Source organism: Ovis canadensis, chromosome 14 (genome assembly GCF_042477335.2).
Source record: "Ovis canadensis isolate MfBH-ARS-UI-01 breed Bighorn chromosome 14, ARS-UI_OviCan_v2, whole genome shotgun sequence".
NCBI classification, from domain to species: Eukaryota; Metazoa; Chordata; class Mammalia; order Artiodactyla; family Bovidae; genus Ovis; species Ovis canadensis.
The window spans coordinates 61,587,660-61,724,730 of NC_091258.1; the positions used below are offsets into that span (position 1 = coordinate 61,587,660).

General features: G+C 49.6%; 9 protein-coding genes and 1 non-coding gene across 30 annotated transcripts in view; 2 read left to right on the forward strand and 8 right to left on the reverse strand.

Annotated features, from left to right (window-relative positions):
* Window positions 1–490: 490 nt before the first annotated feature.
* Window positions 491–11,205, reverse strand: RINL (Ras and Rab interactor like). 4 transcript variants are annotated; one of them, XM_069550731.1, is made up of 13 exons: window positions 11,148–11,186; window positions 9,024–9,115; window positions 8,665–8,824; window positions 6,972–7,074; window positions 5,546–5,618; window positions 5,395–5,459; window positions 4,735–4,884; window positions 4,243–4,650; window positions 3,535–3,852; window positions 3,164–3,295; window positions 2,847–3,010; window positions 2,250–2,764; window positions 491–1,281 (listed from the first exon to the last, which is right to left on the reverse strand). In XM_069550731.1, the coding sequence occupies exons 2-12, from the start codon at window positions 9,074–9,076 to the stop codon at window positions 2,702–2,704; spliced, it is 1,689 nt and encodes a 562-aa protein (XP_069406832.1). In that variant the 5' UTR covers window positions 9,077–9,115; window positions 11,148–11,186; the 3' UTR covers window positions 491–1,281; window positions 2,250–2,701. The 4 variants fall into 4 exon arrangements, with proteins under 4 accessions (XP_069406832.1, XP_069406831.1, XP_069406834.1 ...); XM_069550730.1 differs by having other exon boundaries at window positions 491–2,764; window positions 11,148–11,205; XM_069550733.1 differs by having other exon boundaries at window positions 491–2,764; window positions 8,665–8,742; window positions 11,148–11,199.
* A 312-nt stretch (window positions 11,206–11,517) lies between these two features.
* Window positions 11,518–31,300, reverse strand: SIRT2 (sirtuin 2). Of its 4 annotated transcripts, XR_011248747.1 has the most exons (17): window positions 31,075–31,203; window positions 30,194–30,240; window positions 27,104–27,152; window positions 26,727–26,840; window positions 23,733–23,774; window positions 23,495–23,601; window positions 23,315–23,371; window positions 22,628–22,696; window positions 16,663–16,792; window positions 14,283–14,342; window positions 13,941–13,996; window positions 13,715–13,791; window positions 13,576–13,627; window positions 12,575–12,645; window positions 12,365–12,431; window positions 11,914–12,247; window positions 11,518–11,621 (listed from the first exon to the last, which is right to left on the reverse strand). XR_011248747.1 is itself a non-coding variant. In XM_069550738.1 (16 exons), the coding sequence occupies exons 1-16, from the start codon at window positions 31,088–31,090 to the stop codon at window positions 12,089–12,091; spliced, it is 1,173 nt and encodes a 390-aa protein (XP_069406839.1). In that variant the 5' UTR covers window positions 31,091–31,300; the 3' UTR covers window positions 11,518–12,088. The 4 variants fall into 4 exon arrangements, 2 of the variants coding, with proteins under 2 accessions (XP_069406839.1, XP_069406838.1); XR_011248746.1 differs by lacking the exon at window positions 30,194–30,240 and having other exon boundaries at window positions 31,075–31,234; XM_069550738.1 differs by having other exon boundaries at window positions 11,518–12,247; window positions 31,075–31,300.
* Window positions 29,913–42,232, forward strand: NFKBIB (NFKB inhibitor beta). Its single transcript, XM_069550739.1, has 7 exons — window positions 29,913–30,060; window positions 30,971–31,708; window positions 39,600–39,705; window positions 39,787–40,120; window positions 40,881–40,969; window positions 41,060–41,338; window positions 42,090–42,232. Exons 2-7 carry the CDS (start codon window positions 31,530–31,532, stop codon window positions 42,183–42,185), a joined length of 1,083 nt encoding a protein of 360 aa, XP_069406840.1. The 5' UTR covers window positions 29,913–30,060; window positions 30,971–31,529; the 3' UTR covers window positions 42,186–42,232.
* Window positions 42,233–42,323: 91 nt separating this feature from the next.
* Window positions 42,324–47,132, reverse strand: CCER2 (coiled-coil glutamate rich protein 2). Of its 4 annotated transcripts, none has more exons than XM_069550749.1 (6): window positions 45,151–47,132; window positions 44,687–44,777; window positions 44,387–44,427; window positions 44,156–44,243; window positions 43,298–43,806; window positions 42,324–42,657 (listed from the first exon to the last, which is right to left on the reverse strand). In XM_069550749.1, the coding sequence occupies exons 2-6, from the start codon at window positions 44,745–44,747 to the stop codon at window positions 42,568–42,570; spliced, it is 789 nt and encodes a 262-aa protein (XP_069406850.1). In that variant the 5' UTR covers window positions 44,748–44,777; window positions 45,151–47,132; the 3' UTR covers window positions 42,324–42,567. The 4 variants fall into 4 exon arrangements, with proteins under 4 accessions (XP_069406850.1, XP_069406849.1, XP_069406851.1 ...); XM_069550748.1 differs by having other exon boundaries at window positions 44,687–44,896; window positions 45,151–45,428; XM_069550750.1 differs by lacking the exon at window positions 44,687–44,777 and having other exon boundaries at window positions 45,151–45,998.
* A 204-nt stretch (window positions 47,133–47,336) lies between these two features.
* On the reverse strand, window positions 47,337–56,085 carry SARS2 (seryl-tRNA synthetase 2, mitochondrial). Of its 2 annotated transcripts, XM_069550735.1 has the most exons (16): window positions 55,777–56,085; window positions 53,691–53,786; window positions 52,919–52,948; window positions 52,251–52,391; window positions 52,115–52,169; window positions 51,793–51,856; window positions 51,445–51,550; window positions 50,668–50,715; window positions 50,095–50,203; window positions 49,778–49,823; window positions 49,605–49,692; window positions 49,415–49,524; window positions 48,311–48,404; window positions 48,115–48,207; window positions 47,937–48,002; window positions 47,337–47,837 (listed from the first exon to the last, which is right to left on the reverse strand). In XM_069550735.1, exons 1-16 carry the CDS (start codon window positions 56,041–56,043, stop codon window positions 47,694–47,696), a joined length of 1,557 nt encoding a protein of 518 aa, XP_069406836.1. In that variant the 5' UTR covers window positions 56,044–56,085; the 3' UTR covers window positions 47,337–47,693. The 2 variants fall into 2 exon arrangements, with proteins under 2 accessions (XP_069406836.1, XP_069406837.1); XM_069550736.1 differs by lacking the exon at window positions 52,251–52,391.
* MRPS12 (mitochondrial ribosomal protein S12) lies at window positions 55,815–58,313 on the forward strand. Of its 3 annotated transcripts, none has more exons than XM_069550751.1 (3): window positions 55,815–56,417; window positions 56,822–56,889; window positions 57,511–58,313. In XM_069550751.1, the coding sequence occupies exons 2-3, from the start codon at window positions 56,841–56,843 to the stop codon at window positions 57,879–57,881; spliced, it is 420 nt and encodes a 139-aa protein (XP_069406852.1). In that variant the 5' UTR covers window positions 55,815–56,417; window positions 56,822–56,840; the 3' UTR covers window positions 57,882–58,313. The 3 variants fall into 3 exon arrangements, with proteins under 3 accessions (XP_069406852.1, XP_069406854.1, XP_069406853.1); XM_069550753.1 differs by having other exon boundaries at window positions 55,815–56,401; XM_069550752.1 differs by having other exon boundaries at window positions 55,815–56,347.
* An 850-nt stretch (window positions 58,314–59,163) lies between these two features.
* Window positions 59,164–90,478, reverse strand: LOC138418852 (F-box only protein 17). Of its 9 annotated transcripts, none has more exons than XM_069550740.1 (7): window positions 90,258–90,478; window positions 71,085–71,195; window positions 69,630–69,998; window positions 65,072–65,183; window positions 63,437–63,532; window positions 62,775–62,910; window positions 59,164–60,473 (listed from the first exon to the last, which is right to left on the reverse strand). In XM_069550740.1, exons 3-7 carry the CDS (start codon window positions 69,979–69,981, stop codon window positions 60,330–60,332), a joined length of 840 nt encoding a protein of 279 aa, XP_069406841.1. In that variant the 5' UTR covers window positions 69,982–69,998; window positions 71,085–71,195; window positions 90,258–90,478; the 3' UTR covers window positions 59,164–60,329. The 9 variants fall into 9 exon arrangements, with proteins under 9 accessions (XP_069406841.1, XP_070145394.1, XP_069406842.1 ...); XM_070289293.1 differs by having other exon boundaries at window positions 69,895–69,998; window positions 90,258–90,468; XM_069550741.1 differs by having other exon boundaries at window positions 71,103–71,195; window positions 90,258–90,467.
* Window positions 76,557–76,668, reverse strand: LOC138419891 (U6 spliceosomal RNA). Its single transcript, XR_011249141.1, has one exon. It is a non-coding gene; the product is annotated as a U6 spliceosomal RNA (small nuclear RNA).
* A 14,965-nt stretch (window positions 90,479–105,443) lies between the features above and the next one.
* LOC138419532 (F-box only protein 27-like) lies at window positions 105,444–127,784 on the reverse strand. The gene is made up of 7 exons (XM_069552409.2): window positions 127,766–127,784; window positions 124,321–124,713; window positions 124,061–124,172; window positions 123,884–123,979; window positions 121,445–121,580; window positions 120,646–120,778; window positions 105,444–105,622 (listed from the first exon to the last, which is right to left on the reverse strand). The coding sequence occupies exons 1-7, from the start codon at window positions 127,782–127,784 to the stop codon at window positions 105,444–105,446; spliced, it is 1,068 nt and encodes a 355-aa protein (XP_069408510.2).
* A 6,971-nt stretch (window positions 127,785–134,755) lies between these two features.
* LOC138419533 (F-box only protein 27-like) overlaps window positions 134,756–137,071 on the reverse strand; it is a 3,085-nt gene continuing 769 nt past the window's right edge. Inside the window, exons 2-7 of the mRNA XM_069552410.1 lie at window positions 136,399–136,776; window positions 136,120–136,231; window positions 135,942–136,037; window positions 135,549–135,684; window positions 135,088–135,228; window positions 134,756–134,899 (exon numbers count right to left, since the gene is read on the reverse strand). Of these exons, the coding sequence (XP_069408511.1) occupies window positions 134,756–134,899; window positions 135,088–135,228; window positions 135,549–135,684; window positions 135,942–136,037; window positions 136,120–136,231; window positions 136,399–136,776 (1,007 nt within the window). The remainder of the gene's footprint in view (window positions 134,900–135,087; window positions 135,229–135,548; window positions 135,685–135,941; window positions 136,038–136,119; window positions 136,232–136,398; window positions 136,777–137,071) is intronic.

The window sequence follows — 137,071 nt, forward strand, 5'->3', positions numbered from 1 at the left end:
TTCTTGCAAACTTAATTTTTGGCCTGAGAGGTAGACCTCCGATCTATTTTTAAAATTTCCTCTGGCTGCCACTTGGAGGGCATGGGACAGGATTCCCAGAACTGGGAGCCAGGAGGCAGGGGGAGGCTGGGGCTGGACCATGACGGAGCTGTGGAAGGGGAGGAAGTGTGGGAAAGAGGGAGGAGAGGAAGGGTCCAGGCTTGGGCTCTGGTCTAGGGACTTGGGGATCATGAGGGACCCCTGAAATGTGGACTAGAAGGAGGAATGCGTTTCTGGGAGATGCTGTGGCCAGTTTGGGACGTTATGGGAATGGGAGTCCAAGAGCAGATATCCAGTAGGAAGCCCAGAGCTTCAGAGTGAAGCCAAAGCTGTAATTAACCAATGATACTCCAAACATCAGCCATTTAGTTTCACTTTCCCATACTTTGCCTCCTATCCATGTGTCACGTATACACTTAGCTAGTTAATCGTTTTCTTTAAATCGATTCACTTTTTAAAAAATTAAACACGTTTATTTATGCAGGAAACATCATTTCACTCCAGGAAGTGGAAAACGGCCATAAACAGAGTAGAATAGCACAAATAAACCCAATGATTTAGCAAGGATCAAGGAGAGGTGCTGAAAGCATGGGCTAAAAAGTTGTTGGTGGACAAGTTATTCAGGGTCTCAAGATACTGCCCACAGAGCATCAAAAAGCTGAATTGTGTCCCCTCCCCCAATTAGGGACCAAACAACGGGCTCTAGGACCTGAGTCATGTTTCCTTAACAGAACATTCCTTGACCAAATTAGGAAGACTTCCCGCACACACCAACCAGAAAGAGACAGGACATGCGCTCATCCTGCCTGGCTAATCATGTAACGCCAGCTACTCCTATAACTGAGACAAAGAACTGCCTGTATATAAGCCGCCATACTCCTTTGTTCGGGGCTCTTGTCGGATTCCACTGTGCTGGATGAGACTTGGGCCCTAGCACGCTAGAAATAAACTCCTTTCTTGCCTTTGCAATACTGTGGTGGACTTGCTCTCTCAGTCGGTTCGGAGATACGGGCTCGGTGCATAACAGTCTTAACCCCCGGAACTCGGAGTATGATTACATTTGGATAAAGGGTTTTTAAGAGGTGATTAAGTGAAAGTGAAGTCATACAGATGGGCTCGGATGCAACATGAAAGAAAAGAAAGAAAGAAAGTGAAGTCGCTCAGTCGTGTCCGACACTTTGCGATCCCGTGGACTGTAGTCTACCAGGCTTCTCTGTCCATGTGATTTTCCAGGCAAGAGTACTGGAGTGGGTTGCCATTTCCTTCTCCAGGGATGCAACATGAGTGGTGTCCTTACACAAAGAGATTAAAACGCAGACACACACGCCAAAGAAAGACCATGTTGGGACTTTCCTGGTAGTCCACAGGCTAACACTGCACTCCCGGTGCAGGGGGCTGATCCCTGGTCAGGGAACTAGACTTTCCCACGTGTTGCAACTAACAGTTCACATGCTGCAACTGAAAATCCCCTCACGCTGCAACTAAGACCTGGCACAGCTAAATAAATAAAATAAATATTTAAAAAAATACCCACTCCAGTATTCTTGCCTGGAGAATCCCATGGACAGAGGAGCTTGGTGCTTGGCAGGCTATGGTCCATGGGGTCGCAAAGAGTTGGACACAACTGGAGCGACTGAGTACTGTATATAAGATAGGTAAACAACAAGCACCAAGTGCATAGCACAGGGCACTGTACTTAGCATCTCATAATAACCTGTAATGGAAAAGAATCTGAAGAATATATATATATACACATATGTATTCTTTAAATATTCTTAAAACTAACACAACATTGTAAATTAACTATACTTCAGTTTTAAGAAACAAAGTCAAAGGCTGAGTCCCCTCTGAGATTCCAGGGGAAAATCCATTCCTTGTCTTTTCCAGTTTCTAGAGGATGCCTACATTCTTTGGCTCCTAGCCACAGCACGTCATCATATCTCCTCCTCTGACTCTGATCTCCCTGCCTCCCTCTTATAAGGGATTTACACTGGGCCCACCTGAATCCAGGATAATCTCCCCATCGCAAGATCCTGAATTTAGTCATCAGTAAAGTCCCTCTTGGGCTTCTCTGGTGGCGCTTATGGTAAAGAATTCACCTGCAATGCAGGACACCCAGGTCTGATCCCTGGGTCAGGAAGATTTCTGGGAGAAGGGAATGGCAACCCACTCCAGTATTCTTGCCTGGGAAATCCAATGGACAGAGGAGCCTGGTGGGCTACAGTTCATGGGGTCGCAAAGAGTTGGACACGACTGAGTGACTAACACTATCGCTTTTCAAAGTCCCTTTTACCACTTAAGGTAAAATATTCACAGATTATGGGTATTAGCAGGTGGACATCTTGGGAGGGGCATTATTCCGTTTACCCCAAGGAGGATCCAGTCAGAGAAGCTGTAGTTTTAGACAGCAGTGCCTGAGAGAGCCTCACTAAGAAGGTGATGTCTACCTAAAGGGTCTGAAAGAAGGGAAGGAAGGAGCAAGGTGGATAATGGGGAATGGCATGCCAGGAACAGGAACAGCCAATGTAAAGGTTCAGAGGTCTTTCCTCAGACCTGTTTCCTTTTCCTGGAAACCCCTGCCTCTAAACGACAGGGGTCAGAAGTTGGTGCTGTCCCAGATGCCTCCTGAATCTTGCTTGTGGGGCAGAAGGGTCTGAGATCTCTAATCATCGTTGGTCTCTTGCATAATCTCTATCGCCCATGGTTCCTCAAAGGGCAGCTTGGCCTGCGGAGAGAGGCAGGAGCCTGGGTCAGAAAGGAAACAGGTCCAGCCCTCCCTGCCACCCGCAGTCCTGAGGAGTGATCACCTGGTCCCCGGCGGGGCTCTGTCTGTGCAGGGTCCGCCTGCGGTGCCACTGGCGGAGGGAGGCTCGGACCTCAGAGCTGAGGCCCTTGGGCGCGCGGGCCGTGTCAGGCTCGTAGTGGGCAATGTGGTACAGCGCCCCAAACCACGTGGTCAGGTAGTACCCGGCTATGGACAAGAAGAGGAGGTCAGCGCAGCCATCTCAATTCCCCCGAAGCCCGCCCCCCGACCCCCGCAGGTTGCCCGCCTTCCCTCCCACTGCAGGCAGGGGGCCCAGGGCGCCCCTTGTCAGGTCCCGGGGTTCTGGGGCTGGGGGCTCACCTTCTCCCCGTAGTTCGTCCGGATCCAGGAGCTCCATGAGAAACTCTACGTCCAGCTGCGTCTCCCCAATGTCTGGACTCCAGATCAGTTCCTCTGTCAGCGCTGGCAGGAATGCGTCGGCCCCCAGGGGCTCTAAGGGAGGGAAGGACAGGCTCTGGGGTTGGAGGGGACGTGCTGGCAACTTCCAACCCATCCCTAAGACTGCGAGTGCCGGCTACCCTTCCACTTTGCGTATGCAAACCACCCTCACCCCAGGTCCGCGTAGAGCTTGCCGTCTTCTCCCGCTCGACGTGTGCACAGCCGCCTGCTGCCTGGCTCCCACAACCCTCAAGTCACTCCACATACAGGTAGACTCAAGAACTCTGCTTTACCTTGGTTCTCCCCACGAGCCAGACCCTCGTAGACGTCACTGCACACCGCCAGCAGGAGCGACACCTTGCGGCGCGGGACGCAGGCAGCGTGGAGGTGCGCCAGGCGCGCATGAATGCGGCTCCGTAGGGCGGGGGCGGGGCTTCGCCTCTCACGCCCCGCCCCCTGGGCTCCCGGAGGCCCCGCCTCCGCCCGCAGGGCTACCTGTCGCCGCCGCAGTTGCCGCAGCTGTGAGGCGCGGAGCGTGCGGAGTCGCATCCACAGGGCGGGCTTCAGAGGCGCCAGCACCGCGCGGCACAAGGCCGCCTCCACTGCCGGGCCTGTAGGGGTTGAGGTGGGGTTAGGCAGGGCCGCCAGGTTGACCCATGCCACTTTCTCTCCACTGACCCACCATCACCAATCACCACCCCTCCCTAGTCTCTGTCCATCCACTTGTGTACACGTAAGTGTGAGCACATATGGAAGAAGGATCCTGGGAATGAACAACCGCTTGGGAGAGACAATATGCGCTGTCACACATGCGTGAAACGGAGCAGTGGTGAACAGAGCAGGTGTTGCTACATGTGGGACAGGGAGTGTGAGTAGAAAGGGAAACAGATGTGCTCAGAGGTGGAGAGAACGAAGTTGGATGTGAACACCGATGCAGGGCCAAGAGAAGGCAAGTGTGAACCTGTGGGGGTTTTCAGTTCCCTCTCAGCCCTCCCCCTTACCTAGATCCTCCTCCTTCTGGGGGGCCCCAGGCCCCCTGCTTTTGAAGACAGCCCTGACATCGGGATCCTTTGCTAAATGATCCTGGAGGTCAGTAAGGAGGTGCCGGACGTCCTGAAGCAGCTCTGTGGCCGGGTCCCCAGGCCTGTGGGGGCCCCCAGCATCTGAGGTGAGGCGTGCCCGGAACCCCCGGAACTGCTTGGCCACGTAGCTGCTCCGGGCCCTGGCTAGAGCCCGGACGTGCTGAGTGAGCATGTCCTCAGGCCCTTCTTCATCATCTTGGTCATCCTCCTCCTCCTTTTCCTCCTTCTCCTCCACCAGGCTGGCCAGAGCTGGCCTAATATGGTGTTCCTCTGGGCTGAGCGGGCCTTCCACCCAGGAGACACGGTGAGGGGCTGGGTTCCTGGGGGCTGATGTGAGGAGAGAGTTGGGTTCCACAGAAGAGCAGCAGCAGCTCCTTCATCCCTCAGGGGCCCCAGGCCTGCTTATCTAACCTGGACCGTGTCTCTCTGCAGTCTCTGGAGTTGTCTCTGCCAGGGTCTGCTCCATCCCCCATCCTCTGTGGGTCTCCAGGTAGAGCTTGTTCACCAGGAAGACTACCCTCCTTGAAGTGTTGAGTTGGATGCTGTCAATCTGCAGAGGATCTGGGGGACAGCAGGAGTGAGGTGTCCCAGGTATCCAAGGGGCCAGCCTTGGAGTCTTAGTGTTCGGCCTCATTACTAGAGGAACTGGGATTCAGTTCCTGGTACCTCCTCACTCAGACCCAGGAACTGAGCACCACCACCCTCAACTTTTTCAGGTCCCCTTGTGCCGTGGGCTTAGTCGCCCACTTGTGTCCAACTCTTTGCAATGTCATGGACTGTAGTCTGCCAAGTTCCTCTGTCCCTGGGGATTCTCTAGGCAAGAATACTGGAGTGGGTTGCCATGTCCTCCTCCAGGGGATCTTCCCAACCTAGGGAACGAACCAAGGTCTCCTGCATTGTGGGCGGATTCTTTACCATCTGAGCCACCAGGGAAGCCCCTCCAGTCCCCTTTCAGTTCACAGTCCCCTTTATCCTCCCTCAAACCCTGTAGTTCGGTCCCCTAGGTACCATTCTCCTGGACTGAGGAGGTGGATAGGTGGACTCTTTCTCCCTTAGAGAATCATGTCTCACCTGTGTTTTGGTCTTCAGGCCCCAGGGTAGGAGGGGGCAAGAGCAATGTTCTAGGCAAAATATCCCTGAGAAAAGATAAACAGGAGCCACAGTGTGGGTGGGGTGTCATAGGGAAGGATCCTCCTTAGCACCTTTGATGGATGACCTGTACCTGCTGGCTGATAGGAAGGCCAGGAGATGGGGCAGATCTGGCATGCAGAGCTTAGAGGATTCCAGACACACACCTGGGGTAGTGGAAGCGAAAAAAGGCAAGAAGGAATAAGTTAGAAAACTTGAGGGGTAGCAGCGTTCTTTTTTCTGGGGCTCTCTTCCCCAATCCTGCAGTTCCCCCCAAGAACCTTCAGAACAGAAAAATTTCTAGCCGTTGCAGTCCCCTTCTTTTCCTGTGTTCTTATGCTAGCATCCCACTTATGCCACCAAATATGATTCATTCATTAGGCAACATTTATTAAGATAACTATTTATTTTCAGGCATTGGAGGTACATTTGTCAAAAGGCAGATACATTCACTGCCTGCCTGAGCAAACAAATAATGCTAAGTGTGTAGTGTATTGAGTACCAGAAATGAAATAGAGTGATTGAAAGTGACTAGGGCTATCATTAGCTGTGGTGGTCAAAGAAGATTACATTTCTATAGAGGTCGAAAGGATGGAGACTAAACTAGCCATTCAAGGAAGGGCACTCATACAGGAAAAACAAATACAAAGGCCCTGAAGTTAGGACACATTTAGCCTGCAAGAGCCTGCTCAAAAAAACAGTCTCTAGAGCAGAGAGAATGGCGGGCAGTAGTGAGCAAGTGCTCACTACTTATGAGCAAGTGCTCATAGTCTTATAGGCCATGATAAGGAGTTTATTTTTTAAATATTTATTTATTTGGCCATACTGGGTCTTAGCTGCAGCCTATGGGCTCTTCATTTTGGTATGAAAACAGTTGCAGCATGCAGCATCTAGTTTCTCAACCAGGGATTGAACCCGGGCCTCCAGCATTGGGAGCATGGAGTCTCAACCACTGGACCAGCAGGGAAGTCCCATGAGGAGTTTAATGTTTATCTAAAATGTTGTAGGGCTTCCCTGGTGGCTCAGAGAGTAAAGCGTCTGCTTGCAATGTGGGAGGCCCGGGTTTGATCTCTGGGTTTGGAATATCTCCTGGAGAAGGAAATGGCAACCTACTCCAGTATTCTTGCCTGGAGAATCCCATGGATGGAGGAGCCTAGTAGGCTACAGTCCACGGGGTCGCAGAGTCGGACACAACTGAGCAACTTCTTTCTTTTTTTTTTTTTAAAGATGTTGCATGTCCTTCGCAGGGTTTAAGGCAGGAATGTATAACATCTGGTTGATGTTTGAAAATACCACTCTGGCTGCTATGTCCAGAATGGACTGCAGGAAGAAAAGGGTGGGAGCACAGAGACAAGGAATGTGGCCGCTGCAATTGTCTGGGCAAGAGGTGATGGTGGTTAGGATTAGGGTGATGGATGTAGAGAGGATTAGGAAGATTCAGGAGATATTTTACAATGAAAAATGACTGATCTTGGTGATAAATTTGTTGTAGACTGGAAACTTGAGGGTAGGCTCCTTACCTCCAGGAAGCTTCTGGATCTGGTAGGTGTTGACTTCCCCTGATGAAGGTCCTGTCTTCAACACCAGGACCTGTCTGGGATCATGTCCTATGACCAGGAAACTCTGGGGGAAGGGAGACAAAGGCCAAGTTGAAGAGGAATGCTGCAGAAGTCTATTACTATTGCCTGCCTAGTGTCCATTTCCTTTATTTTGAGTCCCACACTCCAAATTTCCTTTAGAAAACTCTATTCCACTCTCTACTCTAGGTCCTGCAGGTTGGACTAACTCTCCCAAGAGCCCTAAGGGTGGGTCCATGACCTGACCTAGCCAATAGGATTGAGTGTTCTCTGACCACTGTGGCTGGTTCAGAGATGGGCATGTGAACCAAATGCAGCCAGTGGAAATCTCCCACAGGAGCTCTTTGGAAAGAGGCCTCTTTTTACACTGGGGTTGCTAACCTGGTAAGTAAGATGTGGCCCTGTGCTTGGGCCAGCCATCTAGAATTGCTTTATCCACATCTATTCCCTACTCCTTGCAGAACTCTAGCTTCATTCAGGGCATTAACAGGCCCAGCCATAGCAGATAGGTAGTGATCAATGTAGGCACTGGTTCTCACCTCGGCTGCGTAATTCCCAGGAGAGCTTTTATTTTTTGGTTTGTTTGCTTTTTGGCTGCACAGCATGGCTTGTAGGATCTTAGTTCCTCCACCAGGGCTCAAACCCGAGCCCTCAGCAATGAAAGCTTGGAGTCCTAACCACTGGACTGCCAGGGAATCCTTTCCAGGTGAACTTTTAAAAAATACTGCTACCTGGGCCTTGTCTGTATATTCTGAATCAATTGTGAAGGCTTTTGTTTTTGCTGGTAAAAGGAAAAAATGCAGCTGGTGCCTCCTTTCTTCCTTCCTCCTGCCTGGAATGCACATACGTGCTTGGGTCTGGGGCAGCCGCTGGGCAACCATAAAGGAAGTCTAGGAGAACTGCTGAGATGTCCTTGATGTCATTTGAGGAGCAGAACTAGAACCTTCAGCTGTCTTTCTGGTTAAGTTAGAAAGATAAAAGCCTACGTATCAAGATATTGAAGAACAAGTGTTTATTTGCATTGAAAAATATTTAGAATTTCCCAAAGTTTAAAGCAAAGCCAAGGAATTCCCTGGAGGTCCAGTGTTAGGACTCTGCACTTCCATTGCAGGGGGTCTGGGTTCAAGCCTTGGTCAGGAAATTAAGATCTCAGAAGCCATGCAGTGTGGCTAAAAAAAAAAAAAAAAAAGCCAAGAAATGGGATGAAGAGAAATATATATATTGTCTGATGTTCAAGATCCAGACATCCCTAAAATTACTTTTACTTCTGGACTTTTTGTGCTTCCCTGGTGGCTGAGATGGTAAAGAATCTGCTTATAATGCAGGAGACCCGAGTTCTATCCCGGGGAAGATCCCTTGGAGAAGGGAATGACTACCCACTCCAGTATGCTTGCCTGGAAAAATCCCAAAGACAGAGGAGCCTGGCTGGTTACAGTCCATGGGGTCGCAGAGACTCGGCCATGACTGGGCGACTAACACTTTCACTTTCACTGGTCTTTTCAGTCATGTGAATCAATAAGCAGGGCTTCGGTTTGCCTGGTTTGTGTTGTGCTTGTCACTGGCAACTGGCAGGGTCCTAACTGGTTCAGGGTATCATGGGGAGGGTCAGAGAGGGTGCCTAGGGGTGAGTACTTACCCCTGGTGGCCACAGGTCCAGAAGGGCTTTCGCACTGTGGGCATCCAGCTCTGGGATCTGCCACACCCCGCATGTCCTCTGAAGGCGAAGGAGTGACTCTGGGGTCCCAAGGACCCTTAAGGGGGTCTCACCAGCTCCATTCGCCTGTGATGGGATTAGTCTGGGACAGGCAGGGACCAGGAGACCACGGGACAGAGGAAGGCAGTTGTACTTTGAGATGGGGTCAGAGGTACAAGAAGGGGAAGCCTGGGGGCAAAGGGTCAGAGATGGGGTTCTGGGTCCTGTCTAGGGGTGGGTGGGACTTGGATGGAAGGGGCTTCTAAATCCAGGGAGGCGGAGACAGCCTCAGCAACCCTCACCTCTCCTGGTCCGTGGGGCCTGCTGAGGCCTTGTCCTCTGGCTGGGCCGTCATCCTCAGCGTGCAGGAGGCCAGGGAGCCATGGTCTGGCCTCTGGCAGGGAGGAAAGTATATCTCAAGGCTGCTCCAGCCCAGGGGTAATATTCCAAATATTTACAACCCACATGGCAGAGACCTGGACCAACCAGGATGGACTTGAGACCCCTCGCTGTGCCAGGTGTTAATTCTTCAGTTCCTGGGTGGTGGGGAGATCTGGGGTTCCTAGCGGGGAGGTTGGTAGGAGGAGAGGGAGGGGGAGGTAGGGGGAAAGGAAGAGGACTCAAAATAGCAGCTATTTACCAAGTGGTAGGGTAATATTTTTTTAGGGAAGCCCAGGTGCTCAGCTGTAAAGAATCTGCCTGCCATTGCAGAAGAGGATTTGATGCCTGGGTCACACTGATCCCCTGGAGAATGAAATGGCAACCCACTCCAGTATTCTTTTTTTTTTAATTAAAAAAATATTTACTTGGCTGCACCAGGTCTTATTGGCGGCATGTGGGATCTTCAGCGTTTGCTGCAGCCTGTAGTTTCTTCAGCTGTGGCATGCAGAAGGGATGCCAGGGATCTAGTTCCCTGACAGGGGATCAAACGTGGGCCACCTGCACTGGGAGCGTGCAGTCTTAGCTACTGGTCTACCAGGGAAGTCCCCTACTCCAGTATTCTGCCCTGGGAAATTCTATGGACAGAGGAGCCTACATTCCATAGGACCACAAAAGAGTTGGACAGGACTTAGTGACTAAGCAGCAATAACAGGATGCTATTTTATATTTTAACATCCAGTTAAGCCTTATGAAAGGGGACCAAATGAATAACAACCATTGTCAAAACCCAGGGCCTGGAAAAGGGCTCTGCCCATTGTAGACAGTCTGTAAATGTGATAATATGTTTATCACATTTTACGATGTCTCTTCTTCCTCCCTTCCCTGATCACAAAGGGGCCTTCAAATATTTTCCCCCAAGGTTTTATCATGAGAGGTCTCAAACAGAAGAATTAAAATAGGAACTTCCCTGGTGGTCCAGTGGTTAAGAATCGGCCTTCCCATGCAGGGGGTTCAGCTTTCATCCCTGGTTGGGGAACTAAGACCCCACATGCAAGTGAAAGTGCTAGTCGCTCAGTCGTGTGGGACTCTGCGACCCCATAGACTGTCGCCCGCCACAGCCTCCTCTGTCCGTGGGATTTCCCAGGCAAGAGTACTGGAGTGGGTTGCCATTCGCTTCTCCAGGGGATCGTCCCCACTCAGGGATCGAATGTGGGTCTCCCACATTGCAGGTAGACTCTTTACCTTCTGGGCCACCAGGGAAGCCCAAGATACCATGTTGCAGAGCAAGTAAGCCCCTGTGCGCTGCAAATACTGAGCCCAGGAGTTCTAGACCATGCTCCTCAACAAGGGAAGCCCTCAGGCCCAAACAAAGACCCAGCGCAGCCAAAATAAGCAAATTAAAAAAAAACTGAAATGATTTTACAGGGAACATTTATGTACCCACTACCTAGATTCTACTATTGGCATTTTACTCTTTCTGCTTTGTCACATCTGTCCCTGTAGCCACTGGATCCCAACTCTTAACCCGGTATAGCTTCCTATGGTGGGTTATCAGTTAAGGAGGGCATTCTAAAATATTTTCCTTGCAGCAGTCCCAGGAGCAGGAATCCTAGGTCCTTCCATCCATCCATCCATGTGCCCATACATCCAACAAATATTTACTGAAGTACAGGACCAGTTAGGTGCCTGGGGAAAGGGCGATGGGCAGAATAGGCCCCTGCTCCCAGGGGCTTCCCTTCTTCTTGGGGTGGGTATAAGGGATGCATAATAAACAGCTAAATCAACCCATCAGCCCACTGTCCCGAAGTCCAGGGTGTTAGGAAGTGGGGGACAGAGAGCAGGTGCTCTGCCTAGGGGAGAACAGGCAGGAAGGGTGGGGAGAGGGAGGCAGAGGCTTGCCTGGGCCCCATGAGAAGGCAGAAGGAGATGAGGGGTGCTGGGCAGGGTGTGACGGGGGCAGCTGCCTGATGCCACAGGGAGGCTGCGGGTCAGTGTAGCGGAGGGGGGTGGTGATGCCAGCTGCTCGGTCCCCTGGGGGCCCCTACCTGTTCTCCGAGGGGAGGCCTGAAGTAGCAGGAAGTGAAAGTTCCTCACGGAGAGAGAGAGGAAGCTGAGCTGGCAGGGGAAGAGGCGGGGCTGGGGGGATCTGAAAAGGGACCCTCCTCCCTCTTTCTGGGGGCTCAGGCCTTGGGTGACCCAGCTTTGGAGGAAGGGACTCTGGCAGGTGCCTGGGAGTCCAGGGGTAACAGCCAGGACACAGGGCTCCCACGGCCCCAAGCCCGCTCTCGGCACCTTTCAGCACTCTTCACGCTGCTTCTCATGATGGTTTCCTTAGCGGGCGGAGATCTAACCCCCTTCCTCCGGCAGCTTCCCTCGGGGCCCCAGAAAAGAACAGCGAGGCCAGACAGCTAATCGTTAGTTGTTTTTTGTTTTTAATTCATCTCTAATAAGCAACACCATCTGCCCACCCCCACATAGGAAGTGGGACCAAGAGAGGGGGCCTAGCACCCACTTTCAGAGTTGGAGGCAGAGGCCTGGGAGGCCTTGAGGCTTGGATCTCCCCACTGAGTGTATGGAGGGCACAACCCCCAACCCAGGGTAGGTTAGGTTTCATCTACTTGACCAGGGACCCTTGGGAGCAGTAGAGAGCGTGTGGGCCCTGGGGCTCTTGTCCTGGGACAGTTAGCAGTTTGGAGGTACCCGTGGCCCTGTGAGCAGTTAGAGATTAGGGGGGCTGATCCTCGGCCGTAGGGGTGGTTAGAGGCTGTGGGCTGTTAGAGACAGGCTGCCCAAGCCTCTGCCCCCAAGAATGTTAGAGATTTGCTGAGGTCAGGGGTGCTGGGACACCAGTTTTGGGAGGGAATCGTTAATACATTGAAGAAATGTTCTGAGCTCCCCAGAAAAGAGCTGTAAGTTAGAGGAGGGCCAGGGCTGTTTGGGGCTCAGCGGTCCCAAGGCTGGGGGTCCTGCCTGGGAGACGCAGCGGTCACTGGGGTTTCTCTCCCTCAGTGGTCCTGGGCTCCTCCTTGGTGGGAGGTGGTGGAGAATTCCTGGAGGAAGCTGAAGTAGTGGGGTTGGGGGACCGAGACGCCGACTGGGCATCTATGCTTGCATGCTCCTTCCGAACAAGGTCCTCCAGCTCCTTCTGCAGGGGGCAAAGTTCACAGAGGTCAGAGGTCATCATGTGTCATTGGGTCGGAGGACCTGTGGGAGGGGGATCCAGGGACTGGGCTCGGGGTGAGCTGGGGTGATAGCTCCTCACCTTCCAGCCAAGGAGGTCAGCAAGGGCCAGGCAGCCCTGGTCGCAGTCGCCCAGCCAGGCCACGTCCCTGAGGGCGAGGGAAGAGTTAAAGCTCCCAGGCTTGTCCCAGCACCGGTGGCTCTGCCTGTCCTTTGCCTCCATGCCTTCCCTCCCACCTGGGCCCTGTCCCTCCCAGGCTCCACCTCACCCCGCTGCAGGCCCGGGCCTCACCTGTAGGCCTTCTTGGAGTCAAAGTCCATGCCTCCTCCGAGGGCCATCATCATCCCGAGGAAAGGGTCAGTCTGTGGGGGAGGGGGAGCTCAGAGCACAGACTCCGGAGCCAGGGGGCCTGGGTTTGAATCCCAGCTCTGTGACTTCACTCAAGTGGCCTGGCCTCTCTGAACCTCAGTTTCCTTCTCTGTAGAGTAGGGGTAATCACCACACCCACTCCTAGGATGATGCTATCAGTGGGTTAACACAGAGAAAATGCTGAGCACAGAGTCTGCCACACAGTATGTTTTTTGCCTGCTGGAGGAAACAGCTGTCCCCGGGGGGGAGCCCCTCCTGGGACAGAGGTCACCTCAGTTTGAAAAGAGAGCTGAGACACGGCACAGTGACTCCTGATGGCACCGCTGCTGGCCCGGGGACCAGCGAGCCCAGACTCTTCAGTCACAGGAAGCTAAGGTTCCTGTTTTGGCTTACGTTGCTTTGAGCTGGGGTTCTATCATCCCCTCAAAAGGGTAAATGGGACTTCCTGGCAGGCCAGTGGTTAAGAATCCGCCTGCCAATATAGGGGACATGGGTTCCATTCCTGGTCTGGGAGGATCCCACATGCTGCGGGACGACTAAGCCCGTGTACCCCAACTACTGAGCCCGTACCCTAGAGGCTGCGCTCTGCAACAAGAGAAGCCACCGCAATGCGAAGCCCGCCATGCAATGCAGTTAGAGTAGCCCCTGCTAGCCGCAACTAGAGGGAGCCCAAGAACAGCAACGAAGGCCTACTATAGACAAAAAAGAAGATAAAAAAGGGTGACTGACCCAGAGGCCTGTGGAACCCTGGAGTGGGGGTAGCCTGGAATCTGACCCCGAGGATTCAAGATCCCCAGGTCTGAGCTGAGGGGCCCAGAACACTGGGCTTCCCCAGAAACCTGTCCCCTGGTTCCCGGGGGGCCTGGGGGAGGTGATGTGGGGCTCGTGTGCGGGGGTGGCAGGGTAGGACGAAGAGGACTCACCTGGCCAGTCTTCTCCTTGTTGATGAGCAGGCGCGGGGTAGACAGGGGCGCCCTGGGGGATGGTGATCTGAGTGGTGAGGGCCTGTCACGGCTCCCCCAGCCTCCCAGCAGCCCCCCACAGCCCCAGCCCCCAACCTACTTGCCGATGAGGGACGCGAAGGGCTGCACCTGCAGGGAGGTGCCCATGATGATAAGGAGGTCCACCTTCAGGAAGTCCTACAAAGCGGGAGCGGCCAGTGAGGTCAGCTGCCGGCCCCCGCCCCCGACTGCAAGCCCACCCACAGCTACTTGGGGAAGCCACCTGCCGCAGGGCAGGACCTAGGCTGCCCCCGCATGGGCCGAGACGGGGCGGCCGGGACACTTACTGACTGCATGCAGGAGAAGAAACGCGCTGGGAGGTTCTCGCCGAAGAACACGATATCTGAGGGGGAGACAGATGGACAGACAGACATGGGGACAGAAAGAGATGGTGAAAAAGCAGGGGACAGAGACAGGGAGGGGGAGAGAGAACGGGCAGGAGCAGGAGGAGGACCCCAGGGCTGGGGCGGGAGTGTGGATGGGGCAGTGGGGAATAGGCCAGGGGGCTATGGCACCCCCTCTCCCTAGTCAGGGAGAGAGGGTGACCAGGGTCGGGTGGATGGATGGGGAGCGTGGCCTTCTTGGGAAGGGGTTAGCGGGTGTGCAGGGTCCCAGGCCCCAAGGCTCACCAGGCTTCACTACGCTCTGACATTTCTCACACTTGGGAGTCACCTCGGAGAAGATCTTCTCTGGGCGTGGGGAAGGGGAGGAGGAGGAGGAGGTAAGAGGCTCTGGGTTGGGGCTGCAGCCTGCCCACGCCACCCCCTTCATTGTCAATACAAACACATCTCAGTCATGGAGGAGCCTCCTGGGGCGTTTGCCCTGCCCAGGGAGGACCTCTTCCCAGCACCAGTCCACAGCTATTACATGAAAGAACAAATAAGCAGACACTTGTCCCCAAAAGGGGCAACTGGGTTCCACCAACCCCCAACTTGGGGAATCTGGACTTGGGAGTGAAGTTCTTCCTGTGGGTCTTTTTTTTTTTTTTAATTTATTGATTTTTGGCTGTGCTGGGTCTTCATTGCTACACGGGCTTTCCTCTAGTTTCGGTGAGTGGGGGCTACTTTTTAGTTGTGGCGCATGAGCTTCTCATTGAGGTGGCTTTTCTTGGAGCATGGGTTTTAGGGCGCATGGGCTTCAGTAGTTGAGGCTGCCGGACTCTAGAGCACAGGCTCAATAATTGTGGCGCACACATGGGGCTCAGTTGCTCCACAGCATGTGGGATCTTCCCAGATCAGAGATCAAACCTACGTCTCCTGCACTGGCAGGTGGATTCTTTACCACTGAGCCACCGGGGAAGCCCTTCCCATGGGCCCTTGAGGGCAGCCCTACTTCCATCACGCGTCTGGTCAGAGAGACCTGGTAGGTGCTAGGTCAGGGGCAGAGAGGGAAGAATTATGCAGATAATCCTGGGATGGGGACAAAACCTTAGGTCCAGGTGCTTCCCACTCTTAGGCTCGGGGACAGACCCCCTCTCCTCAACACACACACCATGCTAGGATAATCCTCCTCATTGCTTATTGATCAAAGCTGTAAAGGCCTCTGTCACTTGCAACCCACAGAATCCTTGCTTGTTCATTCAAATATTCACTCATTCCTTCAACAAATATTTATACAGAGCAATGCGTTAAGGTCTGCCATTTACTTTAAAATATTTCTGCATTGACAGCTCATGATATTTTGTGGGCGATGCTTGTGTTACTGCTGGAAGGGACAGATAATGGGGTAATGTTAATTGTACATGACCCCCAGCTGCTTGCACTTGGGCTATTCAGGAACCCTTGCCCCAGGGGCAGTCAGCTGGCATTTTGTCAGAAGGGCTACACTCCCAAAGCCCTACTATCAGCACTGCAGCTGTCCTTGTCCCACATGGACACCAGAGGCTTTGTGAAATCAGCATAAAGAAGGTCAGAAATGGGTTTGCATGGATGAAATAAGTGGCTTCTTAATTAGCACAATGGATATCAGAAATCAACTCTCACTGGCATTCTAGAAATGTGGATTGACTGGGTTTTTCTTCTTCTTCTCTTTTTGGACACTGCCCTCACGTGAACAGGGACAATGACTTTAGCAAGCCCTGGAGTCTCTTCCCTTAGAGACAGCCCCTACCCAAACTTCATACCAGCGTTGTGTGCAGCTTCACATGTCACGGACTCCGCTCACCTGAATCCGGCTAATGGGCTGGCTGAACCCTGTGTCTCTGGGGCATTGTTGTCCAATATGGTGGTTAGAGCCACATGTGGCTTTTACGTTTTAATTAATACAAGCTGAAGAAAGTTAGAGATTCGGCTCCTTGGTCATTTTAGCCACATTATAAGAGCTCAGTTGCCTCATGAGCAGATGGTTGCTGTGTTGGACAGTGAAGATATATATAGAACATGACCCTGACTCCAGAAAGTTCTCTTAGATACTTCTGCTCTCCTTAGAATGTAGTTGTGTTGGCCTGGATGAGGCCTTCATATAAGAAGGGGTCAGAACACCCAAAGGACAAAGGGCTAGGGTTTCATGACCTCATCCAACAGGCTGCATGACCACGTGGAGGCTGGTATACTAACACACGTTGCCGTGTCTGGAGCCTGCATCCATTATACCCTGGCTATGAGATGGGGTTGGGAGCAGAGAACCCCCACTGCCACCTCACATCTTTAGGGGCTGCCATTACCTGCTAAAAAGAGCCGCAGGGACTTCCCTGGGAGTCCAGTGACGGAGACTCCACACTCCCAATGCAGGAGGCCTGGGTTCGATTCCTGGTCAGGGAACTAGATCCCACATGGCCCAACTAAAGACCCCACATGCTATAATAAAGATCAAAGATCCCGCATGCCTCGATTGAAACCTAGCACAGCCAAATACATAAACAAATAAATTTTAAAGAGAGAGAGAGAAAGGAAGAGCTGCAGAACTGCATAGGACAGAGCTGGTGTCTGTGTATGGAGACCCTTTCCCTGGTGCTGAGGGGCAGACAGGGGACGGGAAGCCTGCCCTCGGGGGTAACCTCCAGCCCCTCACCTTTCATCCAGCTCAGTGAGTACTCCTGCCGGCAGCCTGAGCTGATGCAGTGGGACGTGTAGAAGGTGCCGTGGGCCTCCACCAGGTCTTCGGGCTCCAGCCCAGCCACTCGCTCCAGGGTGTCTATGTTCTGGAGGGAGACATGGAGGGGAGCGGGTCAGGAGTGAACCACCTTCCCCTCCCAGGGGTCAGAAGACAGAGCAGGGGACTGCAGCTGAGAGAGGCAAGTGGGATAGGCTGAGAAGAGAGGAGGGGAGAGGCAGGGGTGTATCTAAAACTCTTTGTTTCCCCCGATGGTGCCTCTGAAAAGTAAGTCATGGATGCTTCAAGGCAGGGGCCCAAATTCAAGTGCCTATGAACCCAGGCCACTGCCACCAACCAGCCCTGGTGTTTTTCTGCAAAATCAGGTCATTTTCCTTTCCTTTTGCGGAAAATTTGTTCTGTTAGAACCAGACTCTCTAGTGGCACCGGCCAGAAATTTGGTGAAATAAATGTACCAATCTTCAGTGTCTCTGCTGTAAACACAACCCTCTCAGATCTGGCATCCTTGTGCAGTACCCAACCTGCACAGCTGTCTGTGGCAGGCTTGGCCAGATATTAACACAAATCAATGAATCAGGAAGTTTTTTTGAGTTTTAATTACAGTTTTCCTATTTAACAGTTGGGTTTCTTACTGTGATCTGCTATATAGATAGTATATTAAATTCTTTTCAGACAGAATTACTTTCCTTAGTCAACACACAAGGATATTTGTCTCTTTCACATTTGTGCTTTCTCCAGCCATTTTGGAGCAGCTTTTGTTTGCCCACGAGAAATGCCACTGAGGCAGGTGCTTCTGGAGGACCTAGCGGATGTTACAGAGATGGCCAGGAACGTGCGGTCTACAGCTGACCCAATAAGGTTTCCCAGAGACTCCGTGAACCACTATTCCATTTCCAACTGCCCTCTCTGCTTCCAGTCAGACATCAGTTTATCCCCAAAACATGCAAACAAGAGCCTCTGTTTCCAGACTTTCTGCGGCTTTCCCTTGCCCCAGCCTGGTAGAAATGCTAGTTTTGCCTTTGTTCCTGGACTTAGTTTACCAACTTCCTCACACGCGAGTAAGCAGTGTGTATGCAAATAACTGGGCTTCCCTGGTGCTCGGATGGTAAAGAAGGAGGGAAACCTGGGTTCGATGGCTGGGTGGGGAAGATTCCCCTGGAGAAAGGAATGGCAACCCACTCCAGTATTCTTGCCTGGAGAATCCCATGGACAGAGGAGCCTGGTGGGCTACAGTCCGTGCATGGGATCGCAGAGAGCTGGACATGACTGAGCAACTAACACTACTCACTACTACTCATGCAAATAACTAAATGGCATATCAAAGGACTACCTACGGGCCTCTGTGTTACCTTTTGATGCCCCTTAAGAGAAATTATCTATTTGGTTGCTCCAGGTTGAGGCACGAAGGATCTTTGATCTTCGTTGGTGCATGCAGGGTCTTTGGTTGTGGCATATAGGATTTTGTTCCCTGACCAGGGATAGAACCTAGGCTCCCTGCACTGGGAGCTTGGAGTCAGCCACTGGACCACCAGGGAAGTCCCTCGATGCCACTTTTGATGGGCACCCACAAATAAACAAAAACGAATGCGGCTGGGGAGTTCCCTGGTTGTCCCGTGGTTAGGACTTGGTCCTTTCACTGCCATGGCCTGGGTTCAATCCCTGATTGGGGAACTAAGATCTTACAAGCTGTGAGCACAGCCAAAAAGAAAAAAAGAATGTGCCCAGATTTCCTGAGTGTTCTAGTGGTTAAGCATCTGCTGACGATGCAGGGGACATGAGTTCAATCCCTGGGCTGGGAAGATTCCACATGCCTTGGGGCAACTGAGCCCAAGCATCACAACTACTGAGCCTGTGCTCTAAAGCCCATGCACCACGACTTCTGAAGCCAGCGCATTGAGGAGCCTTGGCACCATAATGAAGAGCGCAACTAGAATGCACTCTTCAACTAGCGTGCAACCAACGAAGGGCAGCCCCTGCTCATGGCAACTAGAGAGAGCCCATATGTAGGAACACAGACTCAGTGCAGCCAAAAAACAAACAAATCTTGAAAAAAAAAATCTATCTTAAAAAAAAAAAAATGATGTGGCTGATCCATATGTACTAGTATGAAGGAATCTCTTCAAGATGTTAGAAGGCCCTGTGTACAAGATGTGGAAAAAGTCAACATATGAATTTTTTTGTTTGCTTGCCTAAGTGTGGACTATTTTCAAAGGAAACCCAAGAAGCAGGCAACAGTAGTGGCCCCCGGGGAGGGAAGCTGGGGCTGGGGAATACGGCCCAAGAGGCTCAGTATAAAGGACAAGCAGCAATGACCGCATGGAGACACAGAGCAGCTGGCGTCTGGCCTCAGTGCCAGGCAGGGAACAGGGTGTGGTGAGGAGGTGGGTCACTCAGCTCTAGTCAACTGCTCCCCCCTCCACCCCCCCTAGAAAGCCACTCAGGGTGCAGCCAGCTCTTCCAGATCTGCAAGAGGAGCCTGAAGTCTGAGTTTTCGTCTGTAATCTCTTTTGATTGTCAAACCTTAGCTCACTTTCGGTTTCAAGACATCATGTCTCTGACTGACATGTTTTTAAAAAGCATGAATTGTGCTTCTCCAGTGGCTCAGTGTTAAAATATTCGTGTGCCGATGCAGATGTGAATTTGATCCCTGGTCTGGAAAGATCCCACATGCGAAGGGACAACTAGGGACAACTGAGCAACTACTGGAGCCCAAACAAAGCCCCTAAAGTCTGTGCTCCACAACAAGAGAAGTCACTGCAACGAGAAGCCCCGGCACGGCAACGAGAGAGCAGCCCCCGCTTGCTGCAACTACAGAAAAGCCTGTGCAGCAAGAAGACCCAGCACAGCCAAAAACAAATAGGCTCCTCCCCTATAAATGGGAGGGGTTTTTTAAAATTAATAAAAAGCATGAAGCTGCTATGTGGCTGAGTATAAGGAAGGGTCTTCTAGATAAGGGCTTAAGGAAAAGAAAGCTGAGTATAAATCCAGTGTATAATGTGAATGCCACAGATATAGATTCAAAAGAGTGGAGATCACAGTGACTTGACTGAAGGAGACAACTGTTCTTCTGTTTGAATGGATCCTTGTGTCTTGAGATAAAAATAGCATCTCTTCAAAAGTGCTACATCGTTACAATTCAGGAAGACCTGAAGACAGCTTGTTGCAGAAAACTGGGTCAATGTCTCAACAAGGGGCTGAGGTTGAAGAAGAGAGTGAGGAGGAGTTGAAAAACAGGATGGTTTCATGAAACATGAGAGTGGAAAAAATGTTTCCACCTGTGTGTAATGTAATGCGCCAGTGTGAATATATATGTAGACTTAAGTCTGTGTGTGAAGTATTCTAAGTAAGGGGAAATGCCACCACATTTCACACTGACCCCAGAACATATTCATGTTGGCTTTCATGTAAAAATACCCTGTAGCTGCTGTGCTTTCATGGTTTGGGGCAGGGGAGGGGAGTGCCTCATATGGAGCTGGGGAGTCAGCCCTCTGAGCATCTGGGATGAACCACGTGGTCCTAGCCCTGTGTTTCTCATGCTGGGACCCCTGTGATCTCCTGGTTTCTCTTGCTCTCCAGCTCGAGTCCAGAAGCCTTAGTGTCTGGCTGTCTATCTGCCTACAGCTCCATGTGACTGTCTAATGGGCATCTCAACCTCGATGTGCCTTCAACCAAACTCCTCCTCTGCCCCCAAGGCCTGCACATCCCACTCTCTCAGTAAAAGACAGCAGGTGCTCAGGCTGAGAGATGTCCAGCCATCCCTGACTCTTCTGCTTCTCTCAAGAACTGTTCATTCAATCCAACAGCAAGCCCTGTTAGTTCCACCTTCAAAACGGGTTCACAAGTCACCCACTTCTCCCCTTGGACAGCCCCCTCCCTGGCCCAGCCTCCATCCTCTCCTGCTTGGACCATCACTGCAGACCCCTTCCTGGCCTCTGTACCCATCCCTACCCCCATTGCTCCCTCCCACAGTCTGACCTCCACATGCGGCCAGAGGGACCCTGTGAACACCTGGGGCAGGTCACGTCTTGGCCCTGTCCAGAGCACTCCTGTGGTTCCATCTCCCACTAGGCAAAGGACAAAGCCCTCCCGGTGGGCCCCAAATGCCCACATGGTCCACCTGTCACCTCCCTGACCTCATCTCCTCTGTGCTTTCCTACTGCTGTCCTCACTCACTCAGATCCAGCTATTTGGACATGCCGAGTGCAGCCTCACCTCAGGACCTTTGCACTGGCTGTTCCCTTTGCTTCTCTCCCTGAGATGATCCCATGGCTCCCTCCCTCCCCTCCTACAGGTCTTTGTTTAAATGTCCCTTTTTTCTGTGAGGCCTTCCCTGACTTATTGTTCACAACAGCACCCTTCTCCCCACTCACACACAGAACTTCCGATTCCCCTTTTCTGCTCAGCCCAGTGCTCCATAGACATCTCAGCATTAATATTAACATTAAGCATTAACATCTCAGACTAGATACTCGACTCATCCTTCTCGTCCACTGTCCCTCCCCACCCTAGTGTCAGCTCCAGGAAGGCAGGGATGTCTGCTCCTTCTGTCTACTGCCTGTACGGCCTGGCAGTTGTTGGCACTCAGTAAACACCAGGACAGAAGCTGACGAACAGGACTGACAGCAGGGCCATGGTGAAGATTTCATGAAATCACACACAGAAGGTGCTTGGCTTCAGGTGAGCTGTTCGTATCATGCCTGAGTGCATTCCATGGGTAAAAGGTCAAGTCTATCCTGACCTGGGGCTCCCCCTCAACCCCTACCAGCCCTAGGTGGGAGTACCTGCCCCCTTTGGAGAATTCTGGACCTGAAACAAAAAGACTTCATCCTCCCCCTGGTGGCAGATTCTGAGGCTGCAGGGTTCAGATTGCCAGGCCAGGAAGAAAATAACAGAACCCCTATTTCTATCCATGGGTTCTCTCTCTATTTTATAAATTTGGGTTCTGAGATGTGAATTAGAGCAGACATGGTATCACTGCTCTAGTAGATCATGTAATTCAACACGTATTTATAAAACACAAGTAGAGACACACTTTCCACTATCGGCTGTGCGAGACCCCAAAGTCTCACCAACTAGGAAGTCAAGAATGTGAGCTGTCCTTACCTGAGGACCTCTCGGTGAGGCCCTCAGCTAAGTGCCTGACATACATAAGCCGTGGCCCCATGGCCCACACAAGGCCTTTGTGCAAATTATAAGAAGGTGCCCCTTTCTTAAGACTCTATAGCCACCAACTGGAAAATTGTCAGGGTGCAGTGACCGTGTTGGGCTTCCCTGATGGCTCAGATGGTAAAGAATCTGCCTGCAACGTGGGAGACCTGGCTTCAATCCCTGGATGGGGAAGATCCCCTGGAGAAGGAAATGGCAACCCACTCCAATATTCTTGCCTGAGAAATCCCATGGACAGAGGAGCCTGGTGGGCTACAGTCCATGGCGTCACAAAGAGTCAGACACGACTGAGCGACTAACACTTTTACGCTTCAGTGATCATGCTAGACCAAGTCACTTCAGATCATCTGATGGAAAACCCAGAAAACTATGGCGCCAAAGGTGTCTGCTCAGAGAAGGGGTCCTTTCTCAGTACTCATGGAGTGGCCCTGAGGGAGGTCACTGCCACGTTACCACAGGCCTGAGAGGGTGAAGTGGTTCTGGCCTCTGCTTTTTTTTCCCCTCCATCCTGTGTGGCATGTGAAATCCTTGTTCCCTGAACAGGGATCAAACCTGTACCCCTGCATTGGAAGCAGCATGGAGTCGTAACCACTGGATTGCCAGGGAAGTCCCTGGCGTCTGTCTCATAGAAAGGGAAACTAAGGCTGAGAGAGGCGACGTGACTGACTGCAAGTCACACAACAGAGAGGCTGCGGCCTGAGCTCTTGACCCCTCCTGCCCGCCCGCTTCCTCCCAGGATGCCCAAGGTCCTACCTACCTGTGTGTAGCAGCGCAGGAGCAGTCCTTTTTCCTTCAGCAGGCGGATGAAGTAGTGGCAGATGGTGGGCTGGAGGGAAGCAAGCACGGCAATGCTGAATGCAGACCGCCCTGTGCCGGGGACTGTTCCAGACCTGTTTCTCCTCATGGAATCTTCACACCATGAGGCACAGACCTTCATTATCCCCATTTCACTGGTAGGGAACTGAGGCTCAGGGAGGGTGACTGGCTGGCCAAAGTCACACAAACTGTGGAGTCGGGGTTAGCACAGAAGCAGCCTGGCTCCAGAGTCTGGGCTCTTACATGTATCATTAGCTCATTTAAGCCTCACAGCATTTCTTTTCATGGACTATTATCTGCTCCATTTTACAGATGGGAAAACTGAGGTCTAAGGACATAAGAGCAGGAAATGAGAGAACAGGACTTGGACTCGGGTAGTCCGGGCCCAAAGCCCACACTGTTTTGCTTTGTTTTTTACTATGCTTCAAGGCTTGCAGGATCTCAGTTTCCTGACCAGGGACTGAACCTGGGCCATGGCAGTGAAAACCCAGAATCCTAACGATTAGGCCACCAGGGCCCATGTATTTAATAGCTGTAGGATATTTGTCTAAAGGGCCCTGAAGGGGTCCTTCCCATGCCTGCTGGCCCCCAATTTTTCCTGTCCCCACTTCCACAAAAAAGAGCTCACCTTGAACTGCCCAGGATAGAGTTCCTTGGCGAGAGCAAAGAAGGGCTCTGGATGCTTCTGTGGGAGAGAGAGCCGGAGGGCAGGTGGGCACCCAGATGCCCCTGGTGAGATGTGAGCAGGAGCCAGGAGGCCCCGTCCACCCCTCATTACTACAGACCTTCCTCCCTGTGTGACACGCACCTTGAAGTAGCTGATTTCAAAGATGGCCTCCGGGTAGGGAAGACGGTATTTCTCCAGGTTGGCGTAGAGGCCCGTGTTTGGGGATCGAAAGTCAGGGATGCCCGCAGCTGGGGGAGGAGGGGTAATCGATAAGGGACTCTGGCCCCTTTTCTTTCACACCCCCCAACACAGCTCCTCCCCAGGCCCTCGCAGGGGCGCCCCAACCAGGAAGTGGCTTTTGGGGGAGGGGAGCACTTACAAGTGGAGATTCCAGCTCCCACCAAACAGATGACCCTGCGACCTGGAGGAGGAGAGTTTAGGCAGCGTGTGCATTTCTCTTTTCCAATTTACATTTGTTTATTGTTGTTTTGAACATCAAACATTCCTCCAAAATATGAACCATTTACCTTAAGAGAGTTGTCTTTGCCATAAATTAAGTACTGAGCTGATGTTTACAATTGATTTTTGACAACTTAAAAAACTTATTAGTGGCACTGCTGTCTAATAATCAGATATATTATCAGAGACTGAATGTAATGATTAAGAAAGTAAAGTTTGAAAAAAAAAGAGCAATGTTTCCCCTTCCCATTCTTTCCTTTTAAGTAATTTCACCTATCACAGTCCCTGAAGCCATTTACTCTGTGCCAGGCCCTGTGGCGAGCACTCCAGATCCCTGAATGGCTCTCCCAGCCATTTCAAGGTGGGTGGTGTTAACATTCCCATTTTACAGATGAGGAAACCAAGGCTTAGACAGGGGAAGGGGTCATACAGTTGACTGAGGGAAGAGCCAGCATGAGGTCAAAGAATCCATTGGTTAAGATTACACCAGTTTAGTAAGATTCATGAAAAGGCCACTTGGAGAGAAATTTCTCCTCCTAGCTAGATCTAGACAAACATAGGAGATCTTCATGAGAGGTAGATCTTAGGGAGAAGGCCAGGAGGGTGTGTTCCCCTGGAAGTGCTGCAGGTTATTGTGAAAAAAAATCTCTGGCCACCTCTTATCTTCTGGACACAATATTGTACAGCCATCTATTTCCAACATATGATACACATTCCTACATCCTATTCCTTCCCTCTATAATCAAATGCATGTTAGCCACCAGAAGTCAATTAATTTTCAAGTGAGTATCCAAGCTGGGCCATTCTCAGCTCACACCCAGTGAGCAGCAGAGTGGATAAGGGCTTCCAATCCCTGCTTTCCTGTGCACCAGCAGAGTTGTGGAGACGGTGGGGCAGGGGTGGGTCTTAGTTTAGATCACCACACTGGGCTTTAGCTTCCTGCTCTGTAAAATGGGCACAATCACTGTACTGGCCTCGTGGGGGCTATTGAGAGAAGGAATTCTCTCCTGTGAAGCTGAGATCAATGCCTAGCACTAATGATTCTTCGAGACACTAGTACTCAACTTCTTCAGACTCATGATTCGTATCCCTATAAGCATTTTGTTCCCCCAATGTCACCCGCTTTTGGAAAAGACGGGAAAATGTGGGAGGGGAGAGGTGGAATCATTTCACAAGCATGCAGGGCTGTGCAGAAATAGCCTGACTGCCTCTCTGCTGGCTGGCTGGCAGCCCTGCCACGCAGCAACCTTGGCATCTGTCAGTCGGCTGATGGACGCACACGAGTGTGAGGGCCTCTGGGGTGTCAGGATGCCATCGGACCAGGCCTGGCAGACCCAGTGGAAGGGAGTGAGTGTGCACTCTCGCCAGCTGTGTAACCTGCCCCAGGTTACAACCTCTCTGTGTCTCAGTTTCCCCTTCTGCCCAGCCGACTCCTCACAGGTCTCCTGTGAAGACCATATGAGGGGACACCTCCCAAGTGCACAGCCCAGTGCCTGGCAAAAGGGGAGAGCCCAATTCATTGTCATTATTTATTACTATCCCCTCACAGGCACCATCAATTATTCTAAAACCCAGGTGCAGGAGGACGGGCGGAATGAAAGCTTTATAGCCACTGCCTGTATTCTCTTTGGGGCCCACCCAAGCCAGAAGATGGGGCTTCCTGAGTAGCTCTGTGGTAAAGAATCCACCTGCCAACGTGGGCGATGAGGGTTTGATCCCTGGGTCAGGAAGATCCCCTGGAGAAGGAAAGGGCAACTGACTCCAATATTCTTGCCTGGGAAATCCTATGGACAGAGGAGCCTGGCAGGCTACAATCTGTGGCATTACAAGAGAGTCAGACATAATTTGACTAAATGACAACAACAAAGGCAGGAGATGGATGAAGGCCATCAGGGTGAGGACCCCCAGGAGAGGGGGGCTCAGTGTCCGGCCTGGCTGCCTGTGGAGAGATGGCAGCAGCCAGAGGACAGGGAAACTGCAGGAGACGTCCTCAACAGAAGGCTGTTCAGGACCCTCAAAGGGTCGATTGTTCTAGTCAAGGACTGCTTAGGGCTCGGTTTCTCAGACTCTGGTGACCTCAACTCGAGGCAAGAAATATAAATTACCCGGTGACCTGGTAAAAAGATCTCTACACCACACCCGGAACAAGCCTCTTATAAGAATCGTCACGGGGCACACTTAGGCAACACTTGCTCTGTTTCAGGCATTTACATCTATGAATTTATGTAATCCTTCTTTATAATCCTGGGGCTTCCCCAGTGGCTCAGACGGTAAAGAGTCTGCCTGCAACGCAGGAGATAAGGGTTTGATCCCTGGCTCGGGAAGATCCCCTGGAGAAGAGCATGGCAACCCACTCCAGTATTCCTGCCCGGAGAATCTCATGGCCAGAGGAGCCTGGCAGGCTACAGTCCATGTGGTCCCAAAGAGAAGGGAGGGAGCCATGGGGATCCCTGGGGGAAGAGTCTATTCCATAATCTTATAAGGTAACTACTATTATTATCATCTTCACTCTAATAAGCAAACCTGACCAATAGAGACATGGTGATTGGTTCGGCGAGTAGGACTGTGACCCAAGCTGGGCCAATAGGAGCCAATCTCTGCTCTTGTGCTTGAACCACTGGGAGAAAGATGCTGTTTTTCAGTGGGAGCTGCTAGGCTGGTGGAACTTGTTTTCACAGCTTCCAGGAGCTCCCAATACAGAGAAGAGCCGAGAAAGGGCTCAGCATAGAAGTTGCTGAATCCAGCCACACTTCAGGATCAACAGTTACAGGATCAACACACTCCCTTTTTGGCACCAGACAGTTTGAGTTGGGTTTCTTGTGACTTGCAGATGTAAGCTGTGAATGGTTTGGGGCTGAGAAGTCATGAGAAGCGGCGGGGTCATGCAGGAAGGGGCCCAGGGCGGGGAACTCACAGCGCTCGCTCTGCATGTAGCGGCTCACTCCTTCCAGGGTTAGTTCGTCTAGGAGTCGCTCCTTCTGGGTGCCCAGGCCCAGAGTCTGGGAGAAGAAATTCCGCAGGAAGTCCACTGCCCAAAGAGAAGAGAGACAGCGGTTGGGTGGGTGTTTGTTCAAGGGGACACAGAGGCCCTGAGTGCCCCTGCCCAGCCCTGGGGTCTCCTGTCTTCCCACGACTAAAGGTTGGATGCCTGGCCAGGCCAGGGATCCTGAAACGCTGCATCTGTTCTTATACACTTTGCATGTCACCCCCGGTGGAGGTGAACACCCGGATCCCTGCCTTAAACTGCCCTCCAGCACCCCCCAGAACCGTGCTCCCAAGGCAGATACTCACTCTCTGCTTCTCCGCCAGCGGCTCCTGCCTCAGTGTCTGAATCTGAATCCTGGAAGGGGTGGAGGTGGGGTGACGAGGCCCCAGAAGTGGGGTTAGGGAGGGGAAGAGGGGATGACACCAGGGTTCCGGGGAAAGGCTGTGGCTGGGAGGTGGGCCCGAGGGAGTGAAGGGCAGCGGGGAGCGTGCTGGGGGCGCGTGTGGGCTATGGGACAGGCCGCCTGTGTTGGAAATCCAACGCGGCCTCCTGTGGGTGACTGCGTTTTTCCTGAGACTCCGCGCTCCTCCTCTCACAAGTGGAGCTGGAGGACTGAGGAAGGCCACCTGGAGGGCTGTGAGAAGTGAGTTCCTATGTGAGGCTCTCAGAACAGCCCTGGTTGGGGGCAGCGGTGGTGGTGAGTGCTCAGGAAGTGCTTGTTACTGCTCTCATCACCTCCCATTGTCCACGTCCTCACCTCATATCCCCTCCAGTCCCCTGCCCTGCCCAGCCACCCCGCAGCCCGCATCACCTACGTCAATAATGCTGGTAGAAATGCCTCGGTCCTCACCCTGCGCCGTCAGCCCTCTGGCTTAAAGCCTCCCCACTCCACCTTTCCAACCCTTCCGTCTCCTTTATCAACTCCTCTCCTCGGCCAGGTGCCCAAATCGCGGGTCTGGGACTCTGTCCCAGGCCCTCCCTCCCGTCTCTGTCCGCCTTCCCTGGGCCAGCTCCCCCATGCACGCCAGTGGTCTCAGCATAGTTTCTGAGGATGCCACCTTTCTGTCTCCAGATCCAGGGTTTCTGCAGCCCCCAGATGCCTCCCCTAAGTGTGACCCCAGACCCCTCGCTCTCACGGTGTCCCAGACTGGCCTCAGTATCTCTTCCAAACCTGCTCCTCCTCCTGGGGCCCTAACTCAGTGTGGCTTCTGTCCCCGTGTTTGCCAGATGTCTCCTGCCTCCCTCACCAGCCCTCCTGCCATAGCATGTCCCCTCCCCGGAGCTCCACGTGGGCCAGCCTGTCCCTCCAGGGGCCCTGCCCCGGCCTCCGCCCTAGCTCCCAGTCTCAGTCTCCATCTCTGATCGACTCTCCTCCTCTCTCTGTGTTGACCTGTCTGGGTCCACCCTTTGCCCTCCACGTCAAAGACCTTTCTCTTTGGCTTCCCCAGTTTAATCATCGGATCACAAACATCTGTGGCGTTTACCATGATGCCCGCTCCAAGAAGTCTGGGATTTTTCATGGTCACCACTGGGTAAAAATGTTTGAAGTCCCTCAGTCGTGTCTGATTCTTTGCAACCCCATGGACTGTAGCCCGCCAGGCTCCTCTGTCCATAGGATTCTCCAGGCAAGAATATTGGAGTGGGTTGCCATGCCCTTCTCCAGGGTATCTTCCCAACCCAGGTCTCCCACATTGCAGGCAGATTCTTTACTGTCTGAGCCACCAGGAAAGCCAGGTTTCCTTGCTTTAAGATTGTATCTATAAGCTTTACAAAACTCTGACCATTAGGCAATGTATAACTTGAAGGTGCTTGCCTCCTGAGTCCTTCACCCACAGCCCCGCCTCCCCCACCCCATCCTCCCCTTCAAGATAGCCACTATTAACAGTACAATGGTAACTACTCCAGATTTCTTTCTCTGAATTGGCGATGGACAGGGAAGCCCGGCATGCTGCAGTCCATGGAGTCGCAGAGAGTTGGACACGACTGAGCGACTGAACTGAACTGAAAACTCATTATTTCCCCAGAAATGGGTCACCCCATAGTACAATGCTGCGCCTCGCATTTTCCACCAAACAATATATCACGGACCCGCCAGCTACAGAGTGTTGCATTGTACGGTTCATAGTTCATTTAACCCATCAACTGACAGTCGTTTGGGCTGTTTCCAGTTTGTCTGTATTGCACAATGCTGCAATTTACACCCTCGGATCTCTCTCTTTGGGACTGAAGGTCCCTTTTCCACATGAAACCTTTTTCTCTGACAGTGGCCAGGCTTTGGGAGCTAGCCGAGGGAGAAGCCTGGCCTGACAGGGAGCTCTTGTCCCCTTGGTGTGGCTCGGCCGTGCATCTGTGGGGCGCTCTCGTCACAGCTTCTGCTCTGCCCTACATGTGAACTGCGACCTCGTGTCTGTGGGTGGGCTGGCACGCTTTCAGGCTGCAGACAGAGAAGCTCTGTGGAAGGAGGCGAGGGCCCTGCCCAGCACGTGGGAGCAACTTGGTCTCAGGGGGAAGCTGAAGGTGATGGTGGAGCCTCTGTGACCCCTGCTTCCAGTGAAGTGTCTGGGAGGCAATATGTCAAGGCACCGAGGGTTGCAAACCTGTCCCTGCTCTTCTAGCCAATGGACAGAGGACAAGTTGTTAAAGAACTCAGTTTCCAATTCCTTGGCTATAAAATAACCACAGTAGACCTGTACTCCTCCCCTCCACCGCTGCCCCCGGGATGCTAGGATGCCCATCAAATAAGCAGAGTACTCAGTTGGCTTAAATACTCAGTAAGTGCTAACCATCAAGGTAATCAGCCACCTGAATCCTGAACACATGACACTCTTTCATGCCCCCCAGGATACCCTCCGCCTGGGACACCACTTCTCACCTTACCTAAGAAAATCCTAAGTTACTCTCCACTGACTACCGTGTGCTGTATCTCAGTCTGACTCTGAGATCAGCCTGTGGACTCTTGCCGGGAAGGGATTGGCTGGAATCTGTGTGATCTCACACGGTTTACTCTGCGCTCCTAGAGTGCCCTGCGCTACTTTCATGATCACCAGTAGAGTCAGTGTCGAGTCACACGTCTGTGAGATCTGTGAATTCAGGAGCCAAATCTCTTCCACGCCCACTGGGAACGAGGTTCAGGAGGGAAGGTGGGTAGGAGGGGTGAGCAGGGAGAAAGGAAAGTTTGCAAGGGCAGGCCTAGGCTTGAGGCCGCACACCCTTCTCTGACAGGCCCCAGAACCCTCCATTCCCCCAGGAGCTAAACCACAAGGTGAGCCGGGGTGAGGAGCTGGGGCAGTGAGCTGAGGGCCCTGGGGTATCTGACTCCCCTCTGCCACCTCCCCCCAGTGTGGGGTGTGGGAAGTCCATCTCTCTCCTTCCCTCCACCCTTGTCCCCATCTCACCTGAGCCTCCTGCACCTTCCCTGCCTGGGTCTCCTCAGGGTCAGAGGCTGGGGGAGGAGGGGGAGCAGACGTGGTTACAGTGAAGGGATTGGTTAAGGGGGAATGAAGGGCTTCCAAGTGGGGGTAGAGAGGGGCAACAAGACCTCCAACCTAGTTATATGGGGTGGGGGTATCAAAAGGGAGTAGATGGAGGGAGGGAAAGGAAGAAAAGCAGATCTTATTAGAGTGGAGAGTGCTGGGAGGAGAGGTGGTTGGTGAAGGACAAAGAGGCTGGGACATGGAGGCTTAGGAAAGCGAAAAGAAAGTAAAGCATATAAGGGCATGAAGGAAGACTTAGGAGGAGTTAGGAAGGACACAGTAGTGTGTGAGTGTGTGCTGGGAGGGTTAGGTTTACAAGCAGAAGAAAATGTAGAAAGAAAGAGAAGATAAGGGATACTGGGCCTGGAGGCAAGTTTGCAAGAAGAGGTGGTGGGGGCGGAACGGAAGGGCGAGATGGCAGGTTTAGAAGAGGAAGGAAGAGATAGGAGGGGACACCAGGGGTCCCCAGCACCCTGCAGTTCCCACTAACAACCAGGTACCCTTAGCAACCCGGACAGCGGTATTCTAAGTCCCTAGTAACAAGGGTCCTTAGCAACTAAGGTGCGAGACACACGCTATCATTAGTCACTTAGGGGAAGTGGCAAACGGACCCTTAAAACCTCGAGACCCAGAAACCCACCAATCTATCCAGCAATATATATCACAACGGCTCCCTGAATCTCATTCCCCTCCATGCAGCCCCCATCTCCTGCCCCACCACTCCCGCCCTCGGGCCCCGGGGCCTGCAGCCCTCAGCCAGGCCCCGGCGCGGCCCGACCCTCCCACCAGGGCCCCCGACTCACGATCCGGATCGGCCATGGGCGCGGGGCGGGGGCCCTCGGGACTGTCACCGACTGCTCTATCCCGTGACGGCACCGGAAACAGGAGGGGGGGCCGAGATAGGTCAAAGAACTACAACTCCCAGGAGGCATAGAAAAACGTCCGGAGCGTGCCCCTCTGAGGTAAGAGGAGACACGCGAGAGCCGGACTACGAATCCCAGAGTGCCTCGCGTCCGCAGCCATGTTGGTAAAGGGCGCGCGGAATGAGTGGGAAAGGGTAGAGAGTCGCAGTCCATCTGAATACTCTGATTGGTCACGGTGTAGTATGAGGGCGGGGCGCTTACTATTTAGCCGACTCTGATTGGATGAGTCCGGGGGGAGTGTTGGGGAATTCCCAGCAGGGCGGAAGCGCCAGAATTCCAGGCAGAGCCCAGCGACTGGCGGGCAGCCGCTGGGGTCCCCTGAGGCTTTGGGGGCTATGGCCGGGGTCGCGTGTTTGGGGAAAGCTGCGGACGCCGATGAATGGTGCGACAGCGGCCTGGGCTCTCTGGGTCCGGACGCGGCGGCCCCTGGAGGACCTGGGCTAGGCGCGGAGCTGGGCCCGGGGCTGTCGTGGGCGCCCCTCGTTTTCGGCTACGTCACTGAGGATGGCGACACGTGAGTGAACCTTAGCCTGCCACACCGAGCCTTAGGATCCCACATCTGATTCCCTGTTAGTCCCTGATACTGATTTTCCAACCTCTTAATCCTAAATCTGTCTTCTAATGCTTACTCTGACCTCTAACCCCCAAGTCTAACCCTTGATAAAATCAATTTCCAAGCTAGTTTTTATCATAACCCCGTCCTTTCTGAAACTTTGGCCCTCAGAGTTTCATATCCATTGACTGATTCCACATTCAAAACTCAATTTGAGCTTCCTGACCCCAGTCCTGAGACCTATCTTAAAACTATAGCTCACAGGCTCCTTCTGACATCTCACCTCCAAATATGATCTTTGATCCTTAGCTCCTAATTTAGGAGCTTTAAATTTTGATTTCCAAAATTAACATTTGGCTTTTGACTCTAAGATCTCCCACTTTCTGAGCACTGATCTTCAAATCCTACATTGAAAGAGAAAATGTAAACTCTATGACAGCAAGGATTCATCTGTTAAACAAGTATTTATCTAGCACCTACAGCGTTTCAGGCCCAGTTGTAGATGCTGGTGATAAAGCAGTGAAGAAAGCACAACAACTTATGCCTTGTGGAGCTTACGTTCTAGTGTGGGGGGTCTATAAATGGAAGGGCAGACAGACTGACAGGAAGGAAGAAAGGAACAGTAGGAGAAACAAAAAAGAAAGAGAGAAGGAAAGAAAGAAACAGAGAGCCGTATAGACACAAAGTAAGAAAGAGAGAGGAGAGAGAGAAGAAACAGGCAGAAAAACGAACGAAAGAAAAATGGTATGTCAGAAGACAGGAATTTCCTTGGTGAAAAATAAAGCAGGAAAGAATGAGACAAGTAGATTATCTGGGGAGAGTATTCCAGGTAGAAGGAACGACGTCATAAAGACCTAATTGAGGGAATGTACCCGGGGTTTTTGTGTGTTGTGTTTACTGCCGTAGCCCCAGTGACAGAACGGTGTTTGACCCATAGGAGGCGCTCAAGAAACACCGGTCTTCCCAGAGAACCAGCTGTGCTTTCATTTATTTTCTCTCGTCTCTTTTTTTGCTTTCTGTTGTGTTTATCTCTGTTTTGACTTTCGTTATTTACTTTCTTCTGCTTACTTTGAGTTTATTTTTGTTCTTTTTCTAGTTTCTTAAGGTGAAAGCTGAGGTCATTGATTTGAGGCCTTCCTATTTTTCTAATATAGGATTCATGTGAATTTCCCGAAGTAGTGCATTAGCTGTATCTCATCAATTTTAATGTGCTGTGCTTTCATTTCCACTTAATTCAGTATAGTTTCTAATTTCTCCTTTGATTTCTTCTTTGGGCGGTGGATTATTTAGGAGTATGTTATTTAGTTCCCAGATATTCCAAATACCTTCCTTTTATTGGTTTGTAGTTAAATTCTATTGTGTGTGCAGTTGAAAAGAATGTCTGGTATCTTGTTGTTGAGTGTAGTTCTCCAGATGTCAGTTAGAGGTTGTATGGGTTTCTTTTCTAAAACTTTTATTGATTTACTTCTGGCTGTGCTTCGTCTTTCTTGCTGCCCACGGACTTTCTCTAGTTGCGGTGTAAGGGCCTCTCATTTTGGTGGTTTCTCTTGCGGAGCAGTGTCTCTAGGGCACAGGCGCAGTAGTTGCTTCGCGTTGGCTTAGTTTCCCCGAGGCATGTGGGATCTTCCCGGATTAAAGACTGAGCCTGTGTTCCCTACCTTGGCAGGTGGATTCTTTAGCACTAGGCCTGTAAGTCCTGTGCTGGTTTCTTTGGTTCTTCTCTTTTCCAAGTCTATTATATCCTTGCTGGTAATTTCTGTCTACTTGATCTATCAGTTACTGAGAGTAAGGTATTGAAATCTTTAATAATAATTGTGGGTTTCCTTGTTGTTTTATCAGGTTTTCCTTCATGAGACTGGATGCTCTGTTATAAGGAGTACAAATGTTTAGGTTTATTGTGTCCTCTTCCTGAACTGACCTCTTTATCATTGTGAAATAATCTGCACTATCCCAGGTAATATTCCTTGCTCTGAAATCTTACTCTTATTTTAAAACACTTCTACTTACTTTTGACTGACAGGCGTTAGTATGGTATATCTTTTTCCATCTTTTTATTCTTAACCTAGTTTTAAATTTATTTGAAAAGCTGTTACTTGTATAGTTAGGTTTTGCATTTTTTTAAAAAAATGTTTATTTTTAATTTATTTGGCTGCATCGGCTCTAGTTGCAGCATGTGGGATCTTGTTCCCTGACCAGGGATTGAACCCTGCATTGGAAGTGCAACGTCTTAACCACTAAACCATCAGGGAAGACCCTAGGTTTTGCTTTTTTATCCACTCTGACAGCTTCTCCTTTTTTAAAATTTGTGTTTATTTAGCTGTTTCTTTTTGGCTGCACTGGGTCTTGGTTGCTGCGCACAGGCTTTGTCTAGTTGTGGCGAGCGGGGTATGCTCTCTAGCTGTGCTGTGCAGGCTTCGCATAGTGGTGGTCTCACTTGTTGGGGAGCATGGGCTCTAGAGCACACAGGCAGTTGTGGCACGTGGCGTTAGTTGCCCCATGGCATGTAGAATCTTCCCAGACCAGGGATCAAACCCATGCCCCCTGCCTGCCATTGCGTTGGCAGGCGGATTCTTAACTACTAGACCACCAGGGAAGTCCAGTGTCTACCTTTTAATTGGAGTGTTTAGACTATTTGTATTTAATTAATTATTGATATGGTTATGTCTGTCATCTTGTTATTAGTTTTCTACTTATCTCTCCTTTGTTTACCTTTTTTTCCTGCCTTTTGGAATGAGCACATTTTGTTCCATTGTATTTGTTTTGTCGGCTTGTTACCTTTTACTCATTATTTTTTATTTTACTGGTTGCTGGGAAAGATAGGTTGGCAAACTGGTTTCCAGGCAAAATCCAGCCAGGCACCAGCTTTTGTATGGCTGTGAGCAAAGCATGGTTTTTTACATTTTTAACTGGTTGGAACAAAATCAAAAGAAGAACATTTCATGGCAAGTGAAAATTACATGAAATCCAAATTTTAGACTCCGTAAAGTAAGTTCTGTTAGAATCCCGCCACGCCGCCCATTCATTTATCAATACATATCACCAATGGCTGCTTTTGTATGCTAACAGCAGAGCTGAATAGTAATAGACAGACCATAGCATCCACTAAGGCTGAATTATTTATCTGGCCCTTTACAGAAAATGTTTGCTGACTCCTGCTTTAGGGCTTCTCGTGGCCCGTGGGCTTAGTACACGCTCCCCAACCAGGGATCGAACCTGCGTCCCCTGCATCGCGCGGCAGATTCTTCACCACTGGGCCACCAGGGAAGCCCCCACTTTACCTTTATTATGTGCCACCTTCAAGTGCTGTTGTGCTCCTTCTCATAACATAAAAGAACCTTAGAATCGTGTGTTTCCATTTGTCTCTTCCTGGCCTTCAGTGTGTTGCTGTCACAGATTTCCTTTATCCGTGTATTCTAAACTTCAGACGTTGTTACTTTTGCTTAAACACTCATTTGTTTTTAAACCCTATCAGAAGATAGGAGATTTACATATTGAGAAAGAAAAAAATCTTATGTACTTACGCATATAGTGACTGTTTTCAGGGTTCTTTATTCTTTTGTTTTCCATATTTTCATTTGATGTCATTTTCCTTTTTGCTCACAAGTTTCCTTGGACGTTTCTTGTGATGTGGGTCGGCTGGTGATGAGTTCCTTCAACTTTCGTGTAGTGGAAAGCATGTATTTTTGTCTCTGTCTTTGAAAAATATGTTGGCTGGGTTAAAGAATTCTAGGTTGACAACCTGTCTTTGAGTACTTGAAAGAAGCGGCTGTGCTGTGTTCTCTTGCATTATTTCCTTTGTGAAATCTGCTGTCATGCTTATTTTTATTCTTCTGTACTTAAGGTATCTTTTCCTCTGACTGCTTTGAAGGTATTTACCTTTATTGTTGGTTTTGAACAGAGTTTCCATGTTGGGCCCTGGTGTGTGTGTGTGTGTGCATGCGCATGTTGGGCCCTGGTGTGTGTGTGTGTGTGTGTGTGTGTGTGTGTGTGTGCTAAGTCGCTTCCGCTGTACCTGCCTCTTTGCGACCCTATGGACTATAGCCCACCAGGCTCTTCTGTCCGTGGGATTCTCCAGGCAAGAACCCTGGAGTGGGTTGCCATGCCCTCCTCCAGGAGATCTTCTGACCCAGGGATCAGACTTGTGTCTCCTGCGACTCCTGCATTGGCAGGCAGGTTCTTTACTGCTGAGCCACCGGGGAAGCCCCATGCTTACCTCAGTTACAGATATATCGGGCTGCTTATGTACAGATAAATCCCATGGCTCACTGACGTTCTTTCTATTTTTAAATATTTCTCTTTGTGTTTCATTTTGGACAGTTGCTATTGTGAAGTCCTGACGTTTGCTAATCTATTTTCTGCAATATGTAATCTGTTGTTAATGCCATCCAGCATATTTTTCATTTTAGGTGCTGTAAGGTTTTTTTTTTTTTTAATATTTATTTATTTGTCTGCACCAGGTCTTAGTTGCAGCATGTGGGATCTAGCTCCCTGATCAGCGATTGAACCTTAGCCCCCTGCATTGGGAGCACAGAGTCTTAGCCGCTGGACCACCAGGGAAGTCCCTGTGTCGATTTTTTTGGTGGATTTGAGATGGGCATGAAACCTGGTCCATGTTACTTCTTGGGAGAGAGTAGAAGTCCTACTTAGTAAACATTGGAGACCTCCCTGGTGGTCCAGTGGTTAAGACTCCATGCTTCCACTGCAGGGGGTGAGGATTCCATCCCTGATTAGGGACCTAAGATCCCATATGCGGCCAAAAACAAAAACAGAAAAATGAAATAAAACACCAAAGAAACAAAAAGTACCAAACCAAACCAAAGCAAAACAAAAAAACACATTGATTAAATAAATTTGCTGAGTTAACTCTGACCTGACCCTCCCAGATTCCTGACGGCTGGTTCTAGAGCTGTGGGTCATCACGCTTTGCACAGTGGGTCCTCCATGTTTGCTGAAGGAATGAATGCAAGAGTGCTTGTCCTCATAAGAAGGAAAACAAACAAACAACCCCTCCACCCACCAAAGAAAAAATCCCCAGTTCAGTTCAGTTGCTCAGTCGTGTCCGACTCTTCGCAACCCTATGAATTGCACCACGCCAGGCCTCCCTGTCCATCACCAACTCCCGGAGTTCACTCAAACTCATGTCCACAGAGTTGGTGATGCCATCCAGCCATCTCATCCACTCGACCCCTTCTCCTCCTGCTCCTAATCCCTCCCAGCATCAGGGTCTTTTCCAATGAGTCAACTCTTCGCATGAGGTGGCCAAAGCATTGGAGTTTCGGCTTTAGCATCAGTCCTTCCAATGAACACCCAGGACTGATCCTCTTTAGGATGGACTGGTTGGACCTCCTTGTAGTCCAAGGGACTCTTAAGAGTCTTCTCTAACACCACAATTCAAAAGCATCAATTCTTCGGCACTCAGCTTTCTTCACTGTCCAACATTCATATCCATACATGACCACTGGAAAAACCATAGCCTTGACTAGACAGACCTTTGTTGGCAAAGTAATGTCTCTGCTTTTGAATATGCTATCTAGGTTGGTCATAACTTTCCTTCCAAGGACTAAAGTGAAAGTGAAGTTGTTCAGTCATGTCCGACTCTTTGTGACCCTGTGGACTGTAGCCCACCAAGCTCCTCTGTCCATGGAATTCTCAAGGAAAGAATACTGGAGCAGGTTGCCATTTCCTTCTCCAGGGGATCTTCCCGACCCAGGGATCGAACCCGGGTCTCTTGCATTGCAGGCAGACGCTTTACACTCTGAGCCACCAGGGAAGCCAATTTCCTGGCTGCAATCACCATCTGCAGTGATTTTGGAGCCCCAAAAATGAAGTCTGACACTGTTTCCCCATCTATTTCCCATGAAGTGATGGGAACAGATGCCAATATCTTAGGTTTCTGAATGTTGAGCTTTAAGCCAACTTTTTCACTCTCCTCTTTCACTTTCATCAAGAGGCTTTTTTGTTCCTCTTCACTTTCTGCCATAAGGGTGGTGTCATCTGCATATCTGAGGTTATTGATATTTCTCCCGGCAATCTTGATTCCAGCTTGTGCTTCTTCCAGCCCAGCGTTTCTCATGATGTACTCTGCATACAAGTTAAATAAGCAGGGTGACAGTACACAGTCTTGATGTACTCCTTTTCCTATTTGGAACCAGTCTGTTGTTCCATGTCCAATTCTAACTGTTGCTTCCTGACCTGCATATAGGTTTCTCAAGAGACAGGTCAGGTGGTCTGGTATTCCCATCTCTTTCAGAATTTTCCACAGTTTATTGTGATCCACACAGTCAAAGGCTTTGGGATAGTCAATAAAGCAGAAATAGATGTTTTTCTGGAACTCTCTTGCTTTTTCGATGATCCAGCAGATGTTGGCAATTTGATCTCTGGTTCCTCTGCCTTTTCTAAAACCAGCTTGAACATCTGGAAGTTCACGGTTCACATATTGCTGAAGCCTGGCTTGGAGAATTTTGAGCATTACTTTACTAGCGTGTGAGATGAGTGCAATTGTGCGGTAGTTTGAGCATTCTTTGGTATCTCCTTTCTTTGGGATTGGAATGAAAACTGACCTTTTCCAGTCCTGTGGCCACTGCTGAGTTTTCCAAACTTGCTGGCATATTGAGTGCAGCACTTTCACAGCATCCTCTTTCAGGATTTGAAAGAGCTCAACTGGATTTCCATCACCTCCACTAGCTTTGTTCATAGTGATTCTTTCTAAGGCCCACTTGACTTCACGTTCCAGGATGTCTGGCTCTCGGTGAATGATCACACCATCGTGATTATCTTGGTTGTGAAGATCTTTTTTGTACAGTTCTTCTGTGTATTCTTGCCACCTCATCTTAATATCTTCTGCTTCTGTTAGGTCCATACCATTTCTTTCCTTTATCAAGCCCATCTTTGCATGAAATGTTCCTTTGGTATCTCTAATTTTCTTGAAGAGATCTCTAGTCTTTCCCATTTTGTTGTTTTCCTCTATTTCTTTGCATTGATTGCTGAAGAAGGCTTTCTTATCTCTCCTTGCTATTCTTTGGAACTCTGCATTCAGATGCTTATATCTTTCCTTTTCTCCTTTGCTTTTTGCCTCTCTTCTTTTCACAGCTATTTGTAAGGCCTCCTCAGACAGCCATTTTGCTTTTTTGCATTTCTTTTCCATATGGGTGGTCTTGATCCCTGTCTTCTGTACAATGTCACAAACCTCCGTCCATAGTTCATCAGGCACTCTATCTATCAGATCTAGTCCCTTAAGTCTATTTCTCATTTCCACTGTATAATCGTAAGGGATTTGATTTAGGTCATACCTGAATGGTCTACTGGTTTTCCCTACTTTCTTCAATTTAAGTCTGAATTTGGCAGTAAGGAGTTCATGATCTGAGCCACAGTCAGCTCCCAGTCTTGTTTTTGCTGACTGTATAGAGCTTCTCTATCTTTGGCCTCAGAGAATATAATCAATCTGATTTCGGTGTTGACCATCTGCTGATGTCCATGTGTAGAGTCTTCACTTGTGTTGTTGGAAGAGGGTGTTCACTATGACCAGTGTGTTCTCTTGGCAAAACTCTGTTAGCCTTTGCCCTGCTTCATTCCGCATTCCAAGGCCAAATTTTCCTGTTACTCCAGGTTTTTCTTGACTTCCTGCGTTTGCATTCCAGTCCCCTATAATGAAAAAGACATCTTTTTTGGGTGTTAGTGCAGAAGGTCTTGTAGGTCTTCATAGAACCATTCAACTTCAGCTTCTTCAGCGTTACTGGTTGGAGCATAGGCTTGGATTACCATGGTATTGAATGGTTAGCCTTGGAAATGAAAGCAAGCAAACCACAAAAAGAATACTTGACCTCTGCCTTCTGACCCTGGTCCTTGTTCTCAGGGCACTGCACTTGGCGGTGATTCATCAGCATGAGCCCTTCCTGGACTTCCTCCTAGGCTTTGCAGCTGGTACCGAGTACCTGGACCTGCAGAATGACTTGGGCCAGGTGAGCCGCCTGTGGACAGTGTAGGGCTTAGGGGCCAGGATTCTCAGTATGGCCCTTCACCCCTACCTTCTGCTCCTGCAGACGGCCCTGCACCTGGCAGCCATCCTGGAGGAGGCGTCCGCGGTAGAGAAGCTGTATGCAGCAGGTGCCAATTTGCTGGTGGCGGAGCGTGGAGGCCACACGGCGCTGCACCTGTCCTGCCGCGTGGGGGCCCACGCCTGCGCTCGCGTGCTGCTCCAGCCTCGCCCCCAGCACTCCAGGGGAGCCCCCAAGACCTACCTCGCTCAGGGCTCTGACCATACCCCTGACACCGACCACACCCCTATTGCCCTGTACTCTGAACCTGACGTGGAGAAAGAAGAGGATGAGAGTGAAGAGGACTGGAAACTGCAGCTGGAGGCTGAAAACTATGAGGGTGAGGGTCCCCAGTCACCGTGAAGGGCCCAGGCTCCCAAGAAGAGCGGGGACAGCTGGCTCTGGGCTCAGCTCTCCTGATGCAGAGCTTGGCTCCTTGGGAAATAATCCCAGGAATAATAATAATACTCAAGGGACCCAGGCATCAGAACCAAGGACGCCTGCTCAGCGCCAGGTTATTGAGAACCATAGGCCCCAGCCCACCTGGGACAAGGGAACTCAAAAGCCAGGCCCTCTGAAACTCTGGCGACTCAGGTTCCCAGAGGCTGATAGTGGGATTCAGGGACAGCTGTCCTCAGCCAGACCTCATGGGAAAATAGATTCTGTCTACCCAGGGCCCTCCCCCATCTCTAAGCCCAACTATTCAGTACTTGGGACCAGACCCCCACCACAGGTGGAAGGTCAGGATCCAGGGTTCAAGGACCACCTCAACCCCCCAAGGACATGGACCCAGGAATTTTGGAACCTGGTTCTTTGTGAAGTAAGACCAGAGACTCAGGTCCCCTGTCCGAAGCTCCTGGGCTCTTCACCCCTAGGCCCCAGACAACCCCACAACCCAGGCGTTGGTACTGCCAGCAAGTTCCAGATCACCTGAGACTTAAGGGATTTGGAATACAGGGCCTCTTTGATGTACCCAGGAATGCAGAAGTCAGACCCCAAAGTCCATCAACCTCAGGTTACAAAGCCCTGCCCAAAGATGGTGGCATTGGGGGCCCAGTCCCCTCCCCTCCATCATCTGACATCGGTCACTCTGTCCCTAGGCCACACCCCACTCCACGTGGCTGTCATCCACAAAGATGCAGAGATGGTCCGACTGCTCCAGGAGGCAGGAGCTGACCTCAACAAACCCGTGAGCCACCCTACGGAGAAGGTGTGGCAGGGTGGGGGCTCATCCCCGCGTTGGGCAGGGCCCCAGTGACCTCTCTGCTGCACCCCTTAGGAGCCCACCTGCGGCCGAAGCCCCCTGCACTTGGCCGTGGAGGCCCAAGCAGCTGATGTACTGGAGCTTCTCCTGAAGGCCAGTGCTGACCCCGCTGTCCGCATGTATGGTGGCCGCACCCCACTCGGCAGTGCCACGCTTCGGCCCAACGCCATCCTTGCCCGCCTCCTCCGTGCTCACGGAGCCCCAGAGCCCGAGGACGAGGACAAGCCTGGCCCCTGCAGCAGCAGCAGCAGCAGCAGCAGCAGCAGTAGCGACAGCGAGAGCGGGGATGAGGGCGTGAGTCAGGAGAGAGTGGGTGGCCCAGCTGGGAGGTCAGGGTAAAAGCGGGCAGGTGGAAGGGGGAGAGGAGACATTAGGCAGCTCACTGAGAGCCACTGACGTTGGGGCTGCTCTGATTAGAGAACTCAGGCAGCCGTGCCGGTGGTATCAGGGGAGACCTGGACAGGGGTGGTGGGGAGAGCTCGGGCACCGGCAGGTGAGAAGTGAAGGCAGTGGCAGAGGCAGAACTCAGGCAGAGAGAGAGATAAGACCTCAGTCATAGTGGTTGGTAAACGCAGGCAGCAGAGGATGGCCGCAGGAGGTTTTTTTTCAGGGAGCAAGAGCGGGAGAACGCAGGCTGCGGGAAGGTGACCTTGGGCAGCAGTGATTCGAACACTGGCAGCGGTGGGGAACGACCTCAGCCAGCGGTGAAGGGGCTTCCTTGGAGAACCCAGGCAGCGAGACATGACTGTGGACAGGGGTTGTCACTGACTGGCAGGGGTTGAGGAATTTGGGTAAAGGCAGGAGGAAGTGGGGCAGAGGGGGAGACCTCCCTGTGGCGGCTGAAGGACTGGAGAGGCCGCAGGGCCGGGAGAACACAGGTGACCTTGGAAGAGGTGGTGAGAGAACTAGGAGCTGGGATTTAGACTTAGGAGCGGGGACCTCGGGCTTCGACGCAGCACCGGGTTCCCACAGTGGGTGGGGGAGCTTGGGCAGCGGGCAAGGTGGCAGCTGCCTGAGCCCCTCTGCCTGGCCCCTCTGCCCCCAGGATGAATACGACGACATCGTAGTCCACAGTGGCCGGAGCCCCAGCCAGCTACCTCCCACCCCAGCGTCAAAACCGCTCCCTGACGACCCCATCTGACTTAACTGTTAATAGTTTCCAATTTAATAAAATGTCAGTTCCGACAACCAGTGACTAGATAAGCGGTTGCCTTGCCAGGCCTCCAGGTCGTTCCTGAGCCCGTCCCTCTGAAATCAAGTGCGACGCCATCAGCCTTGGTGGTTTTCTCTGTGCTTTATTCACTCGGGGTCGGGGGTTGGAGCGGGTTAGGGCATCCGGGCTGTGTCCTGAGTCAGGCGGAGCCCAGCCCCTCCACCCAGCTCAGACTTGGCCCCTGAGGCCTGGTTTCAAGGCACACCCTTCTCCCCACTCCTGCCGGTTGGGGAGCAGGGTGGGGTGACAGGTTGGGGTCAACGGTACTAAGCCGTATAGGGTGTGTGGGGGAGGAGGACGTGCGGTCGGGTCAGCGCCCCCTCCTGAGCTCCTCTCGCAGCACCTCCGTCGCCTTCTTCAGCTCATCGCTCATGTGCTCCAGCCGCTCCACGTCGTGCCCCTGGCGGCAACAGAAGCGGGGTCTCAGCACCCACCTTCAAAGGCAGGCCACCTCAGTGGCTGTCCACAGATGTGGGCCAGGTCAGTTCACACAGTGGCAACCGCAGCGGTCTCCCCGGTCGTCGTGGACTACGACAGTGACCCCGCTGGCTGACCCTGGAAGAGTCACGTGGGCTAACATGGCCAACGGTGAGGCCTAAATTGTCTGCCATAGCCAGTGGGGCGGACAGAGGACTAGCAAAGGCGCTCGGCTTGCACGCCGTGACCCGCCTGTGAGGTGAGGGCCGTTTCTGTCACTGCTGTTGATCATGTGACAGCTCTGCTTTCCACGACCCGCCAGTGGTGTCCGCCTAGGCCCAGTGAACTGGGCACGGCCGCTGCTTTCCATGGGGCCAACACACTGGTCACAGACTAGCGATGGTAGCTAACTCTGGCGCTTCTGGGCAATAAGGGGGGCCTCTTGGCTGCTGAACGGGAAGTAGGCATGGAAGCCCTCCTGGTCGGGGGAACGCCCCGCCTGGATGTTGCTGCCTGCTCCCTGTGTCAGCCCATTCGTGGTGGATGTTGCTGTTGGAGGCTACCTGGTAGGATGTCCACTGACATCTGGTCTACCCTGCTCCCCCATTGCCGCCTCCACTCACCTCCCGGTCTGAAGCCTCTTCCTTCTCTTCCTGCTGGGGCTCGGCTTCTGGCTGGCGGGAGTGGTGGCGGTCCTCGCGTCTCTCTCCGCCCGCCTTGACCCCCTGCCACAGGCTGCGGCCCTCACCCAGCACCTGCACTCCCTTCTCCTCTGCCTCGAACTGGGCTGTCTCCTCATCGCTGGCCTGCTCTGCCATGCGCTTCTGGGGGTCCCTGCCGCCCTCCAGATGCTTCTTCCACAGGCCCTCCAAGGTCTCCATGGGCCCCCCCTTCTTTTCTTCCTCTTCCTCCTCTTCATGGTCCTCCTGGTGGAGCCGGCTGTGGAGCTGCTCACGGATGGCCTGTTCCCGCACCTCAGACTTGTGGGTCCTTTCTGCTGCCTCCTCCTCTTCCTCGTCCCTCACCTCCTGGCTGGACCTCATCTTCCCAGCCTCTGGCTTTTTAAAATCCCCAACCAGTAGGCCGTTCTCTTCAGTGGACCGACAGCCATAGGGCTCTGTCTCATACATTTCTGATGGAAAGAGGGGATGTTCTCTCTGCAGCTAATCAGGAGACAGACCTAGACGAGTTCTGCGGGGTGGGGGTGCCCGAGGTCCCCCAGGTGACAGCCCAGACCTGGGAGAGGAGGGTCAGTACTGGGAGACACTCTGCCCCCATCCTGTACCCTTGCAGGGAGCCCTAAGGGTGGGGCTGTGGGCCAGGCTCCTTCAGTCTGGACACGCTTAACAGTGCCGTGCCAGTCCAGACAGTGGCTCTGGGATGAGAAGGGGATGCCACTGCCTCCAGGCAGCCCTGGGCAGACCCCTGGCGGGGGGGGGGGGGGGGCTCCTAAGAGGAACTGGGGCCTGAGCACCTCTTACCTCTGTGGAGGAGAGCCAGGCAGGGGCCTCGCCTCGCCTGGCCCAGCATCAGCACTTCTGTGATCACCTCTGCCAGACAGCGCATCAGCTGGGGGTGAAGGGTCAGAGGAGAGATTGAGGGCAGGGCAGATGGGGAGAATGAGCGTAGGAGGGTTGGAAGGGAGACGGAGATGGTGGAGGGGGCTGGGGTTCCAGGGAGATGAGGTGGGGTGAAAGGGCCACAGTCCTTACCTCCTCCTTGGAGGGTCTGGGTGCCAGGGGAGCCGCGGTGGCTGTGGGGGAAGGAGGTGGGTGCTGGGCTCGGACCCCAGGCACTGTCCCTGGTGCTGATTCCAGCTCCGAGGTCATCCCTGTACCCACAAGTCCACCCCCCACCCCCCAGCCCACCTGCCAGGGGCACTGGCTCTACTTGGAAGCTCAGTCAGGAAAGCTCTAGTCTGGCCCCACTGGGTGCACTGTCCCCATCCCTGGTCACCTGAGTCCCTGCTACCCCAGCTGGCTGCTGAGGTTGCCCTGATCTCTGGCACTCACCAGCCCCCAGCAGAGCAGGCAGCAACAGCAAGAGCAGCATGGTGGACCCTTGGCGCTGCATGGTGGGGCGTCCAGACCAGGGTCCTTGGCGCTGTGTGGCCAGGGTGGCAGCTCCTTATAACCCGCACCCGCCCTCCCCCGCTGAGTGGCCCCCACAGGGGAGGAAGTGATGTCACCGCCTCCCCCTCGCTGCCTGAGGCAGGGCAACAGCTGTGGGGCGGAGAGAGACCTGTTTGTCTGAGACCCTCAATTATTCATGGGGGCGCGCTGCCCTGCACCCTCCTCTCCAGCTTCCGGCCCCTGAATGCCTGCTTGGAGGGTGGGGGCTTCTCTTCCCACATAAACAGGGTCTGACTGGGGCTCCCCTGGTGGCTCAGACAGTAAAGAATCTGCCTGCAATGCAGGAGACCTGGGTTCAATCCCTGGATCAGGAAGATCCCTTGGAGAAGGGAATGGCTACTCACTTCAGTATTCTTGCCTGGAGAATCCCATGGACAGAGCAGGCTACAGCCCACAGGGTCACAAAGAAGCGGACATGTTAGCACGATGAGCTTAAGGCCCCGCTGGGAGGTGCGACCTGCTCTGAATGCAGAGGCAGCCACTTACAGACCATCCTCAGGCAACGCCTTGCCTTCTGGAAAGCAGGTCTCATAAATCTGTTTCCTCAGAGTTGTAACTGGACCCCACCCGAGTCCCAGCTCCTCTGCTACCAGCAGTGCAGCCCTGGGACAACTGCTTCATCCAAGACCTGTTAACTCACTTGTGAAACGGGGCTGGTGACAACCTATTCCACAGTTGATGGGACATACAGATTAGCCTGGGTGGTGCCTGACGTGGAGAACTACATGGGCTCGAGCTCCTTCATCCCAGTAATTTTTATTAGACACACACTATACATCCAGTCCCCTTCTAGACCCTGGGGCTACAACAGAGAATGAGGCTACGGGCAAACCTCCCTGGCCTCTTGGAGAGGGGAAGACAGACAACACTCAAGGAAGGAGGAGGGACTTCCGTGGTGGTCCAGCAGTTAAGAATCCGCCTTGCAATACAGGGGACACAGGTTCAATCCCTGGTCAGGGAACTAAGTCCCACATGCCCCAGGGCCAACCAAGCCTTTGAGGCAACTTCTGAAGCCCACCCGCACCACAGCTAGGGAATCCACGCACCACAGTGAAAGATCCTGCATGCTGAAAGTAAGATCAATGCTGCAGCCAAGACCAGAGGCTGTCAAAAAAAAAACAAAAAAATCTGCCTTCTAATGTTCCAGTGCAAGGGACGTGGGTTTGGTTACTGACCAAGGAACTAAGATCCCACGTGCCATGGGGCAGCTGAGCCCTCGTGCTCTGGAGCCTGCATACCACACCTAGGGAGAAGCCTTCGCACTGCAACCAAACCCTGACACAGTCAAAAATATTTAAAAAAAAAAAAAAAGGCAAGGAGGAAACAGCCGTGGCGCATCACAGGAGCACGACAGCTAGAGTCCGGGATTTTACCTTGGCCAGGCTGGTCAGGGGAGCCCTCTCTGAGGAGGTGACATTTGGGCTAAGGCCTGAGGGATAAAATGCAGGCAATCGCACAAAATTTAGGGGAAGAACAGCTAGGATAGAAAAGTTGAGCAAGTGCAGAGGCCTGAGTTGGGACCGAGTCTGAGCGAACAGGCAGGCAGGTTGGGGGGCCGGCCAGAGCACAACAGGGAAGAGGCCGGCAGAAGGGGAAGGTGGGGGGCAGTTCCTGGGGGCCCCGGTGACAACTTGTCCTCCCCCCCAGGGAGATGGAACCACAGGAGGGCTCTGAGCAGGGAGGCCTGACGCAGCTGCCCACAGGGTCCCTCTAGCTTTGCATGGGGGGACAGGAAGCAAGAAGAGGCTGCTACGATTCTCCAAATGGGAGATGTAAGGATGGACAGGACAGGGGATGAGGCAGCAAAGGCAGGATCTGGGAATTTTTTTTTTTTAAGATTTATTTATTTTTGGTTGCACTGGGTCTTCGTTGCTGCGTACAGGCTTTCTCTGGTTGTAGAGAGCACAGGTTCTAGGCACACAGGCTCAGTGGTTGCAGTTCCTGGGCTCCAGAGCTTGGGCTCAGTAGTTGTGGAGGATAGCCTTAGTTGCTCCATGGCACGTGGGATCTTCCCAGACCAGGGATCGAACTTGTGTCCTCTGCATTGGCAAGTGGATTCTTAACCACTGGGCAACCAGAGACCCCCTGGAAATATTTTGAAGGAGGAGCTGCCAGGGTTTGCTGAAGGATGGGATGTGGACGTGAGAATAGCCGAGGATGACCTGAAGTGCTGCAGCTGGAGGAGCTGCAAAAGCAGTTCCAGGTACGGAGATGGGGGCTCCAAGGGGAGGAGTGGGTTCTGGCTTCACCGACCTCAGGCTGCTTCCCGCCCCACCTGGGGCTGGGGACTGAGGCGGAAGGTTGGGTGTGAGGTGCCACTTATCCCAGGGTCAGGGGAGAGGCCTCAGCATCCTCTTGGCTCCCTCAGTGACCCCCAAGCTACCCTCTACGTGCTCTGGGGGTGCTGGACACTTCTGGCATGGTCCCTGCAGCCACACACCCCTGGATGGTTCAGCACCTCTGAGAAACTGGCCAGCATCCCTGGCAAGTCGGCCAGGCCACCTCCCTCACTCACAGACCCACACAAGCCTTTGTTCTGACTATTTATTAGGGAACCTTCTCTTAACCACTGAGAGTGGGAAGAAGGAAGGAGGCATGGAGGCCTCTTCTCCCTCTCCTCTGCCCTCCCCCAGACCTCCAGGTCCCCTTGGAGGAATTACTGCTTCCCACTGCAGGATGGGACCCCCAATGACAACAGGGTCTCTGACTGATCCCCAGGAAAAAGAGGCATAGCAGAGGTGGACCCTGAAGTCCAGAGGCCCAGGTGAGGAGTGGACATGAAGAAGGTAGATATCGGAAGGGACTCAGGACACCAGGTCCCAGGGGCCCAGGGACCCCTAAGCTCCAGGAAGTGGTGACAACCCTACTGGCCAACGAGGATGAGTCCTCAGCTCGAGGCAGGCTGGCCCGGGAGCCTGGGCTTCTGGGGCTGGTTGGGGCCGATGTACTGGAGAGGCACGTGGGTGGGGGTGGTGATCCGATCGGTGCCGAGGTAGGGCTGGAGGGCAGGGGGCACGAGCACCGAGCCGTCCTGGGGAGAGAGCAGGCCTCAGGCGGCTGCCCAGCTGGCCTTCCAGCCTCCGGCCTCCACCTCCCACGGTGGGATCCTCCCGCCACCCCCGCCCCTCACCTTCTGCTGATAGCTCTCCAGGAGGGCGATGAGGAGCCGAGGGACAGCACAGCCCGTGGCGTTCACCTGAGAGGAGGGGACGCTCAGATCCAGGCTCCAGCGGGCCCAGGGCAGGGGCTGCGGTGGCGGGTCTCCGGCATGGGGGTGCAGGGCAGGGCGGGCGAGGGTGTGGGCTCACCGTGTGTGCGAACTGCAGCTCCCCGGCCTCGGTCTGGAACATGATGTGTAGACGGCGGCTCTGGAAGTCCGTGCAGTTGGAAGCGCTAGTGACCTGGGCGTGGGGGTGGGGTGGGCTGAGATGATGGGCCGTGGGGGGCAGTGGAGGGGAGGGTCCTCTTTCTCATCCTGAGGGCCCCGCCGGGCAGGGGGCTCACCTCGCCGAAGCGGCCTCGCCCTGGCATCCAGGCCTCGATGTCGAACTTGCGGTAGGCGGGCAGGCCCAGCTCCTGTGTGGGCATGTCCAGGACTCTGGAGCCCCGGAGAAAGACAGGGCGAAGGGCAGCGGGTGAGAGGTGGGGTGGGGGGCGCAGTGGGAGGTGATGGAAAACGTCACCAAAGGAGGAAAACGGAGGTGATAAAGAGCTGACGGTGGCAAAGGGGACGAGACGGCCACGTCACCGGGCTGTTTGTTCACCTGGCTCTTCTTCCTTCTATAGCAACAGCACCCCCAGATTTCTGTAATGGGTCACCCAGAAAAAAGTCCACACTCCTCAGCCTCTCCTGACAACATGTGTCTGACAGGGTGAGCGAGGCCGTGGGGCTCGCCACGTCCAGTCACCCCCTTAGAGGGAAGGGGTGTGCCCTCTCCCCAACCTCCCCTTCCCACTGGAAGGTAAAAAGCCGTCCTGGGGCTTCCCTGGGGGCTCAGTGGTTAAGAATCCACCTGCCAATGCAGGGCACATGGGTTCGATCTCTGATCCAGGAAGATCCCACATGCTGTGGAGCAACAAAGTACACGTGCTGCAACTCCTGGGCCTGCACTCTGGAGTCCGGGAGCTGCAACTCCTGAACCCGCGTGTCACAACCAGGGAAACCCAAGCACTCCAGAGCCCATGCTCTGCGAGAGAAGTCACTGCAACGAGAAGCCTGCACACGGCCACTGAAGTAGCCCCCACTCGCTGCAATTGGAGAAAGCCCGCACAGCAATGAAGACCCAGCACTGCCAGTAATAATACTAAGTAAATGAAACGGTATTTTAAAAAGCCATTTGGACTAGGCAGATGAGACAGCACGCTAGGGACAGGGAGTCACGGGAGGCAAGGGACCTGGTCTCGACAATGAATCATACACAGGCTTTTATGGGTTGACAGGTAGACATCCTGTATACAATCCTAACATGGGCAAAAGGGGGCAGGGGAGAAGAGGCAGTGAGGGTATTCAAGATGGGGGAGCACCCAGCCAGCCTTTCCCCACCCCTCACCCTCTGTCCCCGACCCCAGACCCCACCATCCACCTCAGCCCCTGGCCCCTCCCCGCACCGGAAGTGCAAGCCCAGCTCTGTCAAGATCTCCATCTGAAGGGACAGGAACTCCTCCAGCAGCTCTGAGCTCTGCTCCAGCCCAGGGCCTGTCACCCCAAACATCTCCACCTGGGGCACGGCGAGGGGCACAGGAGTCAGGAGGCGCTAGGCTGTTGGGGTGTCCCCGCCACAGACCTAGCTATGCCAACCTTGGTGAAGTGGTGTACTCGATACAGCCCCCACGGCTCTTTCCCTGTGTCTGTTTCCGCCCGGTAGCAGGTACTGGAACAAACCATCCTGGCGGAGGGGTGGGTAAGTGGGGTCAGGGAGAGGCCAGGGGATGTCACAGGTGGGGACAAGTTCTAAAGGAACAGGGCATCACCTGATTGGCAGGTCCCTGAAGGCCACGGAGTGGTCCATGAAGTAGCCTGGGAGGAGAAGGGGACAGAAGGGGTCAGCCTGGGCCAACATCCATCCACCCACAGGAAACCTTTGTGGGAATTAGAAAAGGTGTCCCTTCTGGCAGACACAACCTCATGTCAGGACACGTGGCTGGAACAACCTACACAACTGTACACGTAGGCCCTGGGCGTGCAGCCGCCACCCCCGGGATGCTCCCGGCTGCCCCCTTCCGGTCCCTCCCGCTCTGAGGACCCCTGAGGGGCTCTCGCTCAGCTCTGGCCCCCAGGTGGCTCTCACCTGCAAGTCCCACCTCTGCTGTCCCGGCCAGGTTGAGGTCTTCAAAGCGGGAGGGGTCGATGTTGTAAATTTGGGATGGTTTGGCATTTGGTGTCATCCCACAGCCTTCCTGGGGAGGAGACCAGAGGACAGGTAACCTCAGGGGCCCCCGTTCTGTCGTCACATCCCCTGCTCCTCCCCTGGAAGGAAGGGAAGCCCCCCACATGCGTGTGCACGCTCAGTCACTCAGTCGTGTCTGACTCCTTGTGGCCCCATGGACTGCTGCCCGCCAGGCTCCTCTGTCCACGGAATTTTCCAAGCAAGAAGACTGGAGTGGGTTGCCATTTCCTCCTCCAGGGGATTATCCTGACCCAGGGATCAAACCCACAGCTCCTGCATTGGCAGGCGGATTCTTTACCACTGAGCCACCTGGGAAGCCACAGATTCACCCTGAGTTCCCTGTTATGACGCGACCCCCTCAACCCAGCCCCAGGGCAGTTTCTTTGGGGGAGACAGGCTGGTCTTGCTGCCTGGGGGCCCCATAACAGGGCCTGACACATGGCTGGGCATGGGGAATGGAGAGTCTTCACTCACAAACACAACTCCTCGGAGAAGGTCTGGCACCGTCATGGGGGTGAAGCCCTGGGAAAGGGTAGGGAAGGGGTGAGGAGCAGAGCCAGGACCCCCACCAGACCCCAAGCTCAGGCCTGAAGCACAGACACTGCAGAGGGGGCTAACAGCTGCCCCGTGTCACTCTGAAGCCCATTCCACTGGAGAGGACACTGAGGCAGGCCCGAGCAGTGGGCATGGAGCTGGCCCTGGGGTGCTGGGGCCCTATCACTGGGGCCTCCTGATGTCCTCACTCAGGTTACCATACAGGGCAGTGGAGGTGTAGTTCTCCGTACAGATCTGTCTGTGACCCCCACCAGTGAACACCCTCTGTGACTCCCAGCACCTTCAGGACATGTCCGAGCCCCTCACTGTGACCAGCGTCCCATCGGTCGCTGCATGACCAGCCCTCAGCCCTTGCCGACCCCCCCAGTTTCAACAGACACTGTTCTTTCCCCAACACTCGCTGTCCACTGCAGGCAGGCAGTGAGAGCCAATGGTGACAGGTGCAGGCCCTCAGGCCAGCCCCACACATGAGCCAGAGGTCCTGGACAGTTCCTCCCTCAACTTCTCCATCTCTAAAGGGGACAGTAATAGCACTCTCCTCTTAACGCTGCCCTAAGAATGAAGTATGCCAATGCTACACATAAGCTCTGAAAACCGTGACTGGAGTAGAGGTCACCCCCTCCTTTCCACCTTGAGCCTTTGGACCTCAGCATCGGTGTCACCCCCTCCAGGCAGCCCTCCCATCCTGGCCCATACCCGGTGGATGAGCTTGTTGAGTGTGAAGTTGACCAGGCCGTACTGCAGGAGGGCCCCAGCCCCGCGCAGGTAATAGGAGCGGTGGCCAGACACGTGCGACAGGCGCCTGGGAGACAGATGGGCAGACAGATGGGGGCCTGTGGGCCGGGGCTGGTGGGGGAAGAAGGGGGACTCAAGCACCCCAGGGCAGAGGCCCAGCTGCCAGGCGGGAGGCCGGTCATCAAACATTCATGCCGGGCGAGGCCCTGGTGGTTCCACATCCCATGCTGAGCCCAGTGAAGTGGAGCCGGCAGCCAGCTGCTGGGGTGGGGGGTTGCTGAATGGCAGGGTCTGGGAGCGGGGGCTCACTTCTGACGGATGATGTCGAGTTTCTCGGCTATTTCCAGGTGGCCCCGGGGTTGGAAGGAGAAAGCTGTGTGTGGATGAAAAGCAATGGGGTAAGAGGAGAAGAGACAGGGAATGGGGATAGAGAGAAAGAGGATTAGAGAGACAGTGGGGGGAGGGAGGGAGAGAAAAGGAGAGAGAGGAGAAAGAGCCAGACACACACACACACACACACACGCACGAGACAGTGTGAGAAAGCCCAGGGCTTTACAGGCTCCAGCCACAGTCCCAGACCCCAGGAGCCCCCGCCCCCAGCCTGGGTCCCCCAGCCTGGGCTCTGGCCTACCTGGCTTGTCTCCAACCACATGGAGCACGCGGGCCTGGCTTTCGTCCCCAACAGGCTGTGGGAAACAGTGGGTGTCAGAGGGAAGGGGGCGCCGGACAGGGCCCTGGCTTCCCCTGCCACCCGGCAAGGGGCTCACCACGTCTGGGTGGGTCTGGTTGGGCAGCCTCAGTGCCCGCAGGTAGAACTGCTCTTCGAGCTGGGCCTCCTTAGGGTAGAGGAGTGTGAGCTGCTTCCGGATCTCCCGGCCATGGGCCCGCAGACTCTGATATTGGGGGTCCTGGGAGTGGGACACATCGGGTCAGCCCAGGAGAGGGTGGGGTCCTGGCTAGGATAACCTCTGCGGTGGACTTTGTTGCTTCTTCTTCGGGCTCAACATCCTGAATTTCCTTTCAGGAACCTCCCCTCACCACCTCGTGGCACGTCCACAAGGACATGACTCTGGCTTGGCGTACTAGAACATTCCATGGCTCGGCCAAAGTGATTGGCTTAAAGACAGGCACATGACAATCAGCCCCAGGGCTTTGTCTGGAAGTATGAAGAAAATGGTCCTCTTTGCACCAGACCTTGTCTTCCCTTCCCCCAAGGGGAGAAAGCTGAACCAAATACGGAGGAGCCAGGAGCTGGATCCAGCTGTACCTGAAGCCAGGATTTTTAGTTTTATGAATCAACAGAGCCTGTTGTTATCTTTCTTACTCCTACTTGAGTTACATTTTCCATCATATACAGTGGAGACTTTATGACTGATAATGGTTATCTGTGCTGCCCACCCCCGATCAGGAACAGGATATCAACTCTCTGTAGTACCTGTTGCACTTCATTGTTGTCCTGGTTTGCCTGGTAGAAAAGAGATGAGGAGGTGATTAGAGTGATGAAGTGGGGATGAGGGGGAGGGGAAAGAGGGGTGAAAGGTCAGGGCTAGGGGATCTGAATTCCTTGCTCTGTCAGTGCCTGTACCCGAGTTTCTCTATCAGTAAAACTGGGAGGAGGCAAAACATAACAGCAATCACACCCTGTAGCTCAGTTTAGTGCTGCCTCATGTCTAGCCATGTGCAGAGGACTCTCAGATGATCCGTTTTCTTCATAACCCCCACTATGAGGTTCGTATCAATGTGATTCCCATTTTGTTGACGAGAGAACTAAGACTCGGCATGGTAAAGTCTTTGAGCATGCATATGGAGGCCTGACACCGATGATCTTTGATCCTCGGAACCTTCTGTGGTCCTGAGCACCAGGGCATGCGGCAGAACTGGGACTGAAAGCTCGGTGCCAACCAGAGTGTGCTCTTGGGCAAGTCTCTTCCCCTCTCCAAGCCTTGGTATCCTGGTCTGTGAAATGGGCTGAAAGCAGGAGCTCCCCGGTCAGGCTGTTACCTGGTGTCCCCCAGATGATGAGCTAGGGACTTCCCTGGTGGTCCAGTGGTTAAGAATCAGCCCCAGGGACGCCTGGCCCTGGACGGTTGTGGTGTGAGACGATGAATGTCCATATCCTTCAAATTCCTGAAACTGGGTTTCCCACTACCTGTAGCCAGAGGCATCTTGCTGCCAGCCCCACACCTGCCCAGGACCCCCGCGCTCACCACCAGGGCCCGCACCGCCTCGGTCACGGCCCCCTTCTCCTCCTCCAGGCTCTGGATCTGTTCCCGCAGCTGCCTCAGCTCCTGCCATGTTGAGATCTGGGATAAAATATACACAGAATTTTGCACATTAACTGTTTTTCAAGTGTACATTTCAGTGGCATTAAATACGTTTATATTGTGCTAGCATCACAACTACCCATCTCTGGAACCACTGAACCTTCCCAAACTGAAACTCTGTACCCATTAGACATTCCTGCCCCTGGCAACTACCATTCTACATTCTGTCTCTGTGGATTTGACTGAGACAAATCCAGAAGGCTCACAGAACTGGAGTCACATAGTGTTTGCCCTTTTGCGACTGGCTTACTTCACCTAGCATAACGTATTTAAGATAAATCCATTTTGTAGTATGAGCTTCCCAGGTGGCTCAGTGCTAAAGAATCCACCTGGCAATGCAGGAGACACAGGGGTCGGGAAGATCCCCTGGAAGAGGAAATGGCAACCCACTCTAGTGTTCTTGCTGGAAAATCGCATGGACAGAGGAGGCCGCCAGGCTACAGTCCATGGAGTTGGAAACAGGCAGACATGACTGATCAACTGAGCACTCACATTGTAGCATGTGTCAGAATTTCCTTCCTTTTTAAGGCTGAATATTATTCCATTGCAAGTATTTACCACATTTTCCTTTACAAGATTCTTTTTGACGTGGACCATTTTTAAAGTCTTTATTGTATTGGTTACAGTATTGCTTCTGTTTCACGTTTTGGTTTTTTGGCCTCAGTGCTTGTGGGGTCTTAGCTTCCTGGCCAGGGATCGAACCTGCATCCTCTGCTTTGGAACATGAACCACTGGATTAACATCTTAACCACTGGATTACCAGTGAAGTCCCTACCTCCATTCATTGATTAGTGGACACTTGGGTTACTTCTACCTTTTGGCCACTGTGAATAATGCTGATATAAACATGAACATACAGGTATCTGTTTGAGTCCCTGCTTTTCTTTCTTTTTTTTTGGGGGGGGGGGTGTATGTACTCAGAAGTGGGATTGCTTGATTACATGGTAATTCTATGTTTAATTTTTTGAGGAACTGCCATATGTTTGTTTCAAGTTAACTTCTCTGAGCCTTAGTTTCCCCTCTGTTAAAATTGTGGAAATAATGGCACCCATCTCACAGGGTTGCTGTGAAACTTAAGAGACTCATCTGTATAAAGCACTTATAGTAGATTGAATGTATGGGGGGGTGGAGTCCAAGAGAGGGCTGGGAGGATTTGGGGTCCCTATCGCCCCCAGCACTTCGGCAGGGTCTAGAAATATGCTAATTTCAGTCCTAGTTCACCAGCATGTAGTATTATGTAAGTGCTGGCTTTATTAGTAGTGGCAGAGTGAGTATGCGGAGAAGGCGATGGCACCCCACTCCAGCACTCTTGCCTGGAAAATCCTGTGGACAGAGGAACCTGGTGGGCTGCAGTTCATGGGGTCACTAGGAGTCGCAAGACTGAGTGACTTCACTTTCACTTTTCACTTTCAGGCATCGGAGAAGGAAATGGCAACCCACTCCAGTGTTCTTGCCTGGAGATTCCCAGGGACGGGGGAGCCTGGTGGGCTGCCGTCTATGGGGTCGCACAGGGTCAGACACGACTGAAGCGACTTAGCAGCAGCAGCAGCAACTGCCTGATACTTGTGGGGTAAGTGCATAACTCTTCCTCTCACTCCCCAAAGGCAAGAGTCTCCCCTTATCCACTGATTCATATCTCTGTTTCCCGTTTTCCTTTGTGGCTTTACCATAAGCCTGTCAAGAGGTCTGAGCACAGAGGACGCGAGAAGACAGTAAGTTTCCAGCACGCTTTATGGACTAGGAGCATCACGGCTCTATGGACAGTAGGGCCTTAGCACTCCGTGGTGTCTGACACGTACTTAGATGCCAGGCACATCACATTGGCTAAACTGGGAAGGAACTAAAATTCTTTCGATCAGAACGCCCCCTGCCGGATAGTATCTTGTAAGCCCATTTCGTCCGTAAAGCGAACAGCCAATAGGCAAAGCGGACAGGCCCCGCGGAGGTTGGGCCGCGCAAGCGCACTCACGATGCCGGGCAGATCCTTCGACCGCAACTCCCCCTTGCGGAGCTCCAGCGCGCGCGCGGCGTCTTCCGGGTGTGCGCACAGTGGTTCCATATCCAGCTGAGGGAGCGCGCTGTAGCCCTCACGCGCGTGTTCGTACAGGAGGTTCCGGTCCTGTCTCTCCGTAGCGAAACTTCTCTTGAAGCTCTGGTTACAGACGCAGCCTCCTCGAAGCCCCAGGCACCGACCAGCCACTAGAGGACCCAAGCGCCGCACTACGGACGCAGCCATCTTGGAAGGCGGACAGGGAGTCACGCACCCTTCGTTCCGCCCACTACGCATTTAGGCCAATTACAAAGCTGCTATTCTGCTCGAGACTAGCCAATCAGACCCTGGAAGGGGTGAAGCCCTTCCATGCCTCAAAAAAACACAGTTCAATGAGAACAGTTGCCCAAGATTGACATTATCATTGTCCAATCGTTCTCTGTTCCCCGCTGCTTCTGCGTACACGAGAGGCAGAACCAGCCAATCACTGCCAGGGTAGTCCCCAGATCCAGCTAGAGATCGGTTTCTGCGTGTCGGCGACCTGGCTAGGGTCTGTAAAGTCTGCAAATCTCGAGTTCTCCAAACCTCCGGGGTCTCTCTTCAGGTTCCCGTTTTATTCTGTATGTGAGCAGAGACAGTTGGCTCCCCGAGAGCTTATTCAGTGCAAGCCTAAATTTACGGAGGGACTTTCTGTTAGCAGCGTTAGGGGTTGCGGTTATACGGTAGAGGAAATTGCTTAGATTTAACCGGAAGGCTAAATAGGGAGGGTGGGGGAGAATTTGGGGTTCCATTGTGGGTCAGCTCGTAAAGAATCCGCCTGCAGTGTGGGGCACCTGGGTTCGATTCTTGGGTTGGGAAGATCCCCTGGAGAAGGGAAAGGCTGCCCACTCCAGTATTCTGGCCTGGAGAATTCCATGGCCTGTATAGTCCATGGGGTCACAAAGAGTCGGACACGACTGAGTGACTTTCATTTCACTAAATAGGGAGAGTAATGAAGGCCACTTTCTCTTAACCCCTTATACAGGGACTCTGCAGGCGGTGGAATGTCTTGGTCCGGCCTTCTCCGTGGCCTTAGCATGTCCCTAAATTATGGTAAGTGGGGGGCGGCTCTTCATCTGACTGAGATGGAGCCATAGGGAGGCTCTGAGCAGGGGAGGAATGTATCTAACCCAGTGTCCACAGGGTGCCTCTGGCTGCATGTGGGGGAGCGGACAGTAGAAATAGGAAGACCTGGGAGGAGAAGGACAGGAGAGTCCAGTGGGAATCAAGGGTAGACAGGACCAGGGTGGATGCTGTGGAGGAGGAAGGGGATTCCGATCAGTTTTGAAGTCTCAGTTGACAGAATCTGCTCATGGCGATGGGAGCGGGGTGACAGGAGGAGGAGTGACCCGGCCCAGAGACCAGCCTCCCCTCCGCCTCATAGGGTGGCGGTGGGGCGGTGTGTGTTAATGTAGATATGATGCATAGAACAGTACAGGACCCAGTGGAAACCTGTGAGTTAATTCTTACGAAATGCTCAAAAAAGAACCCGACACATGGTGATTGCTCCATAAATGCTATTAATATTACTCTCAGCCATGAGTACCCCCAGCCATAAACAAATATAGCCCCGGGAAGTACTTGGAACGGCATCTCGAACAAAAGAGCAAGTGGCTGATGCTATTATCTATTCGCTAGGATAATCCTCTTCCGCCCTCTTGGTTGTCTTTCCAGGCCTAGCCCTGGCCCCCCGGCCTTGGTCCATGCGTCCCATGGCCACCCTGAACCAGCTACACCGTCGGGGCCCCCCGAAGTTTCCGCCTTCGAAACCAGGCCCAACGGAGGGCCGGCCACAACTGAAGGGCGTGGTCCTGCGCACCTTTATCCGCAAGCCCAAGAAGCCCAACTCAGCCAACCGCAAGTGTTGCCGCGTGAGGCTCAGCACTGGCCGGGAGGCCGTCTGCTTTATCCCCGGAGAGGGCCACAACCTGCAGGAGCACCACGTGGTCCTCGTACAGGGTGGCCGCACGCAGGACCTGCCGGGTGTCAAGCTCAAGGTCGTGCGCGGCAAGTATGACTGTGGCCACGTGCAGAAGAAGAAGTGACTGGGGGACCGGTGGGTGGATCATCACGCAGGAGAACTCTTTCCCTTGGTGCACCTGCAGTGCCCTCAGGAAGCAAGTCCAGCTCTAGAAGTAGCTGGTCTGGGTTCAAAGCCCAGACCAGTGGACCCTTAACCCATAGAGGTCCTGGGTGCCCCTCTCCCAACACCCTTGGCTTCCATGCTGGCTCCAGCAACCTCTTCTGCTGAGACAAGACTCTGTACTGCCAGCTACTGGGGAGGGGTTGCAATAAAAACCCCAGCCCCCAAGGTTTGTGACCTGAACCCTCTTGTGTGGTATTCACCCTCTTTGTGGTCTTGGCAACTGGACATCCCCCCTGGCCTCAGTTTCCTTCACCAGAAAAAAAAATAACTCCACTCACAGTATCCCCTCTGTTGGATTTGGTGACGATTAAACCAGATGCTTTTACGTGTATAATAGCACATGCAGTGACTGCTGTTATAAGCTTTGGAATCAGGTGGGCTGCGCTGAAGTCCAGTTCCCCTCCCTTCAGGCCGAGGGCCTGGACATGAAAGCCCTCCTGTCAAGCTTCCTCATCTGAAAAGTGGCAGTAATGGTAATGTTGGCGGCAAAGGGGTGTTGCCAGGATTGGTTGGCGTGCGTGGCTCTGCTCAGACACACACACCTGGGTTCAAATCCTACTTCCACCTCTTCCTTGCTCTGTGACTCCAGGTATGTTTGTTCCCCACTCTGGCTCCATTTCCGTGGCACTGAGAGTGATGCGGACCTCACCCGATCACCTGCTTGGTCAGGTTAGAGGTTTCTTTCTCTGTTTTTTGGCCACACTGTGCGGCATGTGGGATCTTAATTCTTCTACCAAGGATTGAACTCTCTCCCCCGGGACTGGAAGTGCAGCGTCTTGCCCACTGGACCACTGGGGCAGTCCCGTGGTTTTAAGATTTGGGAGCTGAGCATATATCATTGGGCTCTGGAGCCCAACGTGTGGTGCAAGTCTGCCTTCTTCTACTTCCCGGCCAGGTGACCCTGGGTAGGCCTTTTAAACTCTGAACCTGTTTCCTTCTGGACCAAATGGTAGTGGCAACGGGGTACCTCCCTGAGAACTGCTGGGAGAACAGCTGAGAACAGGCGGGGGAGCTGTTGGCTGAGTCCTGGTGACCCATCTGTGTTCTCGAAGCTCACCCACTTCTTGCATGGCACTTAGCACACCTGAGGTTCTCACTTTTGGAAATATCCCACACGGCCTTCTAGGATCAGAGCTGGGGGCAGACAAGCACATCAGTTACAGATAAAACCCCCCATCAGCTCACGCTCTGCACCAATTTTTTATTAAGCTAGCTTGTCAGCTGCACTCAGCTAGGGAAACAGTGGAAGACACCAGGGGAGCTTTGCTCCTGGAGTCCTTCTCCAAGTGGGCTCAAGTGTGGAGAAAAGGAGGCTGTCACCTTGGCAGAAGGAAGGCTGCCCGACGCAGGGCCAGGAGGTGGGGGTAGAGGATATAGTTTGGGGGTCAGTGCAGACTGCGCCTTAGGAATTCTGAAAGAAATGGCACCTATATGGCTCAGAGAACAGGTGCTGTTGGGTGCGGTGCTGGAGGAGCTTGCATGGGCCCCACTACTGAGTCCCAGAGACTCCCCCAAACGAGAGGATGGGTTCCCTTTGAGGCCCCTGTTTGTCCCCCCGAGGACAGCCTCTGCTCCCTGCCAGCAATTGCCTTACCCCCAAAATATGCTGACAAGAGTCCTTGTCCAGGATTGTCAGCAGCATTCCTCTATTTTTAACCTGGGCTTAGCCTTTGTTTTTTGACTCAGTGGGTTCGATCCCTGGGTTGGGAAGATCCTCTGGAGAAGGGAATGGCAATCCACTCCAGTATGCTTACCTGGAGAATCCCATGGACGGAGAAGCCTGGTGGGCTACAGTCCATGGGGTCACAAAGACTTGGACACAACTGAGTGACTAACACATCAACTGATAGGATTTCCCTGGTGGCTCAGTCACTAAAGAATCCACCTGCAATGCAGGAGATGTGGGTTTGATCCCTGGGTCAGGAAGATCACCTGGAGAAGGAAATGGCAATCCAGTATTCTTGCCTGGGAAATCCCGTAGACAGAGGAGCCTGGTGGGCTACAGTCCATGGGGTCGCAAGAGTTGGACACGACTTGGTGACTAAACCAGCATCAACTGATCAGCACACGCGTGAAAAAGAAGTTTACAAGTACAATACAGGTCTCTGAGTTACTCTTTGACACTGCCCTGGGGAAGCAAGTGACCAGCCTGGTTGGATCCCTGGTTCCTTGGCTGAAGTAGCAGCAAATGGGGTTCACTGGAAGAGTGCCGGGAACAGGCCACACAGGACCTCCCCAAACCCTTCCTCAGGCATTCTCTGGCTCCTGGCTGCAAAAGCCGCCCTTGATTGATGTTAGTGTCTGGCAGATGGAGGTCTGTCCAGGAAGGCTGGGTCAGGCTGGTTGGCTAGGACAGGCGGATCCTAACCCTCACACTGGAGTGGGTCACAAGGGTGCCGTAGTGCCCCACCCAGGAACGCGTGTCTCTTCCATACTGCTCAAAAGACACGTAGCGGATACCCTTGCCAAAGTTGGTAAAGACGTGGGAGACCTGCGCAGAGAAGAAGAGGGAGGGAGTGAGGCTCCAGGGGCTCATCTTCCTCCGCCTCCTTGACACATCGTCACCATCACCTGACCCTACTCCAGGCACTGGGATATCGCAATGCAGAAAGCAGCCCAAAGAGCTCATCCCGGGACTTCCTTCTAGTCCAGTGGTTAAGAATCTGCCTGCCAAGGCAGGGGACCCGGGTTCGAGCCCAGGTCTGGGAAGATCCCACATGCCCTGGAGCAACTAAGCCCGTGTGCTGCTGCTGCTGAACCCACAAACCCTAGGGCCTGTGCTCTGAAGCAAAAGAAGCCCCCGCTGTGAGAAGTCTATGCACTCTAACTGGCGAGTAACCCCCGCTCGCTGCAACTAGAGAACAGCCTTTGTGCAGCGATGAAGACCCATTGCTGCCAAAAATAAATCTGGTGAAGCTGAGAGTCTGGACTCTGACGCTGAAGACAGAGGAGGGAAAGGGCAGAGGAAATTCTGCAAGGGGGTGGGGTTGTAATCTGAGTAAGCAAGGGATGCACTGAGATGACATTTGAGCAGAAACCTGGTGGAGGTGGGGATCTGGGGGAAGAGTGATCCAGACAGAGGAACAGTGCAAAAGCCCTGAGGTGGCAGCATGCCTCGAGCAGAGTGAGAGAAGTAGGAAAGGGGGTCAAGGAGGCAGTGGGCAGATTGCGTGGGGCATTTGAGATGGGCCCCAGAAGGACTTTGGCTTCTGGCTTTCAATTTTGGGGGGCCATGCCACTTGGCTTGTGGGATCTTAGTTCCCCCACCAGGGATGGAACTTATGCCTCCTGTAGTGGAAGCAGAGTCTTAACCACAGGGAAGTCCCATGCTTCTGGCTTTTTTTGTAATTTTTTAAATTGAGCTGAAATTCAAATTCACCTAACGTACCATTTAAGACTACAATTCAGTGTATTTTTTTCTTTTTTTGGCATATTTGTAATGTTATGCAACCATCACCACTATCTAAATCTGGAACATTTCATCACCCTAGGAAAAAACCTCAAATCCATTAGCTGTCATTTCCAATTCCTCCCTCCCTCTGTCCTCTGGCAACCACTAATCTATTTGCTTTTTGTCTCTATGTTGTTCAGTCACTAAGTCGTGTCTGACTCTTTGCAACCCCATGGATTGCAGCATGTCAGGCTTTCCTGTCCTTAACTATCTCCTGGAGTTTGTTGAACTCATGTCCATTGACTTGGTGATACCATCCAACCCTTTCATCCTTTGTTGCCCCTTTCTCCTCCTGCCCTCAGTCTTTCCCAGCATCAGTCTTTTCCAGTGAGTCGGCTCTTTGCATGTATCTCTAGGGTTTGCTTATTCTTGAAATTTCATATAAATGCTATCATACAATATATGGCCTTTGTGTCTGACCTCTTTCATTTAGCACAGTGTTTCCAAGGCTCACCCATGTTGAGGTGTGAATCTGTACTTCAGTCCTTTTTATAACTGCATGTTAGGATATTGGCTTTTGTTCTGAGACGTAGCCGTGGGAGGGTTACAAGCAGGTGAAATCCGTGGTCTGACTCACTTTTTTTTTTTTTAATTCACTTTTTAAGGTGGCTCAGAGGGTAAAGCGTCTGCCTGCAATGCAGGAGACCTGGATTCGATCCCTGGGTCAGGAGGATCCCCTGGAGAAGGAAATGGCAATCCACTCCAGTACTCTTGCCTGGAAAATCCAATGGACAGAGAAGCCTGGTAGACTACAATCCATAGGATTGCAAAGAGTCAGACATGACTGAGCGACTTCCCTTCACTTTCTAGATCCTGAGTCTGAGTGTTGGGTTGGGCTTGGAGGGAGGCGATCAGGAATTGAACCAGAAGACCAAAGGTTACTTTGATAAGTGAGGTATGATGACCGTGGCAGCTTAGGCTCAGGAGCCACTGTGGCTTTGAATCAAGCCCTGCATGCTTTAGGGTGAGTTTGGGTGTCTCTTCCATCCCTCAGTTTCCCCAACTCTAGAATGGGGATGGAGCAAGGATTTTGGTTCACCACATGCATTCCAGCAAGGATTTTGGTTCACCACTGCATTCCGAGCAACTACAGCAGTGACCAGTACACATTACATTAGGTGCTTAATAAATGTCGATTGAATAACTAGGCCATTGTGCTAAGGAAATGAATTAATGGGTAAAACTTGGACAGGCCTGTGATAAGGGCTTAATAATTGTTAGCTGTTGTTATTATAGATACAGATGGTGGTGCTGAGAGCTGAGAACCGAATTTGAGCAGGGTGAGAAGTGGGTGTGCCCTTGGACAGGTCAAGGGTGGTGTGGAAGGCGGTCTGGACCCACCTGTCGGCAGCCTCTCTCAGTCCACTGAAGGACCGGGTTGGGTGAGGCCGAGAACTTGACCACTTCATTTTCATACACGTCCAGGAGGCGGACCCGAAGCCGGTAGATGCAGCCGCAGTTCTCCCGGGCACCCCACCTGCCAGGTGGTGGTGAGCCTTCACATCTCTGCTACCCACTTAGGTCTCTGGCCTCCAGGAACTTTGATGATGCCAGGCCTGGGAACCTAGGGGGAGGAGCCTAGGTGCTCCTGAGGTGGAGCCAGAGCCTGGAGGAGGAACCTGGGTGTTCCTGGGGTGGGGCCAGAGCTTGGGGGAGGAGCCTGGGTGTTCCTGGGGTGGAGCCAGGACTTGGGGGAGGGGCCCGGGTGTTTTGAGGTGGGGCCAGAGCCTGGGGGAGGAGCCTAGGTATTCTTGGGGTGGAGCCAGAGCTGGGGCAGGAGCCTGGATGTTCCTAGGGTGGAGCCAGAGCCTGGGCTCCCCAAAGGTCCCTCCCTCCCTGGCTCTACTATGAGAGCATAGCTTCCCTTCTTTCACCCTCACTATGAAGGGGACACAGTAGCAGTGCCAGCCCGTGGGGGTGACTCGGTGTGAAATGAGCCCCTTCTGTAGAACTGCCACCTCCACCGGGGTGGCGGTGCGGGCCGGTTGCTACTCTTCACTCACCAGTCGGCCACACAGATCTCGATTTGGGCGCTGTCGAGCAGCTCCTGCCACACCCCTTCCATCACCAAGTCCACAAGCTGCCTCTTAAAGCACCATCTAGGAAGAGGGGGATAATGCGGGGTGGAGGGCCAAGAGTTCCATCATTCAAATCACAGCCCAGAAATCACCTCCTCCTGGAAGCCTCCCCTGACTACCCTGTCTGAAGCAGCCCCTTAGGGCTGTGGGCATCCCTGTTGGCCTCTCAGATTCCCCTCCATCATTCACTCCGCTGTGGTGCCAGGAGGCTGGACCATATGCAGACTTGCCCCTTATATTTGTGGGGATCAAAACATGAATGCAAATAGAGGCACACCATAGTAGACATCTGAGCGAGAGGTCTGAGGTCTCCTCACAATCCAAGAGGCCTCCTGCCTAAGATTGTGTTGCCTGTATGGAAGGGTCTCCCTTCCCCTCTGCTTCCTGTTGGGTCAGTCAATGGGAAGTTTAGCAGCAGATAGAAGGGAGAAGAGAATGGAATCAGGGTATTTATCCTCCTGGCTCCTTCCCAAGGGATCATAGTGGGACTTTGTGTCTCTCCAAGAAAGGACCCTCTCCACAGTGCCCTCTCCTCCTAGCTTTCTCTGACATCATGTTTCGATAACTGTTTCCTCCCTTAACCCTGCCAGGCCTAGGGGTGATAATGTCCCTTCCCCCCAGCCGACGGTCCTGCAGTATCTCTTGTGTTCTGCCTGTTCCTTTGTAAATAGTCCTTCTTGAATTGCAATGTGCCATAATAACAGAAATAGTGATTTATCATGAAAACTGATAAACTGACCAGAACAGAGTACTCAAGGACACACCTAGCTATGTATGGGAACTTTATAAATGATGGACGTGGCGCTGACATTCCATGGTGAAAGGAAGGATTCTTTAGTACATGGTCTTGGGAAAACTGGCTCAGTATATAGAGGGAAAAACAAAAAAAAACTGGATCCTTACCGAACATCACATTCAAAGGTGGATTAAAGATCCAAATGTAAAAGATAAAACTATGAGGTTACTAGAAAAGAGTAGAAGCGAATACTGTTAGGATCTAAGGGGAGGGAAGGATTTTTTTAAACAAAATTTCAAAAACAAATTCTAAAGCAAAAAGATGAATTTGATCATATGAAAATAACAAAGACTACCATGGACACAATTCATATGGTAGAGTGGGAGATTTCTGTAATGTCCAGGATGGACAAAGAACTGACATCTAGAATATACAGAAATTTTTGTATATCAACGAGAATAAGACATCAACCTTAATAAAAATATGAACAGGCAGGGACTTCCCTGGTGGTCCAGTGGCTAAGACTCCATGCTCCCAGTGCAGGGGGCCTGGGCTCGATCCCTGGTCAGGGAACTAGATCCCACAGGCTGCAACTGAGAGTTTGTATGCCGCAACTAAGATCTGATGCAGCCAAACAAATAAAGTAAGTATTAAAAATAGGAACAGGTAACTGACAAAAGAGGGAATTCACAAGGCTAACAATTATTAGTCGAATGACTGAATACATGCATGTGGAAGGAGAGTGTGAAAGAGGGTGAGGGTGAGGATGAGGATCGTAGGGTGGGGTTCCCCCTCCCTCGCCCCAGTGATCAAGGGCCACTCACTCGAACGAAGTCACGAAGCAGGTCTGGGAAGGAGCGCCCGGCATCATTATGAGGTTCTTTTCCACGGCCCAGCCATTCCCGCCGTGCTCCACCTCCCAGCCTCTGAAGCCCTCTGTGGGATATAATAGGGTTAAACACGAGGGATTCGCGCTCCAGCTTGCCCAGGAGAGAGCCCGCCACTACCTAATGTGCCCATGTGCCCGGTCCACCGGCCCCTCCCTCCCAGCAGGCAGCATTTGTGGACCCACTCCTTGACGGCCTCACTCAGCTCAGTGCATCCACTCAGCTTCTTCTCAGCCTCCCTCGGCCTAGTCCCCTGCCCTGCCTCTCTTAAATCTCTTGAATCACTGGACTTTAATTTTGGCCCCGCCCTGGGGTGCTACCTCTGGGATTCTCTAGCCTTGACCCCGCCCATTTACTCAGTTCTCCTTCCCACAGCCTCTCAAAACAGCCTGATAGTTCTATGCAAGCTCCGCCCCCTGTCATACCCCAATGGGTTTCTTCCCAGCCCTCCCCTGGCGCCTCCCCCTTTAACCACTGCCCACTGAGTTGAGGGGACTTCCCCAGTGGTCCAGCGGCAAACACCCTCTTCCAACAACACAAGAAAAGACTCTACACATGGACATCACCAGATGGTCAATACCGAAATCAGACTGATTATATTCTTTGCAGCAGAAGATGAAGAAGCTTTTGACAATCAGCAAAAACAAGACCTGGAGCTGACTGTAGCTCAGATCATCAGCTCCTTATTGCAAAATTGAAGAAAGTAAGGAAAACCACTAGACCATGCAGGCATGACCTAAATCAAATCCCTTATGATTATACAGTGGAGGTGATGAATAGATTCAAGGGATTAGGTCCGGTAGACAGATAACTGTGGACGAGGTTTGTAATCTTGTACAGGAGGCAGTGATGATAAACATCCCAAAGAAAAAGAAATGCAAGAAGGCAAAGTGGTTGTCTGAGCTGAGAGGAGACGAGAAGCGAAACGCAAAGGAGAAAGGGAAAGATACCCATTTGAATGCAGAGTACCAAAGAACAGCAAGGCTTCAGCAATATGTGAACCGTGAACTTCCAGATGTTCAAGCTGGTTTTAGAAAAGGCAGAGGAACTTGCCAACATCCGCTGGATCATCGAAAGAGCAAGAGAGTTCCAGAAAAACATCTATTTCTGCTTTCTTGACTATGCCAAAGCCTTTGACTGTGTGGATCACAATAAACTGTGGAAAACTCTGAAAGAGATGGGAATACCAGACCACCTGAACTGCCTCTGGAGAAACTTATATGCAGGTCAGGAAGCAACAGTTAGAACTGGACATGGAACAACAGACTGGTTCCAAATAGGAAAAGGAGTCCGTCAAGGCTGTATATTGTCACCCTGCTTATTTAACTTGTATGCAGAGTACATCATGAGAAACGCTGGGCTGGAAGAAGCACAAGCTGGAATCAAGATTGCCGGGAGAAATATCAATAACCTCAGATATGCAGATGACACCACCCTTATGGCAGAAAGTGAAGAGGAGCTAAAGAGCCTCTTGAGGAAAGTGAAAGAGGAAAGTGAAAATGTTGGCTTAAAGCTCAACATTCAGAAAGCGAAGATCATGGCATCTGGTCCCATCACTTCATGGGAAGTAGATGGGGAAACTGGAAGCAGTGTCAGACTTTATTTTGGGGGGGCTCCAAAATCACTGCAGATGGTGACTGCAGCCAGGAAATTAAAAGACGCTTACTCCTTGGAAGAAAAGTTATGACCACCCTAGATAGCATATTGAAAAGCAGAGACATTACTTTGCCAACAAAGGTCCATCTAGTCAAGGCTATGGTTTTTCCATAGGTCATGTATGGATGTGAGAACTGGACTGTGAAGAAAGCTGAGCGCCAAAGAATTGATGCTTTTGAACTGTGGTGTTGGAGAAGACTCTTAAGAGTCCCTTGGACTGCAAGGAGATCCAACCAGTCCATTCTAAAGGAGATCAGTCCTGGGTGTTTATTGGAAGGACTGATGCTAAAGCTGAAGCTCCAATACTTTGGCCACCTCATGCGAAGAGTTGACTCACTGGAAAAGACTCTGATACTGGGAGGGATTGGGGGCAGGAGGAGAAGGGGGCGACAGAGGATGAGATGGTTGGATGGCATCACTGACTCGATGGACATGAGTTTAAGTGAACTCCAGGAGTTGGTGATGGACAGGGAGGCCTGGCGTGCTGCGATTCATGGGGTTGCAAAGAGTCGGACACTACTGATTGACTGAACTGAACTGAAAGAACAGCAAGGAGAGGTAAGAAAGCCTTTTAAGTGAAGAATGCAAAGAAATAGAGGGAAACAATAGAATGGGAAAGACTAGAGATCTCTTCAAGAAATTTGGATACCAAGGGCACATTTCATTCAAGGGATGGGACAGAAACCATAAGGGACTAATTGAAGCAAAAGAGATTAAAAGGAGGTGGTAAGAATACACAGAAGAACTATACAAAAAAAGGTCTTAATGACAGGGAAAACCACAATGGTGTGGTCACTCAGAGCCAGACATCTGGAGTGTGAAGTCAAATGGGCCTTAGGAAGCATTACTATGAACAAAGCTAGTGGAGGTGATGGAATTCCAGCTGAGCTACTTCAAATCCTAAAAGATGATGCTGTTAAAGTGCTGCACTCATTATACCAGCAAATTTGGAAAACTCAGCAGTGGCCACAGGACTAGAAAAGGTCAGTTTTCATTCCAATCCCAAAGAAGAGCATTGCCAAAGTTAATGTTCAAACTACCGCACAATTGTCCCACACAATCCAATCAACTCACAAGCTATCAAGGTAATGCTCAAAATCCCTCAAGCTAGGCTTCAGCAGTATGTGAACCAAAACTTTTCAGACATACAAGCTGAATTTAGAAAAGATAGAAGAACCAGAGATCAAATTGCCAACACCCACTAGATCATAGAAAAAGCAAGGGAATTCCAGAAAAACATCTACTTCTGCTTCACTGACTACGCTAAAGCCTTTAACTGTGTGGATCACAACAAACTGTGGAAATTATAAAAAGATGGGAATACCAGACCACTTTACCTGCCTCCTGAGAAACCTGTATGCAGATCAAGAAGCAACAGTTAGAACCAGACATTAAACAACAGACTGGCTAAAAACTGGGAAAAGAGTACATCAAGGCTGTATATTTTCACTCTGCTTACTTAACTTCTGTACAGAGTACATCATGTGAAACGCCGGGTTGGATGAAACATGAGCTGGAATCAAGACTTCTGGGAGAAATATCAACAACCTCTGATATGCAGATGATACCACTCTAATGGCAAAAAGCAAAGAGGAACTAAAGAGCCTCTTGATGAAAGTGAAACAGGAGAGTGAATAAGCTGGCTTAAAACTCAACATTAAAAAAAAACTAAGATCATGGCATCCAGTCCCATCGCTTCATGGCAAATAGATGGGGAAAAGTGGAAACAGCGGCAGATTTTATTTTCCTGGGCTCCAAAATCACCGCGGATGGTGATTGTAGCCAGGAAATTAAAAGACGCTTCCTCCTTGGAAGAAAAGCTATGTGTATTAAAAAGCAGAGACATCACTTTTCTGACAAAGGTCTGTACAGTCAAAGCTATGGTTTTTCCAGTAATCACATATGGATGTGAAAGTTGGACCATAAAGAAGGCTGAGTGCTGAATATTTCATGTTTTTGAATTGTGGTGCTGAAGAAGACTCTTGAGAGTCCCTTGGACTGCAAGAAGATCAAACCAGTCAATCCTAAAGGAAATCAACCCTAAATATTCATTGGAAGGACTGATGCTGAAGCTCCAATACTTTGGCCACTTAATGGGAAGAGCCAACTCACTGGGAAAAACCCTGATGCTGGGGAAAGCTTGAGGGCAGGAGAAGGGGAAGACAGTGGATGAGATGGTTGGATAGCGTCACCGACTCAGTGGATGGGTTTGAGCAAATTCCAGGAGATGGTGAAGGTCAGGGACGCCTGGCGTGCTGCAGTCCACGGGGTCGCAATGAGTTGAACATGACTTAGTGACTGAACAACTGAGTCTACAGTTTCAGCAGAGCGTCACCTCTGCCACGGCTCCGCACCTTGGCGCCTCCTCCTCTGTCTTGCCAACCAATCTGTACTCCCTCCACTGAAGCTCCAATACTTTGGCCACCTGATGCGAAAGCCGACGCATTGGAAAAGACCCTGATGCTGGGAAAGATTGAAGGTAGGAGGAGAAGGGGACGACGTAAAACGAGATGTTTGGATGGCATCACTGACTCAGTGGACGTGAGTTTGAGCAAGCTCCGGAGATGATGAAGGACAGGGAGGGCTGGCGTCCTGCAGTCCATGGGACCGCCAACAGTTGGACAGGAGCGAGCAATTGAACTACACTGCCCACAGTCCCTGGCTCCTCCCACTCAGTCTGTCTCTTCCCCAGCTCCTCCCTGGCCTCGCCCACCCAGTTTCTCAAGGGCCGTGTCCCTTGGCTCCTGGCCCCGCCCACCCACCCCTGGGGTCTCTTCGGTCCCACCCCTGGCCCCGCCCCGCCCCTCGGCCCCACCCCGGCCCCGCCCCCGGCACCCACGCTCTCCGCAGGAGTTGAAGATGAGGTTGCGGCCTAGGGGCGCTCTCAGGCAGTAGCGCGCCAGAGCGCAGAGCGGGAACTCCTCCTCATCCTCGCTGCTGGGCGGGCAGCGCTGGGCCACCGAATAGAGGGCGCGGCCCTCCGCGCTGCGGTCGCGGGCCAGCTGCAGCAGCCAGACGGTGGGCCCGTCCACCACGTCGCGCCAGGCGCGGCACACCGGGCGGCAGCGCATCACTAACGCGCGCGGGGGCACGTGGCTCAGCACCTGCACGAGCAGCTCCGGGGGCAGCGCGTCCAAGGCTATGGGCGGGTCCGCGGGCAGCTGCCGCCGCCGCGAGGGCCGGGCGCCCATCTCCGGCCGCCAGAGTCCTGCAGATAGAGAGGGGTCGGCGGGTTAGGGCAACCTGGCCTCCCTCCAGCTCTCTTTCCAGGACGCAAGAAGAGCTTAACCGTGACCTCACCAGGTACACGGGCGACAGGGAGGCTGCCAGCTCCAAGAAATTCAGCATCTGGTTCCTGCCACTTGGCTCCGGACCGCGACCGGTTTCTCCCCCACCTTTCCCCCTTGAGCAACAAACGCCTAAGCCTGATCACGACCCCAGGAGGGCTGCTAACCACGGCTTCCTGCTCTGGCCGGTGCCCTCGTGTCAGGCTGAGCACTTTACATATGACCATACGCTCACTGAAGACCTATGAGAAAAACCCACCGAGAGGGAAACCATTCCCCAGGTGTCCCAACTCTCTGGCCTTTGGAATCCATGACCTGTCCTCCAGCAAAATCCATCTCCTCAGTCTCTTTGCTGAACATTGTTGTCACCTTCTTGCTCTAACCAGAACCCAGCTGTCCTGTGACCCTTCTGAGTGGGTACATCTTGCTCCTTGCTACTGTTTTCAGATCATTCTCTCTCCCTCAAACGCCCCAGCTCATCAGGGTTGATCGTTTGTCGCCTCGTGAGCATCATCTGGTGACCCAGAAGACTACTCATCACTTCTCCATGATTTTAGCTCTAGGCTCACTGCCACTCAGGTCGCTCTTATCAACATTCCGGGTGATTTCCAGATCCAGGTTGATGATCCTCCCTTCTCCCATCCGGGTCTTTCTTGTTCCCTGACCAGCTGTCCTCCTAGCCCCTCCTTCCTGTGGCTGCACCTACACCTTGTCTCAACCGCCTCTTCAGAGCCTCTTCCTCAGGCTTCTCACTCTCCAGTCGTCACCTCCTCTCTTTCCAGCTCTGTCCCTTCAGTGCCCTCCACTCTCCAGTCCTGCCAGCCCACTGGATCTCCCATCCTTTGTCCCTACCTCTTTTTCATTGCCCCCCACGCCATCAATTCTCAGTTCTTCTTTATCCAGCTTAAGTTCCCTGGTTAGTCATTAAAAACATTTTTTGCATACACCCTGGCCTCCTCTGGCTTCCTCCCACACATGACCTGGTTAAATCCAAGGCCTCCACTTACCTGTGCCTGTACTCACACGGTTTAAAGCAGCTGAAGAACAACACACAACTCCACTGGCCAGCTCCACTTCAAGTTTGTGAACTTGACGCTCAAGCGGGCCTGCAGCACTGTCTGGCAATGAAATTACAGTTCTCTTACCCACTAGCTCTTCCTCTCTATACATAGTTATTTCACACCTTCTCCCCTGACCTCCAACACATCACACTTCCTTCCACCTTTTCACTCTTTTCTTGCTTCTTCTTATTTATTTTTGGCCATGTGGTGTGGCATGCAGGTTCTTACTTAGTTCCCCCTAACCAGGGATCCAACCAGTTCCAGAGTCCTAACCTCTGGACCACCATGAAAGTCCCACCTTGCTTCTTATTTTGCAGAAAAAAAAAAAATTGATAGAAAGTGAATGTCCACAGACCCCCCACTGCCCCATAGACCCTCCCTGCCCTCTGGTTCCCACCATAACTGTGCCTCTTCCAGGCCACTGTCTCATAGTTCTCCTCTCTCTCTGCTGCACCTTCAGCTTCCCTCTCTGAACTGGGTCATTCTCATCAGCCCACAGAGTCATCTCATATGAAAATGAATGAAAATTCTCTTGATTCCAGCTCCCTTTCCAGCTATGACCCCATTTCTTTGGTCCTCTTTATAGTAAAACTTCTCCAAAAAGTTGTCACACTCACTGCCTCCATATGGCCTACTGCTATTCTTACTCAAACCTTCTCTAATCAGGCTTTGCCCTCCTTAAAATGTTAATTGCTCAGTTGTGTCCGACTCTTTGTGACCCCATGGGCTGTAGCCTGCCGGGCTCCTCTGTCCATGGAATTCTCCAGGCAAGAATACCGGAGTGGGTAGCCATTCCCTTCTCCAGGGGATCTACCTGACCCAGGGACTGAACCTGGGTCTGCGGCATTGCAGGCAGATTCCCTGACCACCAGGGAAGCCCCTCCTTCTGTACCCTGAAATGTCAAGGTCACCCCCCAGTGACCTTCCTTGGTGCGGAACCAATGGTTGCTGTTTGCTCAGTGTTCACATTGCTTGACCTGTTCACAGCACCCGACACAGGAGTTGCTCTCTCTTCACTCTTCACTTCACTCCTCTGAGCCCCCACATCCCTCTGGACCCCTTCCAGCTGCCTGGTGGCTCCCAGTCAGTCTCCTCGGCTGTTTCTTCCTCCTTTCTCTGACCTCAGGGTCAAGGGTTAGTCTTTGAACCTCCTCTATTCTCCATCAGCACTCACTCCCTTGGAGATCTCATCCACTCTCATCACCTCTCACCTGGACCATTGCTGTCTCCCTGCTCCTTTCCCCAACAGCCTGTTTCCCACAAGCAGCCAGGACAGGTGTGAACACCTGAGTCTGGGTCCAGTCCCTGCCTGCTCAGAGCCCTGCTGGGCTCCACCGCATCAGGGTCAGGGAAAGGTGCTCACTGTGGCCCACAAGCCCCATGTGATCAGCACTCGTCATCTCCCTGCCCTCATTTCCCCTTTCTCACTCTGCCCCAGCCGTACCAGCCTCCACACCTCAGAGCCTTTGCACAGGCTGTTTTCATCACCTAGATCCAGAGTACTTCTTTGCTCACCACACTTCCTTCAAACCTTGGCTCAGCTTCTCCACGAGACTGTCTCTGGCCTCCATATTGACAATTTCAGGGCCTCATGACCATCACCTACTTCTCCTTCCCTTTTCCTTACTTTATTCTTTTCTAACACTCCTATCACACCACACACGTAAGTACAGGCGGATTCTTTACCATCTGAGCCACCAGGGAAGCCCATATATTGATATAATTTACTTAAGTAAGTAAATCTTCCGTATTGTCTGCTCCCCTGGCCACATTGTAATAATCACTATGAGGGCAGAATTGCTGCTGATTTCGCACACTGCACACCAGTGTCCACACCCGTGTGTGACACATAGTAAGTGTTTAATAAAGATATTAAGTGACTGAATGAACTGTCACATCAGAAACCCACTTCACAGATGAGGAAACTGAGGCATAACAAAACGAAACACCTTTATTTAAAACAAAACAAAACACCTTGGCAAAAGAGCTTAGTGATGAGATGCTGATTCCTGAGTACAACCAGCCTGGGTTGACTCCCAGCTAAGCCTCTTGCCTCAAGGGCAGATCTCTTCATCTTTTTGTGCCTCACTTTCTTCTTCTGAAAATGAGGGTGTTAACCATACTTCCCTCATAGGGTTGTTGTGAGAATGAAATGAATTAATACTGGTAAAGCACTCAAGAAATAACCTCCGGTATCTCATAAATAAAAGTGATATTAATATATTAGACACTAAATTATGTTAGTTGCTATTATTATTATACACCATAAAAAGATGACGAGCAACCATTTAGCTATGATATTTCCATCTGGTGACATTTATTGGGCCCTTCCTAAACCACTGTGCTGAGCATTTAAGACGCATCATTGCGCTGAATTCCATCATGGTGTTTTAATGGCCAAAACGATCCTCGGAGATTGCCCTGGGTTAAGAGCCTTCAATGATCTAATGCTTGTTATATCATCTAGTGCCAGTAAGTGCTCGATTCATGTCAGCTGTTACTATTTTGAAATAAATTGATTAAGATCTTGTTAAGAATTAAGCCTGTATCAGGCAAGCAGTCTGTGGACATGGCACAAAGCCTGACTCCGCTTTGCCCCCATAACAGAGAACTGAAGTTGTGGAGACAGGCTTTAGAGACTAGAGTGTATTTTGCCCCCAGGTTGCGTTAATAATTAGCTGAAATTTACAAGTGAGTCCACCAGCTTGCCTGGCATGGACATGAAACTCACCAGAGCCTAGTTCCCTGGGTCAGCTCTCCTTAGGAATGTGCCGATCGCTGGTGAGTAGGGGATTTCTGGACCTGAGCGTGGTCCCCTCACACCACGAGGGCAGCCAGTCTTCACTGGGGAGCAAGGACTTTCAAGTGATGTACTGTATGAGCCCTGGGTATTCAAAATGCTTATCTGTGATCCTCTCCTGAGGACCATGAGCTGCCTTGTAGCCACCATGTCCAGCCCAGCTGAATGCCAGCTACTGGCTGGGTCAGAATGGCAGGTCACTGCCTGCTGCCAGGGTGTATGGATGTGTGTGTGTGTCTGTGTGTGTTTGGTGGGGAGGATAATTGTACTGGTTGTCACACTGACTGCAGGATCATACTGGTATTCAGTTTCCAGGGACCTGTGACGCACAGCAGACATCTTCTCCAAAAGGCTATGACAACGTATCCAATCTGAGCGGCTCTTTTCCACCACTTGATCATTCTCCATTCATACCTCTCCCCTTGACATGGCAGGCCTTTGGGACCGCTTCACCTTTTCAGAGCATCACAGAAGTGACGTTGCTAAGGGGTTGTGGAGGTTGCGTTGTCTGGGGATGCATGCCTGGGGAGCCGTGAGTCCAGTGGTGTGCTCCTAAATGTTTAACAATGGGCTCTTGGACTTCCCTGGGGTCCTGTGGTTGAGACTTTGTCTTCCAATCTGGGGTGTGCAGGTTCGATCCCCGGTTGAGGGATCCATGAAAGACGTGTTTTTCAGAGCTTTTGGATTTGGGGATTGCAGCATCTGCTGATTTCTGTGGTGTGACTATACTGTCCATGGCTGATGGCAAGCTACCAAGATGATGTCTCTGAATTTTGGGGTTGGAAAGCACCGTCCACAATGTGCTCCCCGGATCTGGTGTGAACCAGTTCCAGCACACCACCGCCTGAGTCACCATGTGAGTCTGGCTGTCCTGAAGTCATCACAGTGGAGAGACCACAGGAAGATATATATATATGCTTGGGGAGCCTCAGCTGTTTGGGTCTTCCCATCCTAGGTGCTCATGGCTCAGTGGTAAAGAATCCAGGTTCGATCCCTGGGTGAGGAAGTTCCCCTGGAGGAGGGCATGGCAACCACTCCAGTTTTCTTGCCTGGAGAATTCCATGGACAGAGGAGCCAGCTGGGCTACTGGGGTCGAAAAAGAGTTGGACACGACTTAGCAACTGAACAACAACAATGACGTCCCAGGTGCTAGACAGGGAAGTTAATGAGCCCTCAGATGACCCAGCCCCAATAACCGACTGCTGGGACCTGCACAGCAGCCCTGGGAATTGCTTAGCTGAGCCCAGTCAGTCCCAGAGCCATCAGAATAATAAAGGAATGGGTATTGTTTTAAGTCACCGCATTTTGAGTGGTCTCTTATGCAGCACTTGCCAAATGTAACAATGGTCAGTGACTTGTATTGCAGGGGACAGGTACTACTCACAGAAGAAGGCCGAGAGAATCCCAGGCAGGATTAAAAGTTCCATCTGGAATGGATAAAGATCTGGTCCATATATATAACAGAATACTACTCAGTCATAAAAAAGAACGAAATAATGTCATTTGCAGCAACATAGGTAGACCTAGAGATGATTATATTAAGTGAGTTCAGTTCAGTCGCTCAGTCATATCTGACTCTTTGCGACCCCATGAATCGCAGCACACCAGGCCTCCCTGTCCATCACCAACTCCCGGAGTTCACTCAAACTCAAGTCCATCGAGTTGGTGATGCCATCCAGCCATCTCATCCTCTATCATCCCCTTTTCCTCCTGCCCCCAATCCCTCCCAGTATCAGAGTCTTTTCCAGTGAGTCAACTCTTCACATGAGGTGGCCAAAGTATTGGAGTTTCAGCTTTAGCATCATTCCTTCCAAAGAACACCCAGGGCTGATCTCCTTTAGAAAGGACTAGTTGGATCTCCTTGCAGTCCAAGGGACTCTCAAGAGTCTTCTCCAACACCACAGTTCAAAAGCATCAATTCTTCAGCACTCAGCTTTCTTCACAGTCCAACTCTCACATCCATACATGACCGATGGAAAAACCATAGCCTTGACTATGGACAGGAATATGAAAAAAGAAGGCCTATGTATGTATAACTGAACCATTTGCTGTAGAGCAGAAATTAACCCAACATTGTAAATCACCTATATTCTCTTCTTTTTTGCTTTAATTTTTTTCTTAAATCAACTATATTTCAATAAAATAAGTTTTTTAAAAAGTTCCATCTGGGCAGAGGTACTCATTTGAAAGTTGTTTTTTTCTTCCTGTTTCTTGATCTAAAGTCAGGTTACACGTGTGTTCATTTGTGAAAATTCATCAGGCTATACAGTTTGTTTCTAGAAAAGGTTTACTAGAAACAATAATAACAATAAAAACAGAGATGGTAGTCCATGGAAAGGAACCAAAAGATATCCAAAAGGCTCTCCGCAAAGTTATCAAACAAAAAATAGGATGAGGACGACGACGATGATTTTAAAAAGTGAAAGTGTTAGTTGCTCAGTCATGTGCCACTTTTTGCAACCCCATGAACTGTGTAGCCTGCCAGGCTCCTCCGTCCATGGAATTCTCCAGGCAAGAATACTGGACTGGGTTGCCATTCCCTTCTCTGGGGGATCTTCCCCACCCAGGGATGGAACCCGGGTTTCCCACATTGCAGGCAGATTCTTTACCATCTGAGCCACAAGGGAAGCTGCTTCACAAATACATGAGTCATCCTTGCCCAGGGGTCATGCTAGTCTTCTCTGTATCGTTCCAATTTTAGTATATATGTGCTGCCCAAAGCGACCACAAAAGGACTGGTTTTAAATTCAAGAACCCTTGAAACTATTAAGAGGTAGCTTTTCTCTTTCCTCGGTGGTTCCTCGAATCGTGTAGGGCCTTTTCAGAGTGACTGGAAAATTTCACTCAAAAATACCCCCATGATTCAGTGGTAAAACCATTGCCATGGTATAATAAGCATCATTTTATGATTATTTCTGATGGTTCTGGGGACTACCTGGGCTCAGTCACATGGTTCTCAGGGGCTCTTGTGCCGTGGGCCTCAGGCAGAGCATGGCACTCGGTCATCTTCTGAAAGTTCGTCATGCCCCCGCTGAGCGCTGGACCTGGGGACTCTCTGGCTGGGAATTCCCCAGGCAGATCCCCATCTCCATGTGGTGTCCCCTGCTAGCTGCACACTTTTCCCAGAGTAGTTACTCTTGATGAAGATCCAATAATATAATTTCATTGTCACAGCTCATGATTCATTAAACTATCTTCATTTCATATAGCGTTTTTGAAAGTAATTTTATTTATTATTCTTATTTTTGGCCGTGCTGGGTCTTCATTGCTGCTCTGCTTTTCTCTAGTTGCAGAGTGCTCTAGGGCGCGAGGGTTTCAGTAGCTCTAGTTTTTTCAGTAGCTCTAGTTTCTTTTTTTCAGTAGCTCTAGGGTTTCAGTAGCTCTAGTTGCGGCTCCCAGGCTCTAGAGCACAGGCTCCATAGTTGTGACGCACGGGCTTAGTTGTCTTGAGGCCTCTGGAATCTTCTCGGATCAGGAATCGAATCTGTGTCTCCTACATTGGCAGGCGGATTCTTTACCATCACGCCACCTGGGAAGCCCTATAGTGTTATTTTTACTTGGTTAATTTTCTTCCTTAACTTTGTTAATTTTATCTTAATTAATTTACCAAGTATACGTCTATTGATTTTGAGATTACTTTTATGATTTGATCAGCTAATAATATATTGGAATAACTTAGGTGCAACCATTGCTTATTTATTATTTTTAAATTTTTTTTTTTGGCTGGGCCATGCAGCATGCAAGATCTTTAGTTCTCCGACTAGGGATCAAACCCTTGCCCCCTGCAGTGAGACCGCAGGGTCTTAACTGCTGAACCACCAGAGAAGTCCCAACCTTTGTATATTTATAAATATATGAGTGTACTTGCTGCGGTATTTATACATTTTTGTACTTGAAGTGTCCTGTCACTAACTTTTGTTTTATGAATTTGGAATACTGAGCAAACAGTTGCTGTGAATGGTAATGTTTCAGTATCAGTCTAAAAAAATACACAGGCTTTGTCTTTGTCTCTCTCTCTCTTAGGAGTCACTATATAATTATTTGAGCGTTTCTGTATGCCTGAATTTTTTCAGAATTCAATCATGGGGGTAGAAGAGAGTCGACTGCAAAGATTCAATATCAGTAAATCCCATTAGGCCCCTCTGCTGGGGGCAGGGAGTGGCTGAGGGTTTCCAGGAGTCTAGGCTGCTGCTCCCTGCAGGACAGCTGGTGGTCAGGAGCTCCCACTATGGAGGCAGACAAGCCAGGTTCAAATCCTGGTTCTGGGCTTCCCTGGTGGCTCAAGGGTAAAGAATCCACCTGCCAAGGCAGGAGACACGGGTTCAGTCCCTGATCAGGGAAGATCCCAGATGCCTTGGAGCAACGAAGCCCACTCTCCACAATAATGAGCCTGTGCTCTAGAGCCCGCGCTCTGCAAGGAGAAGCCCGAATGTCGCAACTAGAGAGTAGCCCCTGCTCGTTGCAGAGAGAAAAACCAGACCAGCAACAAAGACTCAGCACAGCCAGACAAAAAAAAAATCTGGTTCTGCCTTTTCTTGGGCAGGCCATCACTTTTGCATGTTGCTGGCTTCTGAGCCTCAGTTTTCTCATCTGTAACGTGTGACATATGAATAACTATTCTATCTCAAGGGCTGGATGTGAAGGAGAAATATCCTTAAGTCATGTCTGGGACTCAAGGAATAAGTAAGACCCAATGTCATATAAGAACTAATCGGATTTCACTCTTTGGATGAAGATTTGGTAATCTGAACCTAGTGAGATGCCCTTTGTGGATGTCCCTTGGGGAGAAGGGAAATGGGAGAGGCGGGTGGGCACATGTCCAACTCATCTCCCTTTCAAAACTCTTGCCAACTACCAGGGCACCCATGTTGAACTTGAACTCCTCGGGGAGAATGCATGAACAAGCCACCAAGCCAAAGCCAGGAACTACCTCCAGTAACGCTTCATGGAGATTCAGTGTACGCACCGCGGTAAGCGAGGGAATCTCAGTGGTGGGATTTGGGGTGCATTTCTGCGGATCTTCCCTGGTGGCTCAGCTGGTAAAGAATCCGCCTGCAATGAGCGAGCCTGGGTTCGACCCCTGGTTTGGGAAGATCCCCTGGAGAAGCGAATGGCTATCCACTCCAGCATTCTGGCCTGGAGAATTCCATGGACTGTATAGTCCATGAGGTTGTAAACAGTCGGGCACGTCTGAGCGACTTTCACTTTCTGCGGTGTGTGCATGCATGCATATATTCCATGTATATTTGCCCAAGAGTCCTATTTCCCAGAAATTTTTAAAAATTAAAAAAAATACATTCACGGGTGTCTAATTTACATCCAATAAAATGCAAACATTTCAAGCGTACAGTCTGTGTTCTAACAGCTGTATGCAATGGTACAACCATCCTCATAAATAAGAGGTGAGACATTTCTGTTACTCTAGAATGTTTACCCTTTCCCACGTCCACCCCAACCACTAATTTGCTTTTTGTCACTAGAAGTTTTCTTTTCTAGAGTTTCATATAAATGGAATCATATGGTGTGCCAGTTGCAAATTTACTGCCTTACAGCTCCAAGTTGAGAAACTGGAGTTTAGGCCTTTAAATCTTCTTCCTTCTCCGGCTGCCATGCTACAGTTTTCCAGTAGAGGGAGCCAGAGAGGTGCTGCAGGAGGAAAGAGTTTTGCTTCTAGCTTCCAGAGGTGGTTCCCCAAAGGCAGGTAGCTTTTCCTGCCTCCTTCACATGGGTGTAGGTTTCTGCAGTGGCTGGCAGTGAGGAGCACCCCTCAGCCAGCATCTTGCCCTGGCACCCACCTCAGCTGGTTTCTTGGCTGAGTGCCTCTGGTGAGACACTTCCCTGTGAACTGTTTTCCCTAGCATCCTTAAAGGACCGACTTCTGGCAAGTTCCAGAGGGTGGATTTCCAGCAAGTTTCACAGCCGGAGCACCAAAGGGACTCCTTTGCCCTTTAGTGAGCCATGTCCAAGTGTTCTCCCAAAGCGTCAGGGTCTGGGGACCTCCCTGGTGGTCCAGTGGTTTAAGTCTCCGTGCTCCCAACGCAGGGAGCCAGGGTTCAATCCCTGGTCAGGGAACTAGATCCTGCATGCCACAGCTAAGACCTGGCATAGCCAAATAAATAAAAATAGGTGTTAAACAAAAACAAAACCCCCCAAAGCGCGAGGGTTTCTGGGACTGCCAAGGACAGTCTGGAGCTGACACCTTTCTCAAGCTCTCTATCTTAGATCTTAGGGGTAGAGGCTGCTCCCTGTATTTATATTCTTTACCATTCTCTTTCTTTCTCAGTAGCTACTCCTTCTAACTCTAATCCCCTGCTATGATGGATAAATCTGTATATTAAACATTCTCCCTTCAAATTACTGTGTGGTTTCAGTCTCTGGATTGGACCCTGAGTAATAACCATAGGATGCACCTTTGCGTCTTCTTTCCTTCAGCAGAATACTGTGTGATTCAGTCACATCGTTGCTGTATTAATCGCCAGCTCACTCCTGTTTATCACTGAGTAGTACTCCATTGAACAGATAAACCACAATCTGTTTACTCACTCGGCATGATGGACATTTGGATTGTTTCCAGCTTGAGGCTGTTATGAATAAAGCGTCTATGAACATCCACATTCAAGTGGTTGTCTGGACATACGTTTTCATTTCTTATGAGTAAATACGTAGGAGTGGAATTCTTGGATCACATGTTCTTCACGAGAACACACCCAATCATTTTTTTCAGCATGACTGCTCACTCCCATCAACATGTATGACGGCTGCACTTGCTAGCACCTTGTAGGGTCAATCTTTTCAATTTTAGCAGAATGGCTTCCGTTTCATGCCTTGGAGAGATTTCCCTCTACCTGACATTCTCCCTTTTCAATTTTAACACTTTACTCTCGAACGGTGGTGCTGTCTCTATTTTATTTTATTTTTTGGCCACACTGTGCTACTTGCAGGGTTTAGTTCCCCAACCTGGGATTGAACCCGAGCCCTCAGCCGTGAAAGCACCCAGTCCTAATCACTGGACTGTCGGGGAGGGGAGTCCTGCCAGTGTTGTTCCTAACCTACAACAAATAGTTACAGAAATATCATCAAGAAACAAGATTGAGACCTCGCTTGTGGTCCAGTGGCTAAGACCCTGAGCTCCCAATGCAGGGGGCCCGGGCTCAATTCCTGGTCAGGGAACTAGACCCCATATGCCCCAACTAAGAGTTTACATGCTGCCGCAACTGGAACCTGGTGAAGGCAAATAAGGGCTTTCCAGGTGGTGTTAGTGGTAAAGAGCCCACCTGCCAATGTACAGAGGCAGGTTTGATCTCTGGGTTGGGAAGATCCCCTGGAAGAGGGCATGGCAACCCACTCCAGTATTCTTGCCTGGAGAATCCCATGGATAAAGGAACCCGGCAGGCAGCAGTCCATAGGTTTGCCAAGAGCTGGATACAACTGAAGCAACATGCACGCAGCCAAATAAATAAAAAATTAAAAACAAATGAAATATATGAGCAAAAGGGTATATTGTACAGCACAGGGAATTACAGTCAAACAAACAGAAAAACCCCAAAAAACAAGACTGAAAATTTCTCACTCTTTACAATTATTTGCATGTACAAAGATTTGGCGTGCCTTCTCCTTCAAGAAGGAAGACTGAGCTATAACTAATCAGGGCCTGCACTGGCCTGTAAGAATCTTTAGGTGGTTTTTTTTTTTTTTTTTTTAAGGCACCTCTTCTGGGTGAAGGCAAGCCTGGGGTAGCATGACCTGGTGACTGGAGCAAGGCATGGATTTGAGTCCCCACTCATACCACTGCCCCTGGCTGGCCTCATAATTACAACAGCTGGTCCTGTGCTTCGTGCGTGCTAAGTCATGTCCAAACCACTTTGTGACCCTATGGACTGTAACCCACCAGGTTCCTCCATCCATGGGATTCTCCAGGCAAGAATACAGTGTGGGTTGCCATGCTCTCCTCCAGGGGAACTTCCCGACCCAGGTATGGAACCCAGTTCTCATGTCTCCTGCATTGGCAGGCAGGTTCTTTACCACTAACACCACCTGGGGTTCTGTCTCCAAGTGAGGTGGACTGGGTTTAAGCCAGCATGGAGTGGTGGAGCCTCTGTCAGTCCGGAGAGAAGAGCCCAGCGTGGAGGCCGTGCCAGCACTCACTCTGGCTGACTTACTGCCCACTAGGAAGGTGGGCCTAGTTTGGCCACATCTTCCAGTTTGTCAAGAGACTGGAAATCCCTGTGTTTATGTGAAATCACCCGATTTTTAAATGTTAGCAGTGCATTTAAGGAAAAAAAATTATTATAGCACAGTGTAAGCCAGAAGAGACAGACCTTCAAACCCAGGAACTGACTGGGATGATCTTTCCCGGCTTCCGTATTATTCCCATTGATTGTCACGACATGAGGAAACTGAGGCCCAGTGAGGCGAAATGATGTGCACAGCAGTCAGAAGGGGAGTGGCACGGACTCCCCTGGTAGCCCAGAAGTTAAGAATCCACCTTGCAATGCAGGGTACATGAGTTCAATCCCTAGTCGGGGAACTAGGATTTCACATGCCTGAGAGCAACTAAGCCTGTGGGCCACAACTAGAGATCCCACATGTTGTAACTAAGACCTGATGCAGCCAAATATACACATATTAAAAAGAAAAGATTTCTTGGATATAATACCAAAAGTATGATTTATAAAAGAAAAAAATGGATTAATTAAACATTATCAAAATTTTAAACCTTTGCACTTCAAAAGACATTATTAAGAAAATGAAAGACAAGCTACAGGTTGGCAGAAAATATTTGTATATCACACACTTGATAAAATACTTGAATCTAGAATCTATAAAGAACACTTAAAATTCAATTAAATGACAAATCAATTTAAAAACTGACAAAAGATTTGAATAGACATTTCACCAAAGAAGAAATACAAAGGACTAATAAGCAAATGCGGGCTTCCCAGCTGGCACTAGTCATAAAGAACCCACCTGCTAATGCAAGAGACACGGGTTTGATCCCTGGGTTGGGAAAATCCCCTGGAGAAGGCCATGGCAACCCACTCTAGTACCCTTGTCTGGAGAATCTCTCGGACAGAGGAGCCTGGCTGGCTACAGTCCATAGGATCACAAAGAGTCAGCATAACTGAAGCGACTTAGCACAGCAATAAGCATGTGAGAAGATGCTCAACATCATGAGTCAAGAAGGAAATGCAAATTAAAATCACAGTGAGATGCCACTTCATGCTGTCTAGAATGGCTGCTGTCCAAAAGATTGGTGAGGACAGGGAGAGCCCAGGACCCTTATACACTGCTGGTGGGAATGTGAAATGGTAAAGCCTCTTTGGAAAACAGTTTCTATAAAAGTTGAACATTAAAAAAAAGGAAGTGAAATATAAATTTACCATGAAATCCAACAATTCTTTTTTTTTTAAAATTATGTATTTATTTATTTTGGCTTCAAGGAATATGGGATCCTAGTTCTTCAACCAGGGATCAAACCTGTGCCCCCTACATTGGAAGCTTGGAGTCTTAAAAAAAGTTTGAAACACAGCAATTCTACTACTAGGCTATCTACCCAAGAGAAATGAAAAGGTATGTCACACAAAGACTGACTTGACTGCCAAAGTGCACAGCAGCGTTATATATTTGAAAACAACCCAGGTGTCTATCAGCTGGTGAATGGATAAGCAATATGTGGTCTATCCACACAGTGGAATGCTGCTCAACAGAGAAAGGAATGAGGACCCCCAAGGTGGTGCAGTGTTTAAGAATCTGCGTGCAAAAAAAAAAAAAAAAAGAACCCGCCTGCAGGGGACACTGGTTTGACCCCTAGTCGGGGAAGATTCCACAAACTGTGGGTCAACTACGGAGACCTCGTGCTGCAACCACTGAAGGCCCAGCACCCTAGAGCCCCTGCTTAATGGCAGCTACAGCTAGAGAAAGACCACGCACAGCAAGGAAGACCCAGTGCAGCCAAAAGCCAAAACAAAAGGAAACAATGAAAGGAATGGAGTAATGGTACAAGATACAGTGAGAATGAACCCTAAGACAGCATAGAGAAGGTGCTGGATACAAAAGGCTACATATTGTATGAGGGATCTATATGAAAGGTCCAGAAAAGACCTATCTAAACATAGGGAAAGATGAGGAGTTGCTGTGACTGGGCGTGGGAACAAGGAGTGACCACAACTAGGCACAATGGATATTTTGGAGGTGATGGAAATGCTCTAAAAACTGTAGTGCTGGCTGCCAAACTCGGAAAACTCACTGAATCACTGAATCGTACACTCAACAGGGCTGAGTTTTATGGTATGTAAATTACTTCAATAAAGCTGTCAAAAAAAAAAAAAAAACACCCTGCACATTTTACAGTTACAGCGTGTAAGACTTAAATAGGGTTACAGAACAGACTATAGATGTGATCAGCCTTGCTGGTGTGAAAGCGAATGCATTACCGACAAGACGGGAACGGAAAGGTGGGGGAGGGGACGCCAAGACTCTCCGCTCACTCACGGAGTATCACGGGAATCAAAACTTGCCAGGATAAAAAAATACAAATGAAGCATAAAACGTAAAGTCTCAAAGGTAAATAAGAAATGATCTTCGAAAAGTACGTGTTAAAAATCAGTGGAGTGAATACACACTGAGCTAAATACCATCTTTCATAGCTGACAGTAATAGACGATTTTGAATTCCTCTATTTCTCGGTCATTTTCACTGTCATCACCTTCTCAGTTATCCAACTGCCTTCTGAACCACAGCATCGGTGAGATGAGAGGCAAAGTTACTTTGGATTTTGGTATATTCTAGTTTAAACGTCATGGACATCATGTGTATTAAAGACTATGCTTTTATTAAAGAAAAAAAAACAACCAATAATACAATGTTACCATAATTTCCTTATAATCAGTGAGAACTCCCATACACACCTGATGAGAGTAAAAACTGATGCAACCACTTTGGAAACTAGTTGGTTGTTTTTTTGTTTTTTTTTTACTGAAGTTAGAAAAGCGCCTTTCCAACAAGCTGGCAATTTGACCCTAAAGCCAGGAAACATATACTAGGATATTCGTGACAGCATTGACCCTCATAGCTCCAATCTGGAAATGATCCAGGTACCCACATAGGGTGTAAAGATGAATTAAGGCGGTCATAGAACGGAAGAGTCAGTAGCAATAACAATAAGCAAACACGACAGCACAAATGGACCTCAAAAGCATAATTTGGGGTGAAATTTACCAGAGACACAAGTCATCCAGAGTGTGAGTCCCAGGACAACCAGACAGTCGGGGTGGCCTGGGGCAGTCCTGATTTACACCCAGTGTCCCAGGGTAATTAGGGTAAATATCAGTGACCCCTATCACTTCCAAAATTACCTGGTTTGAAAATTGGATGATAAAATTATATTCTCACACCAGTGATTTTTTAGAAAGTTTACAAACAGGCTTAACTAATAAATGCTATTTACAAATGTACATACAGGTACTAAAATCATATGTGTATATATATATGTATATATGTATATATATTTATGTATACATATATCAGTTCAGTTGCTCAATTGTGTCTGACTCTTTGTGACCCCATGGACTGCAGCACACCAGGCTTCCCTGTCCATCACCATCACTGGCACTTGCCCAAAATAATGTCCATTGTGTCGGTGATGCCATCCAACCATCTCATCCTCTGTCGTCCCCTTCTCCTCCCGCCTGTATGTACATATATATAAAACAAGCAGAAACTTCCCTGGTGATCTAGTGGCTAAGACTCCATGCTCCTAATGCAGGGGAAAGGGTGAGCCACTCAGTCGACTCTCTGCGACCCCCATGGACCATAGCCTGCCAGGTTCCCCGTCCATGGGATTCTCCAGACAAGAATACTGGAATGGGAGCCATTCCCTTCTCCAGGGGATCTTCCTGACCCAGAGATCGAACCCAGATCTCCTGCATCGCAGGCAGATTCTTTACCATCTGAGCCACCAGGGGGCTTGGGTTCAATCCCTGCTTGGGGAACTAGATCCCACATGCCACAACAAAGATTGAGGATCCTGTGTGCCACAACTAAGACCCAGTGCAGCCAAATAAACAAATACTAAATATTAAAAAAAAAAAAAACCACAACACGAAACAAAATAACCAAGCAGGGAAATGAGCATTATAAAAGTCAGGATGCTGGTTCGCTCTGTGGGGAAGGAGAAGGCTACTTACTAACCAGAGAAACATCTAGGGGGCTGGCAATGTTCTCCTTATTGGCCTGGGTGCTGGTTATATACTTTGTTATATAGTTCATGTACTTTTCTGAATGAGTGTTATATTTTACCATTTAAAAAATTACTAATGCTATCAATGAACACCATGATTATTTAAGTCAAAGAAGGGAACAGTCGAATTGCATCTTAGTACAGAGTAACAGTTCACATTGGTCGATGCTTTCTTGGTGTGAGGCACCCTGGGCAATTCTTTATGTGCATCATCTCATTCCCTGGAGGCAGCACTGACATTTCTGGGGCATCACAGGGCCAGCCAGGGACACTGGTTTTGGGAACTGCTGGTGACAGCCTGCAGAGGAGGTGGCACTGGGGAGAGGTGAAACTTTGTCAGTTGCAGCCCCAGGTTAGCCTCAGCCCAAACTCAAACTTTTTCGTGAACTTGGGCAAATGGGTTTCCCTCTCTCAGCGTAGATTTCTCCTCTGGAAAATGGGACGTGAATGGCCACATGTCCTCTCCAGGCTTTCCTGGTGGCTCAGCCAGTAAAGAATCTGCCTGTAGTGCAGGAGACCTGGGTTTGATCCCTAGGTTGGGAAGATCCCCTGGAGGAGGAAATGGCAAGTCACTCCTGTATTCTTGCCTGGGAAATCCCATGGACAGAGGAGCCTGGTGGGTTAGAGTCCATGGGACTTAGTCCATTTAGACTAAGTGACTAAACCACCACCACACTCCACAATCCCTAAATGCGAAAGCTCTGAAAACCAAGTCTTTCACAGACCCACTTGGTGGCAGACCTGCCTGGAACTGATGGAAGGTTTTATTTATGATATGAACATGCATTTCACTGAAGAATTATCCGTGTGTTTGATTACTCCCCAGTCCTGCTTGGGATTTTTTTTTGGAAAAAATTGTAAGTAATTATTTATTTTTGGCTGCCCTACGGCTTCGTTGCTGCACGCAGGATTCTCTGTTTGCGGAGAGCAGGAGCTGCTTTCTGGTTTCCGTGGGCGGGCTTTTATAGTGGGAGTTTCTCTTGTCATGGACGAGCTCCGCGCCTTGTCTTGTCTAGGCGTGGGGCTCCAGTAGTTGTGGCTTGTGGGCTCTAGAGTGTGGATTCAGTAGCTGTGATGCACAGGCTTAGTTGCCCCTTCGCATGTGGAATCCTCCCGGCCCAGGATATAACCTGTGTCTCTTGCATTAGCAAGCTGATCCCCAACCACTGGACCATCAGGGAAGTCTACCCCAATAAGGATCATACGTAATACACAGGATGGTTCTTTGTGACCTGCCTCATATTCAGTTCCCAAATGTACTGAATAGCAAAAGTTTTGGCTAACACGCTGTGGCCTTGTAGTAACTCTCACTTCCCATGGTGATGGGGAAATTAAACAAGATCAAGGCCAGCTATGCGACTGGAGTCTGGGGCTGCACCTCCTTATGTCAGAATCATGCAGTCACTGAAACCACGCCTGGAGGGATGTAGGTTCAGAGGATTTGTGCCTAGGAAGGAGCAAAATACAGCAGGACACAAAACTACATCAATGGCAAGATCAGAGCCATCTGGTGAATTTAAAAAAAGGCAAAAGATGGACCATCCTAATGGTTCAGTGGTTAAGAATCTGCCTTCCAGTGCAGGGGACGCAGGTTCATCCCTGGTCGGAAAACTAGGATGCCATATGCTTCAGGGGCAGCTAAGCCTGTGCACTACAATTATTGAGCCCCAAGAGCAGTTATGATGTTACGCATAATTATTCACAGGTGAGCTGACCATGGTTGTTAAGAAAAACCCTTCACAAAATACTAACAGCTACTGTTAACTGAACACTAAATCCTCCAGGCACGTGGAAAGTGCTTTCCAAGATCTCACAGAAGTCTCACCAACAGCCCCATGAGGCCGGTGCTATTTTTCAGCTGGGGAAACAGGCTTGGAGGAGGGAAGCAATCAACCCGAGGTCACCCAACAAGCAAGGGGCAGATTGGGGTGGAGGACTCCAGGGTTGTGCCACCGTGCATGTATTCATCTCTGAGTTTCTAAACTTTCATCTCACTTTATTTTTTATATGTTTATTTTTCTGTCTCAATGCATTTTATTTATTTATTTTTATTGGAGTATAGATGCTTTACAATGTTGTATTAGTTTCTGCTGATAAATCGTCTTTAGTCACTTCGGTCATATCTGACTCTGTGCGACCCCATAGACGGCAGCCCACCAGGCTCTCCCGTCCCTGGGACTCTCCAGGCAAGGACACCAGAGTGGGTTGCCATTTCCCTCTCCAATGCGTGAAAGTGAAAAGTGAAAGTGAAGTCGCTCAGTAGTGTCCGACTCTTAGCGACCTCATGGACTGCAGCCTACCAGGCTCCTCCAACCATGGGATTTTCCAGGCAAGAGTACTGGAGTGGGGTGCCATTGCCTTCTCCGTTATCTTCCCTAGATTTCACCATAAAAATGTCACCACAGAAAAGCTGAAAATACAATTAAAATGGATATCTCTGTTCCATATTTTGCCATATTTGCTTTCTCTCTCTCTTTTGATAAACTATTAAATACCTGAATATGCATTTCCTAAGAAAGAATAAGAACCCTTTATAGGTCTATTATCTCTCAACCCACCAAGAGAAATTTAATTTACTATCTAATACTCAGTCTATGAACACTTTCTCATTGTTCCAAGGTCTTCTGGAATTGTATCTTCCAAACAAAGATGGGACTCACACACTGCTGGGGGTGCTCATTTCTCCCTAATCTCTTTTAATCTAAAAGACTGCCCCTGGGAATTACCTAGCAGTCCAGTGGTTAGGACTCCAAAATCTCACTGCCAAGGGCCGGGTTTTTTTGGATACCTGGTCGGGGAGCTAGTATCGCCAAAATGAAACAAAACCAAAAAACACCGCCCCGGCCTTTTCCATTTTTGTTAAACGGATTATATTACTTTTATCACAGGGAAAAAACAAGGCAATCTCATTTATATTTAATTTGTGAACCTTATGTATATCTTGATTGGATTGAAAAATTAGCATTTAAATAAATATGAAAACTTTCTTAAAAGGAGAATCAACAGATTCTATATATGTATATAGAATATACAAATATATATAGATATGCTTAAAGAAAAAGAAACAAAAGTTTACAAAAAATGATTTCTTTAGAGAAGCTAAAAGGAATGCTGTGATTATACAGGGAGGAGAGAAACCCTGGAGATAAGCTTCTGTCCCCATCTATTTTTAGCAAAAGATTACAGACATTGTGTAAAAGTTGATAAACTAGCAAATAACAATGGAAGAATTTGCTTTAAAGATTTGGAAGGAACTACCAGAGGAATAAAGAGCAAAAATGGTTTAAAACGACACACTACGGATCACAAGTTACTCCTGCCATTTCTGAAAAGTAATGTAATTACAAAATTAAAAAACTGGCTGCGGAGGAGACTGCGCTTGTTTAAAGGATTGATATTGCATGCAAACCTTTGTCTTTTGTACTTGTGTTACTGGGACAGTAAAAAAAATGTTATTGTCTATTTTAAAAGTAGATTGGTAATACTATAGTCTTTCAAAATAGCGGTAAACAGCTGCCGTCTAAAGTTGAAAGATCAAGACACGGAACGTTAAGAAATATGACCGGTCACTGCAAAAGTTAACTTAGAACAAAGTTTAAATTGGGTAGAGCGGCAGCAGCTAAAAACAAACTGCCCAAGTTGCTAAAGCAAGAAACGGTGCTCTAAGATCTTCCGACTCGTAGATTTTCCTGCCAGCCAGAGGACACAAAAAACAGAATTGGTAAAAAGTGGTCCGCCCTTTCACCAGCTGCTGTTGAACACGTGTTGGTCGAGTACGTGGTGGGTGGGGGTGGTGCTTAATAGTGGCCTCTTCAGACCAGCAGGCGGGCGGAGAGGCTAGGGCTTTAGCGGACCGGTTTTATAGCCAAGCCCTTTTCCTACGATCTGGGGCTTTCAAACGTGCGTTCGTGTAACTCTGGACTTAAAGGGGCAGAAGCCGGGGAAGGGGTGATGGGGCGCAGGACTCCAGGGACACCGCCACTCCGGGCCGGGCCTGGGACGGAAATCCTACCCGGGGCGCCCCAGTGAGTGTGGACGGACACCGGTCCCGACCTCGGTCCCTACCTGTCCCGGCGCTCACCTGGAGGCCTGCTCGGAGGTGGCGGCGGACTACGATCCCCTTCCCCACCCTGCTCTGAGAGGCAGTCCGGGGGGTTGCTCCTCGCGATCGGCCCCGCCCAGGGAGTCCTCTAGGAGGGTGGGGGGTTGGTGGCGGCGGCTGAAGTCTGGAGCCGGGGGCTGGAGACTGTGAAGTCCGGCGGGCAGGAGGGCGGCTGCGCTGAGCCGGAGCGAGGGAAGGGCGGGGTCTGGGAGGCTGCAGGCGGCGGGGGAGGGCTCAGCTGCCGCGAGGCTGGCGGGGAGGAGACCTAATCCCTGCGGTCCCGGATTTTGGGGCCTGCTCATCGCTCCTTTGGAAAGTCTATACTTTCTCCACGTGGTTACCTGCTGCCCAGGCGCCTCGCGATCTAAGACTGGGGTGGGTCGGTGGAGGCGGGGTGGCGTGGTCGGGGGAGGACATTAACGGCAGGCATCTCCAATAGGAGAGTTCTGCCTCCGCCCCCCCCCTCCCCCGCCCCGAGCCTCCCACGGTGGGAATTGTCCCGTCTGCCCCCACTCCCCAGATTCCCCTCTTTCCTTCTTATTCCAGCTGATCTTGAACGGCTTGAAGCAGGTTCCGGCTAGAGATTGAGGTCTAGCGGTGGCAGTGAAAGCGCTGAATCCTAACCACTAGACCACCAGGCACAGTGGCCAGTGACCAGGCCTTGGCCCATCAACTGTATAGAAATGAGTTTCCACATAGAGACGGAAAGTATTTTTTGGAAGAAAAAGGGATAGACACATGGGAGGGCCAGGGGGGCATTTCTTCCGGGTTTCCTTTGGCCAGTCTTGCTTTGTCTGGTTCTGAGTCTGTATTTGGTTTATTTCAGGGTCCTCCCGTCTGCAGGGGCTTGCCTGGTGGCTCAGACGGTAAAGAATCTGCCTGCAATGCAGGAGACCTGGGTTCGATCCCTGACTGGGGAAGATCCCCTGGAGAAGAATATGGCAACCCACTGCAGTATTCTTGCCTGAAGAAGTCCATGGACAGAGGAGCCTGGCATCCTACAGTCCATGGGACCACAGAGGGTCAGACAGGACTGAGCAACTAACACCCCTATCTGCGCCTCAGCTTCTCTGAGCCAAGATGGATTCCATCGAAGAGGCCTACAGTAGGTTGACATCACTTACCATGAGGTGACGCCCCCCTGCCCTTTGACCTCCAAGGAGCCTTTCTGCGCATGTGTGGTTGAGAATGTCTCCTTGTCTTCAAGAATGAGGAACATGGGGTCTTTTATTTCTTATCTGGGCGGGGCCCAGCGCTTCTCTGGCTTCTCATCTTCGAGAACCTGCCCACAGGGGACAAACTCTGGCTGTTCAGACTGGGTCCATCTATCTCCTCCTCACAGCCACCTGCCTCCAGCTGCCTCCAGCATTCTCATCTCTTTCACCATCTGTTTACTCCTAGTAAATGGCTGAGCTGTGACTCCAACCCTGGGCCTGGTGAAAAACACTTGGACTGAAGCTTCTGTCTGCAGGAATTCTCTGGAATTTATGTTGTGTCCCCAGGGTAGTGTCTCAGAAGCCCAGGCTTGTTCTTAAGTTGAACATCTCTGCCACACAAACTCCTGGGGCGACGACCAGGGTAATGCTACATTAGAAACCTGCCCCTCCCCTAAACTGCAGGCAAGGGAATTAATCACAGTAAGGATGGGACCAAGACCCGTTTCTCTCTTGACCTCTGCCATTGCCCTTCACATTTTTTTTTTTCCTGATTGCTCTAGATGGTGTACACTCAAGGACTGACCTTACACATCCTCAGTTCAGTTCAGTCGCTCAGTCGTGTCCAACTCTTTGCTACCCCATGAATCCCAGTACGCCAGGCCTCCCTGTCCATCACCAACTCCCGGAGTTCACTCAGACTCACGTCCATCGAGTCAGTGATGCCATTCAGCCATCTCATCCTCTGTCGTCCCCTTCTTCTCTTGCCCCCAATCCCTCCCAACATCAAAGTCTTTTCCAGTGAGTCAACTCATCGCATGATGTGGCCAAAGTACTGGAGTTTCAGCTTTAGCATCAGTCCTTCCAAAGAACACCCAGGACTGATCTCCTTTAGAATGGACTGGTTGGATCTCCTTGCAGTCCAAGGGACTCTCAGGAGTCTTCTCCAACACCACAGTTCAAAAGCATCAATTCTTTGGCGCTCAGCCTTCTTCACAGTCCAGCTCTCACATCCATACATGACCACTGGAAAAACCATAGCCTTGACTAGACAGACCTTAGTCGGCAAAGTAATGTCTCTGCCTTTGAATATACACGTCCTAGAGGCAGCCTTCTGAACGCCAGGCCTCCCGTGCTTGCGTGCTAAGTTGCTTCAGTCGTGTCTGACTCTTTGCAGCACCATGGACTGTAGCCCACCAGGCTCCTCTATCCATAGGATTCTCCGGGCAGGAATACCGCAGTGCGTCACCATGCGCTCCTCCAGGGGATCTTTCTGACCCAGGAATTGAGCTTGCGACTCTTGCGTCTGCTGCGTTGGTAGGCGGGTTCTTTACCACTAGCGCCACCTAGGAGGCTACTAGGAAATCATCGGCAATCCCAGTTACCCCAGTGCTCAGTCATCACAGGCACTATGGAACTGATAGAATGCGTCTCTGTGCTTAGTACAGTGTCGATGCTTCTGCCTTGGGGCAGAAAGAATTCAATGAGAGGCAGAGTGACAGGTAAGGAAAGAGTTTATTAGTATAGGAGGCTTGAGTGCTGCACCCTGAGAATTTAGTGGGCTGCAGTTTCATAATCAAAGAAAAAGTGGGGAGAAAAGTTTTCCTCCCTTCTTGAGTAGATGTCAAACTTCCATCATCAGCTCCTCCTTCATGTCAGGTGGAATTTTCATGTCCCTACCTGGTCAAGCCAGCCCTGTTCTGGCACAATGGAAATGAGCAAAGAGGAGGTAACATATGCTAAGAATAGTAAATCATCTCAGGTTTCAGTATAATGTCACCCTTTCCTTATATTTTTATTTTTGGTGTGCCCAGAGGAGCATTTCCTAGGTATTATTAACATACTGAGCTCACTGGACAGGATGTGGGTCTCATTTCACCATAATTTTTACCATTTGGAGGCATGTCTCAGGCTTCTGTTGCGTGGTTTTGTTGCTAAGCAAGTCTGCTTGGCTTTGTGCTTAAGCAAACCTGCTTTCTTCTTCTTCTTTTTTTTTAAAATATTTATTTGGCCCCACTGGGTCTTAGTTTTGGCATGTGAGATCTTAGTTCCCCGATCAGGGATGGAACCTGTGCCCCCTTCATGGGGTTCCCTGTGCAGTCCTGTGCAGTCCTATGGGCCTCCCGATCACCAGGGAAGTCTCAAACCTGCTATCGCGAATGATCACTGACTTACAGGGGTCTTCCATACTTTTTTTCTCTACTTACAATCCCCCAGTGGGAGGAAGGGCTTCCCTGGTGACCCAGACGGTAAAGAATCTGCCTGCAATGCAGGAGACCTGGGTTGGGAAGATCCCCTGGAGGAGGGCATGGCAATCCACTCCAGTGTTCTTGCCTGGAGAATCCCCATGGACAAAGGAGCCTGGCAGGCTACAGTTCATGGGGTCACAAAGAGTCAGACATGACTGAGAGTCTAAGCACACACACACACAGAGTGGGATGAAATACTTAATCACCTACTTTGTCCCTTTACTCTGTTTCTCTACCAACTAGCTAAATGCCTCATATGCAGTTCTCTACAGCTGCCTCCTCTCCTGAGAAACTGAGGCCCAGAGATGGGTAGGCTTTGCATGAGGTGTAAGTCACTTGCTTGGTCACACAAAAAGGGGTTTAAGCCTCGTCTCCCCAGGTCCCCTCCGCTGGAAGCCTGGGAAAGGCACCACAGCGCTGCCATGAGGACAGTGTAAGATCTGCGCCTGTAGCAGCCATGAAATTAAAAGACACTTGCTCCTTGAAAGGAAAAAGTAGCTATGAGAAATCTAGAGAACATACGAAAAAGCAGACATCACTTTGCCAACAAAGATCCATATAGTCAAAACTATGGTTTTTTCAGTAGTCATGTACAGATGTGAGATTTGGACCATAAAGAAGGCTGAGTGCCAAAGAATTGATTTTTTTTTTTTTTTGAATTGATGCTTTTGAATTGTGGTGCTGGAGAAGACTCTTAAGAGTCTCTTGGACAGCAAGGAGATCAAATCAGTCAATCCTAAAGGAAATCAACCAAGAATATTCATTGGAAGGACTGATGCTGAAGCTAAAGCTCCAATATTTGGCCACCTGAAGTGAAGAGCCAACTCACTGGAAAAGACCCTGATGCTGGGAAAGATTGAAAGTGGGAGGAGAAAGGGACGACAGAGGATGAGATGGTTAGATGGCATCACCAACTCAAAGGACATGAGTTTGAGCAAACTCAGGGAAGCCTGGTGTGCTATAGTCCATGGGGTTGCAAAGAGTCAGACTCAACTTAGCGACTGAACAACAACACTACCACCCATTAAACGCTGCTGCTGCTGCTGCTGCTGAGTCGCTTCAGTCATGTCCAACTCTGTGCGACCCCATAGACGGCAGCTAACCGGGCTCCCCCATCCCTGGGATTCTCCAGGCGAGAACACTGGAGTGGGTTGCCATTTCCTTCTCCAGTGCAGAAAAGTGAAAGTGAAGTTGCTCAGTTGTGTCCGACTCTTAGCGACCCTATGGACTGCAGCCCACCAGGCACCTCCGTCCACGGGATTTTCCAGGCAAGAGTACTGGAGTGGGGTGCCATTGCCTTCTCCACAGTAAACACTACCTCTCATTATTTGTACCATCCACCTTTCCAAGCATTTTCTGATACAGGTTGTAAAATTGTTGTATTATTAATAATGTTTTTAGTGTAGGTCCACACACAGTTCCTTATCTGAAAGATCTAGGACTAGATAGTATGGATTCCGGAGTTTTGTGTTTTTTTAGAAGTCAGTGGGTTGGGAAGATCCCCTGGAGAAGGGAAAGGCTACCCATTCCAGTATTCTGGCCTGGAGAATTCCATGGACTGTATAGTCCATGGAGTCCCAAAGAATTGGACACGACTGAGTGACCTTCACTTTCAGAATGTATGTGAGGCATATACAGCATTCTGCAGCATTCCCAGAAGGGTCAGGACAGCCGTCCATGATCACGTGATAATTCTACTTGAAAGCATGTGTAGAGAGAAGTACACTCTTAGTGGAACAGTTATAAATATGTGATGACAGTTCTGTCAGGTCTTATTGCTTGAAGACTTTGGGGCCTAATTTATGAAGAAAGTTTGCAGGTAAGAGACTGTAGCAATGGTTTTTAGTTTTTAGTTTTTTTTTTTAAATTGATACCATTATTAAGCAACTGCTTTGCAGACTTCAGGTTGTATAGATTTACAGGCACTAAAAAATTTATTTCAACAGATAAAGCTGGTTTATTACAGATAAAATGGAGAAAAAACACAGGGTATCCCCCCCTCAAAATGGATTATCAGAGGGTGTTAAAACCATTGGTAAAAGGCTGTTGGAGAATAGTCCAGAATTATTACCCATCAGATGACTTATTCATTAGAGAGGGGGAAAAATATACCTACCAAGTGAGGGATGGTAGGTGTTGGCAGACAGACTCAAATGATATCCTCAGTAGTGGGACAGCATGACCTCAAGGGTCTCTTGATGTGACATTATAGGAAGTGTACAACATTGCCTAAGCAGAATGCTAGTTAAAAAAATTGTAATCTCGATTTATTTTTTTAAATAATTTTATGTCTTTATTTTTGGCTATGCAGGGCCTTCCTCGCTGAGGGGCTGGTCTCCAGTTGCGGCGCGTGGCGGCTGCCCTCTAGTCGTGGTGCTTGGGCTTCTCATTGCCGTGGCTGCTCTTGTTGCCGAGCAACTAGCTCTAGGGTGTACAGGCTCCACTAGTCGTGGCTCGTGGCCTCCAGAGCACAGGCTCAGTAGTTGTGGCACACGGGCCTAGTTGCTCTGTGGCCTGTGGGATCTTTCTGGACTGGTGATCGAACCCGTGTCTCCTGTAGTGGCAGCCCTGGGTCACCAGGGAAGCCCTAAGCCGACATTGAACAATGTGAAAGCAATCAGTATTGAACATAATATAACTGGCCCCTGCCAAAAAACAACTGTCCAGAACTTTTCAAAAAAGTCAACAGGAAAAGCTGAAAAAGAGACTAAAGAGACAAGAACCAGAGTCAGTTTGTGCAGCTTGGCTGGGGCTTGAATTGGTGATTTCCTCTGGGTTCTGTCTTGCTCGGGGCTGGTTTTCTTTTCCTGTCTGATGGTGTCGCTTGTTTCTTGCCATTCTCAACGCAGGCACAAGGCTGCTGTCTGTAGGTGATGGGCTGTGCTTTCTGTTATAAATGTTGACTGTTTTCCTGCCAGGTCACGGCATGAATGCGGGCTTTGTGTCTGGGTGTGGGACTTGCCGCCGGGCTGGCCTCCCGCGTGGGTGGTAAGAGACCAGGAGTCCCACTTCCAGCTGCCCTCCCCTCCCCCGCAAGTGCCAGAACAGGACGGGCTTTTTCCAGAAGCCACCACCTAGCCTAGTGACCGCCTCAGGCTGGCAGAGAGCTGGATCTCTTTAGGGAACCGCCCTTCGGTTGTTGTTTTCCTGCCCATGAATGCGGGGTGGCTTGTGCCCTGGGGAAGGCAAGAGGACAGGATGCAGGAAGCTTGGAGAAACCGTCGCAGGAGCCTGCCTTGGCTGCATTTTCTCATTCTTGCCCACGCACTGCAGCCCGGGTCCTGTCGGGCTCGCTCTTGCCTGGAGTCCTGTCTTGAGTGCACTGACCTCTTTACTCTGATTCATGTCCCCAAGCCTCTACCTTGTTTGTCTTACCAGAAATGTGTGGAATTTGGAACTTCTCCCAAGTGGTGGTGTGTGTGGCAGTGAAACCTGAGGGAAAGAGGCAGGGCACAACCTTTGAAAGAATGACAGAGCCCGAGGACACGACATGAGCTGATTAGAACCAAATAGGTCCACGATGGTGGGCAGGGTGATTTCCACCAGACCTTGAGCCTCAATATACGCTCATTTGTAACACATTTGCATATGCTAAGTGACACACCCAACAGTGCCTTGACAGTTCCAAGGATGAGCATCAAAGACCAAAAAGTGGGCAGTGGCCTAATCCCTGGAAATCTCCACCCCCTTCCCTCAAATTTCTTGACTTCCTACTTTTGTGTTCCAGTCCCCTATGGTGAAAAGGACATCTTTTTTGGGTGTTAATTCTAGAAGGTCTTGTAGGTCTTCATAGAACCATTCAACTTCAGCTTCTCCAGCATTGCTGGTTGGGGCATAGACTTGGATTACTGTGACATCGAATGGTTTGCCTTGGAAATGAACAGAGATCATCCTGTCATTTTTGAGATTTTCTTCTAAGGGATTCTTGCCCACAGTAGTAGATATAATGGTCATCTGAATTAAATTCGCCCATTCCAGTCCATTTTAGTTCACTGTGAGAGATGGACTATAAAGAAAGCTGAGTGCCAAAGAATTGATGCTTTTGAACTGTGGTGTTGGAGAAGCCTCTTGAGAGTCCCTTGGACTGCAAGGAGATCAAACCTGTCAAGTCAATCATAAAGGAAATCAGTCCTGAATATTCACTGGAAGGATTGATGCTGAAGCTGAAACTCTAATACTTTGGCCACCTGATGGGAAGAAGTGACTCATTGGAAAAGACCCTGATGCTGGGAAAGACTGAAGGCAGGAGGAGAAGGGGATGACAGAGGATGAGATGGTTGGATGGTATCACCGACTCGATGCACATGAGTTTGAGCACACTCCGGGAGTTGGTGATGGACGGGAAAGCCTGGTGTGCTACACCAGGGGGTCACAAAGAGTTGGACATGACTGAGCAACTGAGCTGAACTCCCCCAAATAGTTGGAATAATCCTTCCACTCATTAGCCTATGAAGTTACCCAGCCCATAAAAACTATCCACATCATCACTTGTCTCTCACTGAATCTGCAAAGAGACATCAAAACCCTGAGCTTCATTAAGTCCTGAGACCAGATGTGTGATCTTGGTTAAAAGATCATGTAGTCAAGTTGCAATCTGATTTACAAAGTTACACTAGGCTGAAGAAAGTCCCCCCGCCTCCCCACCAAGATATCTGTGCCCTAATTCTCGGAATCTGTGAATGTTGCCCTTCTGTTGTTCAGTTGCTAAGTCGTGTCCAACTCTTTGTGATCCCATGAACTGCAACACACCAGGCTTCCTTGTCCTTCACTATCTCCTAGCATGAATCCTCAAATTCATGCTCATTGAGTTGGTGATGCTATCTAACCATCTCATCCTCTGTCGCCCCCTTCTCCTTTTGCCTTCAAGCTTTCCCAGCATCAGGGTCTTTTCCAAGGAGTCGACTCTTCGCATCAGGTGGCCGGAGTATTGGCCCATGCATACCTTTCAGTAACACTTGCAATCAATATTCAGGGTTGATTTCCTTTAGGACTTACTGGCTTGATCTCCTTGCGGTCCAAGGAACTCTCAAGAGTCTTGTCCAGTACCATAGTTCAAAATCATCAATTTTTCAGCTCTCAGCCTCCTTTATGGTCTAACTCTCAACATCTGTTCATGACCACTGGAAAAACCATAGCTTTGACTAGACTGACTTTTGTTGGCAAAATGAATGTTGCCTAACACAGCAAAAAATATTATGTGGTTGTGATTGAGTTAAGGATCTTGGGATGCTGAGACCAGCCTGAATACAACTTCGGTATTCTTGCTAGAAAGGAGACAGGAGGAGTCCGTCAGAGGGAGGACAAAGTGATAACAGAAGCAAAGATACTAGTGATGGGCTTTGAAGGTGGAGGAAGGGGCCACAAGCCAACTGGAAGCTGAAAAAGGCAAGGACATAGTCTCCCACTCAGAATCTTCTAAAGCAAACAGCCCTGAGCCCCCTTGACTATCGACCTAACTGATTTTGGACCTCTAACCTCTAGAACTGTGAAAGGATAACTTTTGCTGTGTTAAGCCATTGAGTTTATGGTAATTTGTTCCAGCAGCAAAAGGAAACAAATCCGGTCTCCTTCCCCACCCCTGAGCATTGTCAGCTGATCTCCTTTTTTGTTCTATTACTTGCACGTGGGAGTGTATCATACCCTCTAAGGTGCTAAGAGGGTAGGCTTTGGGTCAGACTTTGTTTCCTGGTGACAACAGTGATTCCTGAGTGACCCAAGGCAGCTTGTTCCGTCGTCTCACTGTGCCATCAGTCTCCTTGTGGTATGAGGGTCGAAACCAGTTTCTTTCTTTTTTATTTTTTGGGCTGTGTCATGCAGCAGTCTTAGGTCCCCAACCAGGGATCGAACCTGTGCCTCTTGTAGTGAAAGTGCGGAGTCTTAACCACTAGGCCATCAGGGAAGTCTTGTCTCCATTTTCTTTACTTTTTTAAAAAAATTATTTTTTAATTGGAGGAAAATTGCTTTACAGTGTTGTGATGGTGTCTGCCATCTATAATGCAAATATATTATACACAATCTATTATATGTATATGCCATAATATGCCATAATTATACATAAATCCCCTTCCTCTTGAGCCTCTCTTCCCTCCCCCTAACCTACCTCTAGATTGCCTCCATTTTCTATCAGGCCTGCATATGTTTTGTTTAGTTTTCAGCGTTTTAAAGTGTTCTCATTGAATAGGATAATTATCCTACAGGGTAATTTATTTTGAATAGGATAATATATTTACATGGTATAAGAATTTAAAAGTATAAAAATGTTTCCAGCGCTAATCTCTCTTCTGCCATTCCCTTCAGCCATCCCAGTTATCCACTTGATTCAGATATGTTCTTGCAGATTTTTCTATACATGGACAAGGAATTGCACACACACACACACACACACAAACACACACTCGCACACACTCTCTCATCAAATGAACAATAGCATACCATATGCTCCCTGTTTGACACTTTGCTTTCATCATATGTATTTTAACAATTCTTTTCTAATATGGTTTATTATAGGATTTTGAATATAACTCCCTGTGCTATCAAAATAGGACCTTGTTATCTATCCATTCTATGTACAGTTTGCATCTGCTAGTCCCAAACTCCCAATGTATCCCTTCTCCCCACCTCCTCTCATTTAGTCTATTTTTTATTATCTTTCCATATCATTACATAGAGAATTTCCTTAAAAAAATTTTTTTTTAATTGGCCATTTGGCTTGTGGGAGCTTAATTCCCCGGCCAAAGATGAGGCCTGCACCCTTGGCAGTGAAAGTCGGAGTCCTAACTACTGGACCACTGGAGAATTCCCATCCTTATTCACTTATTTTTGTGTGAAGGTACTTGATGCTTTTCTCTTGTCCTTTACTGATAGGAAAAAAAAAGAGTATTTCTAATAGTGCTGCCATGTACAATGTGTGTCATCATAGTATATATTTCTAAAAGTGACTCAGTCACAAGATGTGCATGGCTGTGATTCTATTTTAAAATTTTTAAAATTTATTTTTATTTTTTGGCTGTGCCATGTGGTGGGATCCCAGGCACCTGGGATGGAACCTGTGGCACCTCCTGTAGTGGAAGCTTGAAGTCTTAACCTCTGGACTGCCAGGGAAGTCCCTTGGTTGTAATTTTAAAAAGGAACAATGGTACGTGTTGCTGAGTGTGTGGGCAAATTGGAACCCTCATACACTGCTGCTGGTGAAAATGGAAAATGGTGTGGCTGCTTTGAACTATACCAGTCTGGAAAAGGTCCTCAAAAAGTTGAACACAGAGTTCTCATATAACCCTCAGTTCCACTCTGAGGTCTACACCATAGAGAAAGGAAAACATATGTCCACACAAATACCTGTGCACAAGTGTTCATAGCAAGAATATTCATAACAGCCAAAAGACGGAAACAACCCAAGTGTCCATTAACGAATGAATAGATTAACATAATGTGATATTTCGATGCAATGGGATTATATTATTACTTTTATTGGCCTCTCTGTGCAGCATGCAGGATCTTAGTTCCCTGACCAGGGATTGAACCTGCGCCCCCTGCATTGGGAATGCTGTCTTAACCTCTGGACCACCAGGGAAGTCCTGCAATGGAATTCTTGAAACAGGGTTATTGAGCCAGAAAAAGAAATGAGGTACGAATACATGTTACCACCAAGATGAAACTTAAAATAATTATGATAAGTTAAAGGACCCAGGACAGAAACCCACATGCTGTACTGATCCCATTTATTTAGGAATGACCAGAACAGGCAAATCTACAGAGGCACAAAGTAGACGGGTGGTTGCCAAGGCGGGTCTCCCAGGTGGCACTAGTGGTAAAGAATCTGCCTGCCAATGCAGGAGACGTAAGAGACGTGGGTTCGATCCCTGGGTTGGGAAGACCCCCTGGAGTAGGAAGTGGCAACCCTCTCCAGTATTCTTGCCTAGAGAGTCCTGTGGAAAGAGGAGCCTGGTGGGCTACAGTCCATGGGATTGCAAACAATGCCTGGTGGGCTACAGTCCATGGGGTTGCAAAGAGTCAGACATGACTGAAGCAATACACACACACCGCCCCGAGGGAACTGCAGAGAAAGGAGAGATGTTAAGGTTCTCGAATCAGATAATGGGTGATGGTTGAACAGTATTGTGTACATACTAGAAAACACAGAGTCACACAATTTAATATGATAAATTGTTTTGTTATGTGAATTCTATCTCAATAAAAATGCAATGCTTTATAAAATGGTACATGCATAAAATTTTCTTAGTTACTGCAGAATTACCCGTTGCTCAGCAATGTATGCGAGCAACCATTTTTCCACGCTGCTGGATTTGCCAACAGCCATGGGGCTTGTGTGTGAATAGGAATATTAACTAATCTTTGTTCTGTGATAAAATCACTAAGCAGTTATTCTTCTATATCAGATTTCCCTAACCCATTAAACAGTCGTTCCAAATGCTATCACTTAAACCCTTCACAAATCTAATATCAGATCCTTGTAAATGTTGTAAGTACCTTAATGGATAGAGGAGGCAATCGTGTGATATGATAATGATTATGAAACTGACTCGTGTCACCGATGTGCTGACACCGCGGGTTTGAATTTGTTGTTTCTTTACGATGGCTGTTCCAATGTGTATTCTTCTTTCCTGTTGGAAGTTATGATTTTATTTGCCCAATGGGAAGAGTCAGGGTTACTGGCTTAGAGTTGCCAAGCTTTTGGGTGGAGGTGGAGCCAGTTTGGAGCTAGTCAATGATTCAGGATCAGTGATGAGATGGGGGAGCACCCATCACAGCAGCCCACCAATGTGGTCGTTCCCCAGGAACTGTCCACGGGATCAGCTCTGAACACGTAGAAAGGCTTTATTTACGACCCCAGTGGGCATGATCCCTGCCCCCTCCCATCATATATGTTCTGAGCATCTTCTCATATCGTATAGGCTGGCACTTTTTGTTCTGAGCCGGACCTGTTTCTTTTAAAAATATTTATTTGACTGCATTGGGTGTTGGTGGTGGCATGCAGGATTGTCGATCTTCTTGCAGCGTGGGGGATCTTTAGCTTCGGCATGCAAACTCTTAGTTGCTGCATGTAGGATCTAGTTTCCTGATCAGGGATCAAACCCGGGCTCCCTGCTCTGGGAATGCAGAGTCTCAGCCACTGGACCAGGGCAGTCCCTGAGCAGGATTTGTTTCTACCCAGTTAAATCCAAAGTCAGTATGGTTTAATAAAACTCCAGCTATTTTTTTTAACTGAGGTAAAAAATATATAACAGAAAATGTGCCAGTTTAGTCCTTTTTAAGAGTATGCTGCTGCAGCACTGGTTGCCTTCATAGTATCTTGCAAACATCACCTTTCTCTATTTCCCAAATATTTCATCACTTCAAACAGAAACTCTGTATCCATTAAGCAATAATTCCTATTCCTTCCTCCCTTCAGCCCCTGCTAACATCTAATTTACTTTCTCTATGAATTGCCAGTTCTAGATACTTCATATTAGTGGAATCATATGGTATTTTTTCTTTGGTGTCTGGCTTACTTCACTTTGCATAATGCTTCCAAGGTTCATGCACGTGGTAGCGTACATCTGAGCCTCATTCCTTTTGATGGCTGAAGAGTATTCCTCTGCATCGATGTACTGTATTTTATTTATCCCTTCATCAGAGATGTTTGGTTTGTGCCTGCCCTTCGGCTACTGTAGATAAAGCTGCTATGAACATTCACCTACAGGTCTCTGCTTGAGTTCCTGTTTCCAGTTCTTTATGGGTATATACCTAGGAGAGGAACTGCACATGTGATTATGGCAATTCTGTTTCACTGTTTGATAACCAGCCGGACAGTTTCCCATGGCATCTGCTCCATTTTACATTCCCACTAGCAAGATATGAGGGTTCAAATTTCACCACGTCCTTGCCAGCACTTAGTCTCCATTTTTACCATTATTATGGCCATCCTAGTAGTCATATAGTGTTATACAACCTCAGATTTTATTTTTTCTGCCACACTGCATGGCAGGCATGTGGGATCTCAGTTCCCCAAGCAGGGATCAAACCCCTTCCCCCTGTATTATAAGCGGGGAATCTTAACCACTGGACTGCCAGGGAAGTCCCTAACCCCAGCTTTTATCCTCATCAACCATCAAGACCTGAAATGACAAGCTGCTACACGTTTTCTAGTTTGGTGTCTTATCAAATGTTTTCAATCTTTTCCTAAGACAGGACAAATGGTAACTCGCCCAGTCTTAGTTTGCATTTCTCTTCTGGTGAGGAAGAGGATCTTCTTTCTTCTGTTTAAGAATTGCTCGTGTTTCTTTTCCATGATTTTCTGTTCATCTACCTTTTCCCACTTTTCTGCAGTTACTGGTCATATGCTGTGTTTTTAAAATGAAGCATTGGCTACAAACACTGAAAGCTCCAGGGGTGACATCACATAAAATCTAATTTTCCAGCTTCTTTTGGAAGTGCCCTGGCCCGCACACTCGCATGGCAGGGAGTGACTGGAAGAGAGGCTGCTCTGTAGGCTACACCGTCCCCCCCCCACATTCTGATATGCCTGGGCCCATCACCTGTCACATTACCTGCCTGGCCCTGTGGGCATTTGTGGTGGCATCTCTTGGGATAATCCTTTCAAAGCACTCAGTCCAGGGCCTGGCCCTGCAGAAAATTCAAAACAGTTAGAGAGTAAAGAAATTTCAAAAACAGAGCTGGCCAGTCTCATCTTAGTGATTGATGGTGGTTATGGCACCAGTTAATAAACTAGAAGCACATCTGCTCAGTGATGATGTGCAGAGTTGGAGGGCAGAGAGTTCCAAAGAAAACACACTCAGATTGAGGAAAACCTCTGAATGAAAAGGCAAGTTGCAAATGATGCAGTTCAGGACACGCAGCCCTCAAATGCGGCACATTGGCACTCTGACTATTTTAAGCTGGGGGAGTTTGAAAATGGCAGAAGTAGGGAAGTCACTCTGACCTCCTCCTTTCTTTGCCCTTCTTCCCTGAAGTAGGTCATAAAATCATCATGTGAGAGGTGTACGCACCCCACCTCCCATTCCCCCCCACCCCTGCCATCCCCAACCCCTCACCCCAACCTGGAGGAAAAGAGCGTGGCCTCTGGGAAGACAATGGGAGGAAAAGAAGATTCCTAATCGCTCTGCTGTGAGTTTTACCTGCTCAGTCCCACTTGCAAAATCTAGGAGAATCTCCCACCTCAGGACCCTGTAGGGACTTCCCTGATGGTTCAGTGGCCAAGACTCTAAGCTCCCAATGCCGCGGGCCTAAGTTTGAACTAGGTCTCATATGCTGCAACTAAGAGTTCGCCTGCTACAACTAAGACCCAGAGCAGCCAAATAAATAAAAAATTTTAAAACCATGTAAAGTCTCTTTGGCAATATGAGGGAGTATTTACATGTTCCAAGGGTGAGGACCTAGGTCATTTGGGGGCCAAATTCAACCGACCACAAACCATGGTTCTTTTATTTATTTAACTTCATTAAATAATTTTTTTTCACAGGCATAATTCTCTTACAATTAATACTTGCTACAAAAAGGGCTTGAACATTATCTACAATTACACCACCATTCTGAGGCTGAATATCACAAGCATGACAGTGTACTCAGATCTCAAAAAATCTTTTCATACTTTCCAAATAGTCTTTTCTTTCAGCTATAAAGGTCAGTTACCTGAGCCAAACTTGTTCTTAATAAGTAGAATTTTTGTGTCCATTCAAAGAGTCTCTGCCATCTCTCTGGGCCTATTCATTTGCAGACAGGAATAGAAACTATGACCAGGGTTTTCACATCGTGCACTGACAGGCGATGCTTGCTCTTCTTAGGCTGTCCGGTTTCTCTAAGATACAAGGAGTGACTCTCGGCAGGGCCACGTGGATGAGGAAGTTCCGTGTGGAGGAGATCACATCCTCGCGCATCTTCTCTGCAGGGTCCAGCTTCGGATTCAGGCTCTTGATGCAAAACACTGTGGCTCGGCTTCACCCACGCTTCTATTTTCTTCTTTTTTGACTGTGCCTCAGTGCATGCAGGGTCTTAGTTCCCTGACCAGGGATCAAACCCTTGTGCCCTGCAGCAGTGGAAATGCAGAGTACCAACCATGGTTCTTTTTATTTCAAGAGTCGTCATCATCTGGACTTCCCTGATGGCTTAGCAGTGAGGATACCACCTACCGATGTAGGAGACATGGGTTCGATCCCTGGGTTGGGGAGATCTCCTAGAGAAGGAAATAGCAACCCTCTCCAGGATTCTTGCCTAGGAAAATCCCCTGGACAGAGAGGCCTGGTGGGTTACAGTCCACGGGGTCACAAAAAGTCAGACACGACTTAGTGACTAAACAAGAAGTCCTCATCCTAATAGATATTACACAGTAATGTTCTGTAGTGATGGCTCTTACATACCAGGTGCTGGGCTAAGTGCTTTAGGTATGTTATCTCATCTAATCCTTCCAGCAACCCTCGGAGGCAGGTACCACTGCTGTCCTGAAGATGCAGGTAGAGACAACAGAGGGAAGGGATGAGAAGAGCTCTGACCCCGGAGCCCACTACCGTCATCCTGGGCTGATTGACCCGAGAGCGTGAGAACCGCGGCTACCCCAGGCGCCCCCTTCCCTGGACAGAGGTTTCCTAGGGCTTCACACACTGAATTTTGTACCTTGTTCCTCATGCGTTGGCCTCTTCACAAACTCCTCCTGCCATTATTTTATGAAGCTGGCCCACTCAGCAGGAGAAGCCCTGCTGAATCAGAGATCTAAGGGCTGCGGGGTCACCTGTCGGTGCCAGGTGCACGATGGGGAATCTCTGAAAGCCTCAGGCTCAGGTACGCCTACACAAGTCAGGCTTGCTGGGAATCACTGCATGTGATTTTCTCTAAGGCAGTGTTTGCCAAGTATCCAGTGTCTGTAATCGGGATCACCTTTGAAGATCCATGCTTAGGAGGAAAGACAGCCTGTAGTTTTTGTCAAGCTGGCCAGCTGAGCCACCAGGAGACCACGGGTTGCCAGAGGATTGCTGGTGCAGGAGAAGAGATTTTGAAAAGAAATGTATGACTACAGCCTTCGCAAGCAATACTTCCCTGGGGCGAAGAAGCAGAAGAGCAGGACTGACATGATTGATGGCACATGGGCTGGTAGGGGGTTGCCTTATGACTTCCATGAAAAAAATATGTATTTATTAACAATTGTAATGTTTTGGGGAAAACACTGAAAACTCATACAAAGCATGCCAAACTATAAGGTCTTCATTTCATCATTGATGAAAATGAGGCTGATGAGAGAGAGAATGTTGATTAAAAGGGGGTTTGGGGAAAGCTGAGATTTATCTGTCAAACAGAGATCCAAGTTCGAAGTTTATTTTTCTCTTCCTCTTTCTCTCCAGGTTGATAAAACACCTCTGCTGCATGAAGTTATTCAGGGATCTTGGTTCCTCCTAGGTGCTGGTCTTGTCTTTGTGGTCAGATGGCTTATCACAACTACCATACCACACAAGACCATGCCTGGCTGCATGGGAGGATGGGAAATGTAGGTTTTCTATCTGCAGGATCTTATGCCCAATAAGATGCTATTCCCATGGTATTAGTTAGCCATTGTTGTATAACAAATCACTCCCCTACAACACTTATGCGTGCGTACTGTCACTTCAGTCGTGTCCGACTCTTTGCAACCCTGTGGACAGTAGCCCACCAGGCTCCTCTCTGTCCACGGGATTCTCCAGGCAAGAACACTGGAGTGGGTTGCCATGCCCTCCTCCAGGGCATCTTCCTGACCCAGGAATTGAAGCTGAGTCTCTTTTGTCTCCTGCACTGGCAGATGGGTTCTTTACCACCAGAGCCATCTGTGAAGACCCCTAAACACTTAGTGATTTCAAACAATGAACACTTTTTATCTTATGTTGTCGAAGGTCAGGAATCAGTCCCTCTGGGTCAAAGTCTCTTCCCAAACTACAAGTAAGGTGTTGGCCAAGGCTATAGTCATTTCAAAGCAACAGGGGAAAGACAGTTTTTCAAGATTTCTGGCATGCTTGTTGGCAGGTCCCAGGTCCTCACTGGTTATCAGTCAGTTCCTTGCCATCCGGGCCTCTCTGCAGGGTGGCTCAGAGTGTGGCTTCCCTCTGAGTGTGAGAGTGAGTGAGAGAGACTTCACTGGTGGTCTGGTGACTAAAAATCTCCCTGCCAATGCAGGAGACACGGGTTTGATCCCTAGTCTGGAAGGATCACTCATGCCATGGAACAACTAAGCCTGTGTGCCTCAATTACTGAGCTCACACAAATACTGAGGCCTGGAAACCTAGAACCCATGCTCTGCAACGGGAGAAACTGCCATGAGGAGCTTGCATATGGCAACTAGAGAGTAGCCTCTGCTCTCTGCAAGCAGAGAAAGCCTGCATGTGCAGCAGTGAAGACCCACCGAAGCCAAAAGTAAAAATTAATTAATTAGAAAGAAAGAAAGCAAGTGAGAGAGGCAGAGAGGGCAAGCAAGAGAAAAGTCACAGCCCTTTTGTAGCCTGATCTCAGAAGTGACATCTCACTACTTTGGCCATTTTCTGTTTGTTCGAAGTGAGCCACTTACATCCAGTGCACACGCCCAGAGGAGGGGGACTGTGCAGAGGATAAACACGTGGAGCTGGGGGTCACTGGAGGTCATCGCAGGGGCTTCCTGTGGACCAAAGGGAGGTGGATTGGGGGACAAAGTAGCTGTGTCTTGCACCATTTCTCTAAGTGAAAATTAGTAACTTACACCAGCGAGGGGCCGTGTAGCAGGAAATGGCAACCCACTCCCAGTATTCTTGCCCTGGAAATCCCATGGACAGAAGAGCCTGGTGGGCTACAGTCTATGGGGTCACAGAGTCAGACAAGACCTAGCAACGAAAACAACAACAACCAGTGAGGTGGGGTGGCTTCCTACCAGCAGAGGACAGAGGGTCCAGAAGTGTTCTGGTGTCACTGGGAAGACGTTTGTGGATGGAAAAGATCAATTACTTCATGTTTTAAGTTAACCTTCAACACATTAACGCTACCAATGAACAATATAGTCCTCCTTAGCTTCAAACTTTTACTTCCAAATATTACTCTATTTATAAATGCATTAAACTTCATTTTTTATTTATTTAAACTTTTTTTTTGGAGTATAGTTGATTTACAATGTTGTGTTAGTTTCAGGTATACAGCAAAGTGAATCAGTTATACATATACATATATACATATACATATACATATACATATACATATATCCACTCTTGTTTTCCCACATAGGTATTTACAGAGTATTGAATAGAGGTCCCTGGGCTCTACAGTAGGTCTTTATTTAAATCCAATCATTTTAACGGGCACTTTGAGGGAGGTCTTTGATTAATGTTCAATCAAGTCCAGTTACAACAGCTTCACATCCTATTTAGAATTTGAGTTAATTAAATTTCCTTAAGTGCTCTGCTTTCACACATTTTAACGCATCTCAATTTTCTTTGACCGCTCAACAGAAGCTTCTAAAAAGCACAACCTCCCCAGGTTCTTAACTCATATAATAAATTACAAGCATATCAAGATCTTTTAAATATTCTAGTACCATTTACTCACTTTGAAAAATGCCCTTTCACATTTCAGTGAAAAATTACAAGTCTAAAATAATGAATTACTCAATAATACACGTTACGTTGGAAGACTGACATTTACAGGACACGTTTGTCCCATTTTTATGCCAAATTCTCTAAAACATTTCACATATATTAAATACTGAATATCCCAGATGATTCTTAATCATAACATGAAAGTATTAATTCCGTGGGTTCCATTGGCCTTCTGTATGTAATTGTAAGCCTTCTTACAACCGGGCATTAAAAAACATTCTTAAGGAAAATTTTATTAGTGTGGTGAGATTGATTTGTAGCCAGAAATTTGGGGCTGGAACAAGAACAAGAGCTCTGACTTATTGGTTATGAAAAAATCCACAGGGTCCTTTTCAAATAGTTACCAAAACAAAGCGGCTTCACAGGCTCCCAAGTTCTGGTCCCCTGGCTTGTGTCCCAGGTCAGGGTGTACTGTTCCCTCGCATGAGTACCAGTTCACAGCCAGTGAAATCAGAGGAAGTCTGCAAGGCTACCCAGGGTTGCTTACAGCTTGGATTGGCATCAGCTGGTCTGTCTACTGCCCAGCATTCTTTCCTGAGTCTTGCTGTCAGGCCTGGCCACAGCCCCTGGAGGGAGTTAAATGATGTCCAGTGTGTTAATGGAATCACTCAGCATCCCTTTTCCTGGCTCCGCTCTTGGCCAGGCTGAAGTCAGGGTTATGACGCAGAGATGAACAAGGATGTCTTAAGTTTCCCCAGGGATCGGGGATCAGGAATTTGGAGACTATCCCTGGGATAGATCAACTGTCCTGTCTATAGGATGGGAATGTGGGGAGGATGCAACCAACCTGGAATTATCCAGCCTGGGTGTGGAGGGAGCAGCTGGACTCAGATTCTTTTTTCTATGTGTTCTTTTTTTCTTTTTTTTCTGGTCATGCCACGCGGCTTGCAGAATCTTAACTCTGGGACCAGGGACTGAGTCTGGGTGATGGCCAGTGAAAGTGCTGAGTCCTAACCACTGGACTGCCAAGGAATTCACTGGGCTCAAATTGGAGGGGGATGCAAAGGGCCAACAGGGAGGAAAATCAGAGAACAGGCTTTTGTGGGGGATGAGGGTGGAGGGGGACAGTGGAAGGATGCTGGCCAAGCACCTCACAGCCCAGCCCTGCTCCTTCCACCCTCACTGAGTAGGGGTGAGGGGGTGGTTCAGTCAGCCCAGACACGAGCACCTCCAGCATGCAGCACCCACTATGTGCGGAGTGCCTTCCTGGATCTTGCTGTCTCCAAACTAGATGAATCATAATCAAGGTAAGAGGCAATCCTGCCCAGGACTAGAGCAAGGTGGTGGCAGAGGTGGGGCTGACTCTGCATATATATATTTTAAAATTAATCATCTCAAGTGTGTTTTAGATGGTTGTTGTTCCGTCGCTAAGTCGTGTCTGACCCTTTGTGACCCCATGTAATGTAGCACACCAGGCTTATCTGTCCTTCACTATTCCCCAGAGTTTGCTCAGACTCATGTCCATTGAGTTGGTCATGCTATCCAACCATCTCATCCTCTGTCGTCCCCTTCTCCTCCTACCCTCAATCTTTTCCAGCATCAGGATCTATTCTAATGGGTCGGCTCATCACATCAGGTGGCCAAAGTATTGGAGCTTCAGCTTCAGCATTAGTTCTTCCAGTGAATATTCAGGGTTGATTTCTTTTAGAATTGACTGGTTTGATCTCCTTGCTGTCCAAAGAACTCTCAGGAGTCTTCTCCAGGACCACAGTTCGAAAACATCAATTTAAATGGTAATAAATAATTAAATGTATGTATTTATTACTATTATTAAAAATTTTATTGGAGTATACTTGCTTTACAAAATAATACTAGTTTCTACTCTACTCTACATGTATTTTGAAGGGAAGAAACAGGATTTTCTGTTGGGCTGGGTGGAGAGACAAGAGAGAGAGGAATCCAGAACGAGGCCAGGGTCTCTGATTTGAGTGTCTAGTTAAACAAAAGGAACTTTTCCTGAGAATGGCCTGAGCAAAAGGTTTAGAGGGGCCTGATATTAATTCTTTTCAAGCATGTGCTGTGGACTTCAAGGCACAATGTCCTTCCAAATGTTGTAACCACAATCTGAGTATGAAATACATTTTCCATAGCAATCAGTACACAGAATTTCTTGCAGCTATTTACCCTTACTATATGCCAAGTCAAACATGACTTGGTGACTGAACAACAACAAATATGTTGTGTACTCTGGAAAAATCAATTTTTTATTGTATTCCATTTAAAAACAAACTGCTAATTATGGCTTGTCAATAAGTCATGCCCAGAAATTTGTAAACCACTATTCTGGGTTCTACCTCTTTGAAACTTGTGTTGGGCTTATTACCGCCCTGGAGAAGTCGGGGAGCTCGGGCTGGGCTGACCACGGGGCAGTCAGAGATGGCTCAGGTGACTGGAGCGGGGGAGATGCTGATGACTGGGGAGACCACGGGGAGGTGGGACCCCTGGGGATCCCTCCAGGGATGGCTATGCTGGGTTAGGGAAAAGTTCAAGTCTGCTGACCCAGCATGGAAAACTGGCAGGGACAGGCACTGAGGGCAGCCAGGGTATTCGAGCATGGAGCAGGGGCAAATAGGCTGCTGGGTGGCCTCTACTCATGCAGAGGATGGCCGGGATCTGAGGCACCGTGGAAATGCTACCTGCGGGAGAACAGCCCCTCCGATCCAGCTTCTGGGACCACTCTGCTGCTTGCTGCCAGTGAGTGCCTGCCCCCTGCTCTCACCAGCCCCAGGGTGGGTGCAGTAATTTAATTATGTCCCCAAGGAGCCTGGCTGTCTCTCCTTCCCCCTCACCATCCTCAGTACATTGGCTTTTATCCTTCAAGGTGGTGGCCTCAGTTGCAGGTGCTATAACTACGCACGGAGGCAGGAAGGAATGGGAATGGAGGGCGTCCCCTGCAGAGAACGGGGCCACATGGCCACCTTCCTGCAGGAGCCAGCATCCAACAAAGAGAAATATGTGTGCCTCCTGAGGCTGGCCCGTGGCTGCATCTAAAAAAATATCGTGGGGACTTTCCTAGTGGTCCAGGGGGCTAAGATCCTGCTCTCCCAGTGCAGGGGGCCCAGGTTCCATCCCTGGTTGGGAAACTAGATCCCACAGGGTGCAACTAAGAGTTCTCATGCCCCAACTAAAGATCCTGCATACTGCTACAAAGATGGAAGATCCTCCACGCCACAACTGAGACCAGGTGCAGTCAAAGAAATAAAAATAAGTATTTAAAAAAATTGCGGTTCTGGGCTTCCCTGGTGGTTCACTGGTTAAAAGAATCTACCTTGCAATACAGGGGACATCAGTTTGATCCCTGATCTAGGAAAATCCCACGTGCAGAAAAAATCCCAGTAAGCCGACGAGCAGCAACTAGGGAAACCTGCACACCCCAGAGCCCGGGCTGCACAACAACAGCAGTCACTGTGGTGAAAAGCCCGTGCACCGTGCCTAGAGAGTAGACCCTACTCGCCGTGACTAGAGAAAGCTGGAGCACAGCAACGAAGACCCAGCGCAGCCAAAAATAAATAAATAAATAATAAAAATTATGTATACAGTGTGTGTGTGTGGTTCTGTTAGCGAGGAAAGGGGATGATTGGCAAATAACAAGGCTGCCACAGCAGGACTAAGATGACATCTGCATTTTCTAATAGCAGCCCAGTCATTGCTGAGCACTGGAGCGGGGCCTCAGAAGCACCCTGTGTGTCCCTTTGATTATGGGAGGTGGTAAGGAAGTCTTGAGAAGGAGCAGAAGAGAGGAGGGGGCTTGGCAGTCAATATTCACCAACCTGGGTGGAATATTTTAATATTTAAACAATCCATTTGACTAACAGAGGTAGGTCGTGTCTGACTGTATGTGACCCCATGAACTGTAGCCCACCAGGCTCCTCTGTCCATGGGATTCCCCAGGCAAGAATACTGGAGTGGGTGGCAATTCTCTTCTCCAGGGGATCCTTCCGATCCAGGGATCGAACCCAGGTCTCCTGCATTGCAGATGGATTCTTCATCCACTGAGCTATGAGGGAAATCCCTGGGGATGCTCAAGAAAGCACAACAGAGTCTTGCACATAAGGAAACAGGCTCGGAGACAGGAACTTATTCAAGATGGCTGAGAGGTGTTAAAGTAGCTTCTAAGCACTAAGGGTGTGCCTCTAATTACATATAATAACAACATAATGATACTAATTACAATCATCTGACAGCTGTCCCTCTATACCAGGCCTTATTCCAAGCATAACACACATGTTAACCACAGTTTAACATGCAGGTGCATGCTGTTATGTGGGTAGATATGGTACATAGTGAAGATATACCAGGTAAATACTGTTATTGGCAATGTTATGTAGAGGAGGAAGTTCTTGGAAGTTAAGTGGTTCACCCAGGACAATGGTTCTCAACTGGGGTGACTTCGTCCTCCCAGGAGACATTTGGCAGTATTTGAAGGCACTTTGGGGCTTCCCAGGTGGCGCTCGTGGTGAAAAACCTGCCTGTCAAAGCAGGAGACATGAGAGATGTGGGTTTGATCCTGGGGCGGCAAGATCCCCTGGAAGAGGGCATGGCAACCCACTCCAGTATTCTTGCCTGGAGAATCCCATGGACCCAGGAACCTGGCGGGCTATAGTCCATGGGGTTGAAAAAAGTCGGGCACAACTGAAGCAAAATAGCAAAAATAATTGTTTATAGAGATACTCAAACAGTTTAAATTTCAATCCTTCTGTTAGTGACAAAAACAAGGGAGTGTCGCACAAATTTTGATTTGGCTGCACTGGTCTTAATTGTGGCCCGTGGGCGTCTCTAGCTTTTGTGGCCCACGGGGGTGGCCTGTGGGATCTTGGTTCTGCTACTAGGGATTGAATCCATGTCCTCTGCATTGGAAGGCGAATTCTTCACCACAGGACCACCGGGGAAGTCCCCCTCCTCCCCTCTGCCGCTCCCCTACACCATCCCCACTACACACACTTGTTTTTGCTGTTTTCCTTGACCCAGAAGGGTTCTTTAGTATACATTACAAGCCTATGGTATTGTCAGGCGAGTGTATTCTCCTCGGTTCTGTCTCATCACAATAAAGCTTTGGAGTGACGGGCGTTAAAGCCCTTGGTGCCTCACAGCTCTCGGGTCTTGGACAGACTGTGTTATAGCTGTTAGACAATTCAGTGTTACAGCTCCATGTTACAGCTCTATTTTATTTAGAAAATAGCAGGAGAAGCCATCCTCGGGGCGTGAGGGCATGCCGACCCAAGGACACGAAGAGAAGAGAGTGGGGGAGCGCGCCAGCGCGCCGAAGAGAGAGGAAGAGAGAGAGGGAGAGAGAGAGAGAGAGAGAGAGAGAGAGAGAGCCCTTTGGCTCCGCTTTTTCATGTTTCCCTCCCCCTGGGCCTGCCCTGTGCAAATTGGGCTCAGCCAGGAGTGCTGTTTGTTTGACCTGAGGTCCTCACTCTCGTCCTCCGACCTTCCTTTGACCTTCCTTTGTTCTATTTTCTCGGGCTCTTCCCTTCCTTGTCTTTTAGCCACCACATTTTGGACTCCTGTTTCCTATTCTAACTGCCTAACGGTATTTTATTGTTCTGTGTCCTTTCAGGAGATGGTCAGTTCATTGAAGCCACAAGAGGAGACAGAGGAGAGGCTCAGGAAAAGCAAGTTTATTGTACTCACAGGTCCTAGAAACCAGAGGTGTGTCACACAGGGCCACTTGGGAAGGACACCGTGTGGTCAAGGGATCAGAGATAGGACCCAGGGAAAGGCTTAGATCATGACCTTTACTGGAGTTTCCTCAGGAAAGACAGGCTCCCCTGATGGCTCAGCAGGTAAAGAATCCGCCTGCAATGCAGGAGACACAAGAAACACAGGTTTGATCCTTGGGTTAGGAGGATCCCCTGGGGGAGGAAATGGCAACCCATACCAGGATCCTTGCCTGGAAAATCCCATGGAACCAGGGGAGTTGCAGATTGCATGGGGTTGCGGAGTGAAACACAAGACTGAGTGACTAAGAACACAGTAAAGGCAGGGCTTAGTTTCATTGAGTTAGACAAGGCTGTGGTCCGTGCGATTAGACTGACTAGTTTTCTGTGATTGCAGTTTCAGTGTGTCTGCCTTCAGATGCCTCTCGCAACACCTACCATCTTATTTGGGTTTCTCTTACCTTGGACGTGGGGTTTCTCTTCACGGCTGCTCCAGCAAAGTGCAGCCGCTGCTCTTTACCTTGGACCAGGGGTATCTCCTCATGGCCGCTCCTCCTGACCTTGAACGTGGTGTAGCTCCTCTCAGCCCTCCTGCGCCCACACAGCCACCACTCCTTGGATGGAAGAAAGCCTTCCTCAGCAATCAATGCAAAGAAATAAAGCAAAACAACAGAATGGGAAAAACTAGAGATCTCTTCAAGAAAATTAGAGATACCAAGGGAACATTTCATGCAAAGATGGGCTCGATAAAGGACAGAAATGGTATGGACCTAACAGAAACAGAGGATATTAAGAAGAGGTGGCAAGAATACACAGAAGAACGATACAAAAAAGATCTTCACAACCCACATAATCACAATGGTGTGATCACTCACCTAGAGCCAGACATCCTGGAATGTGAAGTCAAGTGGGCCTTAGAAAGCATCACTACAAACAAAGCTAGTGGAGGTGATGGAATTCCAGTTGAGTTCTTTCAAATCCTGGAAGATGATGCTGTGAAAGTGCCAGTAAATTTGGAAAACTCAGCAGTGGCCACAGGACTGGAAAAGGTCAGTTTTCATCCCAATCCCAAAGAAAGGCAATGCCAAAGAATGCTCAAACTACCACACAATTGCACTCATCTAACATGCTAGTAAAGTAATGGTCAAAATTCTCCAAGCCAGGCTTCAGCAATACGTGAACCGTGAACTTCCAGATGTTCAAGTTGGTTTTAGAAAAGGCAGAGGAACCAGAGATCAAATTGCTAACATCTGCTGGATCATGGAAAAAGGAAGAGAGTTCCAGAAAAACATCTATTTCTGCTTTATTGACTATGCCAAAGCCTTTGACTGTGTGGATCACAATAAACTGTGGAAAATTCTGAAAGAGATGGAAATACCAGACCACCTGACCTGCCTCTGGAGAAACCTATATGCAGGTCAGGAAGCAACAGTTAGAACTGGACATGGAACAACAGACTGGTTCCAAATAGGAAAAGGAGTCCGTCAAGGCTGTATATTGCCACTCTGCTTATTTAACTTATATGCAGAGTACATTATGAGAAATGCTGGGCTGGAAGAAGCACAAGCTGGAATCAAGATTGCCGGGAGAAATATCAAGAACCTCAGATATGCAGATGACATCACCCTCATGGCAGAAAGTGAGGAGGAACAAAAAAGCCTCTTGTTGAAAGTGAAAGTGGAGAGTAAAAAGTTGGCTTAAAGCTCAACATTCAGAAAACGAAGATCATGGCATCCGGTCCCATCACTTTGTGGGAAATAGATGGGGAAACAGTAGAAACAGTGTCAGACTTTATTTTGGGGGGCTCCAAAATCACTGCAGATGGTGATTGCAGCCATGAAATTAAAAGACGCTTACTCCTTAGAAAAGTTGTGACCAACCTAGATAGCATATTGAAAAGCAGAGATATTACCTTGCCAACATAGGTCCATCTAGTCAAGGCTATGGTTTTTCCAGTGGTCATGTATGGATGTGAGAGTTGGGCTGTGAAGAAAGCTGAGCGCTGAAGAATTGACACTTTTGAACTGCGGTGTTGGAGAAGACTCTTAAGAGTCCTTGGACTGCAAGGAGATCCAACCAGTCCATTCTAAAGGACATCAGTCCTGGGTGTTCTTTGGAAGGACTTATGCTGAAGCTGAAACTCCAATATTTTGGCCACCTGATTCGAAGAGTTGACTCATTGGAAAAGACTCTGATGCTGGGAGGGATTAGGGGCAGGAGGAGAAGGGGATGACAGAGGATAAGATGGCTGGATGGCATCACTGACTCGATGGACATGAGTTTGAGTGAACTCCGGGAGATGGTGATAGGGGGGCCTGGGGTGCTGCAGTTCATGGGGTCGCAAAGAGTTGGACACGACTGAGCGACTGAACTGAACTGAAAGGCAGAGCAGGGTAAATAGTTTGGAATGGGCCATCAACATGATTTGACCTGGGTTTGATTCCTGGGTGGGGAAGATCCCCTGGAGGAGGGCATGGCAACCCACTCCAGTATTCTTGCCTGGAGATCTCATGGACAGAGGAGTCTGGTGGGCCACAGTCCATGGGGTCGCAAAGAGTCGGATATGACTGAGTGACCAAGCACAGCAGAGCCTGCTGCGGCCCCCCCCTTGCCCAGCAAAGCGGTAAAGCTGTTCTCTTCTGTGTGTGCTGAGCTTATATATATAAAACAAAATTGAGGCAATTTTGGTGAAGTGGATGAACCTAGAATCTGTATATAGAGTGAAGTACATTAGAAAGAGAAAAGCAAGTATTGTATAGTGATGCATATATATATATATATATATATATATATCAACAGTATCTAGAAAAATGGTATTGATGAACCTATTTGCAGAGAAGGAGTGGAGATGCAGATAGAACGGAATTGTGCACACAGTAGGGGGAGGAAAGAGTGGGACGAATGGAAAAAATAACATTGGCATATATACACAGCCATGTGTAACATGGATAGCTGGTGAGAAGCTGCTGTATACCACAGGGAGCCCAGCCTGGTGCTCTGTGATGACCTAGAGGGGTGGGATGGGGGAGGAGAGGGAGGCTCAAGAGGGAGGAGATATATGTATAATTATGGCTGATTTGCATTGTTGTATGGCGGAAACCAACACAACATTGTAAAGCAATTGTCCTCTAATTTAAAAAAAATGAAACAAAATAATAAAATATACGTTAAAAATATAAAGAGAAGGGTGTGAATTGAGGACTGGCCCTAAGTTGAAACTGTTTCTGGGTAATAGAAAGTGACATGGAAATAACAATACTCTTCTCTCTACATTTGCTTGTATACAGAATTCTCCAAACAAAGTTTTAAAACCCTGTCAGCAAAGATGTCTTCTAAAAGTGGTTATATCTGAAAGTGAAGGGAAATTGCATTGGAGGATGCTTCATATTTGTCTGTAACATAGTATTCCTACACACACATACAGAAAATGAGAAATTCAGATATGCAAAGTGAGTAAGTACAGAAGTAACTTCTCTCCACTGCTCACCACTGTGGTAAGCCTGTAATGCTTTGGTTCATATTCTTGTTATGAATAGCTCCATCCAAAAGTGAAGTGAAGTGGCTCAGTCATGTCCAACTCTTTGCGGCGCCTTGGACTGTAGCCTATCAGGCTCCTCCATCCATGGAATTTTCCAGGCAAGAGTACTGGAGTCGGTTGCCATTTCCTTCTTCAGGATATGCAGAAGGTAATCCATAATACAAATACAAGGAAATGTATTTAAATAAGCATGTGTATAAGTTTAATTGAGGCTTTCCAGGTGGCACTAGTAGTAAAGAACCCACGTGCCAATGCAGGAGACCTAAGAGATGCTAGTTTGGTGCCTGGGTTGGGAAGATCCCCTGGAGGAGGGCATGGCAACCCACTCCCGTATTCTTGCCTGGAGAATCTCATGAAAAGAGAAGCCTGGCGGGCTACAGTCCATGGGGTCACACAGAGTTGGACATGACTGAAATGACTTAGCACTCACATACACACATATTAAATTTGGCATATAGATACACACACCTACAAATATGCGTATAGGTATAACACAACACTTAGGAGTATATATGTGAAAGTTAAATAATATGTTTATTTTTCAGGCAATGGTTTCCATCTTTCCCTTCCTGTAAACTCCTGTCTCATATTCCTTCTATCCAAAGTCCTCGGGTGGAACCAAAAATATCCTCCAGAGTTGAGTCTGAACCAGTATCTATTCCAAGACCACACACTGCACGTGGTCCTGACTCTCGGATCTGTTTCAACCTGTCAATTCCCCTTTGGATGAAACTGACCAAACACCCTCCCCTCGGGGTGTTTCCCAGATTCTACTGCAGGTGGGGGGACACTTCAGGGTGGACACATCAAAGGCAGCAGCAGCTTCATCTGCTTTCCACCCGGAGACCTGGAGCTCCTTAGGGATCCTGCAGCAGGGAGGGGGCAGCCATGACCCCTGGACTGGGGTGGGGACAGCCAGATCCTGCCGTTGCAAGGTTCTCTCTTATCCTTGTGACCAGGATGTCACAAATGTGGTGTCACTGTGACACTGTGCCCATATCCACTACCTGCCTAAGGCTTCTAACCCTGGTAGATAACCTGTGACACCATGATTTCGTTCAGTTCAGTTCAGTCGCTCAGTCGTGTCCGACTCTACGACCCCATGAATCGCAGCATGCCAGGCCTCCCTGTCCATCACCAACTCCCGGAGTTCACTCAAACTCATGTCCATCGAGTCGGTGATGCCATCCAGCCATCTCATCCTCTGTCGTCCCTTTCTCCTCCTGTCCCCAATCCCTCCCAGCATCAGAGTCTTTCCCAGTGAGTCAACTCTTCGCATGAGGTGGCCAAAGTATTGGAGTTTCAGCTTTAGCATCTGTCAGGACTTGGGAAATAAGGCTCTGACTCCTCCATTCTCTCCACTGGAGAACACCTTCTCTAGATGTTTCCTTCTGTACAGTTTTTACTCAACTGAAACAGCTCCTTACTCTGAATCCAGTAGTCACCCAGGCTGTAACATTGTATTGTTATTAAAAACCACTGAGACACTTTGGCAAGATCATATTACATTTATTACCTATGATTGGCAGATATGTTCTTGATTTATTCTCTCCATATTTGAAAAGAACTTCAAAATGTAACAAAATAATTTTATACACCGTAGGATCCAGGGTAGGATTGGGCTCAGGGGACCACATCATTGTTCACAGGGTAGGCAGAACCCTCTGTCTCCAGTTTTTGAGGCAGTTTGACTTCCTGCTCTGAGTCCTGGTCCCAGTCTTGAAACCCCATGAGGTTAAGTTAATCACCAATGGGGGCTGGGATTTTCTTAGCCATAGGGATGAGCTTCTAGTGCAGACATGAGGAGAGGGCTTTCTGCACAAGACCAAAGAAGCCTCTGCAGCAGAACCAGAAGGAAACAAGGGCACAGGGCACAGGGGCTGAACCAGAGGGCCTGGCGTGGGGGAGGGTGAGGAGCCCTCTCACCGTCTGTCTGTCTTCACCCGTGCGTCTCCACTTACTAGAACAGTGCCTGCCTTAGAGCAGTGGCAACCAGTAAATCTGATGTACGAATGTTCTTCCTGTAGCTTCCAGAACCTGACGACAGGGCCCATTAGAAACTTTCAACTGGATTCATGAGATCCCCAGAGGCCAGGAGCTGCAAGTCCCTAATACTGAGATGGCTCGGCCAAGGGTCCCAGAGCCTGAAAGGCATGATCGGGTAGTGCCTGACGGACCCGCACGGTCATGCTCGAGTGTAATGGATAGTTTCCATGCTGCTCATGTGAGAACTCAAAGTCCCGGACCCAGTGTTCAAAAGACACAAAGCGGACACCTTTCTTGAGGTTGTAGAACACGTGGTTGACCTGTAGACAGAGAAAGAGATTAAGTCCCACTGTGCCTTCCCCTCAAAAGCTGAGTTGGGGGCCTTCTGGCTGGTGGTATTACCTATAGATGGCTGCAACAGGGTCTCTGCTTCCACACATCCTTCTAGAATCATGCCACTCCTCACCCAGGGGTGGGGTCTAATTCCCACCCACCTTGAATCTGGGTGGGTTTCATTGTAACCAAGAGTGTGGTGGGAGTGATGCTGAGTGACTTTCTCCAAGTGACTTCCACAGCAGGATCACAGAGGCAATGCAGCTTCTGCTGGTTTCTCCAGCAGCCTCATGGAGCCCTGAGCCACCAGGAAGCAGCTGCCTGCCCCAAAGCCGCCACGCTGTGGGGAAGCCCCAACTAGACCGTGCAGGGGGATCCCATGGCCAAGCTCTGAGACTAAACCAAGAGCTGCTTGGCCAGCCACCAGTTGCTGTGTACACACTCACAGCCCACCCTGCCCTTTAGCTCCAGCCAGTGTCTGAATAAGACCAGAGCCAGAAACTCCCAGCAAAATCGTCCTCATAGAAACTATGAGAGGAGATAAAATGACTGCTGTTGATATTAAGCGACTAAATTCCGGGGCAATTTGTTAATGCAGCCATAGGTCATCATAGGTTCCCCTGTCCTTTCCCATAGCCCTCTCAGAGACTCACCTCAAAGAAGAAATCGTTGCCCAACTGATTGCTGGGAAAAGGCAAAGGAGAGAAGTGATGCAGGACGGCCTGGTTGGCATCTAAAAGTTGGACAATTAGCCGGTATAAACAGTCAGCGTCTCGGTCATCGAACCACCTATGGCAGAAGGGAGACTGTGAAGCCTGAACTAATCACCCCATCTCTTTGGGGGTTTGCCTGCCTTCACCTGAAAGGGCTTGCCATGCATACGAGTACCAAATGTTGTCATGGGAACTGGCACGTCAGTGTCATGGGGGAGCCTGACCCCACTGCATATCTAACTGAATCCATCTGCACTAAACACGCTCCCCAGCTGGTCTGCACATTCATTTCAGGAGGAATGACCTAGAATCCCAGGCTTAAAGGTGCATGTGCATGCTAAGTCGCTCAGTTGTGTCCGACTCTTTGTGACCCTGTAGGCTGTAGCCCTCCAGGCTCCTCCGCCCATGGGATTCTCCACACGAGAACACAGGAGTGGGTTGCCATGCCCTCCTCCAGGGGACCATCCTGACCCAGGGATCAAACCCATGTCTCATATCTCCTGCATTGGCAGACAGGTTCTTTACCACTGGTGCCATCTGGGAAGCCTCAGGGTACCTCCTTCATTGTCTTATTTCTCATCCTATAATATATTTCAGTGGTGGCCAAGATGTCATTTCCAATGTATACAATGGTGATGTTTTAAGGTACAATTTTTTTTATCAGTCATGTAACAGGATCCAGGGGCACCTAAACACAGTGGTGATGGGCTATCCAGCAACATTCAAAGAAACAACCTCCAAATAGACAGCTATGTTATGATGTGAGAAATTAAAATTTAAAGAATTAAGAGTAATAGGCTGTACAAACACACAAACAACTCTATCACAGAGACCTCATATCACTCCACTTATTAGAAACAGATGTCCATTCTACTTCTTCCCGTAGTATTTTGTCCTAATTCTGTATTAATATATTTTTGTGTTCTTCTGGACTGCAAGGAGGTCCAACCAGTCCATTCTGAAGGAGATCAGCCCTGGGATTTCTTTGGAAGGAATAATGCTAAAGCTGAAACTCCAGTATTTTGGCCACCTCATGCGAAGAGTTGACTCATTGGAAAAGACTCTGATGCTGGGAGGGATTGGGGGCAGGAGGAGAAGGGGACGAGAGGATGAGATGGCTGGATGGCATTACTGACTTGATGGATGTGAGTCTGAGTGAACTCCAGGAGTTGGTGATGGACAGGGAGGCCTGGCGTGCTGCGACTCATGGGGTCGCAAAGAGTCAGACACGACTGAGCGACAGAACTGAACTGACTTACCTTTCACACTGTTCTGTGTCAGCCACACACACACACACACACACACACACACACACACACACAAATGGCCTGTCAATATGAAATGGTTGGGGCTGACATCATCCTCCGTTATAGTCACATAATGGAGGCCAGTCACTCCAGATCAACCATGTGACTCAGGATGAAGTACGGAGTATGAATTGACCTGGAGGTTAACATGATAAAACCCTAGTAAAAACTTGGGTGAGGGCTTTCCTGGTGGCTCCATGTGTAAGGAACCAGCCTGCCAATGCAGGAGACAGGGGCTTGCCCCCTGATCCAGGAAAAGCCCACACGCCACAGAGGAACTAAGCCCATGCACCACCGCTACTGAGCCTGAGCTCTAGACCCCGTGCCCTGCAACAAGAGAAAGCTGCCACAGTGAGAAGCCTGCACGCTGCGGCTAGAGAGCAGCCCCTGCTCGCCACAGCTAGGTAAGTCTCAGCAGCAAAGACCGGGCACACCCTAAATAATACAGTAAAATAAGGACTCGGGGACTTCCCTGGTGGTCCACTGGCTAAGACTCTGGATTCTTCAGTGGGGGCGGGCGGGTTTGATCCCTGGTCAGGGAACTAGATCTTACACGCCAGCCCCTCGTGCTGGAATTAAGACCCAGCACAGTAAAGCAAATAAATATTTTTTAAAAACTCACTCTTCTGTACAGCTTTTTCTCCACTGAAACAACTGGCTGATATATAACCCTGTCTTCTGAAGATAAGGAAATGGAGGCACACTGTGACTTGTCCAAGGCCACAAAGCCAGGAAACTGGGATTTGAGTGCTAGAGGTCTGGTTCCAGAATCTGACCTCTTAGACAACTTTTCTATCTTGTCCCCTCCTGAACCAAGGAGCATCTCATTCACAGACAAGACTTAGCTGGACCCAAGCCCTCTGCTAGAATCCAACCAGGCATCTTCCAATCCAGGTCCCTTTGGGGGCTGAGAGAGGGTTCAGGGAAAGGATGTTGCTAAGTACTAAAGCTCTGATGGTGATGAAGTCATTTTCCTTCCTGCTTATCTAAGGGGCTGTTAGGAGATCTACATGAAGTCACCCAAACCAAGGCCAATGCTCAGCTAAAGGGCTGTTTTTGTCATCACACTCACCAGTCGGAGACACGGATCTCAATGTTTCCACTATCCAGGAGTTCCCGCCACAGACCCTCCTTCTCCAGGTCCAAAACCTGCTTCTGTTGACACCACCTAGGAAAGAGGGAGCAAGGCCAATGAGAACCAAACAAGTACTCGACAACCACCCTGACCCTTGGGAACCAGGGACATCACCTGTAGGAAGAGAGGAGCCGTCTCTGTCTATAGGCCGTCAGCGGGCCCACCCTCGCGTTTTCCTCTGCACCCCGGGCAGCCCCTGCGCTCGGCACCGTCTGGTTCAAGAATCCTTCCATTAAACAACAACAACAAAAAGGTTGGTGACCAAGTTCCCCGCCAGCCCACTCGCCCAGGTACAGGCCTCTCCTCTTTCCCATGCCTGCCCCTTTCGCCTCCTCCCACGTGCTCCCACGAGGACCCTTTCCTGGGCTCCCCACCTAGGCCAGGAGAGCTCTGAGAGTTCCGGAGGAGGTTGCGACCTATGGGTCTGCGCTCGCAGAAGCGGCCCAGAATGCAGGGCCCGGGGGCGTCAGCAGGGGGCAGGCAGGTGCGGATGACGGGCCACAGGTCGGGGTGTTCCCAGGGCAGGATGCTCCGCCACAGGTCCCAGCAGTCCACCACGTCTCGCCAGCGCCGGCACACCGGGCGGCAGTGCCGAAGCAGCGTGCTTGGGGGCAGGTAGCTCAGCACCTCCTGGAGCAGCTCGTTAGGCAGTCGGTTCAGGTCCAGCACCTCCTTGGGTTCCGTGTCCGGAGTAGCAACACTGGCGGGCAGGCCCCCAGAGGCCCCCAGGTCGTCCTCGCCAGGCCAGGCTGCCGCTGCTGGAGACCCTGTGTCAAGACGTCAGAGTGTCCATGACCTCCAGCCTCCACCAGCCCCGCCCCTACCAGCCACACCCCAAGGCTGTCACTCCCCCAAACCCCATCAGCTGCCTCCCTATCTTCATCACCCCCAGCCCCGTCCTTGAGTCCCCAAACTCCCAAGCTGTCCTTGCCAGGCTCCCATCCCCTCCACTCTCCACCGTGTGCCCACAGCCGGCCCCCAACCAGTCCCCTCTGGGGCCGTGCAGCCCCGGAGCCCTACCCTGCATCTCACTCATTGCTCCTTGCAGGCAACCAAGCTTCAAGTACCCCCATCTCTACATCTGCCCTTTTTATTCTCTGGCCCCTCCTTTCTTCCTACCCAGCACCACCCTCCACCACCCACTCCCACTCCCTTTCTGATTCCACATTTTCTGCCTGCCCCTCCCTTCTCACTGTCCTGCCCCTCCTCCCTCTGCCTGTACTTACAAGCCTGCCCCTCCCTTTCCTCCCTGAGTGATCTCCAGAAAATCCCTCCATTGGGCTGTATTGGGACCTCAGGGTAGCTACTCAACTGAAGAAAAGCCTTGGAGGAGGGAGGGGTTGGCCGAAGTAGTCAGCCTTGTCATTGTCATCCCCACCAGTGACTGCTTGGAGTATCCCTAACCAGGCTGCAGGACCCTTGGTGCTGGGCTTCCCCAGTGGTCCAGTGGTTATGAGTACACCTACCAATGCAGGGGACACCGGTTTGATCCCTGGTCTAGAAAGATCCCAAACGCCTAAACGCAACTAAGCCTGAGCGCCACTACTACTAAGCCCATGTAGTAGTAACTACTGAAGTCTGCGTGTGCCTTAGAGCCCACAGTTCAGTTCAGTTCAGTCGCTCAGTCGTGTCCAACTCTTTGCGACCCCATGAATTGCAGCACGCCAGGCCTCCCTGTCCATCACCAACTCCCGGAGTTCACTCAGACTCACGTCCATCAAGTCTGTGATGCCATCCAGCTATCTCATCCTCTCGTCCCCTTCTCCTCCTGCCCCCAATATCTCCCAGCATCAGAGTCTTTTCCAATGAGTCAACTCTTTGCGTGAGGTGGCCAAAGTACTGGAGTTTCAGCTTTAGAATCATTCCTTCCAAAGAAATCCCAGGGTTGATCTCCTTCAGAATGGACTGGTTAGATCTCCTTGCAGTCCAAGGGACTCTCAAGAATCTTCTCCAACACCACAGTTGAAAAGCATCCATTCTTCGGCACTCAGCCTTCTTCACAGTCCAACTCTCACATCCATACATGACCACTGGAAAAACCATAGCCTTGACTAGACAGGCCTTAGTCAGCAAAGTAATGTCTCTGCAAGAAACCACCGCAATGAGGAAGCTGGCAAACGGAAACTAGAGAAAGCCCATGCGCAGCAGTGAAGAACCAGCACCGCCAAAAATAAATAAATGAATTGTTGTTGTTCAGTTGTGTCCAACTCTTTGCGACCCCGTGAACTGCCAGGCTTCCCTGTCCTTCACGATCTCCTTGAGTTTGAATCTTTGCTTTTAATCTGTATATCAACTCTACCCAGTGTATGTTGGCAATTTGATCTCTGATTCCTCTGCCTTTTCTAAATACAGTTTGTACATTTGGAAGTTCTTGGTTCGTGTACTGCTGAAGTTTAGTTTGAAGGACTTGAGTATAATCTTGCTGGCATGTGCAACTGTATGGTAATTTGAGCATTCTTTGGCATTGCCTTTCTTTGGGATTGGAATGAAAGCTGACCTTTTCCAGTCCTGTGGCCACAGCTGAGTTTTCCAACTTTGCTGACATAATGAGTGCAGCACTTCAACGGCATCATCTTTTAGGATTTGAAATAGCTCAGCTGGAATTCCATCACCTCCACTAGCTTTGTTCATAGTAATGCTTTCTAAGGCCCACTTTACTTCACACTTCAGGATGTCTGGCTCTAGGTGAGGGACCACAACATCATGGTTATCTGGGTCATTAAGAGCTTTTTTGTACCATTCGTCTGTGTATTCTTGCCATCTCTTCTTAATCTCTTCTGCTTCTGGGTCCTTGCCATTAAAAAGAAAAAAAAAAAGACCTTTGGTGCTGAGCAATTGCTGTTATTTGGGTTAGACATCTGAGTTGGAGACTTCCTATTCATTAGGTTGCACAAAATTCTTATCACCTCTAAGTATCCGACATCACTAACTCAGAGATCCCATTGCACAGGAGAAAACAGGCTCCAGCAGGAAGCAAATGCATTTTTATTTGACTCCCTAAATAAGTGCTGTTGTGGTTGTTTAGTCATGTTGTAAGTCGTATCCAACTCTTCTGTGACCTCATGGACTACAGCCTGCCAGGTTCCTCTGTCCATGGGATTTCCCAGGCAAGAATACTGAAGTGGGCTGCCATTCCCTGCTCCAGGAGAATCTTCTCGACCCAGGAATGGAACCTATGTCTCCTGGTTGGCACGTGGATTCTTTACCACTAAGCCACTGGGGAAGCCCCAGCCAACCTTCATGGAGTCTGTTATTACCAATCGGGGTAATAGTAGATATGGCTATGTCCCCACTTCACAGCTCAGAAAACTGAGGCCAAGTGACCTGCCCAAGGTCACACGGCCAGTAGGTGGCAGAGCTGGGATTTGAATCTGTCTCAGAGGACTTCCTGGTAGCTCAGCTGGTAAAGAATCTGCCTGCAATGCAGGAGACTTTGGTTCGATTCCTGGGTCAGGAAGATCTGCTGGAGAAGGGATAGTCTACCCACTCCAGTATTCTTGGGTTTCCATGGTGGCTCAGCTGGTAGAAGAATCCACCCGCAATGCAGGACACCTGGGTTCAATCCCTGGGTTGGGAGCATCTCCTGGAGAAGGGAATGGCTCCAGTATTCTTGCCTGGAGAATTCCATGGACCGTATAGTCCATGGAGTCACAAGGAGTCAGACACGACTGAGTGCCTTTCACTCAGGCTGCCTCAAGAATCTTTGGTTTTAATCTGTATACTGACTCTATCCAATAAAAATAAAAGGGGAGTTACACATATAATTTTCAATATTAGCAAGTAAAAATGGGCCTGGGTTCTTGCCCACATGGAACTTACCTTCTAGGGGGAGAGACATGGTGAATAGGAGGCATGATAAGCAAATTAGATACTATTGGGAAATCAGTAAAAAATAAAATCCCTTGGGATTTCCCTGGCAGTCCAGAGATTAAAACTCTGAGCTTCTGCTATAGCAGGGGTGAGATTGATCCCTGGTCAGGGAACTAAGATCCCTGAATGCCAAGGATTGTGGCCAAGAAAAAAAAAAAAATCCCCCTGCCACCCTTCCACTCCAATCCTCTCCACAAATGTAGAAGAGAATAAAACATTTTTAACAAATGAAATAAGCATGAAATCAGACTGTGATTCACATCGGCCATCATGAACATAGACTTAACATGGAAATAACCTCATGCATTGGAAGGTGGTCAGTGCTATGGGAAATCGAGGAGGAAAGGGGAAAGGAGGCCATCAGCAGTCTGGGTGGGAGACCCTGAATTCTGAGACATGGATTGACTCTTATACAGGACAAATTTCTTTTCAATGTGTATATTTTCAATGCGATTTTTACTGTCGAGGTTTTCTAACATGTCCCAAAGAGGAAGAACGGAAGGAGCGCCCTGCTCCAACAGTTCACTCCTGGCCAATCTGTTTTCATCTCTACACCCTCTCACTTGCTCCCCCTGAGCAATTTGAAGCAAATCTTAGAAACCACCTCAGTCCCCAGGGTCGCAAAGAGTTGGACACAGCCAAACAACTCACTCTTTCATACTTTAGAGACCACACCCTTCTGTCATAGCAATACATCTTTTTTTTGATGTAATCTGTGTGCTAATGAGATTATGAACATTGATTGGATCCAATCAGGGGTTTAAAAAGTGGTTTAAAAAAATAGGTAAAAAAATCTTCAAGTAAAGCTCAAAGGGAAAATACTGACAGGCAAGTTTGCGTCTCCATTCTTCAATTTCCTCCCGAGAGACAATCACTGTTAACATTTGGAATCATATCCCATGGAGTATGCTGATTAAGAAGAAAAACAAATATAATTGGGTTCCAAAAGGGCTTTCCACCTAGAAGATAATGATTTGAGAGTAATGGCTTCCAGGAGGGGAAGGTGTATAAGGCACCCCAGGGGCCTTTTGAGAAAATCAGGGCTCCATTTTTGGGGTCACAGAAATGGGAGCGCTTTTCGGAAGCCGTGCACTGGACGGCGCCCCCTAGGGGAGAGCCGTCCTGGATTCCTCCTTCTGGTCAATGTGCGTGCTTTCCTGAAGGAGGAAAGCTCCCAGATGGGCAGTCACTCACTCCAACTCCATCTGGCTTCATGTACGTTTGGAACAGAGCCAGTGCTCGTGAACACTTATCTTAACTCTTAAATGGCCAGGAGGGAGCTCTTTTGACATTTAGAGAAAGTCAGCTTGATAAAACACCTTTTCAAAATTCTGACCCTGAGAGAATAAATGATTTCCTAGGAGAAACCTTAAAGTTATAACTCTTGGTATGTCCTTGAAAGGTAAAACAGCCCACATCATCTGAGACTACAGCCTTAGCTCAATTTATTTCAGTTCAGTCGCTCAGTCGTGTCCGACTCTTTGCGACCCCATGAATCGCAGCACGCCAGGCCTCCCTGTCCATCACCAACTCCCGGAGTTCACTCAGACTCACGTCCATCAAGTCCGTGATGCCATCCAGCCATCTCATCCTCTCGTCCCCTTCTCCTCCTGCCCCCAATCCCTCCCAGTATCAGAGTCTTTTCCAGTGAGTCAACTCTTCACATGAGGTGGCCAAAGTATTGGAGCTTCAGCTTTAGCATCAGTCCTTCCAATAAACACCCAGGACTGATCTCCTTTAGAATGGACTGGTTGGATCTCTTTGCAGTCCAAGGGACTCTCAAGAGTCTTCTCCAACACCACAGTTCAAAAGCATCAATTCTTTGGCACTCAGCTTTCTTCACAGTCCATTTCTCACACCCATACATGACTACTGGAAAAACCATAGCCTTGACTAGACGTACCTTTACTGGCAAAGTAATGTCTCTGCTTTTGAATATGCTAACTAAGTTGGTCATAACTTTCCTTCCAAGGAGTAAGCGTCTTTTAATTTCATGGCTGCAGTTACCATCTGCAGTGATTTTGGAGCCCCCCAAAATAAAGTCTGACACTGTTTCCACTGTTTAATTATTAGAGTTTAAAACAGAAAGGGAGAGAAAAAAGTGGGAGAGGGACAGAGGCTTTCTGAAACTTAAGCAGGGAAGGTATGAGATCTCTGTCTGTACCTATCTAGATGTATGTATGTCTGTGTGAAAAGTGAAAGTATTAGTCGCTCAGTCGTATCTGACTCTTTTTGACCTCCTGGATTTAGCCCACCAGGCTCCTCTGTGCATGGGATTCTCCAGGCAAGAATACTGGAGAGGGTTGCCATGCCTTTCTCCAGGGGATCTTCCTAACCCAGGGATTGAACCCAGGTCTCCTGCATTGTCAGGCAGATTTTTTACCGTCTGAGCCACCAGGGAAGCCCAATGTCTGTGTGTACATTAAAAATATATGTCCTTATCTCTGGATGGTGCTATCAAAATATTACAACATTAATATTGTTAACAATATTCATTTTTCCCATCTAAAAGTATGGGATATCTTTCCATTTCTTTAAATCACCTTCAATTTCCTTTATCAATATTTTATAGTTCTCAGCATAGAAGATTTTCACCTCCTTTGTCAAATTTATTTCTAAGGTATTTATCTTTTGATGGAATTTTTTGTTTGTTTAAATATTTATGTATTTGGCTGTGTTGGGTCTTAGTTGTGGCATGCAGAATCTCTGCTGCAGCTTTCTAGTTGTGGCTCACAAGCCTGGAGTGTGAGGGCTCAGTACTTGTGTGTGGGCTCAGTACTTGTGTGTGGGCTTAGTTGCTCTGAGGTATGTGGGATCTTAGTTCCCTGACCAGGGATCAGACCCTCGTCCCCTGCATTGCAAGGTGAATTCTTAACCACTGGATCACGAGGGATGTCCATGTTGAAATTTTAAAAGGGCTTTTTTTTTTTTTTCCACTTTCTGATATTTCATTGTCAGGGTAAAGAAATGCAACAGATTTCTGTATGTTAATCTTGTATTCTGCTACCTCACTGAATTCGATTGTCAGTTCCAGTTTTTTTTTTTGCGTAAAGTCTTTAATGCTTTCTCTATATAGTAGCATGTCATCTGCATTTATGGCGACTTCACCTCTTCTCTTCCAATTTGGATATCTTTTATTTCCTTTCTTGTCTCATCCTGGTTGTCCCAATATAATGTAGTATAGCAGTGGTGGGAGCGGGCCTCTATGTCCTGTTTCAGGTTAGTGGGAAGGCTTTCAGCTTTTCACTGTTGTGCTTTATGTTGACTATAGATTTGTCATAAGTAGCTATAATTACGTTGAGATGTGATCCCTCTATACTCACTTTGACACGAGTTTTTATTGTGGGTGGATGTTGGATTTTATCAAATGCTTTTTCTGCATCTGTTGAGATGATCATGTGGTTTTTGTCCTTTGTCGATGTGGTGTATCACATTGATTGACTTGCATATGTTGAATCATCGTTGTGATGCTGGGATGAATCCAGCTTGATAATGGTGTATGCTCTTTGTTGGATTTGGTTTACTAGTATTTTGTTGAGAATTTTTGCATCTATATTCATCAAAGATATTGGTCTGTAGTTTTCCTTTTCGGAGTGGTTTTATCTGGTTTTGGTATCAGGGTGATGGTGGCTCATAGAATGACTTTGAGTGTTCTCTTCTTCAGTTTTTTGGAAGAGTGTCAGAGCAATCAGTGAAAGTTCTCTTTACATTTGTTAGAGTTCCCCAGTGAAGCCATCAGTCCTGGACTTTCATTTGCAAGGAGTTTTAAAATTGCAAAATCTATTTCACTTCTAGTGATAGGTTTATTCAAATTATCTATTTCTTCCTGATTCAGTTTTGTTGTATGGGCTGTATGTTTCTAGAAACTTGTCTATTTCTTCTAGGTTGTCTAATCTGTTGGCATATATAATTGTTCCTAGTATTCTCTTAATTTTTAAAAAATGTCTGTAATATCCGTTGCTATTTCTCCTCTTTCTTTGCAAGTTTATTCCCTTTATTTCTTTTTGGCTGTGCTGGGTCCCAGCTGCTGTGCCCGGGCTTTGTCTGGTTGTGGAGGGCAGGAGCTACTCTTCTGTGTGGTGCATGGACTTCTCACAGCGGTGGCTTCTCCTGTTGCAGGGCGTGGGCACTAGGCCAGGAGCTTTAGTAGCTGCAGCACACGGGCTAGCAGTTGAGGTTCGTAGGCTTGGGTGCTCCGTGGTATGTGGGATCTTCCTGGACCAGGGGTTGAATCTATGTTCTCTGCATTAGCAGATGGATTCTTAACCACTGGATCACCAGGGAAGTCCAGCATGTGGGATCTTAGTACCTGGACCAGGAATTGAACTGGTGCCCCTGAAATGAAAGCACAGAGTTCTAACCGCTGGACCATGAGGGAATTCCCATTTTTTCCCATTTCTTCTTGTTGAATTCTTATATTATTTATTTGGCTCCTCTCGCTTTTCTCCTTGGAGAGCAGGCCAGAGCTTTGTCTATTTTGTTTACCCTTTCAAAAAACTAGCTCTTGATTTTATTATTTTTATTCTTTGGAAAAGTGTATTTTATTTATTTCCTCTCTGAGCTTTATTCTTTCTTTCCTTCTGCTGACTTTAGGCTTTCTTTCTTCTTCTTTTTTCTTAGTTCTTTGGGTGGTGGGTCAGGTTGTTTACGTCGGGGCTTGTTTGTTTCTTGGGAAAGCCTGTGTCACTATGAACGCTCCTCTTAGAACTGCTTTTGCTGCATCTCACAGACTTCGCATGGTTATGTTTTCAATGTCATTGTCTCAAGATAGTTTGAAATTTCCTCTTTGATTTCATCATTGACCCATTGTTTTTTCTTGCTAGCATGTTGTTTAGCTTCCATGGAATAATTATTTTTCCTGTAGTTTTCTAGTTTCATGCTGTTGTGGCCTAAAAAGGTATATGTGTATATATATATACACACACACATAACTATATACATGGGTGTGTGCTAAGTCACTTCAGTCGTGTCTGACTCTGAGTAGCCAATGGACTGTAGCCGAAATGGCTCCTCTATCCATGGGATTCTCCGGGCAAGAATACTGGAATAAGTTGCCATGCCATCCTGCAGGTGATCTTCCAGACCCAGGGACTGAACCTGAGTCTTACGTCTCTTGCATTGGCAAGTGGGTTCTTTCCCACTAGTGCCACCTGGGAAGCCCGTACATAGTTATACATGTGCATATAAGTACAATAAAAATAGAGGTGTAATACATGTCCAAATTAAATTATGCGGTTGCCTTTCTTTTCTCTTGTTAGTCGGTTTTGCCTGTACTGGGTCTTTGTGGCTATGTGTGGGTTTTCCGTAGCTGCGGTGCACGGGTTTTTCATTACGATGGCTTCTCTGTGGAGCACAGGTTCTAGAGGAGGTGCTCAGTAGCTGTGGCCCACGGACTTAGTTGCTTCTCTGCATGTGGAATCTTCCTGGAGCAGGGATCGAACCCACGTCCCCTGCATTGGTAGGCAGACTCTTAACCACTAGACCAGTGACTGCTTTTTCTTTAGGGCAATTGTCTTCACCTTTAATTTTCTGTAAATGCCTGACTCATATTCCTCATATCGAAATTCCTCCAGTTGACCCCAAAATATTCTCCAGAGCTAGATTGTCCTAACTATGACCCATGCCAGGGCAATAGAGCTCATTAGATCAGGAGGAAGGACCACACAGGTTCCTTCAGGACCCACATTACATGTGGTCACAACACTTAGGTCTGTTTCAACTTGTCAACTCCCCTTAGAATGAAACTGATAAAATACCCTCCCCTCAGGGTGTGTCCCATCTTCTACTGCAGGTGGGGGGGACAGTTCAGGGTGGACACAAAGGCAGCAGCGGCTTTATCTGCTTTCCATCTGGAGACCTGGAGCTCCTTAGGGATCCTGCAGCAGGGAGGGGGCAGCCATGACCCCTGGACTGAGGTGGGGACAGACGGATCCTGCCGTTGCATGGTTCTCTCACCCTTGTGGCCAGAATGTCACAAATGTGGTGTCACTGTGACACGGTGCCCAGGTCCACCACCTGCCTAAGGCTTCTAACCCTGGTAGATAACCTGTGACCCCATGATTTCCTTAGGGCTTGGGAAATAGGATTCTGACTCTTCCATACTCTCTGCTGGAGAACACTTTCTCTTGATACTTTCCTCTGCACAATTTTTCCTCAAATGAAACAACTCCTTACTCTCAACCAAGTAGTCACCAAGGCAGTAACAATGTATTTCTATTAAAAAAGAGCTGAGACACTTTTGGCAAAATTATATGTATTACCTATGATTAGAAAGATGTTCCTTAATTATCCTCTCCATATTTGAAAAGAATTTCAAAATTACAAAGTAATTTTACATACAATGCAATCCAGGCTAGGGTTGGGCTCAGGGGGACGACTTCATTGTTCACAGAGTAGGCAGAACCCTCTGTGTCCAAACAGTTTTTGAGGTAGTTTGACTTTCTGCTCTGAGTCCTGGTCCCAGTCTTGACACCCCACGAGGTTAAGCTCACCACCAATGGGGGCTGGAATTTTCTCAGCCATGGGGATGAACTTCTAGTTCAGACATAAGGAGAGGGCTTCCTACATGGGACCAATAAAACTTCTGATGCAGAACCAGGAGGAGACAAGGGCAGAAGGCATGTGGGTTGAACCAGAGGTGCCTGGCGTCGGGGGAGGTTGAGGAGCCTTGTTTTGCTACAGCATTTCACGGGTTTACCGTGGACCTCCACTCGGTAGAACAGGAGTTGTCTTAGAGTAGCAGCAGCCAATAAATCTGATGGAAGAGCTTTCTTCCTGTAGCTTCCGGAATTTAAAGACAGGGCTCAGTAGAAGCTTTGACTGGATTCATGAGGTTCCCAGAGGCCAGGAAGCTACAAGTCCCCAGAGTACTGAGATGGCTCAGCCGATGGTCCCAGCTACTGGAAGGAAGGTCAGATAGTCTTCAAGGACAGCCCTTGATTAGGGTCGACAGACCCGCACGATGACACTGGAGTTCATCAGAGAGACTCCATACTGCTCATTTCTGAACTCCAAGTCCCAGATGTGGCGTTCAAAAGACACAAAGCGAACGCCCTTCTTGATGTTGGAGAACACGTGGCTGGCCTGTAGACAGAAAAAGAGGTTAATTCTCAGTGTGCCTTCAAAAGCTGAGTTAGAGCTTCTGGCAGGTGGTATTTTCCCTAGATGGCTGCAACAATGTCTCCACTTCCATCTGTCCTTCTAGAATCATGCCACTCCTCACCCAGGGGTGGAGTCTAATTTCCACCCCCTTGAATCTGGGAGGGTTTCACTGTAACCAAGAGTGTGGTGGGAGTGATGCTGAGTGACTTCCACTGCGGGGTCAGAGGCAGTGCAGCTTTTGCTGGTTTCTCCAGCAGCCTCATGGAGCCCTGAGCCACCAGGAAGCAGCTGACTGCCCCAAAGCCGCCATGCTGTGAGAAACCCCCAGCTAGAGCAAACAGGGAGAGCCCAAGGCCAAGCTCTGAGACTAAACCAAGAGCTGCCTGGCCAGCCACCAGCTGCTGTGTACACACTCACAGCCCACCCTGCCCTTTAGCTCCAGACAGTGTCTGAAGGGAACTACACGAGAGACCAGAGCCAGAAACTCTCAGCAGAGCCCTCTTCATAGAAACCGTGAAGTGTGATGAAATGAGTGCTGTTGTTAAGTCACTATATTTGAGGGCAATTTGTTATACAGCCATAGGTCATCATAAGCCCCACTGTCCTTTCCCACACCCCTGCCCAGACTCACCCGAGAAGAGACACTGTTTCGACTACGCCGAATGGGAAAAGGCAGTGGAGAGAAATGGTCCAGGATGGCCTGGCTGGCATCTAGAAGATGGACAGTTAGCTGATATATGCAGTCAATTCCTTGTCGGTCGTTCCGCCTGTGGGAGAAGGGAAAACCTGAAGGTTAAACTTGCCCTCCCATCTCGCTGGGGATCTACCTGCTTCATCTGAATGGCCGTCTCATGCACGCAAGGGCAAAAGAGTTCTGTGGTCCTCAGGACCTCTACCATCAGTGTCACGTTGGAGCTTGGCCCCTCTGCATCCCCAGTGAACCAGTCTACACTAAAGAAGCTCCCCAGCCACCGAAGCCAAGATCAGTGATCAGCCGAAGGGCCGTTTTCGTCATGACACTCACCAGTCAGAGACACAGATCTCAATGTTTCCACTATCCAGGAGTTCGCGCCACAGACCCTCCTTCTCCAGGTCCAACACCTGCTTCTTGTGATACCTCCTAGGAAAGAGGGGGAAAGGTCAATGAGAACCGGGCAGGTACTCAACAACTGCCCTGGCCCTTGGGGAAGAGGGACGTTCACCTGTAGGCAGACAGGAAGCTGGATTGCATATAGGCCCTCGGCATGACCTCCAAGTTTTCCTTCTCCGTCCAGTCATCTTCACGGCTCAGCACGGTCCATTTCTGGAAGCCTCCTGTTAAATGAAAACAGTTAGTGCCCAAGTTCCTTGCCTTTCCTTTGGGGAAACTCCCGCTCTTCTCTTGGGATCCAGTTCCACCCGGTTCACGGAGTCCAAGCGCCCCATGCGTCTGGCCCCTCCCACCTTCTCCCTGGAGTAAGACCTCTTTCCTGGGCTCCCACCTAGGCCACGAGGGTTCCGGAGGAGGTTGCATCCTATGGGTCTGTGCTCGCAGAAGCGGCCCAGGATGCAGGGCCCGGGGGCGTCAGCAGGGGGCAGGCAGGTGCGGATGACGGGCCACAGATCGGGGTGTCTCCAGGGCAGGATGCTCCGCCACAGGTCCCAGCCGTCCACCACGTCTCGCCAGCGCCGGCACACCAGGCGGCAGTGCCGGAGCAGCGTGCGTGGGGGCAGGTAGCTCAGCACCTTCTGGAGCATCTCGATGGGCAGTTGGTTTGGGCCCAGGATCTCCTCGGGTTCGGGCTTCAGAGAGCAAACACCAACTGGCCAGTTTGTGGAGGCTGAGGTACACATGGTCTCCTCTCCAGGTTTGGTTGCCGCTGCGGGAGAGTCAATGTCCAAACGTCAGGGACCTGCAGCTCCGACGGCCAGTCCCCACCAGCTGCACTCCAAGAGTGCCATTTCCAAACCCTGCCAGCTGCCTCTCCATCCTCACCACCCTCACCAGGCCCATCCTCAAGTCCCCAAACTCTCAACCCATGCTTTGCCAGCTGACTACTGCAGACCCTCTCCTCCATAGGCAGCACAGCACAGCGCAGCGCACCCGACCCCCACTGAGCCCACCCGTGGCCTCGCAGACCCCAGATCATACCCTGCATCTCAGCCAGTGCTCCT

Bases quoted from the DNA above. Each gene is read 5' to 3' on its own strand.
- RINL (XM_069550730.1), bottom strand. From the start codon at position 9,076: ATGACGGCCCAGCCAGAGGACAAGGCCTCAGCAGGCCCCACGGACCAG. The intron at 3,853-4,242 runs GTAAGGGGGAGG...CAACCCCTACAG, and splicing joins CCAGAAGGAGGAGGATCTAG to GCCCGGCAGTGGAGGCGGCC. The intron at 3,011-3,163 runs GTGAGCCCCCAG...TCTTGTCCATAG, and splicing joins GGACGAACTACGGGGAGAAG to CCGGGTACTACCTGACCACG.
- SIRT2 (XM_069550737.1), bottom strand. From the start codon at position 31,203: ATGCCTCCTGGGAGTTGTAGTTCTTTGACCTATCTCGGCCCCCCCTCC. The intron at 14,343-16,662 runs GTGAGGGGCTGG...CCCCACGCCCAG, and splicing joins CTCACTGAGCTGGATGAAAG to AGAAGATCTTCTCCGAGGTG. The intron at 13,792-13,940 runs GTAAGTGTCCCG...CCCGCTTTGTAG, and splicing joins TCTTCTCCTGCATGCAGTCA to GACTTCCTGAAGGTGGACCT.
- NFKBIB (XM_069550739.1), top strand. From the start codon at position 31,530: ATGGCCGGGGTCGCGTGTTTGGGGAAAGCTGCGGACGCCGATGAATGG. The intron at 31,709-39,599 runs GTGAGTGAACCT...CCTTGTTCTCAG, and splicing joins GTCACTGAGGATGGCGACAC to GGCACTGCACTTGGCGGTGA. The intron at 39,706-39,786 runs GTGAGCCGCCTG...CTGCTCCTGCAG, and splicing joins TGCAGAATGACTTGGGCCAG to ACGGCCCTGCACCTGGCAGC.
- CCER2 (XM_069550747.1), bottom strand. From the start codon at position 44,503: ATGACCTCGGAGCTGGAATCAGCACCAGGGACAGTGCCTGGGGTCCGA. The intron at 43,807-44,155 runs GTAAGAGGTGCT...TCTTTCCATCAG, and splicing joins CCTGGCTCTCCTCCACAGAG to AAATGTATGAGACAGAGCCC. The intron at 42,658-43,297 runs GTGAGTGGAGGC...TGTTGCCGCCAG, and splicing joins AAGAGGCTTCAGACCGGGAG to GGGCACGACGTGGAGCGGCT.
- SARS2 (XM_069550735.1), bottom strand. From the start codon at position 56,043: ATGGCTGCGTCCGTAGTGCGGCGCTTGGGTCCTCTAGTGGCTGGTCGG. The intron at 52,949-53,690 runs GTGAGCGCGGGG...CTTTTCTACCAG, and splicing joins AGGCGGTGCGGGCCCTGGTG to GCAAACCAGGACAACAATGA. The intron at 49,824-50,094 runs GTGAGAGCCACC...TTCTCCTCCCAG, and splicing joins AGCAGAGGTGGGACTTGCAG to GCTACTTCATGGACCACTCC.
- MRPS12 (XM_069550751.1), top strand. From the start codon at position 56,841: ATGTCTTGGTCCGGCCTTCTCCGTGGCCTTAGCATGTCCCTAAATTAT. The intron at 56,890-57,510 runs GTAAGTGGGGGG...TTGTCTTTCCAG, and splicing joins TAGCATGTCCCTAAATTATG to GCCTAGCCCTGGCCCCCCGG.
- LOC138418852 (XM_069550740.1), bottom strand. From the start codon at position 69,981: ATGGGCGCCCGGCCCTCGCGGCGGCGGCAGCTGCCCGCGGACCCGCCC. The intron at 65,184-69,629 runs GTGGGTGCCGGG...TATATCCCACAG, and splicing joins CTTCAACTCCTGCGGAGAGC to AGGGCTTCAGAGGCTGGGAG. The intron at 63,533-65,071 runs GTGAGTGGCCCT...CCCTCTTCCTAG, and splicing joins TGCTTCGTGACTTCGTTCGA to ATGGTGCTTTAAGAGGCAGC.
- LOC138419532 (XM_069552409.2), bottom strand. The intron at 123,980-124,060 runs GTGATGTCCCTG...CCTCTTTCCTAG, and splicing joins CGGCTCCTCTCTTCCTACAG to GTGGTGTCAACAGAAGCAGG. The intron at 121,581-123,883 runs GTGAGTGTGATG...CTTCTGCCATAG, and splicing joins GAGATCCGTGTCTCCGACTG to GTGGTTCGATGACCGAGACG.